The sequence below is a fragment of the Dendropsophus ebraccatus genome, chromosome 3 (assembly GCF_027789765.1).
Source record: "Dendropsophus ebraccatus isolate aDenEbr1 chromosome 3, aDenEbr1.pat, whole genome shotgun sequence".
Taxonomy (NCBI): Eukaryota; Metazoa; Chordata; class Amphibia; order Anura; family Hylidae; genus Dendropsophus; species Dendropsophus ebraccatus.
The window spans coordinates 57,833,840-57,955,735 of record NC_091456.1 but is presented as its reverse complement, the minus strand read 5'-3'; the positions used below and the strand labels follow the sequence as shown (position 1 = coordinate 57,955,735).

Genomic DNA, 121,896 nt, shown 5'->3' with positions numbered 1-121,896 from the left:
TAATAAATGACAAATATATATATAAAAAATAAAAAATAAATAATAAATAATAATATAAAAATATATAATAAATAAAATTAATAATAAAAATAATAATAAAAAACAAAAATGAATGGACTAAAATGATAAATACAAATCGGAGTCATACTCGAATAGGTAACTTTAAGAAACTACCAATGAGAACAAGGCTATATAAATGGTTTAAAAGAACTTGTGAGTAACCGCATGAGCACGGGATAATATGTATAGGAGATTAATGGCCAGGGCTTGTGGGATCTGTGTATATCAGAACTTGTGCAATCGCGCTTTATCTGAAAGTGCTGACGGGGTTAAATCCAACTGACTTGAACTAGAGATATTTTGTGTCATGCGCAGTCCGGGCTATGATAACATCGTGGCCATCTTTGAATGGGGCCGCATCACATGACTTTATACGTCATGTTAGAGGCGGAGTTTACATGGTGTACATGCGCAGTTGCTAATTTGGGACGCTGATGCCGGGGCTGCAGACCGTGATCCATGTGGGGAGGAATATTGACAGTTTTATCTAGGTATGGAAATCAATCTATGTTAATTGCAAGTGCTATTTATATTTCACACCACCTTGCAACAGTACCCTTGAGAAAGTCTCGGCACAGAGACGGAACGCGTGGGGTTGCCAGTTCCCGACTTGGTCTCCCTCCTATGGTGATATCTGATCTTATGCTCTACCATGTATATTCTTTGTATTTTTTCCATTTTCTCTGAGATATCTTCTTGGTCTTCGTGTCCATCTCAGACATAGGTTTAGTTACAGCTATAGCCATTTTCCATATACATTGCATAGGAGGGGGTTTATACTTATACCAGTCGGGATAGTGTGGTACTGTGGCTACCTTGCCCAGTCCAATAGAATTTTTCTCTGTTTTTTAAATGTTTTTAGATGTTTGTCTTGCACTTGTAATATTTTTGGTACATTAATAAAGAATTATTCTACTTAATTGTGAGAGATACGACTATTTATTATTTGGATGTGCCACCCATATTTGTATGACATACTTTTCTTTCTTCTTTTGGATACAGTTACAATCCTGTTCCACAATGGGAATAGGTCATACACAAACAACATATATTGTACAAAACAAAAATAACTTTTTCTGCATGAAAATTGTCAGATTTAGGGAAATTGTGTATCTATACATGCAACTTGCTTCGGTGAAGTGTTATTCTTACCTCATATTCCTACCTCAGATAATGTCATATCATTGGAATACACTATGGGGAAAATTTAGATTCGCTTTTTGCACCTCCTTTGCAAAAGGGATATGATGACCAGCATAAAAAGGGGCATACTTTAAACAGCTCACGGCCAGTGGTTTCTATTTACTTGAATAAACTTGTGGTACAGCCAGGTGGCCAGGGGATCTCTTCAATTTCACAATCGGTTGGGGATCCACGGTCAAGTGGTGGCAAATCCTAGTTAAAGATGGGAATAACTCCTTCAGTATACTCTTGACATACAGCCAGCAGTAAAAGAGCAGGGTCAGCATTATTGAACAGGGTTGCAGAAAGGTGGGTATGACTTATGACTTAGTCTAGGTTCACACTGCGTTTCTGCAATCCGTTTTTTTCATCCGCTTTTTTTTTTTAAAAACGGATCCATTTGTGTGCATCAGTTTTTCCATTGACTTCCATTGTAAAAAAAAACGGATCCGTTTTTTTGGACGGACACAAAAACGTAGCTGACACTACTTTTGTTACAATGTTACAATGGAAGTCAATGGAAAAAGGATCAAAACGGATGCACACAAATGCATCAGTTTTTTTCATCCAGTTTTTGCAAAAAAAACAGATGAGAACGGATTGCAAAAACGCAGTGTGAACCTAGCCTTATGTAGCCTTGCTTTCTAACAGAAGGTTGTCATTATCTAGGTAGGGGCGTATTTCCACAAAAAATTGGCACATAAAAAGTATCCAAATGAAACTGGATGCCAGCGAGATAAAATCTCTCTAGTGCCACCTTTAAAGGGGTTGTCCGGCGATAAAAAATTATTCACAGAATAACACACATTACAAAGTTATACAACTTTGTAATGTATGTTATGTCTGTGAATGGCCCCCTTCCCCGTGTTTCCCCCCACCCACGCTAGACCCGGAAGTGTGGTGCATTATACTCACCGCATGTCGTGTCGTCCACGGTCTCCGATCGTCAGCAGTGACGTCTTCTTCGTGAGTCCGGCGGATCTTCCCGAGTGCCGGCAACCCTCTGCAGCGTCATCCGAAGCTCAGCCGCGATTGGCTGAGCATAACTGTGCTCAGCCAATCGCGGCTGAGCGGCTGATGACGCGGCCACGTCATCAGCTGCTCAGCCGCGATTGGCTGAGCACAGTTATGCTCAGCCAATCGCGGCTGAGCTTCGGATGACGCTGCAGAGGGCGGCCGGCACTCGGGAAGATCCGCCAGACTCACGAAGAAGACGTCACTGCTGACGATCGGAGACCGTGGTCGGCACGCGACAGGTAATGTATAGCGCACCACACTTCCGGGTACACGGGTGGGGGTGGTGGGACACGGGGAAGGGGGCCATTCACAGACATAACATACATTACAAAGTTGTATAACTTTGTAATGTGTGTTATTCTGTGAATAATTTTTTATCGCCGGACAACCCCTTTAATATCCAGAAAGTTGCAGTATGTTTCACAAAAACATAAAGAAGCAATTTATTTCACAAGGTGCAGAACATCTAACATGGTGCTACAGAGCTTGGAAATAGCAATATATCACTTTTGAAGGACTTGTGATGTGTACTCAGACTTTCTCTGGATATTAGAGTTAGGGGTGTAGTAAGCTGCACTTTTGCTGGAGGTAGTACATTTGTAGTGACTCAATTACACAGCACATATTACAATAGAATATTTAAAGCATCTCAGTACCCACAACCTGACTAGAGTGAAGCGGACTGTCGGAGCGCAACTATGCGGCCGGGGTCACAGGCATGACGAGAGAGCGAACTGTTTTCGGACCAAAAGTCCGAACAGTTCGCTCATCTCTAAATCTGAGCCCCCCCCCCCCCCCCCCCCCCCCCCAAACCACTTGTACCTTCAGATAGCTGCTTTTAAGCCAAGATCTGTCCTGCGGTCCGTTTGGCAGGCAGGTGATGCAGTTATTGTCCTAAAAAAATACTTTAAAACTTGAAGCCCCGTGACAAAAGGGAGTATCTGTGCCCTAACTTTGCACCATCCCTCCTCCCCACCCTCTTCATCATTAGGAATGCTCCAGGCAGATTGCCTCCTATTCCCCACCTGTGTTAGCCCGGCACATGGGCTGTATCGTTAAAGGACAACTCCCGCGCTAAGGAAAAAAACCAAAAACCAGTCAGAAACCTAGCTTTTATACTTATCATCCCTCCTGAGCTGTCACTGTTTGAATTTCCCACCGTCTGTGTACCTTCTGATTTCTAGTCTTGTTCTTCATTTCTTCCTTGCTTCCTGGTTTCAGCTTCCCATGATGCACTTTGGCTGCTGTGACAAGCCAGCCCCCTGCTGTGACACTGCAAGTGCCTGCCCCTCCATTCACTACAACTCCCATCATACACTAAACATGACCCCCTCTCTGCCTCTCTTCAGTCAGGCTGCTATATACACACACTGAAGCTGCACACACATACTTTCACCTCACTGTAGTGTACATTCTGCAGGATGGCCGTCCCTAATTAGGTCAGGGCAGCAGGGGAGAGATAAGACGTCTGTGTAGCTGACATGCCAGGAGTGAGGAGAAAGATAAGCAAGTGACTCACTCACTGAGTCCACTCGGCAGCAGGAGGGAGTATGGGGGAGGGGGTCCTGTAGCTGGTTATGTGTCGGGAGTCAGTCACGAGTCATTATTGAGTTGCAGAATGACAGATAGCTTACAGTTGCTCAGCCAATGGGAGCTGAGCAAGCCTAGTCACCTGTCCAGGCAGGGGAGGGGGAGGCTGGTGTGACAGGAGCTAGAGCAGCCCTCCTGCTGATGACTCATCGTCACTAGAAGGAGCTGAGAGAGCAGCCTGGTGACGACAGTAATTAGGTATGAAGGAGTTTCTTACACTTCCTGCTGGGGGGTTGAGGGGGGAAAAGACAGGGAAGGAGGACAGACAGGTGATTGAAGCATATTACAGTGTTATATAACTTTGTAATGTGCTTCAATTACTGGGAAAAAGTTTTTCATGGGAGTTGTCCTTTAAGAACCTGTGCAATGTTCAGCATGGAGAAAATGTTTCAGTGGCATTCCTAATGATGAAGAGGGTGATTAGGAGGGACGAAAGGGTGGTGCAAAGTTAGGGCAAAGATACTCCCGTTTGGCACGGGCTTCAAGTTTTAAAGTATTTTTTTAGGACAATAACTGCATCACCTGCCGAACGGACCCCAGGACAGATTTTGGATTAAAAGCCGCTATCCAAAGGTACAAGTGGTTTGGGGGGGGGGGGGGGGTCAGATTGTGGGTACAGAGTCGCTTTAAAGAATGGCAAGATCATTTGGCTGTCATGCATTTTTTTTTTAAGTTTGAAAAAGCAATGGGTTTTTTTTTAGCTTAAAAATAACTTTGAGCTGCATGTGCAATGACAATAAAAACACACAGCCACCAGCACACATTGAATGCCACTCCAGCACTACTGGCCTATGGTCGTCCGCCAGTCTGTGCTGAAACTGTGACATGCTTTGTGATGTGACCGCACCAGCCAAGAATTGGAGTGCTCAGCTTCTGGCAAGCAACAGGGGATTCAAAAAGGTGGGTATGAGAAAGTACTTGAAGGAATATCAGTAAGTAGCACTAAATAAACAAGACATACGTACTTCCTTACAGTACTTCCGTGTTTATGTGTTTCCGTGTTTTAAGTCATATTGGACCAAAAGATCACACATTCTATGTGTCAGCTATTCAATAAAAGCTATAATGGAATGCTATTAGAGGGCAGAGTTCTTTTTTAGGTATGAAATGGGCTGGGACCTTACTATGGCAACAGTTGATTAAAGAGTGCGGATGACCTTGTTCACATGCAGCTGTCAGTCAAAAAAACCAATGCTTCAACAACGTCTGGTTGCAGCACAATTGCACTTGACTGTTGCATTGCATGACACCTGACAGATTTCATTGGGAGATGCATGCACCTTTTCTGTTTTGTGTCTTCTACAGGAATATATTTTAAGGCCAATGATTAAAAGGATGATCCAGATGTGCATGTGCAACTCTGACATTGACTGAAAACCATTGCCTCTTCCATATCTTTAAACTAGTTCCTTTTTGCCTGTCAATCTTCACTTTCACAGGATCTTCTTACAATGTACATTGAAGCGCTTTAAAAAAAAAAAAAAAATGTTTATTAATATTTGCATCCAGAGGCTGAAAACCAATACAGACCGAATAGTTATTACCCCTGAGCGTTTCCTACAATACCATCCAGTCTATGTGTGATGGTCCTAATTACTACCTGCAAGCATAGATTTTAAAAATAGCCTAGGGAGTGTACCTAGGGAGATGTCAACTTTTTTTTCTATCAGTCTCTCCTGCCATGTGGCTATGGGAGTGAGACAGTTCCATAGACTTGCATTATAAGACCTTCTCAGTCACATGACACAGTTGGGGTGAGCACATGCTCTCCCAACTCGTTCCACCAGTCGGTCGGGGTTCAAACACTCAGACCCCGACTCATCAAAACTTCATATGTCTCTATGACATCGACAGTGCCCATTGAAGCGTACAGTATCAGAAAGCTAATCAGTAACCTTCCTTCCCCTTTTCCTAACTTAAAGTATTTTCTTTATTGTCTCACAACAGCTGTGATTAATAGAAATTTCACGTTCCATTACAGTCAGAAGGAATCCCGGCCGGAGTGTATACACATAGTATACACTCCGTCCAGGTTCCCTAGCTGCCGCAATAAACACTGACATGTCAGTTTTGTGCGGCCGGACGTTATTCATCGAATAGCGGCTGCACAACACGGACAGTTCACAGAATGAAGAGTGTGGTTCCTGACGGACTTTCCATTGTGTGCTATGGTGAATTAGGATGCAGGCGCACACAGATGCTCCCGCGTGCCAATTCAATAGAAGTGAATAGAACTGCAGTACCGGCCGGGATAATCTTCACAGACAGCGGCTGTTACGTAGTGTGGACCTGGCCTTACTCTGTGAAACCAGTAAAGTGACAACCAAATGGGAAAGTTGTGGCATGAGGATTATTTTGATCATTCTGTAAGCAGTGGTGCCAAATTAAACGGATTATCCAGGGTCAGAAAGACATGGCCATTTTCTTAGAGATTCATCATGGTTCGTCTATAATTGATGTGTGCAAGGTGACCTGTTAGCCCCCTATAGCGCAGAAGGCACCAAAGATGAAAGTATGTCTCTTACTTTCATCCTCGGCACCATTCCTGTGCACTTAGTCATTTACTCCACAGTCCGGTAAGACCGTTAGGAGCACTGGGGCACCATTGGGAGCACTGCCCTGCCCCCCATAGCACTGATCCACCCCCGACCAGCCCTTCTTATAATAATCAATTGAGCAGGCTGGATTGGTACTTTAGAGAAAGTAGAAAAAGAAAAAATTCCGATACTTGTAGACAGCGCTGTCCCAGAGAACATCCAAGGCTTACACCGAATTAGTGAAAAATAATAGTATAATATATACTAATATAATAATGTTGCACTAATATTGCCAACAAAACTACCAATTTTAGCTCTAGGGTGTCTGGCGAATCATTCAATATTAAATCCCTTATGTCTTGCAGCTCCTCATTTGTGGTCTATTTAATCACTTGTTCTTGTGGGATTCAGTACGTGGGGCGTACCACCCAAGCCCTTCGTGTGAGAATTAATAAACATAGGTCTAACGTTGAACGTGGTTTTCAATTACATAGCGTCTCTAGACATGCTGCTGATTGTAATAATTCCAAGTTCTCTTCCTTCACTGTACTACCTATTGAACAGATACCGGCGGGTGGCCAAAGGTATCAAAAGCTTAAGAGACGTGAGAACTATTGGATTTATAAACTAAAAACACTGATACCTGAAGGTCTAAACGAATATATAGAAAATGTATGCCAATAGATACTTTGGGGAATATTTTATTTATAACACCGTTTTTAATAACTTAGCCACTATTACTATTTTTAAAAAAATTTTATCTTTAGGTAGTTATAATCTATATCTACATTCATTGTGTGTGAAACTAGCTCCCTTTTATGGTGGTTATAGTTAAATTCATATAGTAACAGTGTCTATTTTTAGCTAGTTACTATATGTATCTTTATTTATTATGTGTGTAACTAGCTCCTAAACAATGTATATAATTACTTTAGCTAGTTAGATTATGTATCTCTCTTTATGATGTGTGATATAAGCTAGTTACAATCTGTATTTCTTACTGAACGTTCAATCTCACTGACGGCGTGTTGCAGCCGGACTCGGACCTGCGGTCTCCGTTGCCCTGTGTGGCATGGTTACTTACCCTGCCATTCCTGCAGTTCAGATCTTTCCGGGTAACATGATCCCCCACGGGCAGTCCGGACCGGGCCATAATACTCCCCATTTAGCTTTTAGTTTACTGTTGTCATGACAGTTTGGTCCTCCTCCTTCGGAGTGACTGATTGGCCAGGGTTTGTAGGCTCCTCCCCCGTATAGGCACGTAGTTCTTGAGGTCAAGTCCCTCCTATTTTGTACAGCGCTATGGCGCTATGGGGATTCTCTTTCTAAAGATTCCCGAGATTTACGCAATTGGCGTACGCAGTTTACGTATGCAAATAGATCCACTGATTCGGGCTAATGCTGGAGCCGCACTGAAGATCCGGGCTTAAGTGGGAGCCGCACTGAAGTTGAGCTCCGTTCAGCATGAGAGTAATGTACTTAAAGACTATTGATATTATGTTTAAGACTATGTTGGTCTATCATGTTTATTTTATCCTCTGGATTTGTTACTTCTACATGTTTTCTATGCCCCTCCTCTCCCTTCCCCCCCCCCCCCCCTCCCCGTTGGAAAATGGGCGGTTTTGGCGGGCTCTTTTCTCCCATTTAAACCACAACACTATCGGACTATAACTTATGCACTGTTCTGATGAAGGGAGACTATGTAACTCCTGAAACGCGTAAACCTTGTGCTTTTTACAAATAAATATACTATTATTTTTCACTAATTCGGTGTAAGCCTTGGATGTTCTCTGGGACAGCGCTGTCTACAAGTATCGGAATTTTTTCTTTTTCTATTTACTCTAATACGGGCCCTTGATTGGGAGTATCCCGTTCTCGATACATCTGGCTGCAGTCCTTAGGTTCCTTCGCTACCATCTCCATACGGATTCCTGGATACCCCAGTGGGGTGATATGCTTACAGCCCAAGGGGCTATTAGGTGAGTGCAATTGTTCACTCTTGGTCTAATCTGAGCCTGCCACAATAAGACACGAGGCGCCGGTGCCCTTGTTTTTTCCTGTTTTATCTTTTACTTTAGAGAAAGGGCAGTGCTCCTTACAGTCTTACTGGACCAAGGAGTAGACTACTAATTGCACAGGAATGGCGCAGAGGATGAAGTTAAGAGACATACCTTCATCCCTGGCGCCTCCTGTGCAACAGGGGGCTATCAGCAGCTTCGATTTGTTTAACCTGCTGATAGTTCCCCTTTAGGCTCCCTTCACTTCAATGGAGCCGAGTTGCAAAGAGTCATGCTGTCTTTTAAAGGGGCCATGTTTTTTGAACGCTGGATAGCCACTTTGAAAGTCTAACAAAGTATAAGAAAGAAAGATAAGGGCACTCACCCGTATGTGGCAAAATTCTTCATTTATTCAAAAGACGTGCATAATAAAAGTCCGTGCAAACATCTTACATGCGGGCAGACGCCAAACCACCTTCAAGGCGTGTACATGATGGCCATTTCGCGCGCATGCGCGCTTCAACGGATGACGTCTCTCCCGTAAGTCGCAGTTAAAATACCTCATCTGACGTACTGGGAGTAGGCGTTTACAAAGTGAAAGGTAAATACCCTTTTGCTTAAAAACAAATACTTTACGCAATGAATACAAAAAGTGATCTCAGATAAACATATTAAGTTCTATTTTATCATTAAGACCGCACTTTTCTTGTGCTCCTGTAGCTAGAATACAACGTGCTTCTGTTTTTAATAGTTGTGTGTTTGTATCTTGTCCTGGTTTGTAAAAAATTCTCTTTAAACCTGTAAATGTGAGACAGTTAGTATCTCCGTTGTGTTGTGTGTGAATGTGTTCTACCATTTTTGTCGCTGATTTTTTATTTTTTATGCAGTATATGTGTTCATAAAACCTGCGATTTAAAGGTCGCAAGGTTTTTCCAATATAAAACATCCCGCATATACACGTAATAGCATAGACTACACATTTTGTTTTGCAACAAATGAAATCGTTTATGTCAAAAGTGACTCCACCTAGGGTTATAGTTTTAGTCACTCTTGCATAATCACACCAGGAACAGTCGCCACATCTGAACATGCCTTTAGGTTGCATAGATTTAATCCACATTTTTTCTTCTTTCACCTTATTGCTAAATTTGCTCTGTACTAAGATATCTTTTAGATTTTTACATCTTTTGAAGGCTATAGTGGGTTTTTCTGTAATTAGCTCTGACAGAATAGAGTCATTATTTATTAAATACCAGTTTTTATTTATTACCTCTTTAATAATTGCCGCCATAGGGCTAAATTTAAAGGCCAGAGTGAATTTCTGTTTGTTTTGATGTTTTGTCTTTTGTTTTTTGTTTTTATTTAAGAGAGATGTTCTATCTTTGGAGAATGCCTTCTCCTCTGCCCTTTTAAGTTCATCAATTGGATATCCTCGCTGGGATAGCCTGTAGGTAAGTTCCTTAGCTTTTTCTTTGTACATTATGTCAGTGCTATTGATACGCCGTAATCGTAAGTATTGCCCATATGGTAATGCAAGTTTTACATGTGGGGGGTGATAGCTATTGTGGTGTAACAAGGAGTTGCAAGCTGTGGATTTGCGGTAACTAATTACTGTGAGTTCATTGTTTATTATTTTTACTGTAGTATCTAAGAATTCTAATTCAGATGTATTTATTTTACTAGTAAAGGCCATGTTAAATTGGTTATTGTTTATGTATGTTACAAAATCATTGAATGCTTCTGGGGTGTCATTCCAGATGATAAAGATATCATCCACGAAGCGATAATAAACATTTATCGCTCTCGTGAATGGATTACCTTCACTGAAAATCATGACTCTTTCAAATTCTGCCAAAAATAAATTGGCTAGGGTGCATGCTACCGGCGTACCCATCGCGGTACCATGTTTTTGTTGGTACCAAACGTCATTGAATACAAAAGCATTATTTTCTAAAATAAAATTTAAAGCTTCACAAATGAATTCAACAAAATCAGTACTTTTACCGATTCTTCTCAGGAAAGTACCGATGATCTCTACTACTAGGGTTTGAGGAATCCTAGTGTACAGGCTTTCTACGTCAATTGACGTTAAGAAAGCTCCTTCTGGCCATGTACATGTGTGTATGGATCGTAAAAAATCATTTGTGTCCTTGATTAATGCTGGTACCTCGTCCAAAAGAGGCCGTAATAGCCAGTCGACATATTGAGATAATGGTTCGGTTATACTTCCTATGCCGGAGACAATAGGTCTTCCGGGTGGACAGATTAGAGATTTATGGATTTTGGGGACGAGGTACCAGCATGGATATTTAGGATTTATAGGTAGTAGTTTTTCTGCTCTGTTTTGCGAAATAACACCCCTTTCTATGTTTTTCCGTAGTAAAGTGCGTAATTTGTCTTTGTATTTTTCTGTCGGGTTCTTTTGTAATTTTATATATGTTGATGTATCTCCCAGCTGTCTTTCTGCTTCTTTTATATAATACTCTTTACTCATAATAACCACGTTGCCCCCCTTGTCCGCCTTTTTGATTATTATTTCTTTGTTATTTTGTAGTGTTTTCAAGGCTTTTTGTTCATTATCGGTTAGATTTTTATTTTTTTTATTTTTTTTTTGGATGGGTACGCCGGTAGCATGCACCCTAGCCAATTTATTTTTGGCAGAATTTGAAAGAGTCATGATTTTCAGTGAAGGTAATCCATTCACGAGAGCGATAAATGTTTATTATCGCTTCGTGGATGATATCTTTATCATCTGGAATGACACCCCAGAAGCATTCAATGATTTTGTAACATACATAAACAATAACCAATTTAACATGGCCTTTACTAGTAAAATAAATACATCTGAATTAGAATTCTTAGATACTACAGTAAAAATAATAAACAATGAACTCACAGTAATTAGTTACCGCAAATCCACAGCTTGCAACTCCTTGTTACACCACAATAGCTATCACCCCCCACATGTAAAACTTGCATTACCATATGGGCAATACTTACGATTACGGCGTATCAATAGCACTGACATAATGTACAAAGAAAAAGCTAAGGAACTTACCTACAGGCTATCCCAGCGAGGATATCCAATTGATGAACTTAAAAGGGCAGAGGAGAAGGCATTCTCCAAAGATAGAACATCTCTCTTAAATAAAAACAAAAAACAAAAGACAAAACATCAAAACAAACAGAAATTCACTCTGGCCTTTAAATTTAGCCCTATGGCGGCAATTATTAAAGAGGTAATAAATAAAAACTGGTATTTAATAAATAATGACTCTATTCTGTCAGAGCTAATTACAGAAAAACCCACTATAGCCTTCAAAAGATGTAAAAATCTAAAAGATATCTTAGTACAGAGCAAATTTAGCAATAAGGTGAAAGAAGAAAAAATGTGGATTAAATCTATGCAACCTAAAGGCATGTTCAGATGTGGCGACTGTTCCTGGTGTGATTATGCAAGAGTGACTAAAACTATAACCCTAGGTGGAGTCACTTTTGACATAAACTATTTCATTTGTTGCAAAACAAAATGTGTAGTCTATGCTATTACGTGTATATGCGGGATGTTTTATATTGGAAAAACCTTGCGACCTTTAAATCGCAGGTTTTATGAACACATATACTGCATAAAAAATAAAAAATCAGCGACAAAAATGGTAGAACACATTCACACACAACACAACGGAGATACTAACTGTCTCACATTTACAGGTTTAAAGAGAATTTTTTACAAACCAGGACAAGATACAAACACACAACTATTAAAAACAGAAGCACGTTGTATTCTAGCTACAGGAGCACAAGAAAAGTGCGGTCTTAATGATAAAATAGAACTTAATATGTTTATCTGAGATCACTTTTTGTATTCATTGCGTAAAGTATTTGTTTTTAAGCAAAAGGGTATTTACCTTTCACTTTGTAAACGCCTACTCCCAGTACGTCAGATGAGGTATTTTACCTGCGACTTACGGGAGAGACGTCATCCGTTGAAGCGCGCATGCGCGCGAAATGGCCATCATGTACACGCCTTGAAGGTGGTTTGGCGTCTGCCCGCATGTAAGATGTTTGCACGGACTTTTATTATGCACGTCTTTTGAATAAAAGAAGAATTTTGCCACATACGGGTGAGTGCCCTTATCTTTCTTTCTTATACTTTGTTGGATTACCGAGATTCTACAAATAAGGAGCACCACCAGGCAACCCCACCATAGCCCTCTACATACAGCAAACAATACGCTTAGAAGCCATTAAATAAGGAGTAGTGCCAGTGATCTCTACAGACAACACTTTGAAAGTCTCATAGACCACAATAAAGGGCGGAGGGGAGGGGGGGGGGTAACTCCAAGTTGCATAAATAGTACAGTAAAAAAAAAGTATTGCATTTATCCTTTAGTGAGGGTCCACCCTCCGCCATCATGGCCTTCCCCTCACTTTCATTGTTCATTGAACTACTATGGCCGTTTCAGAAGTGTCTATGAGTTGTGGGACACACAGGCCAGTGTCCTCTTTTCAAATCAGGTCAGTCATCGATAAAGGCAGAGAACATGCCTCAAGCCACAGTCTCTATGTCAGTGTGTGCAGTGCTTTCCAATACCGCTGTTGGCGTACTGCTCTCCCGCTCGGCCAATCAGTGGCTGCGGCTGGACAACATACTAATTGGCCGGGCGGGAAAGCAGTACGCCGGGACCCCGTGCAGCGAGGAGAGGTAGTGTATACAAAGCGGGAGCCAGGCGGCAGCAGAAGGGGTTAGGGGGCAGGCAGAATTACATACACGCAGCGGTCGTTCAGACAGCTGCGAGTATGTAGTGACAGTGAACTGCCAGGACCTGACAGACTCGCAGCGAGATTTACGCTGCGAGTCTGTACGCGTGAACTGACCCTAAGCCAAAGTCGGGAATGGATTTGAAAAGTGGAGAAATCTTAGTCTTTGCTTTATGACCTGTTCCCTGTTTATAGTCTATTCCTTTGTTTACAGTTATTATTGGGCCCTATTGACACGTGTAATAGGACCCTTAGGGCCCTATTCCACCGGACGATTATCGTTAGCATAATCGTTAACGATTAACGATCTCAAGCGACCGCTATTGCGAAAGACCTGAAAACGTTCACTCATTTCCATGGAACGATAATCGTTACTTATGATCGTAATTGCGATCGTATCTTCTTCCGTATTTCTTCGCTATTGCGTTCGTATCTATTGCGAACGACCGAACGATGTCTTATTCAATGCGAACGATTTGCAAACGTTTTGCGAACGAGCAACGATAAAAATAGGTCCAGGTCTTATAAAGCGATCAACGATTTCTCGTTCGGTCGTTAATCGTTACTGCATTTCAACCGAACGATTATCGTTTAGATTCGAACGATTTAACGATAATCTGAACGATAATCGTCCGGTGGAATAGGGCCCTTAGGGTCCATTTACACAGAAAGATTATCTGACAGATTATCTGCCAAGATCTGAAGCCAAAGCCAGGAATGGATTTGAAAAGAGGAGAAATCTCAGGCTTTCCTTTATGACCTGATCTCTGTTTATAGTCTGTTTCTGGCTTTGGCTTCAAATCTTTGGCAGATAATCTGTCAGATAATCTTTCTGTGTAAATAACCCTAACACTGCTATAAATATATTCTAATATGTGACTTACCCACTCTTTTAATGTCAGAATAGACGTAACAGAGAATCTCTTCTTTTGTTTTAGTGCCATCTAAGAAAACTACAAAAAGTCACAGTTACCAGTTATTTAGCTCTATGAAGAGAAAAATAAAGACATAGCAGGGCATCCACATGTTATAAGGGAGGTAGTATAAATAATAATAATAAACATTTTGATCAAATTGTATTAGCCTACTTGCTCCCTCACAGCCACCTTAGCTGTCATTACAGCATGGTGCGTATCTGTACAGTTCCCACACTTCTGGGATCTTGTCACAGATGCTGCCCGGGCGGCAGTGGCGTGGGGTGGTGTAGTCTTGTACGGAGCACAGAATGTGGGAATGCAGCCTAATTCAAGCAATTCAGTAAGACAACACAATGCAGTTTAGCTGCCAGACTTAGCCTCAACAAAATATAAGACAGTGCTCCATAGTGTAATCCAGACAGTAGCAGTAAAGGTGAAAGTATATATGGAACTCTCACCTTAGCGAGTTGTGCTGAAATAAGGCACAACTCTTACTGGCAGCAAGTAAGTAAACCGCAGCCACTCCGGTCCAATCCCCACCGGAATTAACAACAATCAGCCAACTCCTCCACTTCAAATGACAGGATATCGGGGCAGGTCCAGGTATCAGGGGAAGATAGCATAGTAAAGATTAATTTACTAAAAACATAAATATACAAGACATGACACGTTTCGAGACCCATCCTGTCTCTTTACCAGGTGTTGATAAAGAGACCGGACCGGTCTCAAAATGAGTTGTGTCTTGTACATTTATGCTTTTAATGAATTAATATTTTCGATACCATCTCCCCTTAATACCTGGACCTGCGCCCGATACCCTGTCATTTGGAGTGAAAGAGTTGGCTGTCCCAGACTTTCTTCTGAACTCACCCCACCCCCACCTCACACAACCTCCCCACCTCTTATCTGTTCATCACATCTGAACTGATATAGGATTCATACTGGATTAGGGTGGGGGTTAGGCACAGGGCCGGCTCCAGCTTTTTGTGGGCCCTTGGGCGACAGAGCCTCGGCGGGCCCCTTTGAGGAGCAAATCATGGAGAGACAGGCGAGGAAAGATTTGCAGCAGAAGAAACATGCGGCTGCTGAATATCTTTCTCCTCCTGTATCTCCTGATCTCTGCAGTAGTCAGGACTCTAGAGGAGTCAGACCCAGTCACAGGATTATATATATATATCATGCTGGTGCTGCTAGTTCTCTAGTATACAGCTCCTTCTGTGTGTGTTTGTGTGTGTGTGTGTATATATATACATACACACACACAGAGCAGGAGCTGTATACTAGAGAACTAGCAGCACCAGCATTATATATATATATATATATATATATATATAGATTTGTTTATAATATGAACATGGTGAGACCTCTAGTTCTCCTATATTCAGGCCCTGCAGTGATATACAGTGTGTGTATATATATATATATATATATATATATATATATACACACACACACACACACTGTATATCACTGCAGGGCCTGAATATAGGAGAACTAGAGGTCTCACCATGTTCATATGATAGATAGGAGATAGGGAAATAGATAGATAGATAGATAGATACAGATATCTAGTTGTTTTGTGTATAGAGGTCCTGCTGTAATATATATATATATATATATATATATCCTGCTGTAATAGATATATATATATTACAGCAGGACCTCTATACACAAAACAAGTAGAAGAACCAGCACATACAGGACACTTAGTTTGCAGAGCCTACCTGCTGCCCTCTATCAGGTCATGTGTCCGATCACATGACCCGTGACATCATCAAAGGTCCTTCAGACTCAAAGGTCCTCTTTCCTACTCGGCTGTAGGGAAGATTTGTGATGGAAGACAGGTGCTCGGGGGCCCCAGTATGGATCGGCGGGCCCCTAACTGTCACATGCGGCCTCTAGGGGCCCAGTCCTCTTTGTTACTACACTTTTTTTTCTTTTTTACTAACAAAAAAAATGTAGTAACAAACGGGAGTGGGCCCCTAGAGGAGCTGGGGGCCCCGGCATTTGCCCTACTTAGCCGGGTGCTGACGCCGGCCCTGGTTAGGCACATTATGGTCTCATGCATGTTTGTAGCCATGAAGAGCCGAAAATATTTAACGTGCCCAACAAGTTTAAAGTGTACCTGCGGGATCAGCAGTAAATTCCCGGGCAGATTGGAATTCACCGCTAAGCTTGAATTTTTTTTAATACTGTGTACACACACACACACACGACAAGATCTGTCAACAATGAAAGGAAAGTGCAGCATTTCAGGAGAAGACAAGTTTGCTAAATTAATGTATTAGCAAAAATATTTACCTTGACGAACCCTACAAGTATAACTGTTAGTTACGATGAGGACGCCTCATTTGACCTTTAATTAATCTTTACTCCATAGACAAACAGGTAAAAACACTGAGGTGCTGTAAATAGGCTATAGCTCTTCCATGCCTCTGATGATGCACTGACAGGTGTGAAACAACTGTAAACCCAACATTTTTACCTGTTTGTCCCTGGAATAAAGAAATTATAAGTTTGAAGACCTAGTAAGAAACAGTAATTGATTTGGCTGTGGCACTATGTTAGCTTTTAGAGTTGTGTTAGGTAGTGTTCTGTGACCGAGGAATTATTTATCAGCTACATACACATATCAGTCACATCACAGTTGATATATTCTGGTGCACTGTGTAAGTGTATACAGCAGGTCACTGCATAGATTGTATGTCAGGTAGATAGATTCCTTATAACCTTCTCTGCTTTTTTAGTACAATACTGTATAATACTCCTCAAGGAGTAGTGACTACAAGCTACAAGTTATTGGAAACATTGCTATTACTTTTATCAGTATTCCAAAGAAATATACATGTAGATCAAACCCATTATATGGAGAGTTAGTACCTATGTCCCTTTGAAGCTTGTCCATCTCTTCTCTGTGCTTTATATACATGGGCCACACGTGTCCATCAAAATATCCTGGCGGATCTGGAGGGTCATAAACCCGTGTGCTGTTTAAAAGAGAGATTTTTTTTTATTTTCCAATAGGGTTTAGTTACAGCGGAAGGTATATTCTTATTTTACCAATGCTGAGAGAAAAAGGACCAGATTCCCCTTGGCTCGGATGTAATGATGTTTCTAAATCTACAACATGCCAATTACATAAAATGATAACTTTTTTGTTTTACAGGTCACTAATATACATGAAAAGTTTTTAACAGTGGGGGCTGGGGCGTTTCGATCCCCATCAATCGAAAAACTAAGGCTGGCTTCACACTGCGTTTTTGCAATCCATTTAACATATACGTTTTATGGAAAATAACGGATGCAAAAGACGGATGCAAAAACAGATGCAATTGTGTGTCATCCGTTTGGATCCGTGTCAACACTACTTTTCTGTATGCAAGAAAAAAACACATCCATTTCGATCCTGTTTTTTTTTTTTACAATGGAAAACGGATCCAAATGGATGACACACAATTGCATCCAGTTTTGCATCCGTTTTTTCCTTAAAATGTATACGTTAAACACATTGCAAAAACGCAGTATGAACCTAGCCTGACACAGCTGAGCACTGTGCCCCTTGTTTTTGATCATCTCTGTTTATAGAATCCATATACTGCATGCTTGGCTATCTGAGAAGGTCTAAGCAGAAATTAAGCAGTGATCAGTGGAGGTCTCAGCACCCCAACCCCCCTCATCAAAACTTCTGACATGTCATTATAATATTAAGATCTCCAATGTCCTGCAACACACACTGGAAACCATCTCTTAAAAGGAATGTTTCAGGTCCCTAGTGCCCTAAAAAACACCCAGAGTACCCTGTAACAGTGGTAAATCACATTCCAATAGTGTTCTCATTTCTTAGATGCAGTGCCACAAAGTGTGGAAATTCATGGTCGTCATTTGTGCAGTATTATTGGTAACTAGTCAGGGAGGAGTAGATGCGTCTTCATCTAGTCACACTGGCCTCACTGATCTGAGTGCAAGAAACGTTATGCAAAGCCTAACACACAGGGCGTCAGTCAGCCCAGGAAGGAAGAGAGGCACAATTTCTATTTCCAATGATGCCCTCCAAACTGGGCATTCAATTTTAGGCCTTCTGCCCTGATTTTTTGGTGTCTGCCACTGTCAACTGCTACTTTAGGCCTATTAATATTAATATGTTTATTAATGACCTTGTGAAGCTAAGAAATTGCCAATGAGGTTTAACACTCGTAAACAGATGGTTATGCACATGGGGAGAAAAAAGGGATGAGGTTACATACTTAGGCCATATTCACACAACGTAAGTGGCCGTTGCAACAACCGTGATTAGTACGGAAATTACTTTGTGCTGAAGGCTGAGGGAATCCCGGCCGGAGTGTATACTATGTGTATGTGCCACGATCCCTAGCGGCGCCGCGAGAAACTGACATGTCAGTTTTAATGCGTCTGGCCGCACACTCCATTGTGTGCAGTGGGGAATTTGAATGCGGGCGCACATTAGTGGACCCGCATCAGAACTAAAGATCATCCGGCCGGTAATGCAGTACCGGCCGGGATGATCTTTTCTGAGACCAGCAAAGCCTCGGAACGGCCAGCCTCTTACAGCGTCTGAACATAGCCTAAACAAGTAACTGACATAGAAAAGGACTTAAAGTGTACCTACCATTCCGCTAGCGTGGTAGGATGCCTTCTAAAAACTCTGGCAGGTACACAGTCCGCTCCGAGAGCAAACCATGTATGGAACAGATGGAAGCTCCATAGACTGCAACGTAATACACTTACAATATAGCCTATGATGCCTTTAACAGTTCCGTACACCGCTTGCTTTACAAGTGGAATGTGTAACTGCTGGAGTTTGTAGACGGTGTCCTGCCACAGAATGGTAAATACCTTTTAAGAGTTTTAGTTTGTAGTAGATACGTGTAGTGGGGAGATTTTTATTTTGTTATTTGATAACTGCTTGGATATTATTCAACAATATGCTAATATATATAATTTATCCGAAGGGGGGGGCAGTCTTTCCAGACCATAGCAACACTCTTGGTTATTACAACTCTATAAAATGACGAGTGCCCTCCATTACAGAAATGGCCACACATCTCAGGATGGAAAGTAGATAAAGATTTTCGGGAAGAGCTTATGTCTATAGCAATCTTTGGTATGTAATAGCTACAATAACAGGATGAAGTGGTTTCATGTCAACAAGTCCTCAGGTCAGGAGATTAGAGAGAACATTTCCTTCTAGAGATCAGCCCTCCATGATTATTTTCAAATAAGCTGTAATTGGTCATAACACATTTCATATTCTAACAGAACACTGTATGTCAAAGTATATATGATCATTGTCTCCACATACCTTCTCCTCTTCTTACATTCCTCATATGGAACAGTTAGAAAATACCTTTGGTCAAAAACATTATCCAGATGCCTAAAAAAAATATATATATTATATATATATGTTTATATCGAAATAAATAATCCACTGTTGAAATTTGCCATTGACTTTAGTGGAGTGCATTACTAGGCTCCATTATTATTATGTTTATTATTGTTATTATTAAAATTTTATGGCAAATCATGCCCATTATTGTCAGAAAACAGGGAATTACACATTGTACGTGTTCTAATGGTCCCTAAGAAGTGACTATCGTTCAAATTTTTGCGATAACGATCGCATTTGAGCAATAATCGGCTTGTGTAAACACAGCGTACGATCAAGCGACAAGCGATAAATTGTTCATCGTGATCTTTCAACATGTTCTAAAATTATCGTTCGTCGTTCACTGAAAATTAGCAGATCGCTTAGTCTAAACAGTCTTCAACGATTCACCCTATGTGTGAGAAGGGGTAGTGCACCCAAAAAATTTTTCTTTCAAATCAACTGCTGCCATGAAGTGCCAGAGATTTGTAATTTACTTCTATTAAAAAATCTCAAGCCTTCCAGTACTTATCAGCTGCTGTATGCCCAGCAGGAAGTGGCATTATTTCCAGTCTGGAGAGCAGGAGAGGTTTTCTATGGGGATTTGCTCCTTCTCTGGACAGTTCCTGACATGGACAGAGGAGGCAACAGAGAGCACTGTGTCAGATAGGAAAGAAAACACCACTTCCTGCTGGACACACAGCAGCTGATAAGTACTAGAAGGTTTGAGATTCTTTAATAGAAGTAAATTACAAATCTCTGGCACTTCATGGCAGCAGTTGATTTGAAAGAAAAAATTTTTGGGTGCACTACCCCTTTAAGCGATCTTAAAACAATCGTAATAATGATTTTTTCAAACGATTTATCGTTCCGTCTAAACAATGATCATTATAAAAAACACATTGTTACTTCAAAATCGTTAAACGTTTAATTGGGCGAATTATCACTTTGTGTATAGGGACCATAACAGCTAGTGTCAAATTGAAAATGCAGTCCAATCTGCAGGCATCATGTTACACATTAGGAAGAGCTGAGCAGTTCCAGGATAACCTTGATGAGAACCACCCACATTTTTCTTTACATATATGTTCCTAATATTGACCATGCGATTTTCTCATTATACATTCTTTTAAAATACAACATTATTGAAGAGCAGAGGTATTTAGTAAAAGTAGTCAGTAAAACTTACATACTTGTAGTGATATAGAAGAAAGCCTTCAATTATCAAAAAATGTACCGACTTTTCACATTTTTCTTGCAATGTTTTGGGGTTTTCCATTCCTTTATGTTGTGTGATCCATGAAAGAACATCTGACATCATTACTTCCATTTCTAAGGCCTCCAGCACTGTAAAGATTAACATACACTACATTACTATATGGGCATTGCACAATACTATAGTAGCATTACATATTATATACAGTATATGTAATATATACAGACTTTTTAGAGTACAGGTAACTAGGGTCACAAACAAAAAGTAATACCAGTATGCACTGTCCATAGTTCCTAATTGCCATCATTGTTAATGTGCAAAGTGTGAGTAAAAATGCTCACATTCCCCAGTTTGTGTTAATACTATGTGGGAGATTTATCAAACATGGTGTAAAGTGAAACTGGCCCAGTTGCCCCTAGCAACCAATCAGATTCCACCTTTCATTCCTCACAGACTTTTTTGGAAATGAAATGTGGAATCTGATTGGTTACTAGGGGCAACTGAGACAGTTTCACTTTACACCATGTATGATAAATCTCCCCCTATATGAATACTCGTAAACTCATGAACATCTTTTAATGAATTCTCATGGGGCAGATCTTTTGCAAAAAATTCCTGCAACTGAATATTATTTTTGTAGTTGTTATGGCAGCAAGCTCATAGACTTTTCAGATGAATGGAAGAGTTACAGAAATAGTTGCAAAGAATCTGTTACTATATATAGTATATACCCTTAGGCTACATTCACAAGTGCGTTGTTTATAGGACCAATGTTATTCAATGGTCCCATTAGAACGACTGTCTGTGTGTACAGGGCAAAAATCCATCCCGCAAAAAAACAGGACCTGCTGTAGCGCAGATCGCAATTTGCAGCACGGATCGCTATGCTTACAAAGTGGCAATGTAGTGCTCCGTGAAGCATGGAGCACTACAGATGCACATTCATAGTGTGGTCTGCTACCCAAAGTGATAGGACAAGGTCCCCTGTGAACAAGATATATAGCCACTTAGTCCTGGTATACAGCAGCTAGTCATCAGTAGGTCTTCCCCCCCCCTTCTCTTTCAACTTTCTATCCTTTCTCTTCTTTAAGAGCTTCTCTTGTCAATATAACAATGAAATAAATGGGGCTGCAGGAACTCTGTTGGATTATTTTGGAATGTATTTGCATGCTCCCTATAGTATAAAAACTTCAATACTTACACTCATTGTAGCTGCCAATGCAACACACAGCTTAGAAATGCTAGAATGCTTGAATGCTCTATTAGGCTATGTTCACATTTTGTAAGACAACAACCGTTCTGTGAGCCGTCCGGTGTCTGAGAATATCACCCCTGCAGTACCGGCCAGATAATCTTTAGCGCTGCATCAGAATTCCCCACTGCTCACAATGAAGCGTGCAGTCGGAGCCACCTGCTCCATTATGAGCACTGACATGGTTTTCTGTGGCCGCTATTCATTGAATAGCTGCTGCAGAAAATTGAAACTGTCAGTTTCTTGCGGCGCCGCTAGGGATCCCAGCCAGAGTGTATACCATGTGTATACACTCCGGCTGGGATTCAATTGAAGGCAGCACTACGCAGGCTACGTAGTTATCACGGCCATTGTTGCAAATCGGCAACCACGGCCGTGATTATTACGTAGCTTACGTTGTGTGAACATAGCCATATTCTGCAATGTGGCGTCTTTTTTCAGCCTCAGGGTATAAACCCACACACCGTATACGCAGCAAATACGCAGCAGATGTGATGGTGAAGATTTGATGCTGTATTCAGTTAATTAGATCTAATCTGCTGCGTATTTGCTGCGTATCGCAGCAGTAAATACGCTGCGTATACGGTGTGTGGGTTTGTACCCTTACAAGCATTATTACAATGAGGTCTTGGACATAACAATGTGTCTATATCACAGAATGTATGTCAGATTACTGCCTACAACTTTCTGCAGTAGAACTTGGAGGGGCTCACCGTTCCTCTGACATACAGAATGGCCCCTCTTATTTCCTTGGGTGTTCATATTATTTGTGCACTTCACTACTTCCTTGAGCTATGTTTGTCATTTTTTATGTTTGAAATTTACTATAGGTCATAGTCTGCACATCTGCAATGTCTTACTCCATATTCTAACAATGTTCATATACTTTGCATGTTACTGCAACATCTGAAATCAAATAAAAACTAGATTATACATAATTATGCCAATTTGTGCCATAAATTATATACAGTAAAAACTCTCCATGAAATCTACTTTAGCTCATAGCTGGCATTTAATGCAACTTCTGGCACACAGACAGACACATATACAACAAATTTAATAAGAGACATACATTTGAGGAGTTTCCTTTAGGATCCGAGCCCCTCTAACAATAACGCGAGTGCTTACCATCATACTGCTTAAATCCTCTTTCATCTGTGGCAACCTCTGCCTCCGGCTATATTCAAATACACAGATATAACAGTTAGATTTATTGGATTATTATGTGTTCCTTTAGGCTGGAATCACACATGGCAGTTTTTGTGCTAAAACTAGAAGTGGATCCAACAGAAAAGAGAAGTACAAGTCCCCACTTTATACTTTCCATCCCATTTTCCACTTTCCACAAAAACGGCAAAAAAAATAAAATGACCATGTGTGAGTCCACCCTAAAACAATAGATCTCAGTAAAAAACAAAATCACCAATGATAAGATAACATTTGAAGAGAAGTAAAGGTATCGGGGGGATTTATCATTGTTTTATGTACTGTATGTCTGTCGCAATCACTTAATTGCACAACAATTTGCGCCTTTTTCCAAGTCTACACTGCCCATGTCTGTCGTTAGTAAAGTTCTTTTTCTGCCATTTTACAACTATGACTTTTTTTTTTAATAAAAACAAGGCTATGGTGAGAATTTATCAAAGGAGTTCCATATGTGTTTGTATATATTATGCCTTTGACCAGCGTCTTTTCTGTGAACCGAATTGATTAAAATGGCACATGGACCATTTTAGGTTTGGTGCAACCGCAGAGACACGTGTTTGACACAACGGACACGCCTTGACGTTATTATGTAAGTGTAGCCCGGACTGGAGTGACTTTGTATTTTTTTTTTTTTTTTTGTAAGTAGCAGTTTTTAAATGTGCTGTGACCAGCAAAAATAGAACTTTACTAGGAATAGACATGAGTAGTGTAAATTTGTGCAGACCTCCAGTACAGCACCCCCTTCATTGTTTACCAGGCACATCGCCATATTATTGGCAGTAGCTGTATCAGGTATTGAATTGAGTAATATTTTATATTTATGGATGTATGACAGACAATTCAATGATAGCATTTGTGGGTGTCTACACACCTTAATTCCATCAAAAGCTATAACTAATGGGCTTGGGGTGGGTTCTGTGCCCCTTCAGCTCACAGCTTGAAGGTTTTCATTTCTCCATGTTATTTTGTCACATACTCCACAGACTTCAGTATAGAAGCACACAGTTTTTTGCAAAGAACCTATTTACAGGTAGTAATTTCTAAGAACTAAGGGGGGGAAATTTATCAAAAATACATAAGGCATGCACCAGTAAAAAGGCACAGATTTTTGAGCACACCAATTGGTTGGCACAAAAATTTGCATCTTTTCACTAGTGCACACCTGACTCGCCTAATGGGATTGCAGGGGACGCTGCAGGACAGGTAGGAGGCATGGCTTCCTCCAGCACCTCTGGTATGTAGCCTGGGGACAGGGATTCATGTAAGACTGGGAATACACCGGTCTTAATAAATTTTCCCTTGTACAGTGTATCTCGTGTGCAGCTTCGTAATAGCTTAATTATAGTTTAATTTATGGGATCTATATATCAAAAGGTTTAGTGGATGAAAGACAGTAGAGGCATATCACCAACAACCCAAAGAATGAAGCAGGAAAGTAAAGGTGAATCAGACAATTTTGGAGTTCCTACATAACACTGTGTTGGGAGTAGCAAAGTGTAAAGGGACAGCTTTTCAATAGGCTGTTGCTCCTTCTTACTAGGAAATGTGGGAGCCCTTGCAATTTATTATTATTATCACAATACACTTTTAAAGGGACTGTACCATCAGGCCTGGGCTGAAGCACTGGAGGCGGGCTGATCCACCCCCAATGGGAGGAACCCCCCGTTCCTCTATGATACAGCTCCATTGATTCTAATGGAGCAGTGTCATAGAGGGGCAGAGGTTTCCTCCCACTGGGGATGGATCAGCCCGCCTCCAGTGCTTCAGCCCATGCCTGATGGTACAGTGCCTTTAAAAATTCCCAAGCCCAAAACATTGAGGTAAACCATAACCCATGCTCAGTAAAGAAAGGCATGGTATCTTCACTGGTAATGTCATAGATACCTTGAAGTAGTTATCCTGGCTGATAAGACTGCAATTGGGAAGCATTTCCACAAGTTTGTTGGCAAGTGTTGTTTTTCCACCATTTGTCACACTGAAAAAATACATTTGCAAAATGTTAAACCACATATTTTAAGTTTTTTTTTTACTAGCGCTTTATAGAAATAATCACAAGCCAAAAAGACAGAAATGGCTGCACATCGCACCCATGGCTGACACGAAAGCTTGTTCAGCTACATTTAAAACCAACATCGGAAGTTAGTATATAATTTGGCCAAACCATATTGCCTCATGTACCACGTGCAGGTCTTCTGATACACATGAGTCCCTAACCAAACCTCATCACTGTGCCATTCCGTGGCCCCTCTTCTCTGCCTGCGCACGTTTTGCGGGGATTGTGGTCGCTGACCGACACAGTGATGAGGTTTGGTTAGGGACTCATGTGTATCAGAAGACCTGCACGTGGTACATGAGGCAATATGGTTTGGCCAAATTATATACTAACTTCTGATGTTGGTTTTAAATGTAGCTGAACAAGCTTTCGTGTCAGCCATGGGTGCGATGTGCAGCCATTTCTGTCTTTTTGGCTTGTGCATGCTTTATAGAAATAAGAATGGGTAGAATATTGGCATAACTTGCACTAAAAGCTGGATTCTTGTATTGTACTTGCGTCACATGTATTATGGGTTTTGGACACTTTTTTGTCTTGCTGGATAAAAGGATATGGCTTGTGTGTAACAGTAAAATACTGAATAATAAAAACACGTAAATTTTAACTGTTTAAATTTGTAGACTGATTACATTTTCTTTAACCACTTCCTGGCTGCCCCATGTAAATTATCAGCTAGGCAGGGGAAGGGGTGTACGGAACTGGTTGAGGAGCTGAGCCTGCTCCATAAACTGCAGGTGTCTGCTGTTATGTGCAGGAGACACCCACTGCTAATGACTGACATCAGTGATCCCGTTGATGTCAGTTATTTAACCATTTACATGCCACGACCAATAACCATTAAAATGTCCAAATGACAGGTGGCACTGATCGGCACCCCCGCAGTGTATTGATTGACCAGTGGCTCGGTGCAGTTAGGTGAGCCAATCTTATAAGCCTGGTTAAATATAGGGAAATAGCTATGTGTGGTCTAAACAACATGGGGAGATGATCTGCATTGTTATTATAGAGGAACACTTACCCACCAATTCCAACAATGAATGTTTTCATGCTTTCTTTTTCTTTTAGCTCTGTGTCAAAACAATATAGGAATCTATCATTTAATACATATTTTACATTTTAGACTTATAAACTGTAATTATATATTTAGTAAAGCCCATAAAACAGCAATGCAAACCCCTAACTTAAAGGGGTATTCAGTGTTAAAAGTTCCTACTGCTGGCACCCCCTTAGAACAGGGCCCATACTCCTTTGTTTTGAATAGAGCGCCAACCTGCGCATACTCACTCTGTTTATTGTCTGTGGATAGAAGGAAGTCAAGTGATGTACTCAGCCTCCTATGGCAGCTCCCTAGACAAGGAAAGAAGGGACAGTACACATGTTCCATTTGAAACAAAGGAGTCCGGACCCCTTTCTCAAAATTGCATTTATCTAATAATTATCCCTAATACTCATTGGAGGGAGGTTAAAACAGATAATGAAGCTTCAAAATACATGTCTAGTTGAACTTTTTTTTAATCATGCTTGGTCATCAGATTGAGGACTCTTTTTACATAAATCCCCTCAATTGTAAAAAAAATACACCTATAAGGGATGGGAATTGTGTTAGCAATTACCCACAGGTTCTGCAAAAATGCAATTATTAACATAAATAACTGTGCTGGTAATTCTCTTCTCTTTTTTTTTCAATATATGATCCCAATCTGGTTCTGCTCTGATGCAGTTACACATTAACATTTTCTATCCAAAGCATAAAAGGAAGAAACCCCCTTTTCAATCTACAAAACATTGGCATAGCTACCATAGAGGCAGAGCAGGCAGCTGCTATTAGGCCAGTCCAGGAGGGGGCCTCCAGGATGCACAGGGAAGATAAGAACCATCCTGTGTCCTTCTGCTTAACCCCTTATGTACTGCTGTGTGTAAGTGACTCAAACCTCACTTACAGACTGCAATGCGAAAAAAGTTAAAAAGCACAAGACAATGAGATGTCTGCTTCACTGCTCTGATAACCCCTGAACTCTGTTCTCCGTCGTGCTCGAGCAGTGAAGCAAAGATTTACTTGTCTTCTGCTTTTTAACCCTTTTTTTGTTGCAATATGTAAGTAAACACTGAATCACTTACACACATCAGTACATAAGGGGTAGTCTGCTCCTGCACCTATGTATTTAACCATAAAAGCGCCATTATATTTAAATACAGCTGACTGACAGAGCAAGCAGACAGTGGCTCTCTGCTCTGCCAGTCATTCTGCCAGTCTGGAGGCAGGATTTTGCCTTTGGCCTCAAGAGATTTATTATTTTTTGGCCACCTCACCGAGATATATATGCAGTGCTTTGTGTTGTGCACAGGGGAAGGGGGGACATACAGTTTATTGCTATGTGGCCCCAGGAATCCTAGCTACGCCCCTGCTAAAACCCTAAGTTCTTGTAAAGATAGAAAGTCCAGCATGCTGTCACCTCCATAGGTTGGAAACCACTGATGTAGATACATACCGAATATTCCAGATGTAAACTTTAAAACAGTAATTGAAATAGGAAAATAGCTGACAGTGTATAAGCTACAAGAATCTGACCCCCAAGAGAAAAACACAGCTTCTATTCCTTGTAATAGGATCTGGACAGAAAGGAGAAGAAGCTCACACTCTCTCCTTTATGACTAGTGCGCAGCATAGACAAAAAGCAATCCAATATAAACATAAAGATCTGGACAATGGCTACAGTATTGCAGTACGACATGTAACAGATACTTTGTATTTTGTGCAAATATATATTAGGTTTTATATTTATCTCTGAATGGAATATTAAATCGAGCCAGCATTCTGCAGAGAAGGACACAGTAAATGCACGCTACTGTTTACCTTGTGTGCGGTCATGAAGCATTGCCTGTCTTCTCTGTCAGCTGAGTAGAAGTGGGCAGGACACATGCACATGGCTTGCTGGAGCTACTGATCATGTGGTTTTATGTGAGCCGATGGGTGGAGATTTACTACAAGAAAGGAATACAAAAGAAAGCATTTCATAGTGATAGTTCTATACAGAAATAATAGGACATTCTGCCCTATAGGAGAAATATTATAACATTACATCAGACAAATGATCATATAACTATTCCGTAATATAATATTACAAGGATATGTAGCAGCAGCACTACTTATTGTGGGAGCTTACCAACAATAGCAACAAGCAGGGCTGAAAGTAATTCCGGGCTCCATGGCACCATAGTAGCTCTGTGATCAGCAGCGTTACCTTCCTTCCTGAACCTTATGTTCCTCATATGCTTGGTGATGCAGATGGAAGGAACAGTTGGCTAGGGCTCTAGTGTCAATAGTGAGAGAGTGGATGGTCTACATGTGGTGAAAGATAGACCTGCTGGAGGCCTATGAGAGTGGGAGGCCTAGGGACTGTTCACCTGGAGAGAGCTTGTTAAAGTGACTGTACCACCAGGCCCAGGTTGAAGCACTGGAGGCAGGCCGATCCACCCTTAGTGGGAAGAAACTCCAGCCCCTCCATGACGTGACTCCATTAGAATCAATGGAACCCTATCATAGAGGAGCTAGGGTTTCCTCCCACTAAGGGTGGGTCGGCCCGCCTCCAGTGCTTCTGCCTGGGCCTGGTGGTACAGTCACTTTAATTGTAGGGGAGGCAGTGGGATGATGACTAAGGGTATGTCCACACAATGGATCACCCACCGCAGATTCCGCAGCTCGCATCTCTGCTGGTTCCATAGGCTTCATTCTATGGTTTGGCAGATTCCGCCAAATTAGCCTGTTGCCACAGTTCATTCGTCGGCCGGACGGCGTAATCTGTGAAACCATAGAATAAAGCCTATGGGACCTGCGGAGATGCGAGTGGGGGCAAGCTGCGGAATCTGCAGCGGGTGATCCGCCAGAATTTTGTAGTGTGGACATACCCTAAGGGGGGCATTTATTAAGTCCGTCGTTTTTTACGCCGGACTTAAAAATGCCCCCGCAGCTCCGGCGCCACGGAGATTTATGTAGAGGCGGACTGCCGATGTAGAGGCGGAAAGTGCCGATTTGCGAATATTTTATTCGCAAATTGGCCATTTGCGTCTAAAAAAAATACGCAAATCGGCACTTTCCGCCGAAAATCATCCGTTCGCAGGATGATACATGTGGCCCTTAGGGTACAAACACACTGTGCATATCCCCAGTGGCGGTCTTTGGCACCAAGCACCCCAAGCGATCGCTTGGGGCCCCCAACATTCAGGGGGGCCCCCACGACCTGCTCTTGTGCTCAAGACCGCTGGACAGGGCCGCTGCCCCGCTCGCTGCTGCCATCTGAACTGTAACTATGAGCACTCGTAATGAGCGCTCATAGTTACATGCAGAAGCACTGACAGGGCGGGAGACATTGGCTCCCTTCCTGTCAGTCACTCTTGTGGCCGCAGGAAGGGTTTTCCCTGCGGTCACAAATGGCAGCTTTGTCCTTGTGGTGCCGGCGCTCCAGTGACATCACTGGAGCAGCGGCGCCAGGACAAGGGGAGTGCGGCCTCTTGTGATCGTGAAGAGATTGTGAGTGAAGAGAAGAGGAGACGCCCGGACCCAGGCTATATAACAGGGGGAACACACAGGGGGGCTATAGACTACTGGGGCTTCACAGAGGGGTCTACATACTACTGGGAGCAGCACACAGGGGGTCTATATACTACTTGGGGCTATATACTACTTGGGGTAGCAGAATGGGGTCTATATACAACTTTGAGAGCACACAGGAGGTCTATATCCAAGTGGGGAGCACACAGGGGGGGCTATATACTACTGGGGGAGCACACAGGGGTCTATATACTACTGGTGGGGCACACAGGGGGTCTATATATTACTGGGGGAACATACAGGGGGTCTATATACTACTTGTGAGGCACACAGGTGGTCTATATATAACTGGGGGAGCACACAGGGGTCTGTATACTACTGGGGCAGCACACAAGGGGTCTATATAATACTGGTGGGGCACACAGGGGGTCTATATACTACTGGGGGAACCATACAGGGGGTTTATATACTACTGGAGGAGCACACAGGGGTCTATATCCAAGTGGGGGAGCACACAGGAGGTCTATATCCAAGTGGGGGAGCACACAGGGGGGCTAAATACCCCTGAGGGAGCACACAGGGGGGCCTATATACTAGTAGGGGAGCACACAGGGGGTATATACAACTGGGGGCAGCACAGAGGGGGTCTACATACAACTAGGGCAGCACACAGGAGGTCTATATACTTCTGGGGGAGCACACGGGGGGCTATATATAACTGGGGGAACACACAGGGGTCTATATACTACTGGGGGAAGCAAACAAGGGGTATATACTACTGGGGGCAGGACACAAGGGGTATATACTATTGGGGGCAGCACACAAGGAGTATATATTACTGGCAGTAGCGCACAAGTGGTATATACTACTGGGGGCAACACACTTCGCTTGGGGCCCCAGAAATGCCAAGACCGCCCCTGCATATCCCCAGTGGATTTTTTGCTGCGGATCCCTGCCCTGTACACTTATGGGCAGACAAACTCGCAGCGGGATGGATATGTCAGCAGCCCGTCCTGTTAACCCCCAGCCGCCGGAGCCTATACTCCGGCTTGCTTCGGGTCTCCAGCGTCCCAGCGTCTTCACGTCGTGCTCAGCCAATCAGTGCGTTGCGGCGGGGCAGCACACTGATTGGCCGAGTGGGACGTACCAGGAACCCCCGACGCAAGCCAGAGCGGGGAGCAGGTGAAGTATACGCACTGGCGGTTAACGGGGCGGGCTGCTGACATACTCACAGCAGGATGTCCAGGGTGTACAGGGCAGAGATCCGCAGTGGGTCTCACTGCAAATTGGCAGCAATAAATCGCCCAGTGTGTTTGTACCCTTAGAGTGCCTTTACACAGAGAGATTTATCTAATAGATTTTTTAAGCCAAGGCCAGGAATGGATTTGAAAAGAGGAGAAATCTCAGTCAGACCTGTTCTGTTTATAGTCTGTTCCAGGCTTTGGCTTCAAAAATCTGTCAGATAAATCTTTCTGTTTAAAGGCACCCTAAAAGAAGCAGTTGTGGACTCATAAGTAACATGAATAAATGCAGATTATGTATGACCAGTGTGGGAAGTAAAGGGAATTGTGAATGCTATAACAGCTCAAGGGAATATTTGGTTTTTTTCTTACTTCAACCCACGTCTAGGCAAGTCACATTGTGGTTTCAAGTTATATATTTTACTGTGTATGAGAAATAAGAGTCAGCAAAATCTGAAGCCTACAAAAGGAAGGATGTGATTTACTGTTTGCTGAACTCAATATATTCATCCTTACTCCTTTATTTGCTAAGGAGAGTCATGTGAACAGTCAGATGAGGTCAAAGGTTTCACAATGACCTGTGACCACCCATGTCTAACTTCCACAATGTCTAACTTCCACAATGTATAACACCAGGGCTGATATTAGAGAAAGAGGGCCTCACCCACTATCTTTCTACAATACATGATACAGGAGAGAGTCATACTCCGAGATAGCTACTATGTCTCCCGATCCCCTCATATACCTTCAGGCCTGACCAGGTGGGGTTACTTTTTTTCTAGTTAGCATCTATAGGCAATATGTGGTGGATGGGTGGCTGCCCAGGGCCCACGGTCTAAACAATTCCCAGTGTCCCCGGCTCGTTTAATCTAGGGGACCCTCTGCCACCCTGGACCCCTGGGCAGTGAGTCTTTTCAATGACAACGCTGCTTTTAACTGTGAGCGCTCATCAGGTAAAATCACCACTGTGATTGACATAGCGAGGAGCTACTGGCTCCCCTCTGTGCCAATCTCTCTTGTAGACACATTATGCCCTATGGTTTGCTAACAACCAGGGGTGATTACCTACAGGGGGAATACCACATGCTAGGGGGTTACCCCTGGGTAGTTGGGTGGGGGGTGTATATAGCTATATCAGAGACACTACCTACTGGGGGGGTGGTACCTGCACAGAGAGGCCTATCTACTATATGCGTGCAAAGAAGATACTAACCCTTACATAGAGACAGAGGATCCTAATTACTATATGAGGCACAGAGGGGACCTAACTACTATACGGGAGCACAGAGAGTCTATAATATATGGAGGCAGAGAGGGAAGCTAACTGCTGTATGGGGGACACAGAGGAGCACAGATAGGCCTAAGTCCTATTTGGGGACACAGAGGGGCAGGGTGGGGTAACTACTATTTAGAGCCACAGAGGGGTCTAACTACTATATGGGGTACAGAGAGGGACTATTTTCTATATGGAGGCACATAATGGGCTTATCTACTAAACTAGGGTACATATGATGGCATTTTTACAGTATGGAGAAATACAGATGAGGACTTTATATAGAGTTGAGGATGGTGCTGGAGCGAGATGCATAACATGTTTGACAGATTCTAGGAAGAGGAGTTGTGATCAGAAGAAGTCATCATGATGGTCTGGGCCCAATGGGGAAGACGACAAAGAGGAAGACTCCAATCAGAGAAATTATGACTTGAGTCAGTCACGATGTACAGTAACTGTGCTGTAATAAATATATGCTCAATGTATGAGGTAAAAATAGTCTGCATATGGTGTTTTGTATACAGTATGATGGTATTAGTTTTTAGGTGGTAGCACCCTGTGGTCATGATATGGCAGTATTATTTGTCCCCTGTATAGTGGTGTTATAATAGTCTTATTTAGTAAGTATATAATGATAACCTGTAGCTATTATGTGGTAGTACTACCTAGTAATGGAGGGGTGGCATAATTTGGCCTTAATATAGAATTGGTCTCGGTATACTGGATACGGTAAGTATGATGGTATTATGTATGTGATAATTGTTCCTTGTAAACTGGTATGTGGTAACAAATGCAAATCACAATCGCACTGGAGTCAGAGGTCTGGTCACATATAAGCTGTTTCTCTATTACAACCAGGCAAAAAATGTAATGTTTTGCCAGCAGTGCCTTTCTCCAGCATGCTTTCTATGTGACTAGACCTCTGTCTCTGCTGTGATGGTGATTTGCATCTAAATTGTAGATCTGGATTAAAGGGGTTGTCCAGCTAAAAACTTTTTCTTTCAAATCAACTGGTGTCAGAAAGTTATATAGATTTGTAATTTACTCCTATTAAAAAGTCTCAACTCTTCCCATACTTATTATCTACTGTAGGTCCTGCAGGAAATGTTTTATTTTCAGTCTGACACACTGCTCTCTGCTGACATCTCTGGCCGAGACAGGAACTGCCCAGAGCAGGAGAGGTTTTCTATGGGGATTCATAGAAAACCGAGACAGAGTTCTTGTCTCGGCCAGAGATGTCAGCAGAAATCATTGTGTCAGACTGAAAATAAACATTTCCTGCAGGACATACAGCAGCTAATAAGTATGGGAAGACTTTGAGAATTTTTAATAGAAGTAAATTACAAATCTACATAACTTTCTGACACCAGTTGATTTGAAAGAAAAAGATTTTTGCTGGACAACCCCTTTAAGCTCTCCATTTGTTCGCTTGCTGGGTGGATGGTGTCCAGTGCTGACCTTTCCGTTAGCTGCATGGTATTTGGTAACAGCATGTCTATGGGGGTATACAGTACTCCATTCCACCCCTACTATTATATACTGGGATTTTCTGCACTTCAAGCTTCCTGTGACATCACGCCCTGCCCCCTGTCTGCATCATCAGCAAACACACACAATGTAAGACAGAGGCATGGAAGATTTGTCTCCTAAGGGGGGATAGCAGCAGGAGACAATGTGAATTGGCACAGGGGCCATTTTTTTTCACTTCCTGGATTTCTTTTAGTTACCAGTGTGGCAGAACCGTACAGATAAGGTAATACATTGTATAGACACATCTATATAACTTTTAATGTACTTTTAATAGAAAACAAGTTTTTCTTATCCGGAGTTCCCCTTTAATTGCGAACCACACCTGACCTGGAGATAAGAGTGGTGCTGTCTCTGGAAGAAAGTGGCCATGTTTTTGTAGCGTTGGATAACCCCTTTAATCTGCCACTCTATGCTTATGGAAAGCTGAAACTCACATTATAGCACCTCTGATTCACAAATATGTAGCACATATAAACACTCACTGCACAGCAGATGGTCCACTCCACAGTCTGTTACACTCAGGGCCGGCCTTTGGGGTGTGCGAGCTGTGCGGTTGCACAGGGCGCATCACTCCTGGCCAGCTAGGGGGCGCTCTGGCAGTCAGCTGCACACCTAACTGGTCTGGCAGACAGACGTTCTGTCTGTCTGCCAGAGCGCCCCTCTAGCTGGCCGCCTGCCCTCCTTACATAGTAGTTGGTTTGGGCGCTCCAGAAGATAGACGGGCTAGGGACCTGGCAAAGTAATGTTCCGGGTTGATCCTGGTAAGCTCCGCCCCCCGCCGACAAGCCCCGCCCCCGGCACCCACCACATGTGGGAGGCTGACTTTTTTCTTGCCACATTGCAGCCTGCAGGGTGCTCAGGTCCCATCAGTGTGGTGACCTGTGACCTCTGCCCGGCCATGTGTGTCCTCCCTCCTCCTCCTCAGCAATGCTGCAGCCTCCAGGATCCTGGGCCCCTGCTGTAAGTCTGATGATTCTCTCTCCTCTGTCTCTCTACCTCTTTCCCTTCTATCTATCTATCTATCTATCTATCTATCTATCTATCTATTCTATCTATTCTATCTATCTATCTCCTATCTATTATCTATCTATCTATCTATCTATCTATCTATCTATCTATCTATCTCCTATCTATCTATCTATCTATCTATCTATCTATCTATCTATCTATCTCCTATCTATCTATCTATCTATCTATCTATCTATCTATCTATCTATCTATCTATCTATTCTATCTATTCTATCTATCTCCTATCTATCTATCTATCTATCTATCTATCTATCTATCTCTCTCTCTCTCTCTCTCTCTCTCTATCTATATATCAGCTGAAACAGTGCATAACTACTGCCCCCAGCATACCCAACAGCTAAACAGTACATAACTACTGCCCCCAGCATACCCCAACAGCTAAACAGTACATAACTACTGCCCCCAGCATACCCCAACAGCTAAACAGTGCACAACTACTGCCCCCAGCATACCCCAACAGCTAAACAGTGCATAACTACTGCCCCCACCATATCCCAACAGCTAAACAGTGCATGACTACTACCCCCAGCATACCCCAACAGCTAAACAGTACATAACTACTGCCCCCAGCATACCCCAACAGCTAAACAGTGCATAACTACTGCCCCCAGCATACCCAACAGCTAAACAATGCATAACTACTGCCCCCAGCATACCCCAACAGCTAAACAGTGCATAACTACTGCCCCAGCATACCCCAACAGCTAAACAGTGCATAACTACTACCCCCAGCATACCCCAACAGCTAAACAGTGCATAACTACTGCCCCCAGCATACACCAACAGCTAAACAGTACATAACTACTGCCCCCAGCAAACACCAACAGCTAAACAGTACATAACTACTGCCCCAGCATACCCCAACAGCTAAACAGTGCATAACTACTGCCCCCAGCATACCCAACAGCTAAACAGTGCATAACTACTGCCCCAGCATACCCAACAGCTAAACAGTACATAACTACTGCCCCCAGCATACCCAACAGCTAAACAGTGCATAACTACTGCCCCAGCATACCCAACAGCTAAACAGTGCATAACTACTGCCCCCAGCATACCCCAACAGCTAAACAGTGCATAACTACTGCCCCCAGCATACCCCAACAGCTAAACAGTACATAACTACTGCCCCCAGCATACCCCAACAGCTAAACAGTGCATAACTACTGCCCCCAGCATACCCCAACAGCTAAACAGTGCATAACTACTGCCCCCAGCATACCCCAACAGCTAAACAGTGCATAACTACTGCCCCCAGCATACCCAACAGCTAAACAGTGCATAACTACTGCCCCCAGCATACCCAACAGCTAAACAGTGCATAACTACTGCCCCCAGCATACCCCAACAGCTAAACAGTGCATAACTACTGCCCCAGCATACCCCAACAGCTAAACAGTGTATAACTACTGCCCCAGCATACCCAACAGCTAAACAGTGTATAACTACTGCCCCAGCATACCCAACAGCTAAACAGTACATAACTACTACCCCCAGCATACCCAACAGCTAAACAGTGCATAACTACTGCCCCAGCATACACCAACAGCTAAACAGTACATAACTACTGCCCCCAGCATACCCCAACAGCTAAACAGTACATAACTACTGCCCCCAGCATACCCCAACAGCTAAACAGCGCATAACTACTGCCCCCAGCATACCCCAACAGCTAAACAGTGCATAACTACTGCCCCCAGCATACCCAACAGCTAAACAGTGCATAACTACTGCCCCCAGCATACCCAACAGCTAAACAGTACATAACTACTGCCCCCAGCATACCCAACAGCTGAACAGTACATAACTACTGCCCCCAGCATACCCAACAGATAAACAGTACATAACTACTGTCCCCAGCATACCCAACAGCTAAACAGTGCATAACTACTACCCCCAGTATACTCCAACAGCTAAACAGTACATAACTACTGCCCCCAGCATACCCCAACAGCTAAACAGTACATAACTACTGCCCCCAGCATACACCAACAGCTAAACAGTGCATAACTACTGCCCCCACGGTAAACAGTGTAATTGCCAAATAGGCCAAGTCCAAATTTGCTGTTTTTTAGTGAAGTCACATCCCAGAGAAAAATTCAAAAAGTGATTAAAAGGTCACATATATAACAGGGGGGGGGGGTAGATGATTGATAGATACATACATAGATGGTACTTCTATCGGGGGTCGGGGGGTTTGGGGGGGCTGGGGTTTAGGGGTGGAGCTTGTTGTAGTAGGATTTAGTATATTGTATCTAAATCCTACAGCCTCCTGTCCCGTTTGTGGTTTTATTGTGGGGGGTTGTCTGAAGGGATGGGAGGCTGTGAGATTTAGTCTATGTCACCTTAGGGGGTATCAACAGGGGGGGGGGGGGGGGGCGCCAAAAGAAAGTTTCGCACAGGGCGCCATCTACCCTAAGGCCGGCCCTGGTTACACTGTCCCATAAAGTAAAAATACAAGTACACCAACTTATACCGGCCTGACTAAAGAGGTCAAAAGAGCATACTGAAGCATCCATTAGGTGAACAAAGTCCTATGGGTAAGTAATATACAGTAAATACACCAGGAGAGTGTTCCTTATGTACAACATACATAATGTTTAGACGCAGCCTGCACAGAGCTTTATGTGTTGTGTATTGACATGTCTGTCAGCGATGGAATCCGCCCGGATTCCCCAGTGTGAACCCTATCGCCACCAGAATTCCAGAGAAATTTATCTGACAGATTTTTAAATCCAAAGCCAGGAATGTATTTGAGAAGAGGAGAAATCTCGGTCTTTCCTTTATGACCTGTTCCTGGCTTTTGCTTTAAAATTCTCTCAGATAAATCTCTGTGTCTAAACACACCATAACACTTCCTTCAATACTTGTTACTATCTATTCAGTCTCCTTCCCCCAGTTCTGAGCTGCTGTTTTCTGCTGAAGTCACAATAATCTGTGTGTGAGCTTTTCTCTCCGTCTCCCCCTCCTCTTTCGAATGTAAATCATCCCCTTTCCCTTTTTTTCCTTTAAAAAAAAAAATGGTATTGTTGTGTGCAGAATCGCCCATATTACATTCTGGATCTCATACAGTAAGGCTACATTTACACGTCCTGTAAAATTTCCATTCAAGTGAATGCAGCCATTTACACGTTCCCCCCTCGCCGCTCGGCAGCAGAGATGACAGGAGCGCAGAAGACAACTATTCGCCTACTCTCTGCCAGTGAACATGTCAGCCGGTCGGCACGGGGAAGGGGTATGCGAGTAGTTGTCTTCTGCGCTCCTGTCCCGCTGCTTGAGGCCTTAAGCTATGTTCACATGACATTTTTCCTTCCCATTTATTCATTTTTAAAATAACATCTGTCATTTTGGGTTTTGCAAAAGTCCATTGAATTTAAAAGTAAAAGTGAAAAAAGAAAATTAGTGTGTAAACAACAACAACAATAAAGTCCATTGTTTGCAAAAGCTGTCTGCAAATAATTGTCATGATCATTATTTTGACGTCCACACAAACGTCTGTTATTTACACTGTGTGCGCATTGGACGTCTGTCATCCCATTGAGGTAAATTAAAATGCGGTAATACAGGTGGACGCCTTTTGTCTTTTTTAAATGTACCTGTAGGAGTATACAGGTGCAGCCGATGTATATGTACCTGTGTAGGTGTATACATGCGTAGTAAATGCATATGTACCTGTAGGGGTATACATGTGCAATCAGTGTGTATGTACCTGTAGGGGTATACATGTGCAGTGTGTATGTACCTGTGTAGGTGTATATATGTGTAGTCAGTGTATATGTACCTGTAGGGGTATACATGTGCAATCAGTGTATATGTACCTGTAGGGGTATACATGTGCAGTTAGTGTGTATGTACCTGTGTAGGTGTATATATGTGTAGTCAGTGTATATGTACCTGTAGGGGTATACATGTGCAATCAGTGTATATGTACCTGTAGGGGTATACATGTGCAATCAGTGTATATGTACCTGTGTAGGGGTATATATGTGTAGTCAGTGTATATGTACCTGTAGGGGTATACATGTGCAGTCAGTGTATATGTACCTGTGTCAGTGTATACATGTGCAGTCGGTGTGTATGTGTGTACCTGTAGGTGTATACATGTGCAGTCGGTGTATATGCACCTGTGTCAGTGTATACAGGTGCAGTCATTGTGTATGTATGTACCTGTAGGTGTATACATGTGCAGTCGGTGTACATGTGTTGGTGTATACTTGTGCAGTCAGTGTATACATGTGTAGTTGGTGTGTATGTGTGTACCTGTAGGTGTATACATGTGCAGTCGGTGGTCATGTGTTGGTGTATACATGTGCAGTCAGTGTATATGTACCCGTGTTGGTGTATACATGTGTAGTCGGTGTGTATGTGTGTACCTGTAGGTGTATACATGTGCAGTCGGTGTACCTGTGTCAGTGTATACATGTGCAGTCAGTATATATGTACCTGTGTCAGTGTATTCATGTGCAGTCGGTGTGTATGTGTGTACCTGTAGGTGTATAGATGTGCAGTCGGTGTTCCTGTGTTGGTGTATACATGTGCAGTCAGTGTATACATGTGCGGTCGGTGTACTTGTGTCCGTGTATACATGTGCAGTCTGTGTATATGTACCTGTGTCGGTGTATACATGTGCAGTTGGTGTACCTGTAGGGATATACATGTTTATTGTGTATATATGTACCTGTTAGTATATATACACATGCAGTGTGTATGTACCTTTGTCAGGGTATACATGTGCAGTTGGTGTACCTGTAGGGCTATACACGTGCAGTGTGTATGTACCTGTGGGTATATACATGTGTGGTGTGTGTATGTATGTACCTGTGGGTATATACACGTGTGGTGTGTGTATGTATGTACCTGTGGGTATATACACGTGTGGTGTGTGTATGAATGTACCTGTGGGTATATACACGTGTGGTGTGTGTATGAATGTACCTGTGGGTATATACACGTGTGGTGTGTGTATGTATGTACCTGTGGGTATATACCCGTGTGGTGTGTGTATGTATGTACCTGTGGGTATATACACGTGTGGTGTGTGTATGTATGTATGTATGTATGTACCTGTGGGTATATACACGTGTGGTGTGTGTATGTATGTACCTGTGGGTATATACATGTGTGGTGTGTGTATGTATGTACCTGTGGGTATATACCCGTGTGGTGTATGTATGTATGTACCTGTGGGTATATACACGTGTGGTGTGTGTATGTATGTACCTGTGGGTATATACACGTGTGGTGTGTGTATGAATGTACCTGTGGGTATATACACGTGTGGTGTGTGTATGAATGTACCTGTGGGTATATACACGTGTGGTGTGTGTATGTATGTACCTGTGGGTATATACACGTGTGGTGTGTGTATGTATGTATGTATGTACCTGTGGGTATATACACGTGTGGTGTGTGTATGTATGTACCTGTGGGTATATACACGTGTGGTGTGTGTATGTATGTACCTGTGGGTATATACACGTGTGGTGTGTGTATGTATGTACCTGTGGGTATATACACGTGTGGTGTGTGTATGTATGTACCTGTGGGTATATACACGTGTGGTGTGTGTATGTATGTACCTGTGGGTATATACATGTGTGGTGTGTGTATATATGTACCTGTGGGTATATACCCGTGTGGTGTGTGTATGTATGTACCTGTGGGTATATACACGTGTGGTGTGTGTATGTATGTACCTGTGGGTATATACACGTGTGGTGTGTGTATGTATGTACCTGTGGGTATACACGTGTGGTGTGTGTATGTATGTACCTGTGGGTATATACCCGTGTGGTGTGTGTATGTATGTACCTGTGGGTATATACACGTGTGGTGTGTGTATGTATGTATGTATGTACCTGTGGGTATATACACGTGTGGTGTGTGTATGTATGTACCTGTGGGTATATACACGTGTGGTGTGTGTATGTATGTACCTGTGGGTATATACACGTGTGGTGTGTGTATGTATGTACCTGTGGGTATATACCCGTGTGGTGTGTGTATGTATGTACCTGTGGGTATATACACGTGTGGTGTGTGTATGTATGTATGTATGTATGTATGTACCTGTGGGTATATACACGTGTGGTGTGTGTATGTATGTACCTGTGGGTATATACATGTGTGGTGTGTGTATATATGTACCTGTGGGTATATACCCGTGTGGTGTGTGTATGTATGTACCTGTGGGTATATACACGTGTGGTGTGTGTATGTATGTACCTGTGGGTATATACACGTGTGGTGTGTGTATGTATGTACCTGTGGGTATATACACGTGTGGTGTGTGTATGTATGTACCTGTGGGTATATACCCGTGTGGTGTGTGTATGTATGTACCTGTGGGTATATACACGTGTGGTGTGTGTATGTATGTATGTATGTATGTAGCTGTGGGTATATACACGTGTGGTGTGTGTATGTATGTATGTATGTACCTGTGGGTATATACACGTGTGGTGTGTGTATGTATGTACCTGTGGGTATATACATGTGTGGTGTGTGTATATATGTACCTGTGGGTATATACCCGTGTGGTGTGTGTATGTATGTACCTGTGGGTATATACACGTGTGGTGTGTGTATGTATGTATGTACCTGTGGGTATATACACGTGTGGTGTGTGTATGTATGTACCTGTGGGTATATACACGTGTGGTGTGTGTATGTATGTACCTGTGGGTATATGCACGTGTGGTGTGTGTATGTATGTACCTGTGGGTATATACACGTGTGGTGTGTGTATGTATGTACCTGTGGGTATATACACGTGTGGTGTGTGTATGTATGTACCTGTGGGTATATACACGTGTGGTGTGTGTATGTATGTATGTATGTACCTGTGGGTATATACACATGTGGTGTGTGTATGTATGTATGTATGTACCTGTGGGTATATACACGTGTGGTGTGTGTATGTATGTACCTGTGGGTATATACATGTGTGGTGTGTGTATATATGTACCTGTGGGTATATACACGTGTGGTGTGTGTATGTATGTATGTACCTGTGGGTATATACACGTGTGGTGTGTGTGTATGTATGTACCTGTGGGTATATACACGTGTGGTGTGTGTATGTATGTACCTGTGGGTATATACACGTGTGGTGTGTGTATGTATGTACCTGTGGGTATATACACGTGTGGTGTGTGTATGTATGTACCTGTGGGTATATACACAAGTGGTGTGTGTATGTATGTACCTGTGGGTATATACACGTGTGGTGTGTGCATGTATGTATGTATGTACCTGTGGGTATATACACATGTGGTGTGTGTATGTATGTATGTATGTACCTGTGGGTATATACACGTGTGGTGTGTGTATGTATGTACCTGTGGGTATATACATGTGTGGTGTGTGTATATATGTACCTGTGGGTATATACACGTGTGGTGTGTGTATGTATGTATGTACCTGTGGGTATATACACGTGTGGTGTGTGTATGTATGTACCTGTGGGTATATACACGTGTGGTGTGTGTATGTATGTACCTGTGGGTATATACACGTGTGGTGTGTGTATGTATGTACCTGTGGGTATATACACGTGTGGTGTGTGTATGTATGTATGTATGTACCTGTGGGTATATACACGTGTGGTGTGTGTTTGTATGTACCTGTGGGTATATACACGTGTGGTGTGTGTATGTATGTACCTGTGGGTATATACACGTGTGGTGTGTGTATGTATGTACCTGTGGGTATATACCCGTGTGGTGTGTGTATGTATGTACATGTGGGTATATACACGTGTGGTGTGTGTATGTATGTACCTGTGGGTATATACCCGTGTGGTGTGTGTATGTATGTACCTGTGGGTATATACATGTGTGGTGTGTGTATGTATGTACCTGTGGGTATATACACGTGTGGTGTGTGTATGTATGTACCTGTGGGTATATACACGTGTGGTGTGTGTATGTATGTACCTGTGGGTATATACACGTGTGGTGTGTGTATGTATGTACCTGTGGGTATATACACGTGTGGTGTGTGTATGTATGTACCTGTGGGTATATACCCGTGTGGTGTGTGTATGTATGTACCTGTGGGTATATACACGTGTGGTGTGTGTATGTATGTATGTATGTAGCTGTGGTTATATACACGTGTGGTGTGTGTATGTATGTATGTATGTATGTACCTGTGGGTATATACACGTGTGGTGTGTGTATGTATGTACCTGTGGGTATATACATGTGTGGTGTGTGTATATATGTACCTGTGGGTATATACCCGTGTGGTGTGTGTATGTATGTACCTGTGGGTATATACACGTGTGGTGTGTGTATGTATGTACCTGTGGGTATATACACGTGTGGTGTGTGTATGTATGTACCTGTGGGTATATACACGTGTGGTGTGTGTATGTATGTACCTGTGGGTATATACCCGTGTGGTGTGTGTATGTATGTACCTGTGGGTATATACACGTGTGGTGTGTGTATGTATGTATGTATGTATGTATGTAGCTGTGGGTATATACACGTGTGGTGTGTTTATGTATGTATGTATGTATGTACCTGTGGGTATATACACGTGTGGTGTGTGTATGTATGTACCTGTGGGTATATACATGTGTGGTGTGTGTATATATGTACCTGTGGGTATATACCCGTGTGGTGTGTGTATGTATGTACCTGTGGGTATATACACGTGTGGTGTGTGTATGTATGTACCTGTGGGTATATACACGTGTGGTGTGTGTATGTATGTACCTGTGGGTATATACACGTGTGGTGTGTGTATGTATGTATGTATGTACCTGTGGGTATATACACATGTGGTGTGTGTATGTATGTACCTGTGGGTATATACACGTGTGGTGTATGTATGTATGTATGTACCTGTGGGTATATACACGTGTGGTGTGTGTATGTATGTACCTGTGGGTATATACACGTGTGGTGTGTGTATGAATGTACCTGTGGGTATATACACGTGTGGTGTGTGTATGAATGTACCTGTGGGTATATACACGTGTGGTGTGTGTATGTATGTACCTGTGGGTATATACCCGTGTGGTGTGTGTATGTATGTACCTGTGGGTATATACACGTGTGGTGTGTGTATGTATGTATGTATGTATGTACCTGTGGGTATATACACGTGTGGTGTGTGTATGTATGTACCTGTGGGTATATACATGTGTGGTGTGTGTATGTATGTACCTGTGGGTATATACCCGTGTGGTGTATGTATGTATGTACCTGTGGTATATACACGTGTGGTGTGTGTATGTATGTACCTGTGGGTATATACACGTGTGGTGTGTGTATGAATGTACCTGTGGGTATATACACGTGTGGTGTGTGTATGAATGTACCTGTGGGTATATACACGTGTGGTGTGTGTATGTATGTACCTGTGGGTATATACACGTGTGGTGTGTGTATGTATGTATGTATGTACCTGTGGGTATATACACGTGTGGTGTGTGTATGTATGTACCTGTGGGTATATACACGTGTGGTGTGTGTATGTATGTACCTGTGGGTATATACACGTGTGGTGTGTGTATGTATGTACCTGTGGGTATATACACGTGTGGTGTGTGTATGTATGTACCTGTGGGTATATACACGTGTGGTGTGTGTATGTATGTACCTGTGGGTATATACATGTGTGGTGTGTGTATATATGTACCTGTGGGTATATACCCGTGTGGTGTGTGTATGTATGTACCTGTGGGTATATACACGTGTGGTGTGTGTATGTATGTACCTGTGGGTATATACACGTGTGGTGTGTGTATGTATGTACCTGTGGGTATACACGTGTGGTGTGTGTATGTATGTACCTGTGGGTATATACCCGTGTGGTGTGTGTATGTATGTACCTGTGGGTATATACACGTGTGGTGTGTGTATGTATGTATGTATGTACCTGTGGGTATCTACACGTGTGGTGTGTGTATGTATGTACCTGTGGGTATATACACGTGTGGTGTGTGTATGTATGTACCTGTGGGTATATACACGTGTGGTGTGTGTATGTATGTACCTGTGGGTATATACCCGTGTGGTGTGTGTATGTATGTACCTGTGGGTATATACACGTGTGGTGTGTGTATGTATGTATGTATGTATGTACCTGTGGGTATATACACGTGTGGTGTGTGTATGTATGTACCTGTGGGTATATACATGTGTGGTGTGTGTATATATGTACCTGTGGGTATATACCCGTGTGGTGTGTGTATGTATGTACCTGTGGGTATATACACGTGTGGTGTGTGTATGTATGTACCTGTGGGTATATACACGTGTGGTGTGTGTATGTATGTACCTGTGGGTATATACCCGTGTGGTGTGTGTATGTATGTACCTGTGGGTATATACACGTGTGGTGTGTGTATGTATGTATGTATGTAGCTGTGGGTATATACACGTGTGGTGTGTGTATGTATGTATGTATGTACCTGTGGGTATATACACGTGTGGTGTGTGTATGTATGTACCTGTGGGTATATACATGTGTGGTGTGTGTATATATGTACCTGTGGGTATATACCCGTGTGGTGTGTGTATGTATGTACCTGTGGGCATATACACGTGTGGTGTGTGTATGTATGTATGTACCTGTGGGTATATACACGTGTGGTGTGTGTATGTATGTACCTGTGGGTATATACACGTGTGGTGTGTGTATGTATGTACCTGTGGGTATATGCACGTGTGGTGTGTGTATGTATGTACCTGTGGGTATATGCACGTGTGGTGTGTGTATGTATGTACCTGTGGGTATATACACGTGTGGTGTGTGTATGTATGTACCTGTGGGTATATACACGTGTGGTGTGTGTATGTATGTACCTGTGGGTATATACACGTGTGGTGTGTGTATGTATGTATGTATGTACCTGTGGGTATATACACATGTGGTGTGTGTATGTATGTATGTATGTACCTGTGGGTATATACACGTGTGGTGTGTGTATGTATGTACCTGTGGGTATATACATGTGTGGTGTGTGTATATATGTACCTGTGGGTATATACACGTGTGGTGTGTGTATGTATGTATGTACCTGTGGGTATATACACGTGTGGTGTGTGTGTATGTATGTACCTGTGGGTATATACACGTGTGGTGTGTGTATGTATGTACCTGTGGGTATATACACGTGTGGTGTGTGTATGTATGTACCTGTGGGTATATACACGTGTGGTGTGTGTATGTATGTACCTGTGGGTATATACACGTGTGGTGTGTGTATGTATGTACCTGTGGGTATATACACGTGTGGTGTGTGCATGTATGTATGTATGTACCTGTGGGTATATACACATGTGGTGTGTGTATGTATGTATGTATGTACCTGTGGGTATATACACGTGTGGTGTGTGTATGTATGTACCTGTGGGTATATACATGTGTGGTGTGTGTATATATGTACCTGTGGGTATATACACGTGTGGTGTGTGTATGTATGTATGTACCTGTGGGTATATACACGTGTGGTGTGTGTATGTATGTACCTGTGGGTATATACACGTGTGGTGTGTGTATGTATGTACCTGTGGGTATATACACGTGTGGTGTGTGTATGTATGTACCTGTGGGTATATACACGTGTGGTGTGTGTATGTATGTATGTATGTACCTGTGGGTATATACACGTGTGGTGTGTGTTTGTATGTACCTGTGGGTATATACACGTGTGGTGTGTGTATGTATGTACCTGTGGGTATATACACGTGTGGTGTGTGTATGTATGTACCTGTGGGTATATACCCGTGTGGTGTGTGTATGTATGTACATGTGGGTATATACACGTGTGGTGTGTGTATGTATGTACCTGTGGGTATATACCCGTGTGGTGTGTGTATGTATGTACCTGTGGGTATATACATGTGTGGTGTGTGTATGTATGTACCTGTGGGTATATACACGTGTGGTGTGTGTATGTATGTACCTGTGGGTATATACACGTGTGGTGTGTGTATGTATGTACCTGTGGGTATATACCCGTGTGGTGTGTGTATGTATGTACCTGTGGGTATATACACGTGTGGTGTGTGTATGTATGTATGTATGTAGCTGTGGTTATATACACGTGTGGTGTGTGTATGTATGTATGTATGTATGTACCTGTGGGTATATACACGTGTGGTGTGTGTATGTATGTACCTGTGGGTATATACATGTGTGGTGTGTGTATATATGTACCTGTGGGTATATACCCGTGTGGTGTGTGTATGTATGTACCTGTGGGTATATACACGTGTGGTGTGTGTATGTATGTACCTGTGGGTATATACACGTGTGGTGTGTGTATGTATGTACCTGTGGGTATATACACGTGTGGTGTGTGTATGTATGTACCTGTGGGTATATACCCGTGTGGTGTGTGTATGTATGTACCTGTGGGTATATACACGTGTGGTGTGTGTATGTATGTATGTATGTATGTAGCTGTGGGTATATACACGTGTGGTGTGTGTATGTATGTACCTGTGGGTATATACACGTGTGGTGTGTGTATGTATGTACCTGTGGGTATATACATGTGTGGTGTGTGTATATATGTACCTGTGGGTATATACCCGTGTGGTGTGTGTATGTATGTACCTGTGGGTATATACACGTGTGGTGTGTGTATGTATGTACCTGTGGGTATATACACGTGTGGTGTGTGTATGTATGTACCTGTGGGTATATACACGTGTGGTGTGTGTATGTATGTATGTATGTACCTGTGGGTATATACACATGTGGTGTGTGTATGTATGTACCTGTGGGTATATACACGTGTGGTGTATGTATGTATGTATGTACCTGTGGGTATATACACGTGTGGTGTGTGTATGTATGTACCTGTGGGTATATACATGTGTGGTGTGTGTATATATGTACCTGTGGGTATATACACGTGTGGTGTGTGTATGTATGTATGTACCTGTGGGTATATACACGTGTGGTGTGTGTGTATGTATGTACCTGTGGGTATATACACGTGTGGTGTGTGTATGTATGTACCTGTGGGTATATACACGTGTGGTGTGTGTATGTATGTACCTGTGGGTATATACACGTGTGGTGTGTGTATGTATGTATGTACCTGTGGGTATATACACGTGTGGTGTGTGTATGTATGTACCTGTGGGTATATACACGTGTGGTGTGTGTATGTATGTACCTGTGGGTATATACACGTGTGGTGTGTGTATGTATGTACCTGTGGGTATATACCCGTGTGGTGTGTGTATGTATGTACCTGTGGGTATATACACGTGTGGTGTGTGTATGTATGTACCTGTGGGTATATACACGTGTGGTGTGTGTATGTATGTACCTGTGGGTATATACACGTGTGGTGTGTGTATGTATGTACCTGTGGGTATATACACGTGTGGTGTGTGTATGTATGTACCTGTGGGTATATACACGTGTGGTGTGTGTATGTATGTACCTGTGGGTATATACACGTGTGGTGTGTGTATGTATGTACCTGTGGGTATATACACGTGTGGTGTGTGTATGTATGTATGTATGTACCTGTGGGTATATACACATGTGGTGTGTGTATGTATGTATGTATGTACCTGTGGGTATATACACGTGTGGTGTGTGTATGTATGTATGTACCTGTGGGTATATACACGTGTGGTGTGTGTATGTATGTACCTGTGGGTATATACACGTGTGGTGTGTGTATGTATGTACCTGTGGGTATATACACGTGTGGTGTGTGTATGTATGTATGTATGTACCTGTGGGTATATACACATGTGGTGTGTGTATGTATGTATGTATGTACCTGTGGGTATATACACGTGTGGTGTGTGTATGTATGTATGTACCTGTGGGTATATACACGTGTGGTGTGTGTATGTATGTACCTGTGGGTATACACGTGTGGTGTGTGTATGTATGTACCTGTGGGTATATACACGTGTGGTGTGTGTATGTATGTACCTGTGGGTATACACGTGTGGTGTGTGTATGTATGTACCTGTGGGTATATACACGTGTGGTGTGTGTATGTATGTATGTACCTGTGGGTATATACACGTGTGGTGTGTGTATGTATGTATGTACCTGTGGGTATATACACGTGTGGTGTGTGTATGTATGTATGTACCTGTGGGTATATACACGTGTGGTGTGTGTATGTATGTACCTGTGGGTATATACACGTGTGGTGTGTGTATGTATGTACCTGTGGGTATATACACGTGTGGTGTGTGTATGTATGTATGTATGTACCTGTGGGTATATACACATGTGGTGTGTGTATGTATGTATGTATGTACCTGTGGGTATATACACGTGTGGTGTGTGTATGTATGTACCTGTGGGTATATACACGTGTGGTGTGTGTATGTATGTACCTGTGGGTATATACCCGTGTGGTGTGTGTATGTATGTACCTGTGGGTATATACACGTGTGGTGTGTGTATGTATGTACCTGTGGGTATATACACGTGTGGTGTGTGTATGTATGTACCTGTGGGTATATACACGTGTGGTGTGTGTATGTATGTACCTGTGGGTATATACACGTGTGGTGTGTGTATGTATGTATGTATGTACCTGTGGGTATATACACATGTGGTGTGTGTATGTATGTATGTATGTACCTGTGGGTATATACACGTGTGGTGTGTGTATGTATGTATGTACCTGTGGGTATATACACGTGTGGTGTGTGTATGTGTATGTATGTACCTGTGTATGTATATACCTGTGTACCTGTACATATACACTGTGTCCGGAGTTGCTGGCGTGGATGGGGCGGGGCCAGCGCAGGCCGCCCCTCCCCCCGCACGGAGCCATCACTTCCTCATTCTGGGCCCGGAGCAGTGACACCCTCATCTAGGTCTATTAGCAGATCTCTATCCCCGGGACAGCAGCCATGTCCAAGCCGCCTCCTAAGCCCGTGAAGCCGGGTGAGTAGAGGTCCTCCCGCCGCCCCCCGGGCCCTGTACCTGTGGGCTCTGATGTATCCGCACTGTGCACACCGGAGCCCCCGCCGCACTGTGTGGCCTGAAGCTGTGCGGACGGGCGGATGGTCAGCACCGCTGCCTCTCTGTCAGGTCTTAGGAGGGCGCTGTGGGGCAGCGCTGTGTACTGTATAGTCATGGGCTGGGCAGAGCCTGCAGGGTGATGGGGGCAGTGTACACACAGGGTGATGGGGGGCAGTGTACACACAGGGTGATGGGGGGGCAGTGTACACACAGGGTGATGGGGGCAGTGTACACACGGGGTGATGGGGGGGCAGTGTACACACAGGGTGATGGGGGGGCAGTGTACACACGGGGTGATGGGGGGCAGTGTACACACGGGGTGATGGGGGGGCAGTGTACACACGGGGTGATGGGGGGGCAGTGTACACACGGGGTGATGGGGGGCAGTGTACACACGGGGTGATGGGGGCAGTGTACACACGGGGTGATGGGGGGCAGTGTACACACGGGGTGATGGGGGGGCAGTGTACACACAGGGTGATGGGGGGGCAGTGTACACACAGGGTGATGGGGGCAGTGTACACACAGGGTGATGGGGGCAGTGTACACACAGGGTGATGGGGCAGTGTACACACAGGGTGATGGGGCAGTGTACACACAGGGTGATGGGGGGCAGTGTACTGTACGGGGTGATGGGGGCAGTGTACGTACGGGGTGATGGGGGCAGTGTACACACGGGGTGATGGGGGCAGTGTACACACGGGGTGATGGGGGCAGTGTACACACGGGGTGATGGGGGGCAGTGTACACACAGGGTGATGGGGGGGCAGTGTACACACAGGGTGATGGGGGCAGTGTACACACGGGGTGATGGGGGGCAGTGTACACACAGGGTGATGGGGGGGCAGTGTACACACAGGGTGATGGGGGGGCAGTGTACACACAGGGTGATGGGGGGGCAGTGTACACACAGGGTGATGGGGGCAGTGTACACACAGGGTGATGGGGGGGCAGTGTACACACGGTAATGGGGGCAGTGTACTGTATGGGGTGATGGGGGGGCAGTGTACACACAGGGTGATGGGGGGGCAGTGTACACACAGGGTGATGGGGGGGCAGTGTACACACAGGGTGATGGGGGGGCAGTGTACACACAGGGTGATGGGGGGGCAGTGTACACACAGGGTGATGGGGGGGCAGTGTACACACAGGGTGATGGGGGGGCAGTGTACACACAGGGTGATGGGGGGCAGTGTACACACGGTAATGGGGGGGCAGTGTACACACGGTAATGGGGGCAGTGTACTGTATGGGGTGATGGGGGGGCAGTGTACACACAGGGTGATGGGGGGGCAGTGTACACACAGGGTGATGGGGGGGCAGTGTACACACAGGGTGATGGGGGGGCAGTGTACACACAGGGTGAAGGGGGGCAGTGTACTGTATGGGGGGCAGTGTACTGTATGGAGTGATGGGGGGCAGTGTACTGTATGGAGTGATGGGGGCAGTGTACTGTATAGGGTGAGCGGCATACATGGAGCAGGGTGAGTATGTGGAGGTGATGGGGAGGAGGTGAGGATGTAACTCTGCTTCCTGTCATCCTATTGTCAGTCAGCATAATGGAGTTTAGAGAAGGTCACATTAGCCCAGATTTATTAAAGGGTGCACATTTTAGACTGGTGCAAACTGCCCGCATCAACCAATCACAGCTGCTCATTCATTTTACCAGAGCTCAGCTGTGATTGGTTGCTGGGGGCACTTTGCACCAGTCTAAAATTTTCACCCTTTGATAAATCTCCCCTATTATGTTCACCTGTAAAGGTCAGAGTGTTTTAAAGTTTTCATACTGGATATCCCTAACTTAATGTGAGTAGTGTGTATGACCGGGCGGCCATTGCTCTGACTGACACATGATGTTACGTGTCCCTGTATGGTGGGCGGCTAATCTCAGGTCGGGGAGGTCATGCTGGGATGACCCCTGTAACATGCCGTACCACATTACTTCATACTGTAGCACACCATATATACAAGCAGGTTAGCGTCAGTCATTCTGTGTGCAGATCTTCAGGTTGGGGATGATCTAAAGAAGCTTGGGCCCTAGGAGAGATCAGAGGTCAGAACCCCTTCATTTGGGGATTGATCTCATCCTATGTGAGCGGACGTGCTGACAGGTAGACTTTGTAAGTGTCACTGTCATTTGGAAAGAAAGAAAATGCAAAATAGCTCTCACACCTCTTGAGTGAGACTTGACTTGAAAGGACATCTCTTTGCTCAAGAGGTGTGAGAGCAGTTTTGCATTTCCTTTCTTCCCAGAATTCTCAGTGGAGCAGCAATGGTCTGTAAGTCTCCACACGTCTTTATGACGAGCTCTCCTTAAAGGGGTACTCCGGGCCGGGGGGTATTTTGGAGGATCGCTGGGGAGGGGGTGGAAACTGAAGCCGGAGGTCACTTACCTCCCCCGTTTCAGCGCCGGATTGCGCCGCCCAATACTCCCGTCCCGCGGCCGCTGCCTGGTCAGAACTGCCGCATGAGACGTGACGTCTCAAGGCAGCTCTGCCAATCAGTGGCTGTAGCGGAGTCCCGCCTCGGCCGCTGAATGGCAGAGCTGCCTTGAGACATCACGTTAATGCGGCAGCTCTGACCAGGAAGCAGCCGCAAGACGCGATCCGGCGCTGAAACGGGGGAGGTAAGTGACCTCCGGCTTCAATTTCCACCCCCTCCCCAGGGATCCTCCAAAATACCCCCCGGCCCGGAGTACCCCTTTAAGAAGAGTCTCTACCCCTTTGACCCACTGTCATTTGGAAAAACTTGACATGTCAAACCTTTTTTATTGGTCCTGGTCTAAGTGTTCAGACCCGTACCGATCGTGAGAACGAGCGAGGAGAGGATCGCGCTAAGCACGATCCTCTGTGTCACATGATTAGCGGGCTCTGACTGATTGTCTCTCTTAGGGTCCATTTACACAGAAAGATTATCTGACAGATTATCTGCCAAAGATTTGAAGCCAAAGCCAGGAATGGTTTTAAAAAGAGGAGAAATCTCAGGCTTTCCTTTATGACCTGATCTGTTTATAGTCTGTTTCTGGCTTTGGCTTCAAATCTTTGGCAGATAATCTGTCAGATAATCTTTCTGTGTAAATGGACTGTGTAAGTGTATGAAGCCCGACTGATATCACACAGAGAGGGAGCGGATCGCAGTGCAGCATGGTCCTCTCTCGCCCGTTTACACCATCAGTATAGGTTTGAACATTCAGACCCGGACCGATCTTTGACATATCTCTTTGACGTTTAAAAATGTTTACAAACAACAGTGACACTTTAAGTGTTGCAGGTGTTGAAAGCTTGCAGGAGTGTTTTCAAATGTATCTGTTCTGGGAAAAACGTTTGACATGTCAAAAGTTTTTATTGGTAAGGTTCTGAGTTTTCCAACCCTGACCAATTTGCGAAAGAGCCGGAAAAAATTGGCATGTACATAACTTTTGAGGCTTCGACGAACAATGGCTGTTAACACCCCATCCCCCCGCCACCACCACCACCACCACCACCAGGATCAAAATAGATTGGGACAGGAAGAGGTTTAAGTAGGTAGCTATTGTTGTAATACTTGGGGGCATGTTATACAGCTGAAAGAGACCATTGACATTAGGGGATACTCTGGTCATAAAAGGAGGCACGTAGCGTTAGGGCTTTATCCAACTTCAGCAGCCACCGCTAATCAAATGCCGAAAGTTCGGGTTCAGATGGACTTGAGCATGGTCGATATTCGCTCATCTCTACCCATGATATAGCAACATACATGCACCTGGCTATCCACAACATGTAGGAGAAACCATGATTCATCTGACCCAGCCACCTTTTCCATTTCTTATGCTCAGGTCTCATGCACTGCGTGTTCCACCATCTTTATCATAGCCAGCAATAACTTTTGTTAGTTGTGTATATATATTACAGTAGCTATTCTGTAGAAATGGCCCAGATAAGCAAGCTGTCATCTCCACACACATCAGTGAGCCTTAGGCCTCCTTCACACCTCAGTATATTTTTGCTGACTGAAATTTGTGTCCGCATTTTGGCATCTGCAATCTGCTAAAAACCATCCAATGTACTGCAGTCGTGGTCCGCACTTCAACATGTCCTATTTTTTTTGTGGAACGCAAATGCTGTGGCAAACAATACAGACGGGTGAATAGCCCTATTGAAAGCGATGTGATCTGTCCTTGCCAAAGAAATTGGGCATCCGCAAATGCAGACACTTTTTGCAGATGTGTGAATGAGGCCTTAGGCACCACTAACCCTCTTACGGGTTCACCGGTTTTCCACTTCGTCTGGGGTCACTTTTAGTAGATACTCTCCACTACTTATTAGGAACACTCCGCAGACCTACCATTTTAGCCTTGTCCTAACCTAGTCATCCAGAGAGTGCCGTTTATACCATGTCGGAGTTCAGAACCTTTTTTTGCTTCCATCTTCTACTTCATGGATTGTTAATTTGCTGCCCAATATCCTAATTCTTGTTACAGTGGTGTAATGAATTAGAAATGTCAATGGGATGCCTCGCGTACTGCCAATCTCTGCTCAAAGAATTGACACGTCAGGCATCCCATTAACACAGTGAGGCAGGCGGGATTCTGAGCGGAGTTCTGCCTGTTTTACTCAGTGTGAGCATACCCTTATACAGTGTATCCTGCCGCCCGCAAAATTTAATAGTTACCCTTTAATTTTTGCTCCCAAAGAGGCACTAGGTCTTATTTTCAGGGGAATTACTTATTCATCCACCAAGAAGACTTCACATTTATTGTTAAACAAAAAATATAAACGTTTATTCCCACAGCAGTTCCTGGACCACTTGTACAGCAGGGATGGTATTGCAGCTCCCAGCCACCAGGGGGAGCTCATCACAGCACAGCAGGGATAAAGTCTGTGTGCAGCTCTACATCTGGCGGTAGGGGACTGTCTTCATGTCCTGCATGCAGCTGCTTTGCAACGGACGGTGAAGCTAGGGGACAACAGTGGCAGGCTAAAAAGAATCACAGCTACATGCCTTGGCGGTCTGTCCGGCAGGCATGCTTCCAAACAAATTCTTTGCTACGCCTTACTTCTGTTCCCATTCATTGCTGCACTGGCAGATAAATATTCTTTTTATTTTTTTTTTATTTTTTTTTTAGGTTAGTGGAAAATTCTGCGTTTAAAATTTGGCGCTGTTTACCATGCAGCATAAATAAGATCTTACCTTTATTCTACTGGTTGGTGCAATCTGCTCTCTGCTTCCTCTCCAGACTGCCCTGCTGGGGTTCTCTGATGATGCAGCAGCAGCCAGTCACTGGTCCCAGTCATCATGTGACTTGAGACCAGTGATTTGTGGTGGTGACCTGTGCAGAGTATGTAAGGAGTGTTTCCAATGGGGATTTGGGAGTGGCAACAGTGTCGGTCTGTGAGAATGCAGATTCCTTTTTCCCTGTGCCCTTGCCTGCACCCTAGTAGTTTTGTTTAATGACCTGTAAAATGAATATACAGCTGTGTACATACATGGACGGCAGTCAGAGTGGGGAGGGGGGGGGGGTGTTGCCTCAAGAAAACTACCGACCTTCACATGCCCTATTAGTGCTTGTGGATATCGAAGAACAGGGGGTCTCACATTTGTGCCCACCTTCTATAAACTAGACTAGAGATCCTCCTAATAAGAGTGCCCCTATTCTGGCAGCCTGGAACCTTTCTTCTATAGCATGGACGGCCATTTATCTGGACGTCCACCATATAATAAGGCCTGGCTAGTCATTGCTTCCTCCTGCATAATTATGGAATACAGTTGTTAGCCCAAGGAGAACCCAGAGACATTTATTTAGGCCTAAAATATAAGGGTCATTGTTAGCATTTACACCTGGATGACTAACTAAAATTACTGTCAGTAACCTATTTAGAGGATATGTATGACTAAGGACCTGCTCATTTACAGTGAGGTGAAGAAGGTCAAAAACCCTATACTTGCCTCTCTGCCCGCTCCTGGTTCAGGACTGCCCAGGAGAAGAGCTCTGCCAGCCACGCTGCAGCCACTCTCAGCTGTCACCTGCACCATGGATGGGTGGCAGGGACCAGTAATATGTAGGCTAATCATCCTTTATAGTACGTTGCTGCTATTCATTTTACTGGAATATTAATCTATAGATGAACAGATATGTGTGGCCTGTCTGTTCATGCTCTGTCCCTCACACCCTCTGCACTCTTCCTGTTAGACATGCTTTTCTGTTTGTATCCAGACTGTAGTATTTCTTCTCTTTATCAAAAATTGAAGCCTGGATGAAAGCTGCTTGGACATTTATTTAATGGAACATTTTTTTTCTATTAGCTAAAACTAAGGCTGGATCTACAATTTTGTGAACCTTATGGTGCTTTTGGACGGAACGACTATTGTTCATATTAGCGCAATAACGATCAGATTCGAACGATAATCGTACGTGTAAACGCTGCGAACGATCAAGCAACGAGCGAAAAAATCGTTCATTTTGATCTTTCAACATGTTCTTAAATTGTCGTTCGTTGTTCACAAAAAATTAGCAGATCGTTCCGTCTAAACAGTCATTCACCGATTTAAGCTATGTGTGAGATAGGCTTAAGCGATCGCAAAACAAACGCTAAACGATTTTTCCGTACGATGTATCGTTCCGTCTAAACGCTGATCATTATAAAAAAACACATCGTTCATTCAAAATCGTTAATCGTGCGATCGGGCGAATTATCGCTCCGTCTAAAAGCACCATTACGGACAGGGAAGGCCTATCATGGATTGTTTTCCCCACCTGGCATGATGTATCAACATCATGCCAGCCGCGGGGTAACAATCCATGACAGGCCTTCCCCGTCCGTAAGGTTCACAAAATTGTGGACGTGTGAATGAAGCCTTAGTCCATTTTAGAGCCTGGCATGTATACATCTGATTCCACCCAGAAAATAGGAAATGCATGGAAATAGATAGTCAGAGAAAGCATCATTCTCCATCTTTCTTGGTGGAAGTGGTAACTGACTGCTCCTGCTGGGCAGAAACGGTACAAAGCAGCTGTCAGTCTGTGTTAAAGGGGTACTTCGGCAAAATGTATTCCTCTCAAATAAGCTGGTGCCAGAAAGTTTAATACAGATTTGTAAATTACTTCTATTTTAAAATCTCAAGTCTTCCAGTACTTATCAGCTGCTGGATGTCCTGCAGGAAGAGGTGTATTCTTTCTAGACTGACACAGTGCTTTCTGCTTCCACCTCTGTCCATCTCAAGAACTCTCCAGAGCTGTAACAAATTCCCATAGAAATCTTCTACTGCTCTGTACAGTTCCTGTTATGGGCAGAGGTGGCGGAAGAGAGCACTGTGTCAGACTAGAAAAAATACACCACTTCCTGCATGACATACAGTAGCTGATAAGTACTGGAAGGCTTTTTTAAATTGAAGTCTGTTACAAATCTCTATGTTCTGACTTCAGTTGATTTGAAAGAATTTCTGCCAGGGGGAGGTAGATGAAGATTTATTTTTAGGGGGTTCGTGGCTTTGATTACTAGGAGGGTATGGGGTGGTGTTTTGGGGGTTCCTGCTGTGAGTACTGGGGGTTTCCTGGTGTCATCCTGCTGTAACCACTGGGCTGGTGTGGGGATTACACGTTGTATTACTAGATTGTAGTAGGGAGGGGTTAGTGCTGTAACTAGCAAGAGGAACTGTAATCTGACTTCTCTGATTATGACATACTGTGCGTGCAGGATAGAAGGACAGCACATATGTGGTAAAGTAGCTGTTAGTGACCAGAGTACATATGTAAGGTTTATTATATGTAGAAGGAAACTTTATAGGCATCTAAGGGTCAATGATTCTCTGACCTGGTTTAAAGGGAATCTGTCAGCTGCAATTTAGGTTCCAAACCGCTGACACAGTTAGATAGCTATTAGTGTAAGGCTGCATTCACATGCCCGTAATTTTGCAGATCTTCTGCACGGGGAAGGCCTGTAATGGAGAGTTCCCCACCTGGCATGATGTAACAGTATTATGCCGAGAGTGGGTAAAGCGTTTGAATCTCCGCGGCACAGTAGTGACATTGCGCTGCTCTGTCTGCTGCAGAGACTCAAACAGTTCCAGATGTGTGGATTAGTCCTGGGGCCCCTTTCACACGACCGACTAATTTTTATGGCCCCATACACACATCCCTAGGTGTTACGAATCTGTGCAAGGCCCGTGATCCATACAGCAAAAAAAAACAGGCAAGTCAAAATGAATGGCGTCCGTGTTAGGCTAGGTTCACACTGCGTTTTTGCAATCCGGTTTTTGCAAAAAAACATTAAAAAAAAAACAGATGCATTTGTGTGCATTTGTTTTGATCCGTTTTTCCATTGACTTCCATTGTAAAAAAAACCCGGATCAAAACAGATCCGTTTTTTTTGTCGGACACAAAAACGTAGCTGACACTACTTTTGTGTCCGTTAAAAAACAACGGATCCCTTTTGATCCGTTTTTTTTACAATGGAAGTCAATGAAAAACCGGATGCACACAAATGCATCAGTTTTTTTCATACGTTTTTCGCAAAAAACGGATGAAAAAAAAAGATTTCAAAAACGCAGTGTGAACCTAGCCTAAATCTGGATGATCCCAGATGCATTTCTGTAGTCCTGTCCGTAGCTGCAGGGCCACGGCTACGTGCAGCACTATGGATGTGTGAATGGGGACTAAGGAAACACCCAGAGAGGACGTTATCAATGTTTTTGTGCAGGCTGTGGTGTAAAATTGGTGCATATTTTTGAGCAGTTGTTAGTTTGCGGCAAAATGTATGACTTTTCCTGTGTCTTACACAAAAATTGGCAGTGCTGTGCAAAAAAGGTCACCACTTACCTAGTTTTCTGGTGAAAACATTGATAAATCTCCTCTGCCCGTAAATTTGGTTGTCTGAGACATACAGTATATTGTTTGGTATGAGCCGAAGTGGAAAAGAGGATGTTTGTACAGCAGTGTATTGCTATTAGCCAATGTGTACACAATGGTGGAGCTGCCCTCTCATACACTGCTATGAATGAAGAATAAATGGAGAACAGTAACATGCAGATCAAGGTGTATACCGCTGTGCTTCCAATAATCAAGAGAACCAAACCTTGGCAATACTCGAACACACACCCGTCCTATAAGCAGGATTTTCCAGCAGATGCACCTCCACTACTTTTGGTTGGAGTTGGCTTCTATAGAGCCTGGTGGTGCTCAGTACAAGGGTATGTGCATGCTGAGTAATTTTGACGGAAACTCCATTGCAGAATTCTCAGCAAGCGCCCGTGGACTTCGGCAGGCGTGCGTGTCTCTGCACGGCTCATAGACTCCATTGTATGCACAGGCGGATTCCGCCATCCATCCAAGGAATGAATTTGATAATTCTTTGGATTGATAAAAGAATCCGCCCGTGCATAGAATGGAGTCTATGACCCAGGCGGAGATGTGCTGAGCTGAGAATTCCGCAACAGAGTTTCCGTCAAAATTACTCAGTGTGCACATAACCTAACTCTTAACAGAAATGTTAGAAACATAGCAATCCAATGTGGAAGTATATAAAGTACGGAACTTACCACTGCTTCATATGCTCAAACAGAGGCTTTTATTCCATCCAGACGTGGGATGGGAACACATGGGCAAACCCATGAAACGACAGTCGCCCCTGTGTGTCTCCGTCCCACATCTGTGTAGATGGAATAAAAGCATCTGTTTGAGCATATGAAGCAGTGCTGAGCGCCATACCTTATGTACTTCCACATTGGATTGCTATGCTTCTTATATTTATTTTCCTGTCTTGCTGTTTCTGTGAAACTTTTCAGCTTCCTCATCTTGATGTCAATTACATAATTCATAGAGGGCTACGGACGGACTAAAAGCACCATAATTCTTTTTATTTTGTGTTACTTTTATAATCTTAAAATTATAAATAAAAAAAAAATAATAATAATGGTCAACCTAGAATAAAAAAAGTATAGTGCTCTAACCAGAAAATGAAGATAGAAAGGAGTATCAGAAGGATCTTTTTGGTGTTGGTGAATCCCTTTGTATGTGGAGGACAGGAGTTTCTTCAGGGTCCTGTACCGGGGCACATTGAGGCATACATGGTGCTAGAATATTTCATGGCAGTGATTTTTCTAGTCATCCCAACATTCTGGAATTTTCCACTCCTGCACCATATACCAGCCATGTCCACATTATATATAGGCACTTTTCCTGTAAGGCACATGTATCAAACCTTCAGTCCTTTAGCTATTGCAAAACTACAGTTCCCATGATTCCCAACCAGTCCCGCAGAGACACTTAGGCCCCCTTCACACCTACGTGGCTGTTTATCTTCAGGAAACACTGATCCTGAAGCCTTTCAGGAGGCTGCAGAAAACCATGAGTGTTCCCTGGCTGTAAAAATAGAGAAGTGTACAAAAAGTTAAAAAAAAAAAAAAAAAAAAAAAAAAAAGGGAGGCCTCAGTGGTGTCCTCCTCCAGCCTCTCCCTCTGTCTTCTGGTGCTGCATGTGCACGACTGACATCATCTTTTCCTGCAATGCTGAGTGTATACTTCTTGTTGCCGGAAGTATAATTCTGCCTGTGGCCACAAGAGTAATTGACAGGGCTGGGAGCCCAATGGCACTTGGCCCAGTCAATCACAGAGCCACATTTCACTGCGCTCCTTATTAGGACTGTTTCAGCACCCGGTGGGCGACACTTGCCCATGAAGGATATCCATGTCTAATAGAACCTGATGGTCCGGAAAGTTTACCTGGATTTACTGATTAGAAATCCGGGTGAATTTCACGGTGTGTCAAGTGGGCAATAGGCTGCTGCTGCCTCCATCACTCAGGAGCCAGGGAGTTAAGGGCAGTACCAGGCTCCTGACTACAACTGAGTGAAGATACTTAGGCTTTACTTATGAGTCTGCTTGTTCACATTATTTTATTAATTTACTAAAATGATTATTTTTGTGTAGAGTTTGGCCTGTATACATCACAGATCTATAATAAAAGGGCTTGTCCCGGATTAGATGCTTATGGGTTGAGCTGTAATACCATACACAGGTGGGATAAGAAGGGGAACAGGAATGAGAGTACAAATAAATAGGAAAGAAGGCTCCAATGCTGACCGTATCTGCTCAGTACATTGTGCAGGGTGGAACTGGCATGAGGTGCAGGAAAGATGTCTCAACTTGTTTCCTTTGCTTCCTGTCCTGGTGTTACAGCATCAGCCGGCACAAGTGATTCATCGTATACCAGGGCAGGCGGGGCAGCTGGATTGCCTATGTGCATAGTGAGGTTGTTACTGAGTTTACTGGCATGCTATGTGTAATTGATGATTTTCTAATTCTTTCTTAAAGAAATGCCCTATGGACTATATAGTGCATGCAGTAGAGTCGTCTTATGGGTGGGGGGAATTATCATCTGCAACATTTCTTACACAAGTTCTGTGTACTCATACCCTGTACTTGTCTTTCAAGAAGTTACACTTTAGAACTGGCAAATTGCTTTATAAGGCCCCCTTCACATGTCCGGAAAAACCGTTCCGGACCCATAGACTTTAATTAGTCACGGACACCCTTCCGGATTTTTCCGGAAGGGTGTCCGTTCCGGAAAATAGATCCGGATTTTATAGGACATGTCCTATTTTTGTCCGGAATTCCGGCCCGGACGCCCCCATAGAAGTCTATGGGAGTGCCGGAATCATGGGCACTTTCCTGATGGGTTGTGAGCCTGCCGGCAACCAACCCCCAACCTCATCACAGGACACCCTGATGCTACCGCCGGTCTCTTGCCTGCTCTAGCAGATTCAACAGATTAGAGGATGACACATGGCAAGAGGGGGGAGACAGTGACACAGTACACGAGGGGTGACAGTGACACAGTACACGAGGGGTGACGGTGGCAGGGTACACGAGGGGGACGCAGTGGCAGGGTACACGAGGTGGGCGCAGTGGCAGGGTACACGAGGTGGGCGCAGTGGCAGGGTACACGAGGTGGGCGCAGTGGCAGGGTACACGAGGTGGGCGCAGTGGCAGGGTACACGAGGTGGGCGCAGTGGCAGGGTACACGAGGTGGGCGCAGTGGCAGGGTACACGAGGTGGGCGCAGTGGCAGGGTACACGAGGTGGGCGCAGTGGCAGGGTACACGAGGTGGGCGCAGTGGCAGGGTACACGAGGGGACGCAGTGGCAGGGTACACGAGGGGGGCGCAGTGGCAGGGTACATGAGGTGGAGATGGTTGCAGGGTACACTAGGGGCGATGTGGGTACTTGAGATGTATGTTGGCATACTAGACCATATTGAGAACACTTCTTTTTTTTTTTTTCTTTTTTTTTTCTGATCAGGAAATCCTGAAGGTTTTTCTTGATGGTTTCCTGAAGGTAAAAACGAATTACTGTCAGGAAATCCTGATGCTTTCCTGATACTTTCCTGATGCCTTTTGAGGCCTCCTTATCAGGATTTCCTGACAGTAAAAACTGACACAGACGTGTGAAGGGGGCCTAACTGAGGTGCACGTCTGCGTTCTAGGTTTTGCCTTTGGCAAATGTGACTTTTCATTAAAGTCGCAAATCATAAATTGGTCATGATAGATGCAAAACCATAGTGTTAGAGTTGTCAGCTAGCTGTGTCATCGAAGTAAAAAGGTTGCACACAAATTTACAACAATTGACATTGAGTAGGGCTAGCGATTAGCTGACGAATGAGCAAATGCTAAGGGTAATTTTGCACTAAGCAATGATCGTCCGTTCCAGGCGCTAATCGTTTAGTGTAATAGATTATGCTAAAAGGCATCGATCAGCCAACATGCACAATATTGGCTGATCATTGTCTTAAAGCATGGTCTGCTGGCCATCGCTGTGTGCAATAGAAGGGGCGTCAGCAGAACGCTGCTGTCTTTCATGGGCCACCTGGATGATCTAAAGAGCAGGGGAGCAAGCGAGCACTGACCTGACGGGTCAATGTCTGTTTACTGCTCTAAGTAGGTGGCTGATGGTTTGCTTTTAACCTGTGAAACAACCAGTTGCTCATTGGCAGCACAGGCTAATTGAGGGCAGCACCCACTATTTAAAGCAGCAAGTTTAAGTGCCACCTGCAGCTTAGGAATCTACGTGGAAGCTGTGGCTAATGCCGCTGATTATTAAAGTGCCCTTAAGGAGAGTAGTTACAGAGTTAATTTTGTGAGTACCAAGGCCCTCTTACATAGACTTGCCTATTGATTTAATTGGAAACTGTGTAATAGTTAAGTTTCCTTGTAGTGGAGCTGTCATCTCGGAGAAAGATAAGTCTGCCAAGTAGTCTTTCTGCACAACAGATCAGCACGGAGACCTGATGGAGCTTACTTGGAGGGCAACTCACACAGACTGTATATAGGGAGGAAGGCACACACAAGGCAGTTTGTAGGTGAGAAACACATGGGCTTTATGCCAGTATAGAAGGGAAGCAGAGCAGGCACACAGCAAACTTTGTAGACTCCTGAACATACAGGCCTAATATCTGATATAAACAATTATTTGGATTAGGAATTGGTCAGTATTTCTTAGCCAAAACCAGTTGCAGGGAAAAAACTAAAAAAAAAGGGGGCAAATGTTTCCATTAAGTCTTTACCGCATTGGTTCAATTCCTGGGCTTGGCTGCAAATGGTATTCTGGTAAGTATTTAGTCACTATGTGTAAACCCAACATTTCAGGGAAGACGTACCCACATGAGAAGAATCAAACTAAATTTTGGGGCTGTGAAAGTGAATGAATAAAGGAAGGAAGATTGCTGACAAAGCCTTATTGCAACAAAACTCAAGATTACATCTAATAGAGGGTTTCTTTCGGTAGCCTTTAAATGCACACCTTTTAGCTAGAAAAGCACTAGTTAATACAATTAATATTTAAAAAAAAGAGCTAGTTTATTCTATGAGCATTACAGTAACACGTACATACTGTAACTATACTTGCATCTTTTGGATGATCTGTCTAATTTAACATTAGCATTAACATGCACCTTTGATCTCTTTTTACAGGGCAAGTAAAAGTTTTTCGGGCTTTGTACACTTTTGAGCCTAGAACGGTATGTGATTTATTTTCTAATTGTAATTCTTCTATTATTTCATAGTAGTAATAGTGTAAAAAGTTCAGCTGAATAAAATCAGCTGCGTATTTAGTAAAGAAATGAGAATAGGTTGTGGCTGCCTCACTCACAAACCACGGTTCCTGGCTGCTGTAAAAGAATGAACACTTACTGCTTATACATATATATGATTTTAGTCTAGTGTGCAGAAGCCATGTGTTGGACTGGTGAGAAGTCGCAGGTTTATCACCAGTCTGTGCCTTGCTTGTGAAGTAGGTGGCGTATTGCACAAGGGCAGTAGTGTCCTTACCATGTACAAGATTTTTTTTAATTTTGTTTCCAGTTAAATTATTTTTATGTGTTTACTATTCTATTTTCTCAGCCTGATGAACTATACTTCGATGAAGGGGATATTCTTTACATTTCAGATATGGTAAGTCTGTCTTTTTGCTTTTATTTCTAACACAATCTTCACTACTTCATTTACCAAATGACCTCTGATAATAGAAGAAGAGCATTGCACAATGCAGTGCTGAGGGTAGAGTGACGGGGGAGGCCTCTCCTTCTTCAGCCCTATATCTACACATGCCAAATTGAGGAGATAATAGGGAGGGGAAGAACAGAGTGTGAATGGGAAAAGAAAAGAGGAAAAATTTGGTCAATCAGGCCAATTTGGTAGATCATCAGCTGATCGTTTCTTTAGGTCCTGACCTTAAATGATCGGGGCTGGGTGCGAATTGCAGCATGTAATATTGATGCACGGCCAGTGATTGGCTGAGCAGCCTGTCACTTCAGAAACCAGCTCTGCATTCCACTTGAGGCTGCAGGGAGAGGATAACGTATGTACTTATTACTTTAAAGCAAGGGCTGCACGGACATCGCTAACAATGTCTATGAAGCCCTTGCTGCACAATCATTGAGCCATGTAATTGGCGGATCTAGCAGATTGGCGCTTGTTTACTATATTGATTGGGCCGTCTAATACGGCCATTAGTATGTATCTTTAAAGGGCTACTCAGGACCCTGCTCTATGAGAGAGTGAAGAACTGCAGAAGGCAGCTTTCACTATAGTAGACTTTCACCACCAGTGTAATATATAAGGTACTATTAGATCTTGTAATACGATGATCTATAAGCACCAGAGTGTGTGTATTTTACTGCTCAAACAGTCCTTCCAAAAGACATTTAGGGAATACTTCAAAACAGGCAAGCATTTCTGAAATAAAGACTAGTGCTTTAGTAGGACATTACGAGAAACCTCTCTCCATGTGTTCAGTAAATGACTAGAAAGCTTATTATTATTTATTAGGTTATCAAAACCTATACTATTGGAAAAGAGCGTTAAACACTCAAATAACACCGCAGACAGCGTTAGAGTTGAGATTTCTTATAGCACTGGTCAGACATATACTGCTCAAAGTCTGTAAAACTACATACCGTACTGTACTTTCATATACAAATTGATACATGCACCGTGTAAGAACGCCATGTCACATAGATCGCATATACCTTGTTTTTTTAAAGCTATCTACTAGAGATGAGGGAATTTACAGTATTAGCGAAGTGCTTTGTTGTGCTTGGCTTTCTGCTTTTAGGCTTCTGCTCTTAAACTCTGCTCCGGGTGCCTGAAAAAGCTGGATGCAAGGGAAACTTCTCCCAGGACTGTATCCAACCTTTCCAGGCACCCGGAGTGGAGTTCAAGAGCAGTAGCTCATCTCTGCTATCTACCCTTTCTGGACCAGGTTAGTGCAAAATGAAGCTATATTTACCCATATAATCCTCACTATGTACAGGGCCACTATACTGGTCCTCTCTGCCAACTATGTTTGTTTACACGGCTGCAGCAGTAAATTAGTTTGTTTATTTATTTTTTTTAATCACAATGTACTCTTTTTGTAAATGTGTGTAAAATGTTTCTGTAAAGGTTTCTTTCTTCCCAGAGTGATACCAATTGGTGGAAGGGCACCTGTAAAGGAAAAACTGGACTCATACCGAGTAATTATGGTAAGGCTCTTCAATGCTCCTGTGTCACCCACATCGGACTAACATGTATCTTTACCACCAAATAACTCTGATGTTTTTTTGTGGCTTATGGGTTCAAGGAATAAGTATCCATTTTAAAGCTATAAAATTTATATTGCAGGTGTTTTAGGCAAAAAAAAAAGTAGTCATTTGGCTTTCATTTGTTGTGAAACACGCTCCCTGCTCTTGGCCCTTACCCTCGGATTCGACATCACGTGTCCTCCGTCTCTTCAATGGGCTGGCTTCTCACCTGGCTCACTGAAGTGAGGGAGGACACTGAGACAGTGACAGCTGCTGTTCACTGTCTCCCTCCGACACTGTGTGGCCCCCAACTCTAAACCCCTCCCCCCTTCTCACCCACGGTGCCCCCGTCCAGGGCACATTGTGGACCCTTTCTGACCCCAGCACAGTCCACAGTGCGGCCGGCCATCCTGCCCCCGTTCTCACCCAAGCACAGTCCACAGCGCACAGTGTGCCCCCCCCCCCGGTCCAGCGCATAGTGCGCCCCCCTCTGCTGTTCTGCTACCTCACCTCTGCTACTCCGCTGCCTCACCTCTGCTACTCCGCTGCCTCACCTCTGCTGTTCCGCTGCCTCAACTCAACTCTGCTATATCTTGTGGATATAGATATCAGCTCTGCTACATCATGGACCAATTAGGCATAAGCATTGCATGATGGGAGATGTAGTTTTCTGGCCAGCGCCATGTTGGATATAGTTCGGCTTTTCAAAAAACTTGTAACTATGGAACGGAAGCAGCTAGAAAGACAGGAGATTGCTCAAAATATTTGGGGGGACTTGTGAGCAAGACCAGTTAGGTTTGGGAACATTTTATTTTTTTAGCTTTTGGGGGGAATACCCCTTTTAAGTGCAATCCAACGATGTAGATGTTGAAAGCATACTTATCTATTTTACACAGTTACTATGAAGTTTGGGTTGGTTGGGTCCAGGTTTTCAGATTCCCACTTGTGCTAAAAAAAAAAAGTGACAGAATTGCTCAGCTAAGTATTGTGACCCTTTGTTTCTACTTGGTGCTCCTCAGGAAGCCAAACAGAAGTTTTTCAAATTATAGGTAGCCCTAACATTTAGACAGTGTACAACTTGCAACAAACCATAGATATTAGAGCACCAGTATGTTCCAATGCACTGTAAAATAAAATGTTTCACTATAACTCCTTGTCCCCTTGTTTTAGGTTCTTGGCCAGAGGTATCGCCCAGGTCCTCAGCTCCATTCCCCCATAGCTATTTGACGGTTGTCAGTGCACTAAGACAGTATTTCTAAGCAAACTAACTAGTATTTAAATACATATAAGAGTAACCCAGTCTTATCATCACATACTGTGCCGCACCTACTAAAAGCAGAACTTGTGGACCGTGTGAGTGTCCATAGACTTATTTCATGCAGACAATGCACTTTACGGCCATGGGAGACTCTCATGTGGTGCCTTACTGTTAGGCCCTGTCTTTTTGATTTTAAGGAAGTCTTGATTTTTAGCTTTTTAAAATGCAGGAATCGGCAGAATAAAATGTATTTCTCCTTATTAGTGCCAGATTGGAACCAAACACTGTTATACTATTGCCAAAGTTCATCTTTTCAGCAGTGACTATCTAGCCATAGATAGTCACTTATTACTGTTCTCATCTAGTAGTAATAATCAGCTCATTTGGCTGAATCTAATGAACAAAGATGGCTGCCAATTGAATAGTTTTTTTAGCCAGCATTTACTGTATTTTAGGTCTATGGCCAGCTTTAAGGCTGTATCTGAAGATCGTCAAAAAGCATTTAATGTAATAAAGCTTTATTGCACTAGTTTTGTTGACATATTTTAAGGTTACAGTTTTTAAACTTCATGAAGAAAACGTAAAGTGGAGGGGATGTGCCGTGTACCCGAAACTCAAAAAGGGCGATGCAAAGATTGGAGACATAAAAAAAAATATATAAATATATACTGTATATATAATACTGTATATATTGAAATCCTACTATAGTAGTGTTCTCTAGTGTTCAGACGTAGCAATTTTTACTATACAGTCAATACATATTGGGTACTCCCTGATTTCATATGACATTCAGGACACTGCCTCTGAAAGCCAGGGGGGTCTCTGCTTTAGTAAGGTGAGAAATAGGAGTGCAGGCCAGACAGGTACTGGTAGTGGGGGACAGACAAGGCAATCTGTCAAAAGGATCAGGATAGTTGAATAGTGTGTTGCCTACCTGGCGCTTGAGTTCGTCACATTGCAGATTACTGGAAGAGGCTGGCGATGACCCAGCAGTAATGGTGCACATTGGCACCAGTGATAACGTTAGAGGGAGGTGGAGGGTCCTTATTAACGATTTCAGGCAGGAAGCTTAAAGCATAACTGTCATGTTTTTTTTTTTATTGCAGAAATCAGTAGTATAAGCGATTTTAAGAAACTCTGTAATAGGTTTCATCAGCCAAAAAAGCCTCCTTCTGTACTCAAGAAGCAATCTCCCAGCCTCCCCCCCTGACTTCTTCTCTGTGCATTATCAGACAAACACGTCTTCATTACAGAGAAGCCAGTGAAGACGGGTTCTGCTCTCTCCATTGTAAGCCTATGAAGGGGGGAGGGGCTGAGGGAGATGAGGGAGCAGGAAGAGGTGACATGAAGGTCAGCTGTTTGTAGACTCTCTGGGCACCTAAAACGCTAAATTCAGGTGTCAGAAAGGTCAGTGCTTATCTATGAACTTACTGAGAGAAGATTGCAGGGTGTTATGCTTTGCAGGACTGCTCCGTACTCAGTCACTCCTAACAGCCCCTCCCCTCTCCATAGCCACATAATGGAGACAGAAATCCTGCTTCATTTGATGTGAGGGGGGAGGCTGGGAGATTGCTTTTTCAGTAAAGAAGGAAACTCTTTTGGAACATAAAACCTATTACAGAGTTTCTTAAAATCGCTTGTACTGTTGATATTTAATGTTTTCAGAAAAATGGCCCTGAAATGACAGTTACGCTTTAAGAAAAGGACCTCCAAGGGGATATTTTTCGAAATTTTACCTGTACCACGAGTCACAGCAAAGTGACAACCCGCTTAGATTAGGGAGGTAAAGAAGTGGCTTAAAAGCTGGTGTAGGATAGAGGGGTTTGTGTCCATGGAGAACTTGGACGACTTCTCTGTCAGTTACAGGCCTACAGTAGGGAAGGGGTGCAGCTGGGCTGAGGGCCAATCTACTAAATACATTCTTCTCTAGTGTATTTACAGAGGAGAATCCTATAACAGATGACATGACTAGTGGTGATGTAAATCCTCTCATAAATTTCACCTGCCGTGCACAACAAGAAGTGAGGTGGCGCCTTAACATTAAAATCCATAAATCCCCCGGCCCAGACAGACCCTTATTCCTAATATTTAAAGCGTAACTATAAAATATTTTGACCTTTCAGTTTTAGTTAGCTTAGGTCATGATAAGAATTTTTGCAATATACATTAATAACCTAAAATGAACAGTTTTTTAAATACATAAGGCTGATTAAGCCCTTATAGCCCTCTCTGGCTGTGACTTATTTCTGCATTCCTGCTGGACACGCCCCCTCCCTGCAGATCCGTCCTGAGTGTACGGACTCTGACAGGAGGATCAGATAACAGCCCTGACACCGAGAGAAACATAAACAAAACCTCCTCCCCCACCTCCTAGCAGCACGCTCTCCCCCTCCCCTCACAGAGCTGACTAAGCAGAGCTGAGGGTGTTGTGTGTGAGAAGCAGCGCAGGGGAAGAGCTGGATGGAGAGACAAGTGTATCCAGTGCCACCATCACTCCAATGTACTGCATGAGGGAAAGTGAGTGAGTCACTGAGGGGAGGACTACAAGTCCCAGCACAACACAGCTGTAGTCCTTCCATAGTACAAATAACATTCACTATCAGATGTCTGCAGCAGGTCCTCCCCATGTCTGGCTGACATTATCCTACAGTGTTATGAGAGCAGATGACTGTATCTAATCCCACTGTGTGTGATACCATCTGCTGGAGCTCTGTATCTAATCTTACATTGTGATACTGTATGTTGGGGCTGTATCTAATCCTGCTATGTGTGATACATCTGCTAAGGTGCTGCTCAGTGTATGGAGGGACCCAGCCAGGGAGAGGAGGGATAGGCCACGCCCACATTCTCTCAGCCAGGGAAAATTAATTTATTCTTCTGAGCCAAACAACTGGGGATATCTCAGCAAGCGTACAAGCTATCAATTTAGGGATCAGTTTAGGGCTCTTTTTAAAGGGTAACACGAGGGCTTTTTATTTGAGGAATTTCATTTTTTGGCTACTGAAATTATAGTTAGGCTTTAAAGATTCTATAATAACAGGGATTTTTCCTGTCATTAATGGGACAAACTCAGATTGGGTCTCAATTACTAGTGAGTTACCGCACGGGTCAGTATTGGGTCAATTTCTTATTAATATATTATTGACCTTGTAAAGGGGCTACAGAGTAGAATCTCCATTTTTGCAGATGACACTAAACTGGGTAAAGTAATCACCACAGAGGAGGATAATATCATATTACAGAGTGATTTGGAGAAGCTGGAGGCTTGGGCAGAGAAATGACAAATGAAGTTTAGTGTGGATAAATGTAAAGTTATGCACTTGGGCAGTAGAAATAACAAGTACAATTATGTGCTCAGTTTACCGAACCTAAGTGCCAAGCAGCAGCTGCCAAGAGTAATAAAATAATGGGATGCATCAAAAGAGGCATATTTGCTGCAGATGAGAACATAGTCAAACCACATATGGAATACTGTGCACAGTTTTGGGCACCAGTATATCAGAAGGGCATGGCTAAACTGGAGCGGGTGCAGAGGAGGGCGACCAAGGTCATTAAAGGGGTTATCCAGCGTGGGGGCACTTTTTTGGGGGGACCTACAAGTAAAAATATCACTACAAAGATCTCTGTACTGTCCATTCAAATATTTGGACATTGTGATCAAATTGCCCGTGATGCGGGACCCGCCGCTGGAACCGGGGAGGTAAGTGGACGTCTTTTATTTCAGCCACCTCCTCCCCGGTTCCAGCGGCGGGTCCCGCATCACGGCGCTCCGGTGCCCGGTTCCCGGCCGCTTCCTGGTGTCTGACGCCGCCTGAGACGCTACGTCTCAGGGCCGCTCAGCCACTCAGTGAAGGAGGCGGGATCCGGGGAGGTAAGTTGACGTCTTTTATTTCAGCCACCTCCTCCCCGGTCCCCCCAAAAAAGTGCCCCCACGCTGGAGCACCCCTAAGGGAATGAGTGGATTACAGTGCCAGGACAGGTTGGCAAAACTGGGGCTTTTTTGTTTAGAAAAAAAGATGCTTAGGGGCAATTTGATCACAATGTCCAAATATTTGAATGGACAGTACAGAGATCTTTGTAGTGATATTTTTACTTGTAGGCCTGTAACCAAGACAAGAGGGGATTCTCTACGTCTAGAGGAAAGAAGGTTTTACCATCAGCACAGATGCGGATTCTTTACTGTAAGAGCAGTTAGACTATAGAACTCTCTGCCACATGATATTGTCATGGCTAATACTCTAAATACATTCAAAGGAGGGCTGGATGCTTTTCTTGAAAACTATAATATTACAAGTTACGAGCATTAGGTTTCTGGTGATAGGACATTGATCCAGCGATTATTCCATTGGAGTCGGAAAATAATTTTCTCCCTGTGATGGGGTAATTGTCATCTGCCTCATAGGGGTTTTTGCCTTCCTCTGGGTCAGTACAGTTGGTTTTCTGTAGGTTGAACTTGATGGACTGTGTACACCTAACCTATCATTTCCAAATTCTGCTACATGCCTGCAGAACCTGGGCTCTCAGATGACTGGTATGTACTGTACTACAAATAATCCACATGCACTGACAGAACTGCCAAACCTCTGCCTTGCCTAGCCAGGTGAACACATCAAAACTTGCCCTATAGATATGAGGTGTCCCGAATCTTTGTGTACCTCAGTGTTTCTATTTCTGATTTTTGGTTGCATGTTCTTGCAGTTACAATGAGAAGCTCACTGCTGAACATTCTTTTTCCAGTTGCAGAACAGGCGGAATCCATTGATAACCCACTGCATGAAGCAGCTAAAAGGGGTAAGTGTGGTGTACCAGACCGCCGTTCCTTAACGGAGCTTTTAAGGTCATTATAATTTGAACATCTCTTTACTGTCAGTAGTTGAAAACATTCTGAAGCCTGAAAAACTTGTTCAGACCTAGTGCTGGCATGGATATAGTTACTTCCAGTCTTGGCAATACTTTGTGAACTAAGCACACCAGAAGCACGGAACGTTCCCCTTTGCTAGGACCACGTCTGAGCTGGGAGTTTGCTGCGGATCAGCAGCATTTTATACAGCTAAATCTTCAGTGTATCAGCAAGATGACAGCATCTTGACACTTATTTTTTATGTATCTCTTATATCGGTCAAAGAATAAATATCCTTCTGCTTTATATAATTCCAGGTAACCTTAGTTGGTTGCGAGAGTGTTTGGAAAACAGAGTTGGAGTCAATGGTTTGGACAAAGCTGGAAGCACTGCTTTATATTGGGCATGTCACGGAGGACATAGAGGTAACTCTTCAGTGGCTGGTCTTCTACAGTTTACACTTTTGTCTTTTGTTTAGGACTAAAGTACTAAACTGAGAATGGCTTGTTGGCTACCTTTTTATACAGTGTACATGCATATTGTTTTCGCAATTTGACAAATTGTTGACCGTTTTGTAGGTTCATGTGAACTGTCAGATTGTACATTACAAGGAACCTTTTAACGGTCCATTCACATGTACAGGATCTGCTACAGATTTGAGATGGAGATCCTGGAGATCCTGTATGTGTGAATAGACTCTCAGAGTTATAAACAATTTCCTTTCAAGTGTACCCATCCATAAATTATTAAATAAATAAAATAAAAAAATCAGGAGAACGAACAGGGAGAGTTTTCCCTTCCCTGCTGTCAATCATCTCCATTTAGTGACCCGAAATGGAGCCGTCTGGATGGAGATTGCAGCAAGCAAGTAAAATACACCGCCGAAGGCTTTTCTCAGCTCATTATTCTCATCGCAGTTCCAGTAGTAAAAAACACTGACCAATTATAAGTGTTGGCATGTCCCTGTGCCATATGCACAGATCGCCGATCCGACAGGGCGGAGGTGAGTGTTTTATCTCCGCCTGTCAGTGTAAGTGATTGGGACCCAATAAGGCAGTGACAAGTGCTTATCCTATCACTGACTTCTTTAAATGCCGCGATCGATATGCATTGCAGCGTTTAAGGGGTAATGACAGGACCGTGTTGCAACCCACAAGTGGCCGCGGTCTCAAAAAAAAAAAAAAAAATCCAACCTTTAACCAGTGACCTAATGAGAGGCAGGCTGGATGCAAAACCACAAATCGCCATTGTACCCTAAGCCTAAATGTAACATCCTTCCTATACCTAAAGAGGCAGATTGTGTACATGTGTGATAACGCCCATAGAAAATTTGTTGTTAGAGCAGATAGGGCCAGGGAAGAACCAACTAAAATTGGCAGCCAGGGATGATTTATTTATTTTTTTGTAATATACATTCTGCATGATGGGAACATGTTAATGTCTGAGCATCTTGCGCTCAAGCAAAACACATTTGTGTCATTTAGCATGTCTGAAATTGGTGCTTGTGTGGTTGGAGAGGTAAGTACTATGCAGATTGTGCTAAAATTCGAAAATGTTATTTATCGGGCTGCTTCAGACCAATAATACATTTTTTTGTCACCACAGGGTTAAATTGATAATAACGTTAATACCTTCCCGATCCCTCTCTACACATCTTTGTGTTTGCCGTGGTTTTTGGTTAGTAAGATAATTACATTGGGGAGGCAGTCCGCTCCTATGACTGACATATAGAATTATGTGGCAGCTCACCAAAAACCTGAATATTCTGGTATGGTCTACAGAACAATGGTAGAGAAGCTAGTTGGAACTGCAAAAAAGCAAATACTTGGTCAACAAGCAGTAATGGCCGGCCAGTATGTATACAGGTGGATACTAACAGTCACCATACACTGGACACTAACAGTCATCATAGTTGCTCATGGGTGAAGGTGTAGAGTAGGGCTCACAATGCCTCCAATTTTTCAGTATTTTCTGACTTTTCCTAAACCTGTTTTATTTATAATCCTTTAGATGTTGTAGACGTCTTGCTGACACAGCAAAACATTGAACTTAACCAACAGGTACGATTTTCCAGCTTTTCACATAGTAGATCTTTGCTTTTGTGGACACATATTACCAAGATGTGTATGTATGGTACATTACAGTATATTACAGATGCAGGGGTCTCTTGTTTATCAATATTTTTAAGCAATACACTGCTTTATACTCACATGTCATGGACCAGAGTTGAAGAGGTCTTTTCTGTTTAGTCTCTGTATTCCCTACATCTACTTTTAGTAATACACTTCTCGTTCTCCTGTGAAACTGGATATTACTGTGTACTCTAAAGTGACCAGATTTAATGACTGTCTCAGGGATAAAATAAGAAGCATATGGAAGTATGCACATTGGACAAAGTTACTTTTCTATTCACAGCAGCCAGGACGTCGTCCATTGTAGATACACCTACAATGCACTGGGAATCTGTCACCAGATGTATACTGTCCTCTCTATGAGCAGCTTTAAGTGTAACTACCCTTTTAAAAAACTTCTGACATGTCATAGCGACATGTCAGAAGTGTATATTGGTCCGGGTCTGGCTGCTGAGAACCCCGCGGATCGCTAAATTAAAGGGGCGTGCCTGTACGGAAGCATGCGCTTTGGCTCCGCTACAGGGAGATGAATTCCCGTAGACTAATACGAGCTTATACTGCCATAGATGAAGGGGCAGAGCATGTGCGTATGCCTGCCCCTTCGTTCTAGCGATCAGCGGGGTTCTCCGCAGCTGGACCCCAACCAATAGGCACCTCTGACATATCACTATGACATGTCAGAAGTTTTTAAAATGGTGCTTACACTTTAAAACTGTGAAAGACCATAAATCCGGGACTTTCTTACATCTTTGTGACAGTTTTGGAAAAGCACATTCTCTGGGACTTTAGTGCAAGCCTGCACTCTTTAACCCTCAATATTCATAAGCTGCTGCTTCAGTCTGCCTATCCACCACTGATTGACAGTGTATAGGACGGCAAGGGCCCAGTCACAAATTCTCTTTAACCGGCCACTTGTGCTGATGATTGTTTAGTAATAGAGATGAGCGAACCTGCCGAGGTTCAGGTTCATATGAACCTGAACTCTCGGTGTCTGATTACTGCTGTCTGCAGCCTCCGTGAAGAGGGTGGATACAGCCAGAGGACCGCCTGGAAAACTGGGATACAGCCATAGCCATAGGCTGTATCCCAGTTTTCCAGGCGGTCCTCCCGCTATATCCACCCTCTTCACGGAGGCTGCAGACAGTGGGAATTAGACGCTGAGAGTTCAGGTTCATACGAACCCGAACCTCGGCAGGTTCGCTCATCTCTATTTAGTAACAGACTGACCATCTGTTGATGATTAGACATACTAAGCTAAATGTGACCTTTGTATACAAGGCTGAGTTAGGGATAATGTATTAAAAATGTATGATTTTTGCCTCTATCCCACAGAACAAGCTTGGTGATACCGCTCTGCACGCTGCTGCATGGAAAGGATATGCCGACATTGTAGAATTGTTGCTCTTAAAAGGTACATTTAAATGTTACTTATTTTTCTGTTGTTGAAAAATATATAATCAAAGGACAACTTCAAGCAGGGAGGGGGAGGCTGAAAGAAATAACATGCTCTCAACCCCACAGATCCAGCTTTGACGTTGCGTACCGCTGCTCCAGTCCACTGGTCCTCGTCCACCTCCTAGTTAGAGAGGGGACCCAGGACATGACATGACAGGGCGGCTCAGCCAGTCAGTGGCCGTAACAGGATCCGACCTCAGCTGCTGTCTGATGAGTGGCCCTGTCACATCCCGCTTCCCATAATCTAACCAGGAAGCGGAGTTGTCCTTTTTAAGTGTGCTCTGATCCACTTCATCAGCAGGATGTTAGTGCTAGCACCATCCGTAGGATTCTTTCTTTCTTTGAGATTCCTGACAGCCCATTTCTGCAATGGTTTAGAAGAGTATAATTGTCCCCAATAATTATTTTTGGCCTAACCAGTTATTTTTTTGGAGAATTATTTTTGGTGCATTTACATTCAAAATATTGTGGAAAACTTTTCAGCCAAAGAAACATAATATAGAAACATTTATTGGTTAGCCCCTTCATGACCAAAGGGCATTGATGTTTATTTTTCCAGCTACAGGGCTGGTTGGGGTGTCTTTTTTTTTTTTTTTTTTTTTTGCGCCATGATCTCTAGTTTTTAATGGTATCCTAGTGGTGTAAAAGAAAACTTTTGATCGTTTTTTTTATAAATCTTGTTTACGCTGTTTTAAGTGGGGGAACAATATTATTTTAATAGATCGGACAATTCTGCACGCTACGATATATAATATGTTTATTTTTTATATTTTTATTTGTAGAATAGGAAAGTAGGTAATAAGTAGGGACTTATATATGCAATACTTAGATTGCATATACTGATCATAGCATAGCATTGATAAGTACTGAGAGCAGGCTCTATGCACAGATCGCCGATCCAACAGGATGGAGGTGTTTTACCTCTGCCTAACAGAGTAAGTGATTGGGACCCGATCAGGCAGTGACAAGTGCTTATCTATCACTGACTTCCTTAAATGCCACCATCGCTACACATACATTACATTTAAGGGGTAATGACAGGCAGCTGTGTGACCACGGCTGCCTGTCATTACCTCCAGAGACACTAATGTGTTCGGGGCTGATCAAAATTTAAATGGCCCTGCACACATAACGCCTTCACAGTCAGGGACATTTTTATACGCTCCTGCTGCACGGGGCATCGGCAGCAGGAACGTATATAGCCCTATGGCTGATATAAAGGGGTTAAATGTCTTTGGGAATCAAATCATTGCTTTCCAACAATTTAAAGGCATGTTTTCACCCATGATTGTTAACACAATCTGTCATTTCCAATAAGTTTAGCTAAACACGAAGTATAGGGACATTTTATGGATTTGGTTTGGATTATGTTTAGGAGTGGAAATTTTTTTTTTTATTTATTTTATTTATATATATATATATATATATACAAATTTATATTTCATACTTTACTAAAAGTATACCCATATAAGAAAAGAATCAATCATATGTTATTTATGAAAAAAATTGTTTTTAAAAAAAAAATATTGAACAAGAAGTGGAAAATTGTAGACATATAAAATTCCCCAATTTAAAGGTGTTTTCTGTGAAAAATGGATAGCTGATCCATCCACAGGATAGGCCATCAATTGCTGATCAGCACAGTATACAGGGCCTGAAGCAGTGGGCTCTGTTTACTGCATAGTGGCCAGGCCTTGTTACAGCAGCTCAGCCCCCATTCAAGTAAACAGGAGCTGGAGCCAACATTTTCTAGCTCTGTTCACCGTAAAGTGTGGTTTCTGCGTCTGTGCTGTATTTATTTTATTTTATTTTATTTTTTTTTTAATATAGTATATACCATAATATGCTCTGTCAAAAATGCACAGTGGCTGTTTTGCAGTAAGCACTTAATATTGTTGCCTTTACGAGCACTGATTTTTGTTTACATCAATATGTCCTCAGATGTGTATGACTCGCATAGAAAGATTTTATTTATTTTTTATTTTTTTACAGGTGCAAGAACAGATCTACGGAATAATGAGAAAAAGTTGGCCTTGGATATGGCTACAAATGCACAATGTGCCTCACTGCTTAAAAAGAGACAGGGACAAGGTAAAGTCTGTTTTGCTGCACACTTTATGTTCTCTAAATCTTTGTTTGAAGGGAAACGATCAGCAGGTTAAAGGAATCTGACCTGCTGACATTTTTGTGCACAGGGCGCTGAGGATGAAGGTAAGTTTCTTACTAGGGATGGTCCGAACCTGCCGAGTTTCGGGTTCGTATGAACCCAAACGCTCAGCAGCAGATCCCCGCTGTCTGCCCGCTCCGTGGAGCGGGCGGATACAGCGGGAGTAACGCCTCGAAAACTGGGATACAGCCTATGGCTATGGCTGTATCCCAGTTTTCCAGGCGGGAATCATTACCGAGGGTTCGGGTTCATACGAACCCGAACCGAACTCTGTTCAGACCATCCCTTTTTCTTACCTTTTATCCTCGGTGCTGTTTCTATGTAGTTTGAAGTAGCCCTGCCCCCACTGCTCCAAAGCGCCAGATTAGCCTAAGTATATAACTACAAACTACAATCGCGCTCTCTCTCCTCTCTTTTTCTTCTCTCTTTCTTCTCTCTTTTTTCTCTCCAAAAGTTTCTGTTGGTAATACGTATGCTTCAAAGCACTTAAACATTTCCTTTCTCTAGTACTTTGCTGCAAATTCTGCCCCAAAAATCAAAACCTAGCTGTACCAATTAGACCTTTATCCTTGCGATGAAGAGTAGGCAAGCGGGGACTAATCAGGATATGGCCAAATGAGGACCAGTATATTGTGAGAACGTATCCTCATACTCTTGTTTACCTTTTACTGTCGGTGAAGACAGCTACATGGGCATGAATATTTTTTTCTTATAAGCTGGAGATGGACAAAAACTGGCTATTCAATATATTTTACTTTTTGATAGCTCTTTATTTTCCTTCTTTGTTTTCACAGGCCTTGTACGAACGTCCAGCAATGCAGAAGAATACCTTGATGATGAAGATTCTGATTAGTTGTCCACACGTTGGTTCCTGTACAATTCTTGCATTCCAGTGCGCATGTGAAGAGAACCTAAGCTATGCAAAGTGGGAGGAATTTATCAAAATGTTCTAACAAAAAAAGTCCTAATTTTCCATAGTAATTAAAGGGGTATTGTCATCTGAGCATGTTATGTGGGTAACATTCTCTCAGAATGAATGGTGTGCACTGTTGGTACTTAATTCATTCTTTATGGGTCTGACAAACTGTTCTGACCATTCGATTTCAGAAATCTTTGGCGTCCTTAGAAAATGAATGGAGTTTTATCTTTATTCTGTGCTTTGGATCAGAGGGAACCCAGATCAGTGCATTATTCCCTATGAGTAGGGGATAGCATTCTCTGATGGGAATAACCCTTGAATCTTTTTTTTTTTTTTTTTTTTTTTTTTTATAATTGCCTATAAAATATTAAAGCTTGTTTTTTGTTAGACTGGTTTGATAAATGAGGCCCAGTATTTCTGTGACATATCAAAAAATGCCTTATAATAATACTGTATTGCAGATAACAATATTCAACGTTGTTCTTTGCATCAACATGATAGGATGTCATTTGGTTGTCCTATGCCTGCACTCGACTTTTTTTTTACTTTTTGTTTTTGTGTGTTTTTTTATGTCTGACATCATCTATCTTTGATCACTGTCTTATTTTTCATCAGCTCGTCTCTTAGTAAATATTCCTCAAAATATTTTATGTAACTAAAAGAAAAAAAAAGTTTAAATGAAATGTTTTTACTTATTTGACAATCAGACTCTGGTTGTATTTAAGTTTTTTGCATATAATAAATAATCTTTTAAAGTCTTGTTATGCAATCTATATTATTTACATGCAACATCTGTATGACACTTATGACATTTATAGTAAATATTCACTTTGGTGTCCTGAGTAATGTGCTGATTAATCTCCTTAATCTTTATAGTGGACAGTGAAACAAAGCTCCAAATCCCCTGCATTAACCCCTTCGGGACCAGGCTAATTTTCGTTTTTGCTTTTTCGTTTTTTCCTCCTTGTGCTTAAAAGGCCATAGCATAGCATTTTTACACCTACAGACCCACATGAGCCCTTATTTTTTGCGTCACTAATTGTACTTTGCAATGACAGGCTGAACTTTTGCATAAAATATGCTGCGAAACCAGAAAATTATATGCGCAGTGAAATTGAAAAAAAACTATTCTTTTTCTTTGGGGGGACTGTGTTTTTACACTGTGTGTCCTATGGAAAAACTGACATGTTTTATATGTTCCTCAAGTCGTTACGATTAAAACGATATGTAACATGTATAACTTTTCTTTTATCTGATGGCCTGTAAAAAATTCAAACCATTGTTAACAAATATATGTCCCTTAGAATCTCTCCCTTCCCAGGCTTATAACGCTGTTATCCTTTGGTCTATGGGGCTGTGTGAGGTGTCATTTTTTGCGCCATGATGTTTACTTTCTATCGGTACCTTGATTGCACATATGCGACTTTTTGATCGCTTTTTATTACAATTTTTCTGGATTTGATGCAACCAAAAATGCGCAATTTTGCACTTTGGGATATTTTTTCGCGCTTACGCCGTTTACCGTGCGAGATCAGGAATGTGATTAATAGTTCAGGCGATTACGCACGCGGCGATACCAAACATGTTTTGTTTGTTTGTTTATTTATTTACTTTTATTTATAACCTGGGAAAAGGGGGGTGATTCAGACTTTTATTAGGGGAGGGGGCTTTTTATTGATAACAACACTTTATTTATTTTTTTTTTACACATATACTAGAAGCCCCCCTGGGGGACTTCTAGTATATACACTTTGATCTCTCATTGAGATCTTTGCTGTATAGATTATCTAATTAGCGGGCATGGCGATCGGACCGTGCCCGCTAATAGCCACGATCCCAGGCTACATGAGGCACCCGGGATCGCGGCGGTTCAGAGCGTGGTCGCCGCGCGGCCCCGCTCTGAACACCCGCACGAGGACGTACAGTTACGTCCTCGTGCGGGAAAGGGTTAAGGCCCTATTACATGAACCGATCAGCGGCCGATATCAGCTGTAACGGCCAATAATCGTTTCGTGTAATAGAAGACAATGATCAGCCGATATGCACAATGTCAGCTGATCATTGTTCATGTTGAAAAATCGTTTATTACGATAGCAGCGATCTGCTGCCATCGCTCCGTGTAATAGGACTGGCAGCAGCAAACCGCCGTTATCTTCTATGGGCTGCCCGGACAATCTAGCCCAGACGATCCCTGCAGTCCCCCCGGCTCTTACCTGCTTGCTGTTGGTGCGTGTAATGGTGCCGGCAGCGAGTAAGGAACGAGGAGCAAGCGAGCGCCGACCATAGCTCTGCTATGGTATTGGGGCGGTGGCTAGTAAAGACTGTAAATAACATCACAGAACTTTAACAGCATGCACCTGGAGGCATGCAAACAAAACGCAATGGGTCGTAAAACCTGTGTTTTTACAGCTACAAAGTGCAAGAGGTGATCCTTTTTGTTTTCATAATATTACACTGCATTTGCTATTTTTTTGCCACGTTTGTTTTGATTTGATCAATTTTTGGCCATTATTTAGAGATGTTTGCTGATCAATGCTATGCTATGGCATAGCATAGATCAGTATATGCAATCAGAGCATTGCATATATAAGTCCCCTAAGGGAGTAATATATGCAATCTAAAATGTGTGTAAAAAAAAAAAAACTAATAAAAATGCCCCAATAAACTTTTATTACCCCCTTTCCCATTATACAAATAAAAATATTTAATAAAAAATAAACATTATCGTAATAACATCCCAACCAGCCCTGTAAGTGGAAAAATAAAATCGCTATGGCTCTTAGAAGGCGGGGAGGAACATTGCTTCAATTTGATCCGGACATCAATAACCTTCAGTTATGAAGGGGTGAAGTACAGTATTAAAGAAGCAGCCTCCACTGATGATGGATACATGAGAAGCATGACGGCTCTTTCCAATAAGCAAGCATCACATTTACATTTTGCATTCCTTTATAGAAAAGAAGGGGAAGTATCAAACAATAATTCCTTACGTCTTTTCCATGCAGAGTGGCACACAAAAATATTTAGTAAAAAATGAACACATTAATTTTTATATAATTTTATCTACACCGCATTTCATCCACCTTGACTCCTCTTTATTCCCTGCAAATATGTAGAGAATAAGTAATTGTGTTACAATGTGCAAGCTGTTTGCCAGCATGCCAACACTAGATGGCACTCTCTGCTAAGGTTTGTACATTATTTATCATTTCACAATATTGTATCCAGCAAGGATTATTTTACCCCACATTAATGGACCCTGATTATAAATAAATTACTTATTGAGGTAAATAAAAATGTTAACATCAAAAATATCACTTTTTTTTCTTTAACCCCTTCCCCCAATATGACGTCCAGGGACGTCATGAAAAGCAGTGGCAGAATGCATCATGACGTCCCTGGACGTCATGCTTTCCCTGCCTCCCCCCTCTGTCCCTGGGTGAGATCGGAAGCAGGAGGAGGCTGTGTCACACAGCATCCTCCTGCTGCCACTGCCCGGAGGGGAGCCGCGCTCCCCCCCGGGCAGTTAACCCCATAAACGCCGCGGTCAATGCGACCGCAGCGTCTATGGGGAGATTCAGTGTCCCCCGCCGATCGGGCGGCGGGGGGAGGCTGCAGAACGCTGCCTCCCCCCACCGCCACTAACAGTGTGTCCCCCGGCCCACCTCCCCTCGTCCTCCGATACCGGCGGATCGCCGCTACTACCTCTTTAGAGGCGATCCGCCGGTACCGGGCATTACCGGCGCCGCCGATAGCTTTCATCTCCCCCCACCGTGAATCCACGGTGGGGGGAGATGAAAAATGTCCCCTCAGACCCCAGATCAGCCCCCCGATCAGACCCCAGATCCCCGTACCCGGGCGGCCATCAGATCCAAGATGGCCGCCCCCATCCCTGCGATGTTTGTTCGCAGGGATGGATATAAAATAATGATCAAAGCCCCATGCTCTCCGCCACCGGAGGTAGCGGAGAGCATGGGGCAGTGATCGGGGACCCCCCCGTGTGGTCCCGGAGCAGGCGATCGGCGGTATATACTATATACCGCCGATCGCCTGTTCCCAGTGCTGCCGGCACTTTTTATCCCCTGTCACCATAAATCATTGGTGACAGGGGATAAAAAGTGTCACCGTGCCCCCCCCCCAAGTCGCCCCCCACCCCCCCAGTCACCCCCCCTTCCCCACATACGTTACCTGATCCACGGAGCTCCGTCCTCCTCGACGTCCAGGCTGATTCTGAAGTGCGCATGCGCTCCAGAAGCAGTTAGCTCTGAAAATTTAAAGTGACAGAGACCAATTTGGTCTCTGTCACTGAACTATGATTACTGTGATAGAAAATATCACAGTAACCATAGTAATACAGTGATAATTAATGTATAAAGTACAAAAAGTGAAAAACATACAAAAAAATAAAACACACACTTTTTATTATAGTAATAATTGCAGTTTACTCCCAGATTACCCCTAACCACCGCACGTTGCCCATAACCACCGCACGTTGCCACTAACCACCGCACGTTGCCACTAACCACCGCACGTTGCCACTAACCACCGCACGTTGCCCATAACCACCGCACGTTGCCCATAACCACCGCACGTTGCCACTAACCACCGCACGTTGCCACTAACCACCGCACGTTGCCCATAACCACCGCACGTTGCCCATAACCACCGCACGTTGCCTGTAACCACTGCACGTTGCCTCTAACTCACACACGTTGCCAGTGACCCCCTCCAGATTGCCGTAACCACCCAAAATTACATGTACCCACCCCTGATTACCTATAAGCACTTCAGTTTATCCGTAACCACCCCATGTTGCCCGTAACCACCGCAGATTGTCTGTAACCCCCCCAGGTTGCCCCTAATCACATGTAATTCCCCCCAGATTGCCTCTGACCACCGCACGTTGCCTCTGACCACCGCACGTTGCCTCTGACCACCGCACGTTGCCTCTGACCACCGCACGTTGCCCCCGACCACCGCACGTTGCCCCCGACCACCGCACGTTGCCCCCGACCACCGCACGTTGCCCCCGACCACCGCACGTTGCCCCCGACCACCGCACGTTGCCCCCGACCACCGCACGTTGCCCCCGACCACCGCACGTTGCCCCCGACCACCGCACGTTGCCCCCGACCACCGCACGTTGCCCCCTACCACCGCACGTTACAGGTTCCCATCCCAGATTACCTATAAGCACTTCAGTTTATCCGTAACCACCCCACGTTGCCCGTAACCACCCCACGTTGTCCGTAACCACCCCAGATTACCTGTAACCACCTCAGGTTGCCCGTAACCACCGCAGATTATCCGTAACCACCCCACATTACCTGTAATCTCATTTTTTTTTTGTATTTTAGTAACTGCGCTATTCTAATAACCATTACTAGCTGCGGTTTTGCTCCAGCAAATTGGCGCTCCCTTCCTTCTGAGCCCTGCTGTGTGCCCATACAGTGGTTTATGCCCACATATGGGGTACCGTTGTACTCAGGAGAACCTGCGTTACAGATTTTGGGGTACATTTTTTCTCCCATTCCTCGTGAAATTGAGAAATTTTAAACTAAACGAACATATATTGGAAAAATTCGAGTTTTTCATTTTTACTGTCTTATGTTGAATACTTTCCTCTAATACCTGTGCGGTCAAACCGCTCACTGCACCCCAAGATGAATTCTTTGAGGGGTGTACTTTCCTAAATGGGGTGACTTTTGGGGGGGTTCTCTTCTGCGGACACTACAGGGGCTCAGCAAACGCACCTGGCGCTCAGAAACTTCTTCGGAAAAATCTGCACTGAAAATGCTAATTGGCGCTCCTTCCCTTCTGAGCCCGGCTGGGTGCCCATACAGTGGTTTATGCCCACATATGGGGTACCGTTCTACTCAGGGGAACCTGCGTTACAGATTTGGGCATGCAGCTTCTCCCCTGTTCCTAGTGAAATTGAGAAATTTCAAACTAAACAAACATATTATTGGAAAAATTCAAGTTTTTCAATTTTACTGTCTTATTTTGAATACTTTCCTCTAATACCTGTGGGGTCAAAATGGTCACCACACCCCAAGATGAATTCTTTGAGGGGTGCACTTTCCAAAATGGGGTGACTTATGGGGGGGTTCTCTTCTGCGGACACTACAGGGGCACTACAAACGCACCTGGCGCTCAGAAACTTCTTCAGCAAAATCTGAACTGAAAATGCTAATTGGCGCTCCTTCCCTTCTGAGCCCCGCTGTGTGCCCATACAGTGGTTTACGCCCACATATGAGGTACCGTTGTACTCAAGAGAACCTGTGTTACAAATTGTGGGGTGCAGATTCTCTCATGTTCCTTTTGGAAAGGAGAAACTTTAATCTAAACATATATATTATTGGAAAATTAAAATTTTCGATTTCTTTAAGGCCTAATTGTGAATACTTTCCTCCAGCCCCTGTAGGGTTAAAATGCTCATTATACCCCTAGATTAATTCTTTAAGGTGTCTAGTTTCCAAAATGGGGTCACTTATGGGGTTTTACAGCATACAAGCCTCCTAAATCAACTTAAAAAAAGAACTGGTCCCTAAAAAAAAATCAGTTTTGGAAACTTTCACAAAATGTGATAATTTGCTAATAAATTTCTAAGCCCCATAACAGCCTAAAAAAGTAAAATATGTTTCCCAAATTATGCCAGAATAAAGAGGACATATTGGTAATGTGATTTAGTAACTAATTTATGTGCTATGACTTCCTTTTTTAGAAGCAGAGAATTTCAGAAGTTCATAAAATGCAAAATTTTCAAATTTTTCATGATATTTTGATGTTTTTCACAAAAAACACACAAAGTAGTGACCAAATTTTGCCACTAATATAAAGTGCCATATGTGACAAAAAAACAATCTCAGAATCGCTAGCATACGTTAAAGCATCACTGAGCTATAAGAGCATAAAGTGAGACAGGTCAGATTTTGAAAAATGAGCCTGGTCATTAAGGCCAAAACAGGCTGCGGAGGCAAGGGGTTAATCTAAGTAATCTCATAATTACATTTCTGTCATCGACTTCTTGTTTTGTGGGATTGCAAATGTTAAATCAGAAGTTCTAGACATAAAAATAGAATTTCTCTTTAGCTATATATGTTTATATTACTATGTAACTGGGGGAAGGAGTTAACAAACAATAGTGCAAAAAAAAAAAAAGCAGGATGCTTGTGCGGTACCCAATCCAGATGCCATCAAGAACCTGCATCCTGGCTGAGCCCCTGCTGGGTCATGGTCAGGTGAACTCAAAGGATCCTGCAAAATACCCCATAATATCCCATGTCAAAACTGAACTGAGGAATACCCTGATGTATGTTGTAATTGTCTGACATGTTAAAAGTTGGAATCCCATGATGTTGTGGTGCGGAAAAAAATCCAGACACATAGGAGTAACTGGGTCAAATACAGCCTCCTCTTCCCTCTATGGCCCCTTGTAATGGTAAGACGCTTCTCTGCCCCCCCCCTATAAAACTCAGGGACTCTCTGTGCTCCATATAGTATTTAGGCTCCTTTATTCTGCCATATAGTAGTTAGGCCCCAAATAGTATGTCCCCAAATAGTTGTTAGACCCATATAGTAATTAGACCCCCTCTGTGCATCCCAATATAGTAGTTGGGCCCCTTCTGTGCCCACTTATAGTAGATAGGTCCCTTTTATGCCACTAACTATTGATATGACTCTCTCGAAGCATCTATATAGTTATAAGTAGAGATGATCGAACAGTGGAAAATCTTAGGTTCTATAGATTTCCGGAATTCCGGGTACCGCCTGGAATTCCGGGATACAGCCTATTACCTAGGCTGAATCCCAGAATTCCAGGCGGTACCCGGGCTGTTTCCTCCTCCCACGGACCGGGAAGGCATCTGGAATCAAATGCGGAAGGTTCGACAAGGTTCGAGTTCTATAGAACCTAAGGGCCCTATTCCACCGGAGGATTATCGTTCAGATTATCGTTAAATCGTTCGAATCTAAACGATAATCGTTCGGTTGAAATGCAGTAACGATTAACGACCGAACGAGAAATCGTTGATCGCTTTATAAGACCTGGACCTATTTTTATCGTTGCTCGTTCGCAAAACGTTCGCAAATCGTTCGCATTGAATAAGACATCGTTCGGTCGTTCGCAATAGATACGAACGCAATAGCGAAGAAATACGGAAGAAGAAACGATCGCAATTACGATCATAAGTAACGATTATCGTTCCATGGAAATGAGTGAACGTTTTCAGGTCTTTCGCAATAGCGGTCGTTTGAGATCGTTAATCGTTAGCGATTATGCTAACGATAATCGTCCGGTGGAATAGGGCCCTAAGATTTTCCAATGTTCGATTATCTCTAGTAATAATGCCTCTCCTCTATGCCCCATATAGTAGTTAGGTCCCCTCTTTGTCCCAATATAGTCGATGGGCCCTTCTGTGCATCCACATAGTAATTAGGACCCTCTAGTGCCTACATATAGTAGCTAGGCTTTGCTGTGGTAGGTAGTATGCCCCATATAGTTATCCCCCCTTCCCCATAAGTAGTCTTCCAGATAGGAAGGTATCCCTCTTGTAGGTAATCTCACCAAAGCAGATAATGCCCCCCTCTCCTCCCCAATCCACTAGTGTCTCCTCTTCCTCCCTGCCCTCCAACGCACTAGTAAGCCTCAGAGCACTGGGATAATGCTGCTTGTAGTCACAAGAGTAATTGGCTTTGCAGGGATCCAATGGCTCTATGCTCTGTCAATCAGAGCACCCACTTAACTATAAGTTATAAAGATAGGTGCAGCACTCATCAGCCAAGTAAGCTAAGCAGAGGGCCCTGGCACCTGCCGGGTGTTGATGTTGGCTGTACTCTCTATCTCTACAGGTGAGCTACTTGCAGGAGGGCCCACTCTAGCTTGGGACCCACTGGGGCTTTGCCTAGCACTCCACTGGGCTAGTCTGAGCCTTCCAATCGATTCATCCATCTCCCCTCCTTGATATTTTTTTAATAAGAGATCCAAAGGCTGTCGTCTCTCAGATAGTAGTATTTATCCACTTGTCATGTAGTATTCATCCACTTGGATGACAAGTGGGTGAATACTAATATCTAGAGACCACAGCCTTCGGATCTCTTATTAAAAAAAAAAAAAAAAAAAAAAGAACATAAGTGCACAGTGAACAGATCTATCCCCACCTTGCGGAACCTAGTTCCCTCACTTTTATTTAGATGAAGCACTTGACTAATAGACATTATAACTGTGTAGATATACTATACATCTATTTACTATCCCAGGGACTACAACTTTCACTTTTAATTTTCCAGGTTATAAATTTCCCTAATCTATGTGGTATATACTGTATGAGTCAAGTGTCAGTATCAGAGTGAGATGTAAGAATCAAGTGTCAAAGACAATAATTGTCTCCAGCTTCCATTAACATATTTAAAGGGGTTGTCCAGCGAAAATCTTTTTCTTTAACCCCTTAAGGTCAAAGCCTATTTTCGTTTTTGCGCTTTTGCTTATTCCATTTTAAGTTTAAAAGTCCATAGCGCTTGCATTTTTTCACCTAGAGACGTATATGAGCGCTTATTTTTTGCGAAACCAATTGTACTTTGCAATGACAGGCATTATTTTTCCATAACATATGCTGCGAAACCGGAAAAAAATCATTTGCGCTGTCAAATTGAAAAAAAAAACGTATTTGTTTTGATTTCGGGGAGTTTTGCATTTACGCCGTCCGTCCCATGGTAAAACTGACTTGTTATGCATGTTCCTCAAGTCATTACGATTACTATGATATATAACATGTATAACTTATATTGTATCTGATGGCCTGTAAAAAATTCAAACCATTGTTAACAAATATATGTCACTCCATTCCCAGGCTTATAGCGCTTTTATCCTTTGGTCTATGGGGCTGTGTGAGGTGTCAGTTTTTGCGCCATGATGTGTTCTTTCTATCGGTACCTTGATTGCGCATATACGACTTTTTGATCGTTTTTTATTAAATTTTTTCTGGATTTGATGCGACTAAAAATGTGCAATTTTGCACTTTGGAATTTTTTTGCGCTGACGCCGTTTACCGTGCGAGATCAGGAATGTGATTAACTAATAGTTCGGGCGATTACGCGCGCGGCGATACTAAATATGTTTATTTATTTATTTATTAATTTATATTTATAAAATGGGAAAAGGGGGGTGATTTGGACTTTTATTAGGGGAGGGGATTTTTTATTAATAAAAACACTTTTTTACTTTTTTTTTTTACTGTAACTAGAAGTCCCCCTGGGGGACTTGTATATAGACAGCACTGATCTCTCATAGAGATCAATGCTGTGTATATACACAGCAAAGATCCATTAGATCGGTCATAGATTACTATGGCCTGCTGCAGGCCATAGCAATCTATTGCCGAGCTGGGATCAGCGTCATTCCGACGCTGAGGCCCGGCACGGGCAGAAGAACGGATCTCCCCCCCGCGATCGCATCGCGGGGGGGAGATCCGTCCCACTAGACACCAGGGACGTGCGGCGCAGTGCCTCTAAGTGCAGCTTTCAGGTTTGACAGCTGCACTTAGAGGCTTAATTAGCCGGCGCGGCAGCGGGACCCGCGCCGGCTAATAGAGGCACTGCCCGGCTGCACATGTCAGCCGGGATCAGCGCCGTTCAGAGCGCTGTCCCGGCGGGACCCCGCTCTGAACATCCCGAGCGGCACCATGACGTATCAGATACGTCATGGGTCGCTAAGGGGTTAAAATCAACTGGTGTCAGAAAGTTGTATAGATTTGTAATTTACTTCTATTGAAAAATCTCCAGTTGCTGCTGCTCTGTACAGTTCCTGTCTCAGCCAGAGATGTCAGCAGAGAGTACTATGTCAGACTAAAAAAAAAAACATTTCCTGCAGGACATACAGCAGCTGATAAGTATGGGAAGACTTGAGATTTTTTTTAATAGAAATAAATTACAAATCTATATAATTTTCTGATATCAGTTCATTTGAAAAAAAAAGATTTTTGCTGGACAACCCCTTTAACTTCAGAGTAATATGAGTCTTCTGTTATTCAGCTGTAGGGTTTTTATTCTCATACCGTTGGATTTACTATGGTGTCTTTGTTTCTTTTAGCCATGCTGCAGTGAAATTGTCACTTATGTGTATTTTATTAGGCTTCTCTCACAAAAACGTGCTGAAAAAAAGAAACAAGTGAAAATATTTGTTAAATACGTGTCAAATAATTTTTGCATGATCTAAAAATACCATGTGTATAATAATGCAGAATACCCATGCATTTGTATTGCCTGGGGTAAACCTCAGTCCCAATGACTTGAGCATAAGGAATTGTAATACCTAATGGTGCGTTTACACTGAACAATTGTCGTTAGAATTTTCCCAATAACGATCGCATTTGAGCGATAGTCGATCAAGCGACGAGCGAGAAATCGTTCATTGGGATCTTTCAACATGTTCTCAAATCATCGTTGGTCGTTCGCTGAACATTCGCAGATCGCTTCGTGTAAACAGTCTTTCAAAGATTCACCCTATGTGTTGGGTGTAATGGGCTTAAGCGATCTTAACCCTTAGAAGACCCTGCCAATTTGCATTTTGCACTTCCATTTTTTTTCGTCCTTGTGTCTAAAAGGCCATAACAGTTGCATTTTTCACCTAGAAACCCACATGAGCCCTTATTTTTTGCGCCACTAATTTTACTTTGCAATGACAGGCTGAATTTTTGCATAAAGTACACTGCGAAACTGAAAAAAATCAATGTGTGGTGAAATTGGAAACACATTTTTGTAATTTGGGTTTTTTTTTTTTTTTACGCCTGGGGTAAAACTGACTTGTTATATATGTTCCTCAAGTTGTTACGATTACAACGATATGTAACATGTATAATTTTTATTTTATGTGATGGCCTGTAAAAAATTCAAACCATTGTTCACAAATATATGTACCTTATAATCGCTCCATTCCCAGGCTTATAGCGCTTTTATCCTTTGGTCTATGGGACTGTGTGAGATGTCATTTTTTGCGCCATGATGTGTTCTTTCTATCAGTACCTTGATTGCACATATGCGCTTTTTTCTGGATTTGATGCAACCATAAATGCGCAATTTAGCACTTTGGGATTTTTTTGCACTTACGCCGTTTACCGTGCGAGATCAGTAATGTGATTAATTAATATTTTGGGCGATTACACGCTCGGCGATAACAAACATGTTGTTTATTTATTTATTTATTTTTAATGATAACATGGGAAAAGGGGGAGGTGTTTTTTTTATGAATAATAACACTTTATTTTATTTATTTACACTTATACTAGAAGCCCCCCCTGGGGTTAGGGTTATTCCTCCTGGGGGACTTCAAGTATATGCACTCTGATCTCTTATTGAGATCTATGCAGTATACAGTGGCGGAACTACCGCCGTAGCAACCGTAGCGGTTGCTATGGGGCCCGCCACATCAAGGGGCCCGGGCCCGGCCAGCTGGTTGTTTGTGTCCTCTCTCCTCTTAGAGTGCAGACAGTTTCTCCCTGGTTAGGCTACCCGGGGAGAAACTGTCTGGACTCTGCATCTGAACTCCGTGCCCGTGCGCTCCCTCTCCCCTTCTCTCCCTCCCTGTCACTGTGAGGAGAGGACTGCCTGGGTGATGCGCCCTGGTTAGCTGTTCAGGACTAGCTAACCAGGGGAGAATGCCGAGCGAACACCTCCACACAAAGAAACAGACAGATCACACTTGGAGTTGTACTCACACACTGTCTGTAAAGAAAGCTACCCTGTGACTGCAGCTATGTATATATATATATATATATATATATATACACAGTACGTGCAGTAGCAGGCTGGTTTTATATATATATATATATATATATATATATATATATATATATATACATACATATCCAGCCTGCGACTGCACGTAGTGTGTGTGTGTGTGTGTGTGTGTATATATATCTATCCAGCCTGCTACTGCACATACTGTGTGTGTATATATATATATATATATATATATATATATATATATATATATATACACAATACGTGCAGTAGCCGGCTGGATAGATATATATCTATATCTATATATATATATATATATATATATATATATATATATATATATATATATATATATATATATATAGTATGTGCAGTAGCAGGCTTCAGTCACAGTATGGTGGCATTGGTCAGGTATGCTATGTTGATGTTATCCAGTCACAGTGTGGCGGTATTGGTCAGGTCTGGTATGGCAGTATTATCCAGTCACAGTATGGCGGTATTGGTCAGGTCTGGTATAGCGGTGTTATCCAGTCACAGTATGGCGGTATTGGTCAGGTCTGGTATGGTGGTGTTATCCAGTCACAGTATGGCGGTATTAGTCAGGTCTGGTATGGCGGTGTTATCCAGTCACAGTATGGCAGTATTGGTCAGGTCTGGTATAGCGGTGTTATCCAGTCACAGTATGGCGGTATTGGTCAGGTCTGGTATGGTGGTGTTATCCAGTCACAGTATGGCGGTATTAGTCAGGTCTGGTATGCAGATATTTAATGTGCAACCTTGTTTATATTTTAAGCAGTTAAAAACTACGTAGAAAAAAAGTCAGACAATGCATGTGCCGAAACCATGCGTCCATTTCCTCCCCAGCAGCCAGGAGGGGGCCCCGTTGGAAAGTTTGCTATGGGGACCAGCCATTTCTAGTTACGCCCCTGGCAGTATAGTTATACTGCATAGATCAATAAGATCAGCACTCGATTGCTTTCGGCTGCTGCACCCCACTAGACACCAGGGATGAGGCTGCAGTAAGTTTTCAGATGCAGCTGTCAACTTTGACAGCTGCATCTGGAAACTCGATTAGCGGGCTAATAGCTGCAGTCCCGGGCTACATGCTGCACCCGGGACAGCGGCGGTTCAGTTCTGAAGTTCCCTAGGCGACCGCTGGACATACAGTTACGCCCAGGGTCATCTAGGGGTTAAAAATGATCGCAATAATGATTTTTCAAACTAATTTTCTAACAATTTATTTGTGTAAACGCTGATCGTTATAAAAACCAAATGGTTGCTTCAAACAATCTATTGGGCAAATTATCGCTTCGTGTAAACGCACCATTAGGATAGGTCATGAATGTCAGAGTCCCAGCCCCTTTTGGGTACAATCACGTATAGAGAGTTAGGGGATTTAGCTGCGAGAAATCTGCTTTGGAGTTGCACTTCAAAGGGTAACAGATTCACGATTAACTCACAACAGATCTGCAGGCCTTACACTCAGGGGTGATTCTAGCCTCTCTGCTGCCCGAGGCGAACTATAGAATGACGCCCCCCCCCCCCCCGTCAATCCGCCCACATTATAATCCACTACTGCCCCCCCCCACTGCTGTCCTTAATAAACATAATGTTTGGTCCCTTGCTGCACAGAGGATGTCAGGAGAGGAGGAGGCTGACTTTATAGGAGAGGTCCCAGCAGCACAGAGGATGTCAGGAGATGAGGGTGCTAATCCTATAGGAGAGGTCCCAGCAGCACAGAGGATGTCAGGAGAGGAGGGTGCTAATCCTATAGGAGAAGTCCCAGCAGCACAGAGGATGTCAGGAGAGGAGGGTGCTGATCTTTTAGGAGATGGTCCCCCTCTTCCCCCCTTATAGATGGTCCCCCTCTTCCCCCCTTATAGATGGTCCCCCTCTTCCCCCCCTTATAGATGGTCCCCTCTCCCTTATAGATGGTCCCCCTCTCCCCCCCTTATAGATGGTCCCCCTCTCCCCCCTCCCTTATAGATGGTCCCCCTCTCCCCCCTCCCTTATAGATGGTCCCCCTCTTTCCCCTCCCTTATAGATGGTCCCCCTCTTCCCCCCTTATAGATGGTCCCCCTCTTCCCCCCCCCTTATAGTTGGTCCCCCTCTTCCCTCTCTCCCCCCCTTATAGATGGTCCCCCTCTCCCCCCCCCTTATAGATGGTCCCCCTCTTTCCCCCCCCTTATAGATGGTCCCCCTCTTCCCTCTCTCCCCCTCCCTTATAGATGGTCCCCTTTCCCTTATAGATGGTCCCCCTCCCCCCCTTATACATGGTCCCCCTCTCCCCCCTGCCTTATAGATGCCCCCTTATAGATGGTCCCCCTCTTTCCCCCTCCCTTATAGATGGTCCCCCTCTCCCCCTTATACATGGTCCCCCATGTGCGCCTGTGCCTGTGACTTCCGGCGCACGGGGAGCTCTCTGATGCGCGCGCTGCCGGGGACAGGACGGGACACCCCGGGCAGCCGCACATCAGCCGGGGGACTAAGGCTGCATTCCCACGTTCCGTGATCCTGACGGATCACGGACGTGGAATGCATGTACTGGAGCCCCCCCGCCCCCGGGAAGTATCTGTAATGAGATGCTGTGAGCGGGGGAGACTGTATTCATAAGCGCCGCGCTGTAGTATCAGCACCGCGCGGCTGATTTAGTACAGCGCGGCGCTTATGAATACAGTCTCCCCCGCTCACAGCATCTCATTACAGATACTGCCCGGGGGCGGGGGGGCTCCAGTACATGGTACAGTCAGGGCCGTTTTAATACATTGGTGGGCCCAGTGCACAGCCCTCAAGAGTGGGCCCCCCCTTACCTTTCTGCACATTGTATAATGTACTGAATTTGCCCCCACACTGTATCAAGAGCCCCAATACATACAGTAGTTACCTTATAACACTATTTCCACCATTCAGTCATTACATATTACATAAAAACTGCACTAAACAAAACAGAAAGATATCACCATTGATACCATTACATAATACCGCCATACCATGACCCCTATCAGTACAAGCCTATAACAGAGTGAAGTTACATCCAGTGACTCACCGGAGGCGTCTTCTCCGATCAGAGTCTGTCACCTTTTCTTTTTCTCTCCATCCAGCGTGGGCCACCTTGAAGTCTTCTCCTGGCTGTGAATCTTCTCTCCAGAATCTGCCAGACAAATATTTTAGGCTCCAACACATACAGTAGTTAGGTCCCTTGTACCCCTATACAGTAGTTACACCCCTCTGTACCCCTACATAGTTACACCCCTCTGTGCCTCCATAGTTTTAAGGTGTCCCTGTAGTATATAGACCCTCATGTGCTCCTCCAGTTATATACAGACCTCCTGTGCGCTCCCCCATTAGTATATAGCCCCCCTGTGCACTCTCCCCAGTAGTATATAGCCCCCTGTGCTCACCCACAATAGTATATAGCCCCCCTGTGCTCTCCCCCAATAGTATATAGCCCCCCTATGCTCTCCCACAATAGTATATAGCCCCCCTGTGCTCTCCCACAATAGTATATAGCCCCCCTGTGCTCTCCCACAATAGTATATAGCCCCCTGTGCTCTCCCCCAATAGTATATAGCCCCCCTGTGCTCTCCCACAATAGTATATAGCCCCCCTGTGCTCTCCCCCAATAGTATATAGCCCCCCTGTGCTCCCCCTCAATAGTATATAGCCCCCCTGTGCTCTCCATAATATATAGCCCCCTGTGCTCTCCCCCATAGTATATAGACCCCTGTGCTCCCCAATAGTATATAGCTCCCCTGTGCTCCCCAATAGTATATAGCCCCTGTGCTCCCCAATAGTATATAGCTAACCTGTGCTCCCCAATAGTATATAACCCCCTGTGCTCCCCCATAGTATATAGCCCCCTGTGCTCCCCCATAGTATATAGCCCCCTGTGCTCCCCAGTAGTATATAGCCCCCTGTGCTCCCCATAGTATATAGCTCCCCTGTGCTCCCCCATAGTATATAGCTCCCCTGTGCTCCCCCATAGTATATAGCCCCCTGTGCTCCCCCAAAGTATATAGCTCCCCTGTGCTCCCCCATAGTATATAGCTCCCCTGTGCTCCCCAATAGTATATAGCCCCCTGTGCTTCCCAATAGTATATAGCTCCCCTGTGCTCCCCAATAGTATATAGCTCCCCTGTGCTCCCCCATAGTGTATAGCCCCCTGTGCTCCCCCATAGTATATAGCTCCCCTGTGCTCCCCCATAGTATATAGCCCCCTGTGCTCCCCCATAGTATATAGCCCCCTGTGCTCCCCAATAGTATATAGCCCCCGTTCTCCCCCATAGTGTATAGCCCCCTGTGCTCCCCCATAGTATATAGCTCCCCTGTGCTCCCCCATAGTATATAGCCCCCTGTGCTCCCCCATAGTATATAGCCCACTGTGCTCCCCCATAGTATATAGCCCCCTGTGCTCCCCCAAAGTATATAGCTCCCCTGTGCTCCCCCATAGTATATAGCTCCCCTGTGCTCCCCAATAGTATATAGCCCCCTGTGCTTCCCAATAGTATATAGCTCCCCTGTGCTCCCCAATAGTATATAGCTCCCCTGTGCTCCCCCATAGTGTATAGCCCCCTGTGCTCCCCCATAGTGTATAGCCCCCTGTGCTCCCCCATAGTATATAGCTCCCCTGTGCTCCCCCATAGTATATAGCCCCCTGTGCTCCCCCATAGTATATAGCCCCCTGTGCTCCCCAATAGTATATAGCCCCCGTTCTCCCCCATAGTATATAGCCCCCTGTGCTCCCCAATAGTATATAGCCCCCGTTCTCCCCCATAGTATATAGCCCCCCTGTGCTCCCCAATAGTATATAGCCCCCGTTCTCCCCCATAGTATATAGCCCCCTGTTCTCCCCCATAGTATATAGCCCCCTGTGCTCCCCAATAGTATATAGCTCCCCCTCCCATATAACATTGAAAAAAACAAACACTTTTACTCACCTGGGTCCACGCGTTCCTCTTCTCTTCCCTCCTGTGGCCGCACTTCCTGCGGTCACAAGAGGCTGCACTCCCCTTACCCTCGCGCCGACGCTCCAGTGACGTCGGCCGCTAGAGGGAGAGTGCGGCCTCTTGTGACCGCAGGAAGTGCGGCCACAAGAGTGACTGACAGGGAGGGAGCCAATGGCTCTCTCTCTGTCAGTGTCGCTGCTGCTGCAGCGCTGAAGCGCCGCAGCAGCAGCGGACGGGGGCAGCGGCGGACGGGGGGGCCCTGCAGGGGGCGCCATGGAGGGGTAAGTAGATTACCCATCCATGGCGCTCCCCCATGACAGGCTGGTGGCCGGAGCCCTGTGCGACCGCACTGGTCGCACATAGCAACGGCCGGCCTGCTCGGGGAGGCCCCTTTAACCAGTGGGCCCGGTGCACGTGCACCATGTGCCCTCTGGTTAAAGCGGCCCTGGGTACAGTCAGTGGCGGATTATAATGTGGGCGGCCGCCCGAACCGCTCATATTATAATCTGCCACTGAATGCCGCCCCCATGAAGATAGCTGGTGGCGCCGCCTGAGGCAGACGATTCAGGTCGCCTCATCATTGCGGCGCCCCTGCTTACACTCCATGGTCTGGACAGCAAACAGCAATGCATAAAGCCCCACTGTTTTACGTAAAGGAGCCAGCCTGCTGACTAAACAACAGGAATCTCTACTCTGTATGTTTCCCCTTCAAGAATAAAATGTGCACCGTATGTGGCACACCTCCTGCTCCTAAGCTGGGACCCCCGGCTATACAGTTGCAGGCCTAGCTTGGTCTGAGCAGGAGGCACATTATCACCACTTCAGATCAGGCACAGGTACAAAAGCAGCAGCTTAAAGGGGACAAGTATGAGATCTCATACTTGTCCTCTATCCTGTGGATGTGTGGGCATGGCAAGGGTGGAGAGGAGGAGGCATCAACCAGGCAGAAATATACCCTCCTGTCCCATTGGCTTTGTGCCTCTAAGGGTGCCTTTACACAGAGAGATTTATCTGACAGATTTCTGAAGCCAAAGCCAGGAACAGACTATAAGCAAGGAACAGATCATAAAGGAAAGATTGAGATTCCTCCCCTTTTCAAATCTATTTTTGAAGCTTTGGCTTCAAAAATCTGTCAGATAAAATATCTCTGCGTAATGGAATCCTTAATAAATTTGTCTGGGTAAATGGGGGCAGAGCTTTATTTACGACTGATGTACAAGTACGCCATCACATTCCTAGACTGACGACAAGGTTAGTGTCACCAGCAGATCCATGTAGCGGGTTAATCTGCTAGAATCACAGGATTCTCTGTTCCTGGCAGTTTAAACCGTATTGGCCAGATTAGCGGTCATTAAGCGTTAGCAAATTAGGAAATTAATCACAATAGCCTATAATAGTACAATTTCTTGCAGATTCAGGCACTAAGTAAAAAAAAGAAAATGCGTTGTCTTTTTTTTTTTTTTTTTTTTTTTAGAGCCTGTTTCGGCCTTAATGCCCGGGGCCTATTTTGCAAATCTGACCTGTCTCTCTTTATGTAGTGATTACTCTGCGATGCTTTTAACTATCGCGGTTATTCTGAGATTGTTTTTTCGTGACTTATTCCTCTTTATGTTAAAGGTATACTTTGATTGATACAATCAGTAGTTTTTTGTAAAAAACACATTAGCACAAAAATTTGAAACATTTACAGTCCTTTATATTCTAAATTCTCTTTTTCTGAGAAAAATAGTTATGTCACATAAACTAATTATTAATGCAACAACAACATGTCTGCTTTATGGTGACGTCATTTGGTGAATGTCCTTTTACCTGTTAGAATGTTAGAGGACTTTGTAATTTTGCAGCAATTTTTAAAAATTTCAGGAAATTGTCAAACTCAGATTTTTTTTAGGGACCAGTTCAGTTCTGAAGTGGCTTTGTGGGGCCTGAATGTTAGTTACTCCCATAAATCCCTCCATTGTAAAAAACGACACCCCTAAAAGTATTCAAAGTAACATTTCATAAGTGTATTAACCCTTTAGGTGTTTCCCTGAAATTTAAGCAAGTTGGAGGGGAAATTTACCATTTTAATTTTTTTGGCAGATATTCCATTTTAATCCATTTTTTTCCTCGAACACAGCAAATACTAACTGAGAAATGGAACTCAATATTTATTCCCTATGTTTCAATGTTTCTAGAAATCCCCCATATGTGGCCGCAGTGCGTCACCTGACTCAACCACAGGCTGCAGAAATGACAGAGATCTGGTGAATTTTTGGGGTCTTTTCCTATTTCAGGGTTTTTTATAGCAATTATATCATGTCAAGGAGGCCTTGGGCTGCCAAATTTTTGTAAGAAAAGTTTATGTTTCCATCTGCACCTCTCGGGGGGGACATGTGACACCCTGATTAATATTTATTTAATTTTTTATGAGGTGGTACGAATAAAAAACACAATATAGCAGCAGTTTTTCACCATTTTTTTGTACGCCGTTTACTATACGTTACATATGACATGTTATCATTATTCGTCAGGTCGGTACGGTTATGTGAGGGCTTTTTTTTGCGGCATAAGCTGACGTTTTTAGTGGTACACCTTTTGGGTACATGTGATCTTTTGATAGCTTTTTTCTATATTTTTTAAGAGGTGGCATTAACAAAAAAAATTGTCATTTTGGTTATTTTTTTTTCTTTTATGGCTTTAATCGGGTGGTATAATTAATGTAATGGGTTAATCGACAGGGTCATTACCGATGCGGCGATGCCAAATATATGTACTTTATTCATAGGGGATCATTTATAAAGGGGGATAGGGAATGGGCATATTTATTTATTTATATTTATTTATTTTAATTATTTATTTATGTATTAAATTTATATTAATTATTTAATTTATTTCTTTTAATTAATTTTTATGTATTAATCTTTTTCTACTTTAACTTTTTCAGGTATACTGTATATATAATTCATTACAGCACATGATCTGTGCTGTAATGCATTACTGTATATAGTGAATGAGCTGTCAGCATTACAGCTGACAGCTCATTCAAACGATCAGGTCCCTCAGTGCAGGGGCCTGATTGTTACATACCATAGTAACCCAGACGCACCGGGTGTCTGGGTTACTATGGTAACCCCCCAGAGTTGTGCGAACGCTCGCGCGGCTCTGGGGGGGGGGGGTAGCCAGAGAGGGGGGTAAACGTGTCGGAGGAAAAAGGGGGGCCAGGGGGAGGATCAGTAAGTGGTGGCGGTAGGAGGCAACGCCAGATCTCACGCAGGGAGAGCGGAGGGAGGCAGGGAGAGTATGACGTCCAGGGCCGTCATGATGCAGTCTGACACTGTTTTTCGTGACATCCCTGACATTTTTAGTTGTTCACACACATTTTTTTCACTGTCCTCTCACTATCTTTACTATTAAATTCAATAGGCCTTTAAAAAAGAACCACACCCAAAGGGCCTGAATTAGAATAATGTACCAACAGCCGTCATTGTAATAACGGGCACCCAAAACGTGAAATGACCGACATCATTTGAAATTCAAAATGATGGAGGTCATTTAAAAAAAAAAAATCATGTAAACATAGCCATAAACTGTGAATTTTACCCTTGTAGACACACTGTCAAAATGTCGGCCGTTTTTATTGGACGGCCACCATTTAAAGGGGTTTGCCACTTTATAGTAAAATAGGTCAGTACAAAGTATTAGTAAGTGTACTCATTGTATACTGACAGCAGCTCCCTGTGTACCTTTTAGAGCTAAAATCAGACCCCCCTTCACCGGGCTGGGGTGCCCTGTTCTGTTTTGTTTCAGTCCACAACATGGCTGACATGGAGGAGCATGTGACCAGGCCCTGTCCACTGTTTTCTCCATAGACACATACAGGCTCAGTGGTGGACACTGGGGGGTGGGGCATGGTCACATGCTCCTCCATGTCAGCCATCTTACGGACCAAAACACTACAGAGCAAGGCAGCCCAGCCTGGTGGAGGGGAGTCTGATTTTAGCTCTATGAGGTACACAGGGAGCTGCTGTCAGTACATACAAGGAGTACACTTACTAATACTGTACACTGAGCAATTTTACTATAAAGTGGCCAACCCCTTTAACAAAAATAGCAACAGCTATATCATAACAAAGGCTGCTATTATATGAATAACGGCCATTGTCATAAAATAACACCTGGAATTTGTCATTAAATGACATCTTTGATTTGGAATGGTTTGTGAACATAGCCTAGAACTGGGTGTATTAAACAAGTGGATTTGCCGTAGTTGTGATGTGGTAGTGATCAGTACACATAAACGGACTCTTATTGTTTAATTTTACAAATTCACACTGAATCATCTTTAAACATTGGAGAATATTGACAGCTTCTTCATCTCTCTGCAGGCAATGTCTCCTTATACATTCCACTAGCTCAGCAGGAGATCTCATTCCTGACCTGTAGATTTCTCTAACGCAATAGCAAAGTGAAATATCCTTCAACTAAAGGAGTTGCTTAAGTTGCTTTGACTAGTTGTTCCAAGCCATACAGGCCAGTGTGAGGAAAGGTAAAAAGGTTTCCAACCTCTACTGCTCAAATAAAACACATTTTGCTGTTATCAGCAATCAGAGAAAGTGCAGGCACGGAGAGGTGAGCGGGGTTATGCATTCCCCCTATGTGCTGCTGCTTTGATAGATAATTCAAAAAAGAAGAAATTGTGTGTGAACTTTCCATAATGCTGGCCAATGCTTGAGAGAGAAGCGGGTATGTGAGACTGCTGTCTGTGTAGACTGGAGAAATGCCATGTTCCCCACGCCATCCATGATGAGTCTGACATAGATGAGTCTAAAATGTATGCTAATACATGAAATGTAAAAGGGAATAATATTCAAAATATAATACAACTATTTCCAGAAATATGTGAAATATACAGAGCAGGGGAAGGGATGGATTGGTGGGATTATGGGGAAATTTTTTCTTGACTCATTGTCAGTAACCTCATTGCATAAAATCACAGTGAGGGTGGAATCCCATTTTTGCAACAACAACAACAACAAAAAGCCAATAAAAACGCCACAGCACACCAGAAAATCTACCAAAAAGGTGTCAGCATTATAATGTCAGCATTATTTGTTAAAGGTCCTTTTACTTTTAGAATATTATAGTTTAGAAGGGTTTAGAAGTTCAGAAGCAAATATTTTTAAATTTCACATACAGTAACAGCAGTGGCAATCAGGTACACTAGTGAAGAATCGGTACAGGAACAGGAGCACTTATTAGGTACACTACCAGAAGTAAAGATCAGCTACAGCCACAGAGGAAAGGAATTAATATTACATACAATAACAGGGGTCACTATAGGTACAGTAATGGGAGATAGGGGAGACTATCAGGCACAGCAACAGGGGAAAGGATAGATTATCAGATACAGCAAAAGGGGACAGGGATGGCTTCTAGGTACTACAACAATAGGGGAAAGGAGCAACAGTTAGATACAGCAACAGGGTACAAGGATGACGATTAGTGGTTAGTTTGTGTGTTGCATGTGTTTATGCTTACTTTCTGTTGTTCTTCGCTCCTGACTTTGAACTCTTCCCACACTGCCCACATCGCAGCTGTCCCCGGCCACTGTTAGTGGTAATAGGTCCTTGGCTGATTGCCTGGACCTCTGACCACTGGCTGATATTATCCAAAGTAAAATTGTCATTGTGCGATATGCAATAAAGTCTAATTTTACCAGTTTATCCGAGTGCTGGTTTCTCCACTGATTCATCCAAGATCATCTAGATATGTGGCTGGATACAGCATGAATCCATGTACCCTCCCTTCTATGCACCTATGCTGCTCAAGATAATTTGGGAGGTGAGGGGAGCTGACCACTGTTTACAATAGCCATTATTAACCCCTTCAAGACCAAGACCATTGATGCATGGATGTCTGGGTCAAATTAATGCAATCTTCCTCCCTGCCTTCTAAGAGCCATAGCGCTTTTATTTTTCTACCTAAAGGGCTGGTTGAGGTGTCATTTTTTTGCACCATTATCTCTAGTTTTTATTAATATCATATTGGTGTAACAGAAAAATTTTGTTTGCTTATTTTACATTTTTTTTCTGATATATAATTTAAAAAAATCAGCAATCTTGGTGTTTTTTTATTTTTAATATTTTTGGTTTTATAATGGGCAAGGGGGTATTTTAAACTTTTATTGGGAGGGGGGTTTATAAGGTACTATGTACCTTATAAACCCCTGTACTATGGCCTCTCCATGGCATGTAATACACCTATGCTCTGGGCATGCAAGATCCATCTTATATTGGCAAAAGTAATTACACCACCTGGGTGGGATGGGTGGAGTGCATGACCAAGTAGAGGCAGCCATTCCCCCATCTGGAAAACATAAAAAAGACAAATCTGGTCAGCTCTCCTAGAACATCATTGCTATGCTGAAATTGCAAACACACAAAAACACAGAAAAATGCAACAGCTCACCGCAATGGCAAAATTACAGACAGGAAAAAAGTTAAACGGTGCCCTGGGCATGCAAGATCCATCTTATACCTGCAAAAATAATTGGACCACCTGGGTGGGATGGGTGGAGTGCACGACCAAGTAGACGCAGCCACTCCCCCATCTGGAACACAGAAAAAAAGACAAGTTTGGTCAGCTCTCCTAGAACACCGTTCACATTAGGCAGGAGCACGTTGCTATAGCTGAAATTGCAAACACAAAAACACAGAAAAATGCAACAGCTCACCGCAACAGCAAGATACAGACCCACTACAGACATGAAAATAGTTAAACGCTGCCCCCCAACTGCAAAAAAACGAATTCCCACAAAATTAATGCCAGTATTAGATGAATCTTGCGTGCTCAGAGCATAGGCGTATTACATGCCATGGAGAGACCAGAGTACAGTGTAGGGTCTGCCCCAAGCATGAGGCCACCTCATAGTGGTGGGGTGGTTTACACTGTTTGCAAATGGTAACCGAGAGCCTCATTATTTTTGTGGGAATTTTGTTTAGCAGTTGGGGGGGGGCTACTTTCAACTATTTTCATGTCTGTAGTGGGTCTGTATCTTGCCATTGCAGTGAGCTGTTGCATTTTTCTGTGTTTTTGTGTGTTTCGCCTTAAAACATAACTTAGTAAATCTGTATAAAAAAGACTTTCACATGACATTTGTGCATGTGATGTAGTGAATAATACTTTATCCCTTAGTGACGTTTGTGAATACATACTGTATAAATCCTATTTGAAACTGATAGGTAAAATGAACATAGCTGGTCAGTTATCCATATGTGAGATATAATACAATATCAGCTTAACAGATGATCCAATAAAATGCTGACTATTCTTTGTATAATAAGGATAGTAGCTGCAGTCTACCTTCACGCCACTAAGAGGATGATATTAAAATGCTAACATTGGCCCACACCTAGTTTTACCCCACTAGGGGCAACAGGGCTAATGGGATGGGGTTTTAATCAAAACATCACATACACATTTTTCATGAGTCTCCATTTTTAGGCCGGGTTAACACTATGTAAAAAACACTTACACATATAAGGTTTCACTCAATTCCAACATCTTGGGGTGTTATTTTTTCCTCAGCGAGTATATATCAGTTGTTATATGACTTGCTAGTTAATGAAATCGATGTTGTCATTTACTGTAATAACTAAACACTGAACTCCAATGCTCAGTTCTTTCTTTTTACCTATAATCAGGGCTGTGACCTCAACCAGAGCTGGAAAAACAACTTTTAACATTTGCTTGACCCCAGTCTCTATGCTCATTAGTAAAGGCAAACAGCAAAGTCATGAATATTAAATGATTTTTCTGACAATGGTTCAATCCATCAGTTGGCTTGGTTGATGAGAAAAAAAAAAGTTCAGTGCAGCCCAGTTCATGCCGTGCTTTCTGCATAGCATGTTACTACTTCACTGTTTATAAGTAACAGCTTAGTAGTGGACCCAAAGAATGGAGATTTATAAGGTTTACCATATGGAAAATATTTTATATTACATTGGTGCCTGATTGATTACGAGCATAATTTGTTCTGGGACTGTGCTTGTAATCCAAATCCACTCTTACACCAAAGCAAATTTTCCCATAAGAAATCATTGATATGCAGACAATTGGTTCCACACCCCAAAAATATTTTTTTATTATGAATAATAGGTAAAACTAATGAAACAAACATTCAGAAACAGCTGAATATGTGATATTAAGTTACTGTACAGTATAGCAATCAGCATGTGGCGTATAATGTATAGTAAGTGCATAAACCTGATAACACAGCAGAAGTTTGTAGATACAGGATGGAACTGCAGATTCCCATAATGCAGTAGTGTAGTACAACAGGCTAGAATAGAGAAGCAGGGCTGCTGTCAGAGGTTTGTGTGGTCACATGGCAGCAATGAAGAAGGGGTGTGTGTTCAGCATGGACCAATCGGGAAATGAGAATCACAGATTTGTGCAGGAGGACAGTAACAAAGACTTCTCTATACAGCAGTGTGTATAGCTGAGTGTGAGTGCAGGCGCATTATAGCAGGAATGGAGAGGATGGGAAACACAAGGACACTGAAGAGATTACCTCCACAGTCCTGTCCCCTGATGCAAGCCTGAAGTGGATCTGCTATGATTTGGAAGGTGAGGAAGACTTCCTGGGTCAGGGTAGATTGCTGTAGACCCCGCTAGGCAGACCATGCCCCTCCCCCACTCACCCTCCCACAAAGTACAGGGAGCTCTTAAACCAAAGCAATGCTCTTAAACCAAGTTACAAATGTAAAAAACTGTGAGCTCTTCTTGCAAAATGATGTTTATTCCCTTAATTTAAAAAAGTTTTTTTACTTGCCCAATCCCCTGCTCTGCTTATCACTGCAGAACAGTGCTATTGCTATGCAGAGCAGGGTTTGTTCCCTCCATATTCTGTATATTCTTATATACTGTGTATTCATATATAGATGATTGTGGTGTCCGGCAGCCTCTGCACAGTGAGCAAGAATAGCAATCACAGCGCAGAGGCTGCCGGACATCACGATTGTGTCAGGCCGCCTCTCTGACACAAGAGCACATAAACGTATCTCATCTACTTGGATTGAGCCTTAAAGCTTCTGTTGCTGCAGTAAAGGAAGAATCGGGCAGGTGGTACGAAGTGCTGTGCTTTAATTTTTTTATTTTTAAGAAGAAAGCAATATGTCCTAAAGTCAAATTACACATTATAATGTTTAGGGAATTTCGGGGAAAATAATTCCTTGCAGCTGCATATATAGCTTGATAGTTTTATGGGCTCATATGTCATCTCCACGACTCATTTCTATGTTTATAAATTCTGAAAGACTGCAAGTCAGGGTATTCTAAGGAGCACACTGCAATATGTAGCATTGCTAAGTTATGGAACATACGTTCAGCTTTATTAGTCTGATTTATATTTCTGTAGATCTATATATACATTCTATATCTCAATAAGCTCGCCACCCCCCCACCCCCACACACACACACACTTTTTTTTCTTTTAAGGAAAGACATTAATGCATCGAAGCAGAGTTTGTGATTTGTTGTGCTAGTGTATGGCAAATCTTATTTGTCAGATTTAGTGATGAGCGAATACTGTTCGATCGAATAGATATTCGATCGAATAGTGAGATATTCGAATATTCGATATTCGTACGAATATTCGATATTCGTACGAATATCCCGCGAATATTCGATAAATATTCGATAGGCGTTCAAATCCCCCAGCTTCCGGTTTTACCCTCCAAATGGTCAAATAGATGTTTTTCACTGATAGAATACTTGTTCCCATAGACTTTAATGGGATCGAATATTCGAATATTCGATCTTTCCTTTATTACCTGTTCTCTGTTTATAGTCTGTTCCTGGCTCTGGCTTCAAAGATCTGTCTGATAAATCTCTCTGTGTAAAAGCACCATTAGGGCCCTATTACACGGAGCGATAATTGGCCAAACCAGGCTGATCCGGCCCATTATTGCTCCATGTAATAGAGACAACGATCAGCTGATGATACGTTCATCAGCTGATTATTTCTTTAGGTCCAGACCTAAAATCATTGGGCGTCTGGTGCACATCGCTACATTTAATAGTGTAAATAAAAAAAATAAAACTTCTACATTCTTCTCCATGCTCCCTGGCGTCCTGCTAGCTTTGGCCTGCTCCTGGCACTGTCTGAAGTGACAGGCCATTCAGCCAACCACCGGGACAGCGTTGCCAGGACAGCATCTACCTCTTCCTCAGTGGCTCTAGATAATCCAATAAGTCAAAAGTTTAAATGACCCCGCCCCCCTTTTGCTATTTTTTTTTATGAAAAAAAAAATAAAAAATCAGAATAACATATTTGGTATTGACACATGCAGAATTGCCCGAACTATTAAATTATCATATTGCTGATCTTGCTCGGTAAACAAACTAAAGACCTTATACGGCTCATGTGGGTCTGTAGGTGAAAAAATGAAAACACAAGGAAAAAAACTAATTAAAGGGTTAAATATTTAAACTCAGTAATATAATACTGAGGTACTAGTATTAGGCATCAAGCTATGCGGCTTTCGCAGTTATGAAAGTGTTAACAAAACATTTCTTTTACTCCAAAGAAAAATGAATTATAACCGCTATTAAAATGACTATTCTAATTATACCTTTCAGGATGCATATTTATTCTCCCTAAATGCTGCGCTAATAGCAATTATATCACAAGTTAAAGACCCCATTGAGGATCTTGTGAACTAAGTAAATGGAAAAACTAGTCATTTATACTGCAACCTGATTATTTTGGTTTAATAGCTGTACTGAACAGAAATATCTGAACTTTAGGTATAACCCCGTGAATCACACTTTACACTTCATTTACTCAAAAATAAAAGCAAAATGTAAAGAAATTCTAATAGTAATACCTTATTGCATCATTATAATGATGCCCATGGTAATAGTCCACAAGGAATAATTAAACTTTTAAGGTGGGAATATCACCATAATATATATTTAATTTGATTTGTTTTTTTTACTTTTTTTAAAATGTACAAACTAAAAGCTAAAAGTGGGAGAACACCCCCACCCCTCTATGACACAGCTCCATTGATTCTAATGGAGTCGCTTCACAGAGGGGCAGGGGTTTCCTCCCACTGGGGGTGGGCCAGCCCGCTGACAACCAGCAGAACTGTGAAAGGAGCTCTGCGGTAACGCACCACTATAGCTGTACCCTATTGTACCACTGTACCCTAATGTACTGCACCACCATGCAGGGCAGTTTCTAGGCCATTTTGGCAACAGGGCGAAACTGAAAAAAGCTCCCCCCCACCCCCCCCCCCCACCCCCCATGGAGTGGCCGATTTCTGCAAAGATCATCCCGGATGATCTTTCCTGCGGGCGCCCGCATCAGAACTCCCCATAGCACACTATGAAGCAAGCGGCTCGCTTCATTGTGTGCACTGACAGGGTTTCCTACGGCTGCTATTCACTGAATAGCGGCCGCAGAAAACTGACATGTCAGTTCTTTGCGGCGCCGCGCGGGGTCCCGGCTGGAGTGTATACTATGTGTATACGCTCCGGCCGGGATCCCAGGGAAAGCAAAGTTTTCGTACAAAGTACGGCCATTGTTGCTGATAGCAACAACGGCCGTGCTTTTACGAAAACATATGTTGCGTGAACATAGCCGGAACCAGTAAAAGGAAACAGGTCACCCGCTCCCATCCTGGAGTGATGTATCTGTGACCACAGCTCCCTTGTGAATAACTACAACTCTCAGAATGCCCTACACTTATGAAGCTCTCAGGGCATGCTGGGAATTGTAGTTTGAGAGGGGACAACACCTTGAGGTCTCTCTTCATTTGCACTTCAACTCGCAGCATATTCTGAGGGCTGTGGCCTGTCAGTAAATGATGGGAGTTGTATCAGTTGTTTGCTGATGTTTTGAGTAGTTGTATAAATTATTATCGGTTGCACATCTCTCTGTGTATACAGGGAATATGCAGCCGATAGTAATGTATTTAAATGGCTGTACGAACCATACAGCAGCCTGGTTGTACATGACTGCATATAGGGCATGTAAAAGGTCCTTACTAATATATATGCTATAGGAACATGGGCCCTATACTATGAATATCACTTCTCTGTCTCCTTCAGTTTCTCCTCATCAGACACTTATTGCAGCAAAGAGATTAAGGTTTAACCTTTACAATGCCTGCACAGGTTACTGATTCATGGCAAGGCAGTGTAATGGTTAAACTCTAAGCAATAATTACAAGTGACTGATAAGGAGAAACTAGAGACTCCAGAGACTGAAGCTGCCGTCTCCCTCCTCCCTCTACCCCCCCCCCCCCCAAACTCACATACCTGGCCGGACACTGCACTGATGTCTTCCCAGTCCCCCCACCCCCACTCAGCTGTAATAAAGAGAAGCAGGATTTACAGGATGCTTCTCCTCTGCTGTATTCAGGCTGGGTCGGGGGAGGAGACCTGTCACATGGGAGCCTCTGCCTGTGTGACGATCCTTAGCAGAGCAGCCAGGCAGTATCCAGAGGTCTCTGCTGCTGCCTCCTCTCTCTTCCCTGCAGCCTTCATCTGACAGGACGCAAAAAGAGCAGTGTGAGGGGGCGCACAGAAGTCTATGCCCCAGCCTCTGCTCAGACAATGTCGGCCACTGCTGATCAGTGAGGAGGGGGAGGGCGCCCCCTAGCTGTCAGCGCCCCGTGCCATAGCCCGCCCTGCACAGTGCTAGAAACGGCCCTGCCACCATGCCTAAATGATCCGTACCATTGTCCCTTAATAATGTGCCACTGCACTCCTAATGAACTGTGCCCCTATGCCCTAATTAACTGTGCCCCTATGCCCTAATTAACTGTGCCCCTATGCCCTAATTAACTGTGCCTCTATGCCCTAATTAACTGTGCCCCTATGCCCTAATTAACTGTGCCTCTATGCCCTAATTAAGTGCCTCTAATAAACTGTGCCATTGTCCCCGAGATGAACTGTGCTCCTAATGTACTATACTGTGCTACCTTCCCCCTTTTGTACTGTGCCACTGTCCCCTCTATGGTACTTTGTCCCATTCCCTGAAGTATTGTGCCATTGGCCCCTCTAGTATACTATGCCACCGTCCAATAATGTACTGTGCTGCTGCCCCCTCTAAGTTACTGTGCCCCTGCCCCCTCTAATATGGTGCGCCACTGTCTCCTCTAGTGTACTGAGCCTCTGCCCCTTCTTGTCTACTTTTCTACTGTGCATCTAATACAGTGTGCCACTATCCCCTCTAGTGTACTGTGCCACTTTTGGTAATATACTGATTCACTGCGAATCGGAATTTGACAGATTCACTGCACTCATCTCTAATATGTATAGGGCTGCTGTCAGAGGTCTGTGTGGTCACATGATCACAATGGGGAAGGGGTGTGTGTTCAGCATTGACCAAACAGGAAGTGAGAATCTGAGAGCTGTGCAGGAGGACAGTGACAGAAACTTTTTATACAGTAGTGTGTATAGCTTAGTTTGAGTGCAAGCAAATTATAGTAGAAGTGTGTATAGCTGAGTGTGAGTGTAGGCACATTATAGCAGGAATAGAGAGAATGGGTAACACAAGGGCTGACAGAGACTGCAGGGAGCAGGAAGGAATGAGCAGGACATATGTGGGCACATACATGCAGCACTCTCTGTCCAGGGAGAGAGGGGTTACAGCTATGGAGAGATTACCTCCACAGTCCTGTCCCCTGATGTAAGCCCCAGCCTGAAGTGGATCTGCTATGATTTGGAAGGTGAGGGAGACTTCCTAGGTCAGAGTACAGGGCTATAGACCCCGCTATGCAGACCATGCCTCTCCTCCACTCCCCTCCCACCCAGCACAGGGAGCTCTTAAACCAAAGCAATACTCTTAAACCAAGTTACAATTTTGAAAAACTGTGAGCTCTTCTTGCAAAACGATTTCAATCCAAGTAACTCTTAAACCGAGGTACCCTTGTATACTGATTTTATGCTTTAAATGCTGCAGGGTCAGATTGCCTAATATGTAATATCATTCACATTTTTAGTATTATGTGTAATAAACAAGGAACATGAATGACATCCATTGAAATGTTTTGTTTACTGGGGGACTTTTTATAACAAAAGGAATTGTCCAAAGCCGAAACCCCTTCTTAATATTTAATTAAATTGCCCTTTTCCTTAATTTTGTAAATTAAAAAATGTTGTTAATATAAGACAGGTGGTCGAATGCATTCTATAAAGTATACTAAACAGTTTCCAGTTTTCTTCATGTTTCTGGGTGCCCATGATTTTTAAAAGCAAAGTGTTACTGGAAGAAATGTGGCATTTCATTTACACTTTTTGCGGCTTTTATGTGCAATCAATTTATTCTGCTATAAACATTGCACTCTTACCTAATGGCATGGCATTTTTTATAATCTGAGTAGAATTCCGATTTATGAGTAAATAAAGTTCTGCTGTATTGTCTCCTATTTTCAGTAAAGGCATAATGTATCCATTTATATGTTGTAAAAATATTAAAGCGTCATTGATTTATATTTGGGTTTGGAATTTTATACCAAGACGTTATGAAGCTTGCCGGTTTATCTTTTTAGTTTGCAAATGTGTCAATATTTTATTCTGCTGTTAGTGATCTAAGAAAATCACCATAAGTACTTATATTTCCAGCAGAAATATTTCTGGTATGATGTATATATATGTATACAGTGGTACCTTGGTTTACAGAGGTAGTGCGGTGCTAAACAATATTCACTAAATAACACACATTACAAAGTTACACAACTTTATAATGTATGTTATGTTAGTGAATGGCCCCCTTCCCCATGTTCCCCTCCACCCACGCTAGACACGGAAGTGTAGTGCTCTATACTCACCTGATTTGTGTCGACCCCCGTCCGCCATCTTGTGACAATGATGTCATCTTCGGGAGGCCGGCCGAACCGCTCCGACCGTCCCTCGTGCCGTCCACCCTCTGCCGCGTCATCAGCTGCTCAGCCGCGATTGGCTGAGCATAACTGTGCTCAGCCGCGATTGGGGCCATTCACTAACATAACATACATTACAAAGTTGTATAACTTTGTAATGTGTGTTATTTAGTGAATAATTGTTTAGCGCCGCACTACCCCTTTAAGAGTAACTTGGTTTAAGAGCGTTTTGGTTTAAGAGTTCACAGTTTTTCAAAATTGTGACTTGGTGTAAGAGTATTGTTTTGGTGTAAAAGCTCCCTGTGCTGGTGGGAACGCGAGTGGAGAAGGGGCATGGTCTATATAGCGGGGTCTAAAGTACTGTACTCTGACCCAGGAAGTCTCCCTCACCTTCCAAACCATAGCAGATCCATTTCAGGCTGGGGCTTGCATCAGAGGACAGGACTGTAAAGGTAATCTCTTCATAGCTGTAACCCCTCTCTCCCCAGACAGAGAGTGCTGCTACACTGTGCCCACATCTGCCCTGCTCATTCCTCCCTGCTCCCTGCAGTCTCTGTCCGCCCTAGTGTTTCCCATCCTCTCCATTACTGTACAGTAACTTATAATATCACATATTCTGCTGTTTCTAAATGTTTGTTTCCTTTTTTATAACATGTTATTCAGGATAATAAGCCATTATTTTTGGGGTGTGGAACCAATTGTCTACATATCAATGATTTCTTATGGGACAATTTACTTTGGTTTAAGAGTGGATTTGGATTACAAGCACAGTCCTGGAACAAATTATATATATAAATATATATATATATATATATATATATATATATATATATATATATATATATATATATAATTTTATTAACTGTACTATATAGTTCTGAATTAGAAAATGAAGTTTCCTTTTCAGTCTGAATAGAGGAGAACTAAAAAGCTGAGAAACAAGAGTGTCTATTGATTTAAATGGAAAATAATAATTGATTTAAATGGAAAATAATAAGAGATACAACATCTCCCGGTTAAACTTGTGAGCTCTACAAGTTAAATATTTTTTGGAAATACATTTATTTAGCGAATGATTTGTCTCTTTATCCTGATATGCTGTTCTTTCCCTCCCATTGTTGACAGCTCGTTCTCCAGGTTACAGACCAGCTCTCTGCTTTAAAAACAGTGGTCTAGCTGGTGTACTGTATATGTGGCTATAATGTTAATGTTTAGAGATACAGTGTATGTATACTCTATAATATGTATAAATATGTATACTATATGAATATATAAACCCACCAGACCACTGCTTTTAGAGCAGAGTGGTGATCTGTAACCCAAATAATGAGCTGTCAGCAATGAGAGTAAAAGAGTGGCATATCAGGAGAAAGTAGCAAATTGAATGAATTAATGTATTTGCAAAGATTTTTAACTTGACGGGCCCTACAAGTTTAACTATATTAATTAGAATGAGAATAGCCCTTACTGCACTATAACTCTTAAAAACTCAGATAACTCGTATAATCATTGGAACCCACCATAAGGCAAAGCACATTGGCAAAGGATTCCATGACTAAATTATACGGAACGATTATCGACCGCATTCGGCCGATATCGTCCGTTACTGCCAATAATCGTCCTGTGTAAAACACAACGATCAGCCGACATGAATGATGTCGGCTGATCATTGTAGTCGTTTGTCTTTGAACATGTTGAATGACAAACAACTCATATAGCAACCATCTGCTGCCGTCGCTCGGTGGAATAGGAGTGGCGGCAGAAGACCGCTGCTATATGCTATGGGCTGCCCGGATGACCAAGCGATCAACCGGGCAGCCCCCCCCCCCCCCCCGCACCTCTCCACGGGCCCCTGGCTCTCACCCACTCATTACCGCGTGTACTAGCAGCGGCAGTGAACGGGGAACGCGGAGCAAACGAGCACTGACAGCGCTCGTTTGCTCCTCACAGTCGCCCATGTAATAGGGGCTTAACACATATAGGTAGGGGAACAATGGATAGCCCTGATGTGTCCCATTCTGCATCAAGAAGGTAGCTGAGAGTGTTCTATTGAGTGCTTGGTTTGTCACATAGTACCATTATCTGGCTCTGGATCTGGACCCAACTATGCAAAATCTAGCAGTAAAGCTGTCGGGGCAGTGACTCTTACTAGATTTAGGATTTTGAATAACTAGAGAAGACAAGTATGAGTCAAGGAGGAGAATACTTGGGCAGACAGGTATTTATTTGTATTCAAAGGGAAACTCGAGCAAAACTTTTTTCTCTTAAATCAACTGGTGCCAGAAAATGCCAGAGATTTGTAATTTACTTCTATTAAAAAAATTCAAGTCTTCCACTACTTATCAGCTGTTGTATGTCCTGCATATCTATACTTATGTTTATAACATACAGCAGCTGATCAGTATTGGAAGACTTTAGATTTTTTTGATAGAAGTAAATTACAAATCTCTGGCACTTTCTGACACCAGTTGATTTGAAAGAATTTTTTAAGGTACGTTTGTTGTATGACTTTACTTTATTATACTTTACATATAACTATTAAATTGTGGAACATTAAAAACAGTATATCCCTTACTGGACAAATTATATATCTGAGATATATATATATATATTGATCTATGTATAGGCTATGTTCACACAATGTCAAAAAAAGAAAAAAGGCGGCCACTTTTTCTTTTTAAAAAGACAACCATTATTGCCGCAATTTAACTGACTGAAATGCATTAAAGTCAATGGAATGACTGACATGCAATGCACACAGTGTATAAAATGACAGACGTTATCTGCGCGGACGTCAAAATAATGATCAGGTCAATTATTTTCAGGCGTCTTTTGCAAACAGCAGACGTTATTTTTTAGTTGTTCACACACAGTTTTCCTTTTTTCACCATTCTTTCTCCGTTTTTAGTATTAAATTCAATTGACTTTTAAATCAAAGACTCACCCAAAGGCCATTTAGTCCACCTGAACTAGAATAATGTACCAGCAGCTGTTATTGCACTGATGGGCGGCCAATCCTGAAAATAACGGACATCATTTAAAAAATTATAAACAAACAAGAAAAAATGTTGTGGGAACATAGCCTAAGGTCATGTTCTCGCAGTGTAAGACACCCGCCGTTCCGTAACCCGGCCAGGTCACGGAACGGCCGGTATCAGAAACGATCATCCCAGACGGTACTACAGTACCGGACAAATGATCGTTGCCGCCGCTGTATTCAAATGCGGGCGCATCCAGGCGCGCCCGCATCAGATTTCCCCACTGCACACAATGGAGCGTGCACCTGGAGCCGCACACTCCATTGTGTGAACTAACAGGGTTTTCTGCGGCCGCAGAAAACTAATATGTCAGTTTCTTGCGGGGCTGCTAGGGATCCCGGACGGACTGTATACTATGTGTATACACTCCGTCCGGGATTCCCTCAGCCTCCAGCACAATGTAAGTACCGCAGTAATTACAGCCGTGGTCAACAATGGCCATGATCACTACGGTACTTATGTAGTGTGAACATAGCCTAATACTTCATGATAGTTTAACATTTGTTTAGAGTACAAAAATAAATCTTATTTCAAAATCTGTGGGTAACTATAACTAACAGATATGTGTACACATGCTCCATGAAGATCTTAATTTCAAGCAATTTCACTTGAATAGCAAATGACAGCAATGTATAAATTATATTCATGTCAGAAGCTGAAAGCATTGCTATTATCGCCAAAAGTCAAGATAGGTTTGTTGTCTGAGATTCATCCACCCCCTTTCATTGCAGCGTGCATATGAATTATATAAATGTAGCAGTAGCTGGCATATTGTAGAAGATCCTATGCAATTAGTTGGCTATGATAAGAAAAGAAGCCAGAATGATGTTATAGGTAATACTATTCAAATGCATCATCTTCCATTGTAACCTCTAGGGTAAAGTGAGTCGGAATCAAATCAGAAATAAATGCTCATACATTCTCAAAACTAAATGGAATCACATGATCCTCGCTATAAAAATTAGATTCATTTACAAAATTAAAAAAACAGGCAATTATTCTTCACTTCCAAAATTGTAATTGAAAATATGCAAATTGCTAAATGTAAGTCATATAAACTCAATCATAGCAGAAGGGCAAGATTTCATTTGAGGGTTTTACAATTTGTGAAAGAAATTCTGAAATGATCACTACCAAACTGTATTTTTATAACCAAATATTGTACTAACTGCACCCTACATTTTATTATAACATATTTATTACACCTTAAATTGTCACTGCCGTTACAGTTTTCAAAATCTAAATCAACAGTAGATGTCATATAAAGCAAGTTTGCCATTTACATTCATTCTTTTTTTTTTTTAGTTATCTGGAAAACACAGCACTTCCTGTTTTCTCGCTCTTTTTTTTCTCAAAAAACGGGAAACAGTCAGAAAACAGGAAGTCCTGTGTATCCCAGGCCATCTGAGCGCTCACAGAGAGAAGGCAGTCATGTGATTGATGGACACATTGAGCCGTGACTCTTTGTACTGTCCAGAATTCCTGTGTTTAGTCTGTTTTTTGTGCAGCAGTGCGCTCTCTGACTTTTCATCTCCGTCTCATTGCAAAAGTAGCAGTTGACTGAATTATAATGAAGTCCTATGGAACTTCAGGTAATCACATGTCCATTCTTGTTACGAGGCCATGATCAAGGCCAAAAAAAAAGAAAGGACAGGACCTAGTACGACTACGACAACACACATTTAAGGTACCACAAATATTCATGTTACACTTTAGTAACATATATCTTATTTCAGCCATTAGGTTATTGACAGCTTTGTTTCTTAAGATGTTCTGCAGCAGCTGCTATTGATGCTGAGCTTTAATTGTAAGACCCACATCATAGTAGGTAAGACGTTTTCCCTGTATGTTATACCTCTTTAGCAATATAATTCCATTCCAATCAAGGGTTTACAAGCTAGCTTCAAAGATGTTCTGCAGCTGCTTCTATACATGCTGGGCTCTTCTCTTTACTTACAAGAGAACCCACCACACATAGAAAGAGCTTTCCTGGTATATATTGCCCCTTGTTGTTAAACTTCCTCTCATTTCCTTATGACAGATCTGATTTTCACCATCATTAGTTCTTATTTTAGCTGTTTGTGTATATGCTTGTCAGTCAGTGATGTAAATGCATAGCTGATAAGTATCATAGGTCTGTGCACAGGGCCGGCATCGGCACAGGGCTTACCTGGGCAAGTGCCGGGGCCCACTGTCTCTAGGGGCCCAGAGAGGGAGACGGGTCCGGTGTTCTAATGTTCAGCCCGTTGACTGTAGCGCAGGGGGAGTGGGCTGAACATCAGAAGACACAGGAGATGAAGTAGGACCTGCACAGAGATAGAAAATAGTTAAGGACCTGATCACATGACCAGAAGGTCCTCAACCTCACAGTGTGGAGAGCAGGCAGACAGAGAGGAAGAGGGAGAAGACTGAGCTGTAATTGCTGTGCGTGTCAGTGACTGAATGTGTCTGTGTCAGTCAGTCAATGTCTGTGTTAGTCAGTGCAAGTGATTGTGTATAGCGTGTGGATTATGGGTGCATAGGGGATAAATAAGGGGCCCACTGAGGCTCTGTCGCCCGAGGGCCTGCAAAATCCTAAACTCGGCCCAGACTGTGCAGGTGAACAACTTCTCCAATATTCTGTCTCAAATCACAGTTCCTGACCTCCACTGGTCTCCTTACAACATATAACAATAGTGAACTGGAGCCAATACTTCTAGTCATATGTTTGAACTTTAAAATAAAGTAAGAGTCTGTCTCACTGTTTGCTGTCTTCTTATTTCTTTATTCGTATGTCCATTTCACAAGGCTGAGGAGGCTTAGAGGTGCGCATACAGTGGAGTTGGCATGGGTCCTGTCTGCCGCTCGATGTTTCGAGGGAGGTCTCTCTTACTCATACGTGCTGACGGGATGTACGCCTCACCTTTTACTCCAATGTAGCTTGACCCTATTTCATGTCATCACATATAATTATTATAGGTATTCATATCTGCGATTTCTCATTCCCTGTTTTACAAGACATTTAAATAAATATATTTATTTTAACCGGACCATAGTCTAAAAAGGGGGTGAGAGTCACTGTTAATCAACCCAATAATTTAGCAATAATGATTATAAAAAGCATCTAAAACTACAAATTTCATTTAACCCTTTTTGCTCCACACTATCAAGTGTTTTGATCCAATAGCATTCTCTCTATAATAATCTTTTTCTGACGCTAGCTTGTGTCCCTCTGTTGTCTATCTCTTCTTATACATGCCATTTTACCTCATGTACTTGGTGTCCTCTTTCTTTGAAATGTCTCACTACTGTTGTCTCTCTATATGATGCCTTTTCTGTATCTTTATGTTCCTTTTTGATGAACTTCCTTATCATGGCTTTATGCTCATTGATCCTTATTCTAAAGGCCCTATTCCACGGAATGAATGTCGTTCGTATTCGGCAGATATCGGCCGCTACAAACGATAATCGTCCCATGGAATAGAGTGCAACAATCAGCCGACATCGTTAATGTCGGCTGATCGTTGCAGTAGCTTGTTTTTCAACATGTTGAAAAACAAGCGACTGATACAGCAACGATCTGCTGCCGTCGTTCCATTGAATAGGAGCATCAGCAGCAGATGCTGCTGTATCCTATGGACTGCCCGGACGATCAGCGATCACCCGGGCAGCCCCCCCGCAGCTCCCCGCCGCCCCTCCCACACTCACCCGCTCGCTGCAGCCGCGCTGAATAGCGGCGACAGCGAGCGGGGAACGAGGAGCAAACGAGCGCGGAGAGCGCTCGTTTGCTCCTCTTAACGACCGGTGGAATAGGGGCATAACTTGTCTACTTGTCTGGCCCGTGTATACTTTGCCCCACTGGCACTTCAATAAATACAGTACATTACTTGTGCAGCATGTATAATACCCATTAATAGTGCGGATCCCTGCCCTGTAAAGTCTTTGGGCAGATATACTCGCAGCGAGATGGACATCCCATTGCCACTATGTCGGGAGACCACCCTGTTAACCCCTGACCTTTCAGAGCTTATACATTACCTGCTCCGCGATCTGGCTTGCTTCGGAGGTTCTTTGCAGGACGTCCTGCTTATCCCCGAAGCAAGCCAGAGCGGGGAGGAGGTGATGTATGCTCATGGTGATGTCAATCCCGCTGCGAGTATGTATTCTCATAGGAATGCACTGACACTGGATCCGCAGCGAATTTCTGGTGTCCGATGTGTGTGGAGGCACCATAAATGGGATTTCAAAACCTTTCATAGGATGTTGCATTGTCTCCCCTTTGATGATAGATGTACAATTCTGACAACTTATGGTTCGTTTACACAGACAGATTTATCTGACAGATTTTTTAAGCCAAAGCCAGGAACAGATTATAAACAGGGATCAGATCATAAAGGAAAGACTGAGATTTCTTCTCTTTTCAAATCCATTCCTGGCTTTGGCTTCCAAAATCTGTCTGATAAATCTCTGTGTAAATGCCCAATTAGACATTCATATGTACCTTTTTTCCTTGCTCTCAAGAATCTTTGTTTACGGATTGTTTTTGATTTTATGTCACTCCTAATAATTTTATTAGCAATACTTTTTGCTTTTCCAAGGGCAAAAATTGGTCTTTCCTGAAAAAGTCCCAGTTCCCGCGTACTGCGCCTTTCTATTCCATGGTACCGGCCAGGGATGTAGCACAGGAGGCAGGCCGGCATGCCCCCAGTGGGAGGAAACCCCCGCCCCTCTATGATGGGGCTCCTTTAGAATCATAGAGGGGAGGGGGTCAAAGAAGGGCAGGGGGTTCCTCCCACTGGGGGCAGGCCAGCCCACTTCCACTGCTTCATCCCCGACCGGGGCCCTATGTACTGATGGTACATTCGGTTTAATTAGTTTCTTCTTTTTCTCTTAATAAACTGAAGGGGTTTTTTTTTCCTAGAAGGATTTTTAATGACTATTGGCAGGTTTTTACTTTTTGGCATCAGGAGCAAAAACAAGGGACTGAACATCAAACAAAACACAGCAATCACGGAGCTCAAGGAGATCAGTGATTGCTGTCTTTTGTTGGTTGATTTGTCATTGCTCCAACTTACTAGAATTCTGCTCCACACTGACAAGGGGCAAATACCCGAAACAGCTGTCTGTGGATGGATGCCTGCCTTGGTAACCCTTGACATGTTGCAATACTCGCAACCGAATCAGACTTTGACACAAAAGGGGCCACCCTGGTGTTTCCCTATTTTTTATGTTCCAATATTCCCAAATGAGTGGGACTCAAGGGACTACCTATCAGGGTGGTTTGGTGCTCTCCCGATCTGGAGGCACCCCGTGGCAGCAGGCTAGGGATATCTGGCTACTCCCGTATTTTGAGACTTGCAATCGAGGCTCCACGGACTCATTTTTTGCACAAGGGACTGAACATATCTTCTATAGGACAAATGAGTAATAATACTCCAGTGCCTGATAGCCATCAATGAACAGGATATATGTGGAGTTCATAGGGGGTAGACACATATTATATGGAAACAGAAGATAGACCTGGAATTATCAGTTTATATGTTCATTATATAGCGGAATTGACACCTATTATATAGATAGTTGATTGAATATTAGAGTCCCAGAACTATGGACTTTAAAAAAAGTAATGGAAAGATAATAGTGCAGTTAAGTACTGTTGGTATAATTTGGTATTGATCTGGATGAATAAAAAATGCTGTATAAAGAAAAATCTTACATATTTTCAGCCACCAATCATTCCCTTCTCCACATGCGGCAGGAACCTCCATAGTCCCCGAAAATTTGTCTTCGGTAGTAAATAAATAGAAGGCATCATTTCTGGAGCTGCAAAAGGGGTATGTTTCCTTATTTGTTTCTTTTTCAGGTTCAGCTTTAACAGTAGATCTATTTCCAGGTAGTACACTGTATCTAGCTTACTGGTGATTGTATGAAATGTACCCGAGCAGTGCGAAATGCGGAAAGTGCCAAATATTACAAATAAGCTGTAAGGGTTCTTATGTATTGTACAAAACTAATGGCTGATCAGGTATTGATTGGAAGAGAGCTCAAACACTTTCTTATGATGTATACTGTAAGTGAAGACATACGTGCAAATACCCGACTGAAGTGCCTCTGGCTATAACTGTCCAGTATGGTGAAATGCAATCATAAAGAGCAGAATGTATTGCAGCAAGCCTTCACTGTCCAACCTTAGACTTATTTGTAGGTTCCATCATATATATTCCTCTATTTGCCGTTCTCTGTGACATTAGATCTAGATGTATATTTTACCCATATCATTTTAGACACTAAAAGGTCTCTCTCTGTTTGTAAGCTTCTGCCATATTTCTTGTGTGAATATCACAGATCCTCAATAAGAAGTTGCTTGAACTCTCTGCTATAAAACCAGATGACGTTTTGAGCTCTGACAGAAAAATGGATCCTCGAATTGCGTTCTACAGCTTGAAAATATTCTCTTAGCTGCCCGAGTGAAACACTTTACCAATTAGTGCTTGGGTGGTTTAATTTTATGATGCCCGAGAGATGTCTATATGTCTGTCATCTTTATCTCCGTGTGGTAGATGGATTTCAATGCTTACTGGCGTGACAACCATAAAATTTTTAGTCTCTATTTCTGGCATGTGTCAGAATAATTCAGGCAATCATTTGTAACTCTCATCCCTTTTTGTATTCCTTTATAGACTCGTGGGATTCATCTACACAACTGTGTAAAAATACAGGCAAACTTTTTTTATGTGTTTTCTATATCATGTTTGCATATTTACATTCCCATAGTAATTTGCGGTAAAACTATGGCTCAAACCTGTGCGGACAACGGACCTGTGGCTGCTTTGTGTATGGGCATCCTTACTAGTTTTGTGTATTTGACTAGTATTACCTGGCTGTTAATAACTTTTATTTTGATTATTTTAGAGTATTTTCACAGTTGGCAGAATTATTGCAGAACGTTCTGCAATAAAAAAATAAAATAAAAAATAGATCTATTCATCTGAATGGGGCAAGCACATGGAATTCTGGAAGCGCTATTCAGGTGACGTTTCAGCAATAAATCTGCTGTGTGAATAAGTTTGTACCCATGATTGTATTTACACTTTCTTTGTGTTTCTGTCATTTTTAATTGACCTTTTTGTTAAATGCCACCAGTCACCATGGGATTGTGATCCACTAAACAGTTTGGCGTGGAGACGCAGCTGATGCCAGAAGATTAGATTGCCAGTTTCCTCTATGAGCCTTATCATTTTGTATAGAGTTCATGCAGGAAGCTCGCTGGGGTGGGACACGTTCTCGAGGTCATAGTGAAAGGTGCCATTTAAATCATTGTATTTTCTCATGTACAGTTTTTTATTTTCTAATGCAGTGCTTCTCAATTCCAGTCCTCGTGGCCCACCAACTGCTCATGTTTTGAGGATTTCCTTAGTATTTCACACTTGATCTTACTATACTCATCAAGTATTATCACAGGTGTTTACTGTATGGGATATGCTCAAAACAACACCTGTTGGTGGGCTATGAGGACTGGAATTCAGAAGCACTGCTCTCATGGTTATGGTTGTTATGGCTATAGTTGCTCTAGTATGCTTTCACCTCCAAAAATCAATGTTGTCCGGAAGTAGACAAGCATTGAGTGAAAAACATTGATAGAACCTCCAGTACGTTCAGGTTTGTCTGAACCTAAACTCTCAGCTTTTGATTACTGGTGGCTGAAGAAGTTGGATGCAGCCCATGGGAGTTCTGGAAAACATGAAAAA

General features: G+C 43.1%; 2 protein-coding genes across 8 annotated transcripts; one reads left to right on the top strand and one right to left on the bottom strand.

The window, feature by feature from the left end:
• Positions 1–1,058: 1,058 nt before the first annotated feature.
• On the bottom strand, positions 1,059–49,803 carry NMRK1 (nicotinamide riboside kinase 1). Of its 7 annotated transcripts, XR_011362136.1 has the most exons (11): positions 49,737–49,803; positions 28,026–28,153; positions 26,190–26,238; positions 25,003–25,093; positions 23,041–23,089; positions 20,638–20,791; positions 19,382–19,453; positions 16,942–17,048; positions 14,029–14,097; positions 5,130–5,315; positions 1,059–1,455 (listed from the first exon to the last, which is right to left on the bottom strand). XR_011362136.1 is itself a non-coding variant. In XM_069961832.1 (10 exons), exons 2-10 carry the CDS (start codon positions 28,045–28,047, stop codon positions 1,439–1,441), a joined length of 630 nt encoding a protein of 209 aa, XP_069817933.1. In that variant the 5' UTR covers positions 28,048–28,153; positions 49,737–49,803; the 3' UTR covers positions 1,059–1,438. The 7 variants fall into 7 exon arrangements, 6 of the variants coding, with proteins under 6 accessions (XP_069817933.1, XP_069817929.1, XP_069817932.1 ...); XM_069961832.1 differs by lacking the exon at positions 5,130–5,315; XM_069961828.1 differs by lacking the exon at positions 1,059–1,455 and having other exon boundaries at positions 4,493–5,315.
• On the top strand, positions 49,580–79,334 carry OSTF1 (osteoclast stimulating factor 1). The gene is made up of 10 exons (XM_069961826.1): positions 49,580–49,697; positions 63,714–63,760; positions 64,143–64,193; positions 65,701–65,764; positions 71,799–71,852; positions 72,219–72,326; positions 73,912–73,961; positions 75,366–75,444; positions 77,481–77,579; positions 78,450–79,334. The coding sequence occupies exons 1-10, from the start codon at positions 49,664–49,666 to the stop codon at positions 78,506–78,508; spliced, it is 645 nt and encodes a 214-aa protein (XP_069817927.1). The 5' UTR covers positions 49,580–49,663; the 3' UTR covers positions 78,509–79,334.
• Positions 79,335–121,896: the final 42,562 nt, after the last annotated feature.

What these genes read in the sequence shown, in the direction of transcription:
- OSTF1 (XM_069961826.1), top strand. Translation starts at nt 49,664, where the DNA reads ATGTCCAAGCCGCCTCCTAAGCCCGTGAAGCCGG. An exon ending in ATGTCACGGAGGACATAGAG is followed by an intron (nt 72,327 to 73,911) that starts GTAACTCTTCAG and finishes ATAATCCTTTAG; the next exon opens with ATGTTGTAGACGTCTTGCTG. An exon ending in TAAAAAGAGACAGGGACAAG is followed by an intron (nt 77,580 to 78,449) that starts GTAAAGTCTGTT and finishes TTGTTTTCACAG; the next exon opens with GCCTTGTACGAACGTCCAGC.
- NMRK1 (XM_069961828.1), bottom strand. Translation starts at nt 28,047, where the DNA reads ATGCTTCATGACCGCACACAAG. An exon ending in AGGATTTAAGCAGTATGATG is followed by an intron (nt 20,792 to 23,040) that starts GTAAGCACTCGC and finishes TAATCTTTACAG; the next exon opens with TGCTGGAGGCCTTAGAAATG. An exon ending in TTCTGACATTAAAAGAGTGG is followed by an intron (nt 5,316 to 14,028) that starts GTAAGTCACATA and finishes TTTTTTTTAAAG; the next exon opens with CGCTTCAATGTACATTGTAA.